General features: G+C 36.6%; 1 protein-coding gene across 1 annotated transcript; it reads left to right on the top strand.

Moving 5' to 3' along the window:
• Positions 1-28,339: 28,339 nt before the first annotated feature.
• On the top strand, positions 28,340-135,180 carry ABCB5 (ATP binding cassette subfamily B member 5; the record flags this gene model as incomplete). The annotated part of the gene is given in 26 exon segments (XM_082632971.1): positions 28,340-28,457; positions 30,773-30,827; positions 45,839-46,030; positions 46,116-46,287; positions 48,939-49,063; positions 49,144-49,321; positions 50,659-50,730; positions 50,732-50,776; positions 51,307-51,411; positions 53,728-53,853; positions 55,365-55,568; positions 66,811-66,981; positions 91,035-91,178; positions 92,137-92,241; positions 92,436-92,513; positions 96,924-97,007; positions 107,005-107,208; positions 110,399-110,499; positions 111,369-111,509; positions 122,408-122,564; positions 125,299-125,404; positions 125,407-125,492; positions 127,295-127,501; positions 133,180-133,303; positions 133,306-133,325; positions 134,983-135,180. Coding segments are annotated over 26 exon segments (3,318 nt in total).
• Positions 135,181-144,179: the final 8,999 nt, after the last annotated feature.

Here is a 144,179-nt window from a genome sequence, read left to right as displayed (position 1 = left end):
CAGTTTTATGTTGGGCGCGGGGAAGGGGGGAGGGGTTATCTCTGCTCTTTCCAGATCGAGATTTGGCGGGAAGGGAACATGAAAAATGGCGAAAGGACCGGTTTAAAGTAATTACACGGGGAAGAAAACTCAAATCACGCAGCTCGAGCAGTCGTGATCCTTCGTTGGTACCTGACCCCGGTACCCAAACAGTTCATCTTCCTACAGTGAAATGTTCGTCACATCATTCTTCTGCTCAGAAACTTTTAGAGGCACATTCAGGAAGGAGAATAAATTCCTCCTCTTTGTTATTTCTGTTTCTATACAATCTGTCTCCTCCACAACCAACTCCCACTCTTCCCCAAAGGAATCTTCCCCTTCACCAGAAGTCAATATTTGTTTCCACCTCCTTGCTTGTGCTCATGTCACTCCTCGGAGGAATCAGCTTGCTCTCTTTGGCCAGCTCTTACTCATCATTAGAACATCATCTTAGTCACACATCTGTGGAAACTTCCACAGCGACTCCAGTTTACATTTATTTCTCTCAGATCTTACAGCTCCTGTTACCTCTACCCTTCCTATTTGCAATCAGTCACGAATGAATGCACACTCCTTTGCTACTCTGTAACTATTCACATAGGTGTGTCTTGTCTCTTCCAAGAAAAACGCAAGATCCTTGTCAGGAGCCACACGTGTTTAATCTCTTGATGAACAGTAGAGTTCACCTGAGTGGGCAATTCCATTTCGTAAGCAACAGTGACATCTAGTGGTTGAAAGTTTGCATGGATTCTTCTGACTTTTTAATAGTTGCATTTATAAGGAGAACGATATAGATTAAGTAATGAACCCAAATGATTCCTATCAATTACGCTTGCTCGTGAAGGGAGGACTTCAAATGCAAATTTATGATCTCTGCCTTCCCAGTGCTTTCCCCACTCTCCTGTGGTCCAGTGGCCCACAAACTGCTGGTAAGGGGTCCCTGCATGTGCTCCTTGCAAACCACAACTTCCCTTTCCCGTAGGAAGATCACTTGAAGCTTTCATGGTGATTATGCGATTTTTAATTCTGTGCTTCCTGTTGAGATAGAGGTTTATGTGCATAAATATTTATTTTGGAAGTAAAATATGTAATTGAGGAAGAAACTTGAGATGATAAATATGATAGCCAGAGTAGAAACTCATTTCAAAGCCAAATGGGAGAGGCACTGTGGTGTAGAGGAAAGCTTGTGGACTTTGGCTTCTGAGGGACTTGGGATCAAATGCCAGGTCTTTCCGTTAAAGTCATGGGGTAGTTATGACAACTAACATCTCTGGGACTCATCCCAAACAATGAAGATGACATATACCTTGCCAAGCTGCTTTGGAGAGAATTAAATAGAATCATGTACCAAAAAAATCTGGTCCAGAGTAGGTAGTCAATAAATGATAGCTACTATTATTATTATTTACATTTTGCTAAGAATTATTTTCATCATGTTTCCAATTTGATATCTTTTAAAAACAAAATCCTGGTTTTTAAATTTAGGAACATTGGTAACTAATTTTGATTCTGATTAAAATTACCTCATCTCTCTTGGTTTCAGAGGCTTCAGCTATAGAAAAATGAGTCTGGGAAAACTACTTTAAATCTCTGAAAATGAAATAGAAACTCTAATCTACCACAGACATCAAAATTTGAATAGTAATGAAGGGTTTAGAAGAACTGAAGCAGATTGAAATTATCTTTATATAAAGAACTTGAAAAACAACCTCTTTAGCTCAAGTTATAAATTGTGAGACAACCTGGATTTCTGGAGGGAGAAAAAAGCACTAGGAATAAATATGTAAACAGGTTTATCACAAGAAAACATTAAGTACTTATATGGAATCTTAAAAAAAAAAAATGGTTCTAATGAACCTAGGCGCAGGACAGGAATAAAGACTCAGACGTAGAGAATGGACTTGAGGACACGGGGAGGGGGAAGGGTAAGCTGGGATGAAGTGAGAGAGTGGCATGGACATATATACACTACCAAATGTAAAACAGATAGCTAGTGGGAAGCAGCCGCATAGCACAGGGAGATCAGCTGGGTGCTTTGTGACCACCTAGAGGGGTGGGATGGGGGGTGGGAGGGAGGGAGACGCAAGAGGGAAGAGATATGGGAACATATGTATAGCTGATTCACTTTGTTATACAGCAGAAACTAACACAACATTGTAAAGGAATTATATGCCAATAAATATGTAAAAAAAAAAATAATAAAATATTAGAAACATTGAAAAAAAAGAAAATATTAAGTACTGACTTGTGTGGCCCCCCTGTGGGCGAAATGTGAATAACAACCTTTTTAAATGTATGTATTTTTTTTTAGAAAATATCATTTGAGCTTTACCTGAACCCTAAGGTAAAGCAAGAACTTGTTTCAAAAGTTTACCCTTTTTGCCTATTATTTGGAACTTGGAAAACTTTTTTCCATATAAGGGATGTTATATATGGTGATTTATTTCCCTGTCAATCCCAGATTAATGCCACAGTTAAGCCTCAACTATACAGCCCCACAAATTGTATTAGCCCAAGTAGCAACAATGGACAGTGATGTTTCTTCAGGAGTCTCAAAGAACAATAGAATTTCTGGGCTGGAAGAAATTTGAGATCTCTATTCTAAATTCCAGCTGAGCATACCAAAAACACACCTTCCCCCAGTTGCCGCCCTAGCAAAGGGAGCAAATAATCCCCTCTCCACCTAGATCAGACATAACTCTCTTCTGCTGAGAAGTATAACAGAAACAGCAAGTCATGGACAGAAGACCTGGGCTCAAATTCTCACTCTTTTTTCCGTTATAGGAGAAGGGAGTAGAGAGTGGGGATTATCATCCCAAAATCCTGTAAGGTTAAACAAAGGTCTCTTTTGTGCTCACATTAATGACCACCGCAGGTTGACTGCAACTGCATTCCAAGTCTTTTTCATTCTGTGAACTTGACTGAAATAGCAGCCACTGACAGGGACATGGTAGTCTGGTGGCAGAAGGAAAAAATAAATTGACCAATGAAATGCCTGAAGACTTCTGCTTGGAAGTGGCATGGGCCTCTTGCATTCACATTCCTCAATCAAAGCAAGTTATAGGGCCAAGCCTGATGTCAACAGAACAGTAAGTATACTCCTCTCATGGGGTAGAGCTCCAGCGAAGGGCAAAGTAGGGAAGGTCAGCAAATATTTTGAACAAATACTGAAATATATTGTCTTTTGTGACTGTAAACAGATCACCTATGGCCTCTTAGTCCTAAGACTCAACCCCAAAATTGCAGGTAACAATCCTCTCCAGCCTAAGCTCAGGATTGTGGTAAAGATCAAGTAAGACTATGGATATATGTTTATGTGTGTGTCTGTTATTTTATCCTTTTCCAGAGATTCTGTACAGGAAGTCTAATGTGGAACCCTACTGTCTCTATTTTTTAAATGTTCCCGTGCATCTCAGAACCCAGAGAGCTTTTAGAAAATGCATACTTCTGGGCCTTATGCCAAAGATTCTGATTCACCAGGACTGGGATGGAGTTCCAGATATTGTATTTTTAAAAGCTCCTCTAAGATTCTGACTTAAGACCAGGCAGGAAAACCTGAGCTATAGATCCTCTTCAACAACAAAATTCTGCAACCTGTAGTCAATAACTTCCCCTTTTTTTTTCAGGGAGCAGGGAATTTTTATTGATTGCTTATATAACTTTCTGTTAGAAACTTCATTTTTTGTATCTCAATCTAATACAGATTGAGTTGACTAATGTTAACCAGGGAAGAACAGGTATTGATTTGTTCATAAGGAAGTCGTAATGAAAGTTTGCTCAGCTGGGGAAAGAGATGGGTGACAGAAAAGTAAAGAGGAAAAGTAAACGGGAGAGATACTTAAAGTGACTCTATAGCACCGAGTGCAGAAATAACAGTAATGACAGCACCCATTTATTCTGTGATCACAGGCTCTGGCTTAACATGAAGCCTCAAGATAGCCTTATGAAGTAGGAAATATTATACCTATATTAATCTGGGTGCCAGAAAAGTTGAGTCACACAGAAGCAGTAAAGCATGATTCACATTCAAGTCTGCCTAACTTCAAAGCACAGGATCTCAGCCACAGTAGTACCCAGATGTCAGTGTCACATACGTCGTCCAGGAAATTCCATCAAAGAGGCCACAAAAGGAGGGGGAGCAAAGAGTAACAAAATCATCAAGGAAGCAGTATTTGCCAGGTGGCAACATCTCAGTGATCTCCCCTCATTGCTGTGTCCCAGAGGCTACCGCTCCACTTCCAGACTTCCCTTTCTGCCACTGTCACTGTGAAGGCAACACTCAGACTGATGACCACAGGTATTGCCACACTTTGTCATTTACTGTGTGCTTTCACAACTATCTCATTTACTATCCTCAAAAACAGTATTCAACAAAATGCAGAAGCCAAGATTGAGGTGATTTATCTACATCAGTATATCCAAATGGAAGTATTATTGGTCTGGATCATTTCTGTTGCAGGGCTGTGTCCTATGCATTGCCTGATGTTTAGCAGCAACCATGGATTCTACTAGATGAACTACCACCCCCAATTACTGAAAACAAAATATTTTCAGATATTGCCAGATGTTCTCTGGAGGAGGAAGGGGCGGGGGGCAGCACAAAATTATCCCCGGTTCAGAACCACTGGCCTAAAGTGATGTAACAAACAGGTAGAAATTACTGTCAAACCCACATCTTCTGTCTACAAACTAATGTATATTCCATTGCATCCCTGAAGCCTCCCTAGATACATAAAATTTTGGAGCCCAGAGTTTTTAGTAACATCCAGGAAACTCCTTTGTTTAGCTGCTGAGCAAGCTAAAGCATAGAGATATGAGGTGACTCTCACAATTTTATGGCTCAAAGTCATTTAAAAATAATTTTAAGCATTCCTAAGGTAGTTGTGAAAAGTCGTGTTACTGATGCCCATCATTTGATAAGGGCACATCTTGTCCTATGGCTACATCTGTTAGCCATCACATCCCTCACAAAAGAGTACATCTGTCATGCCAGTCTTTGGGTCATGACTCTCTTTCACCTTCCACTCCAAACTCCCCACAGGATCCAGCAGTGCTGATTGAGTTACCAAATTAGAATAGTGACTTAATGGCATTGATTCTTATGGGTGAGCTTTCTTAAACTAAGATTTTTTTTTAATCAGCCAATAAACAAGATCTGATAGCAAACAAAAAACTAGCTAGGGTATCTTTCTTTACAAAATCCAGGGACCTTTATGAGACTTACAGACACAGGGTGTTTTAACGGTGGAGAAATTTAGCTCATTCCCAGAGAGAAAGTTTCATTGGAACAGCAAACTTGACCAAGAGATGTTATCCTGTTCCCCACTCAGAACATGCCTCCAGTTGGAGGTTATTTCCTCATAATCATTTTTGGCTCTTTGCTGAGATCAAGAAGAACATTTATTCTTATCATTTTAACATCTAATATAGTCTTTACTAGCCTTGGAGCAACTTGAAGACAAAGGCTCTCCTTCGTTTATTATATACTACACCCTCAATAAGCAACACAAACTAGGTGGCCAATAAATATTTATTAGGCAGCTTAGAAAGAAAAATTAGTGCTTCCTGATTGACTTTCATGATCCTAGTATCCATTTTTCTTCTCCAGATGAGATGGACCCAGAGATAGAAGAAGCTTATGAAAAGTTTTGTTTGGAATCAGAGCATAGGTGAAAACAGTAAAATTAAATTTCAGCACATCAATAATATAAAGCAGTTTAGGTTATTGTGATTTAGCAGAACACAGGAAAGCAAGAAAATGTGTCACACATACCAAATTAAGGATGTTGAGTTATGTTACTAATGTATGCAACTTTAATTTTAACACTCTCTGCCAAAATAAACTTTATTCCCTATAACTTAAAAAAAAAAAAAAAAAAAAAAAAAAAAAAACCTTTCAGAATTCTGCCTCTTTGTTCCCACCCAGGAAAACCTACAGGCAAGATCATCCTAATCCAGTGAGCACCTTGGGGTTTCTAACACAAGTGCTTTGGCCCACCAGACTCATATCTACTCGTAGGGTGAGACTTGGGGAAAATAAACTAGTCCCTAGTCCCAGGAAACCCAAAGACTTTGTTTTTTGCTTAAACTATTTGGCCCTGGATTTCTGTCACTTGTAACCTAGAGTCCTAACTAATATGCTCTAGTCAGGAATATTCAACTTTTAACACATAAAATTTGCAAAGTAAACCAGGTAGGTAACCCTGTTCAGACTACCAGTGCTAAAACAATTCATGCCATGCCATTGTTGCCTTTGATGTTGAGGCCTTTCGGTCACCTACAGAAGTTCCTATGGTACTAGAAGCCAGACTTCTAAGAAACATAAAATCTGTCGTAGGTGTTCCAGAAAGGTAAAAGGAAAAACCACCTTTCTGACCAGACGAGGACGTTTGGAAAATGGAGGAATGCCGTGCTCAAAGAGCCTTTCTTCTAAGCTTCTCGGACTCTCCCCTCCTGTACCTTTTGTCTACATTCTGATATACTCCACGCCTGAGCCCTTTACCCAGTTCCACTTTTCTCAGAGATTCTTTAGATAGCATTAGCTCTGTGTGAGAAAGTATCCCTTTCATCAAGAAACTAACCGAATCTTAGCTCCTCCCCTCACCTTCATGCCTATAGTGGCAGCTGTTGAGATGTAGCCGTTCCTTAGATTTACAAGTTTCTCAAGCAGGTCTTCTCCATCCTTAACTCATTATATTCAATTCTTTGCTGCTCCAATTATTACTTCTTTGGTCACACACAGAATTTCAGAACAGATGGACCTGGATGCCAAATGTTGCTGTAAAGTTTAACGTTTTTCTTGCTCTAAATTTAAAATGTCACTATAATACTCAGTCTATGAAGAATTTAAAGCTATTGTTTTTAAAAAGTGCCCTATAACTCCTGGAGAAGTAGTAGTACCTTAACACATTACCTCAGAATAGAGTTAGTATATAGAAAACCACCCACCCACATATGCTACAAGTACATCTAATGTATGAATACAAGAATTTGTCTTGTTTTATAGCAATAGCACAAGAACTTCTGTGTTAGTTAGTCATGTTCTGTGTTAGTCATGTTTTTTTATTTTCTTTATTTTCTGATGCTTTGACATCTTGGGGCCTTATTGACCCTAGAGGGACTACCCCTCCTGTGGTTAGCTAATTCCTAGAGATAGCAGACAATTCATCCTGGAGTACTCCTTTTATATGCAAGCCATATAAAATCCAGAGCCCATACCTTTAGCCATCTCTTTTATTAGGCTATCACATGCTGAGCAAGCCAGTATCCTACCCTAATCACCACAAGGAAGGTAAGGTGCCAAGACAACTAGAGACAGCCCCTACACCCCAGAGTCCACTGAAGTTATTCACACTAGCCAATTCTAAGCCTGCTTATCCTGCTTTGCCTTGCCTTTTTCACAGAAACTACAGTAAAGGCTCTTGCACATGGCCTCCTCTGCTTCCTCTGCCTGCTTTCCAACCCTGCTGCTTTCTTGGGTGGCACTGATGGAGCAGTATGCTTCATGTTTCTAGGGATCTGTGGGTATGAACTTCTTCCTTCATGAAAGTCATTTCTGTGTCTATATGTCTTACCATATCTGATTAAAATAAATCCTGGGTACATTTAAAAATACATCCTAATTCTATTAACTATTCAGCAAAATAGCTTCTAGTAGTAAATGTATTATTAATCTAATATTTTCTACAATATTCAGAGGTTTCCTTGTGAAACATTTTCTTTTTAAGTAAGACTTCAAGAGAGGAAAATTCAACCCTACTGAGACTATTTTGGAATGAATCACTTCCATATTCTTTAGGAAAAACTCAGTAATAATCCAAGTTTATTGAGTTGGATTAGTGGTCTAATAATCTCTATAATCCCTTTTTGATATGAATAAAATACTGTGCGTCACCTAAGGAAAAATAATTTTCCCTTTTGTAGATTAGAAGTGATTTCAGAAATTTTTACAAAGCTCAAGGGGAAAGGCATTGCTTCTAATAACTTCCCTAATTGTTCATTCAGAACTGGTGGTTTATCTTGTAATTTATTTAGGAAGGAGCTATTAAGAAACAAGTGACCCTCACATGTGACTAGCTAGTGTTTCCTCCCCTGGAGGAAATTAATCTTGCAACAAATTATGCATTTTCTTTTAGTTGATGTTTAAATGAGAATGGAGTTCATGGCCTGGATGTGGACAAAATATATTTATAAATGCCTGGCTGCCTGGCTGGGAGATTTTACACACAAGAGCCACATTAATGTAACCTTTCATAATTCATATTATGAAATAAAAACATCATTGTCCCAGAGAAGTTATTTTTCCTCCATTTAGAAGAGGAACTTGAAAAAAATTCTGTGTATAAAAACAACCAGGGGTAGAGCCAGGTGCCCATTACTTTATGCAATGGACCTCAAACTCTAATTTGAATAAAATCATCTGTAGAGCTTGTTAAAAATGTGTATTCATGGGCCATACTCTCCAGAGATTCTAATTCAAAAGTCTGAAGAGAGGATCAAGAATCTGCATTTTTATCAAGAAGTCTGTATCCTGACACAGGTGTTCCAAGAATCACAATATAATAATCACAGGGAAACCACTAGCCTGCTTTGCCTGCTTTGGAAGACTCATTGTTGAGCCATGTATGCAGTCAGCTGCCAGCTTTTGGGTTCTAGTATCTCCTAGTAGCAGCTTCTCTCTAAACATCGGGTTGATAATATTAAGTTCATGTATATAGTATATATACATTTATAGGTAGGTAGATCTAGATACCTAGATATAGATATGTTACTGATACCACCTCATCTGATCCAGACATAAATGGGTAAAATTTCCAGCTCCGTCACTTACTGACTATCCAAGTCAGACCAAGTTAAACACTTTGAATCTGCTTCCTCATTTTTTTAAATGGAATTATAATGCCACTTCACAAAATTGTGATGAGGATTAAAGGAGCATTTGTATATAATGCATTTAACCCAGTACCCAGCAAAGAACAAGGATAGAAGTGGAGACAATACAACCAATTGATGTTTTATACATTTGTAAAGAAATTGTTGTATGGTTTCCAGAGCTCTTTCAAACACATCATTTAATTATATCCTCACAATGTGCATGTGAGGTAGAGGGTACAGATTATTGTTCCAGTTTTAAAATGAGGTTTAATCTTAGTCTACTGCCATGATCATTTGATCATAGGCTCAGTGGGAAAAAATGAGCCTCAGAGTGGTTGAGAGAGTAGGAGTTTCTTTTGCCTTTTGAAGCCAAGGAATTAGTGTGCCCCCGAATGTTTCTTAAAACTTCAGAGCCCAAGGTGAATTTCAAATCTGTAGAATGGCAGAGTAGTAGTGGTTAAGAGCATAGGTTTTGGAGTAGACAAATTTGGCTCTGCCACTTCAGTAGTTGTGTTAACTTGACAATGTTATTTAAGTCTTCTAAGCCTCAATAGCTTCTTATAAAAATGAGACTAATAAAGCAATGATTAAATAAGATAATTTTCATAATAGCAATAATAATATCTAATATTTATTGACACCTCCATAAAATATTTTGTACAGTGTATAATAGAGTAATGCTCAGAATAGAGCTAGTGTATAAGAAACCACCCACCCACACATGCTACAGGTACTGCTAATGTATAGGAACTGTTATTACTGTTGCTAACAAAGAGTAAAGCAATAATTTTTTTATTAATGTGAAGAGATAGCTAATGGACGAATTTTTAGTCAGTATTATAACCACTTACTTTATTAGGAAACAGAGTAAACATGAGGAAACTATGTAACTAGGCCCAGATCACAAAATGACTCCATGGCAGGGTCAGATTTCTGCCCTGTCCAAGACCTTGTCTCTTCTCCAGGGATCACTGTGATCCTTTCATTTCACTCAAAAGAAAGACTTACACTTAGAGAATTCCCTCGTAGAGTTCCATGGCTTTATACCAAATGCTTTGGGATCTGGAAAATTACCTTATACTCTGATGTTTAATATTCTGAGTTTCTGTTAAACATGAAGTTTTTGCTGAATTAAAGGCCCACACAGTTCTTACAGGTTCCAGTTTGGAACCAACCCTAAATCTTTTGTGGCTTTGAGTTAGTCTTGGCAAAACACTTCCAGAGTGGGAGGATTTTTTAATGGGTTTCTTTAAAGAGTCACTTTAAAGCATTCATTTAGGCTCAAACCAAAGTAAACTGACCAATCTATTCCCATGGATTTTAGAGGAACAAGGGTTAGAATTCAGAGGAAATGTGGTAAGCAAAGCCTACTGAGAATTTGGTTGATACTGCAGGCCATTAAGTGACCATGGTGTCACTAAAAGGAACTTTCTCACAAAGGAATTTTCTCACAAAAGTTCCTACTGTGTTATGCTCCCATAATATTAGAAGTGTTTTGAATATATATCTGTATATATACACACATAATATTTATACTTTGTACCAATGCCAAAGGTTGTCATAAAGTTGATATTTTGCTGAATATCAAATATCAAACTTCCAGTATAAAAGAATAACTCTAAAAAACTTTTATTGACTATAGCAGTGAAAATATAAAAGTCTAACACGACAGTGAAGAACCATAATTTTCCAAACACTGTCAGCTGCTAACAGCTCCTACACTTATTACAGAGCACATCTGCCTTACTGAGTAGATATTTTTCTAAGTAAAAGACAAAGATATTTTCCCACAATACTTTTTTTTCCTCTTCTCCATAGTTTTTATATTCTTTGTTAGATCTGAAAATTGTATATGACTTTGGAGCTTTTTCACCCTCAGGAATATTTGAGATGGGAAACTGATATTCTGCTCTTAATTCTTTCTCATAAGTTATGAAGAATTTTAAGTGGGGCTTTTTTTCCTGAAAGAACTCATGGCTCAAATATATTTTAAAAGTTAAAAAATATATCTTATATTGGTGACATTGTTTAGTATTAGGATGAATGTTATTATCCAGTAATTCTATAAAGATTAAAAGAATAATACCATTTTATTTCTATTGTACTCTATCTTTAAAATAATGTAATAATTGTTTTTAATAGTTTTCCTAAATCTATCTAGCTAAAGTACCTTCTCTTCTTTTAACATTCAGTCAAATTTTTTACTTAGTTAACTCTTATCTTTTTTTAATTGAGATATAATTGACATACAATATTGTGTAAGTTTAAGGTGTACAACATGTTGATTTGATACCTTTGTATTGCAATATGATTACCACTGTAGCATTACCTAACACGTCTAGCACATCACATAATTATAACTTCATTTTGTGTGAGAACATTTAAGATCTAATCTCTTAGCAACTTTAAAGCATATAATACATGATTGTTGACTATTGTCACACTACTCTGCATTAGGTCTTCAGAACTTATTTATCTTCTAACCACAAATTTGTACCCTTTGGCTATCATCTCCACCTCCCCATTTCTCCCACTTCCCAGCCCCTGGAAATAGCCATACTACTCTGTTTCTGTGAATTAGCTTTTTTAGATTTCACATACAGCATACCTCAGAGATATTGCAGGTTTGGTTCCAGACCACTGCAATAAAGCAAGTCACACAAATTTTTGGTTTCCCCAAAATTATGAAAGTTATGTTTACACGGTACTACAGTCTATTAAACGTGCTATGGTATTATGTCTTTAAAAACATGTACATACCTTAATTAAATAATACTTTATTACTAAAAATGCTAACCATCATCTGGGCCTTCAGCAAGTTGTAATGTTTTTGCAATACTATGATCAGATATAACTGATCATAGGTCACCATAACTAAATACAATAATAATGAAAAAGTTTGAAATATCACAAGAATTATCAAAAGTGAAACACAGATATGAAGAGAGCAAATGCTCTTGGAAAAAAATGTCACTGATAGACTTGCTCAACACAAGATTGCAACAAAACTTCAAGTTGTAAAAAACTCAATATCTGCAAAGTGCAATAAAGCTAAATGCAGTAAAACGAGGCATGCCTATATAAGTAAGATCATGCAGTATTTGTCTTTGTCTGACTTATCGCACTTGGCATAATGGGTCCATCCATGTTGTTAAAAATAGCAAGATTTCCTCCTTTTCCATGGAGGAAAATATTCCATTGTATACATATACCACATCTTGTTTATCCGTTCATCCATTCATGAATGCTTAAGTTGTTTCCATATTTTGGCTATTGTGAGTAATGCTGCAATAAACATGAGGTGCAGATATCTCTTCAATACGCTGTTTTTATTTCCTCTGTATATCTACCCAAAAGTGGGATTGCTGAATCATTATGGCAGTTCTACATTTAATATTTTGAGCAACCTCCATACTGGCTTTAGTATCAGGGTAATGCTGGTTTTGTAAAATGAGTTTGGGTGGGTTCCCTACTCTTCAAATTTTGGAAGAGTATGAGAAGGATTGGCATTAATTCTTCTCTAAGTGCTTGGTAAAATTTACAGGGAAACCATGTGTTCCTGGCCTTTTCTTTCTTGGGAGGTTTTTGATTACTGATTGAATATTCTTACTTATTATTGGTCTGTTCAGATCTTCTACTTCTTCATGATTCTTGATTGGTTGTCATGAATCTTGATAGATTGTATCTTTTTCTAGGAATTTATCCATTTGTTCTAGGTTATCTAGCTTGTTGGTATGTAATTTTTCATAGTAGACTCTTATGATCTTTTGTATTTTGTGTCATTGATTGTAATAACTCCTTTCATTTCTGATTTTATTTATCTGAGTATTTTCTCTCTTTTTCTTAGTCTCCCTAATGGTTTGTCAGTTTCGTTTATCTTTATTGTTTATTTATTTATTTTTTTGGCCACGCTGCACGGCATGCGGGATCTTAGTTTCCCTGACCGGGGATCAAACCCATGCCCCCTACAGTGGAACTGTGGAGTCTTAACCACTGGACCACCAGGGAAGTCCCAATTTTGTTTATCTTTTTAAAAAATCAGCCCTTAGTTTCTTTTTTTCTGTTGTTTTTCTAGTCTCAATGTCACTTATTTACATTCTGATCTTTCTTACTTCCTTCCTTCTACTAGCTTTAGGCTTAGTTTGTTGTTTTTCTAGTTCCTTGAAGTGTACAGTTAGGTTGTTTATTTGAGATTTTTCATTTTCTTAATGTAAGCATTTATCATTATAATCTTCTCTCTTAGAACTACTTTTGCTGCATCCTATAAATTTTGGTATGTTGTGTTTCCATTTTCATTTCTTTCAAGACTTTAAATTTCCCTTTTGATTTCTTCTTTGATTCAATGTTTGTTCAGGGGTATGTTGTCTTAATTTCCACATATTTGTGAATTTCCCAGTTTTCTTCTGTTATTGATTTCTAGTTTCACACTATTATGGTCCAAAAAGATACTTGGTATTTCAATCTTCTTAAATTTGCTAAGACTTGTTTTGTGAGCTAACATATGATATATCCTGGAGAATATTCCGTGCATGCTTGAGAATAATGTGTATTCTGCTGCTGTCGGATGGAATGTTCTGTATATGTCTGATAGGTTCATTTGGTCTAAAGTAAAATTCTAGTCCAATGTCTCCTTATTAATTTTCTGTCTGGATTATCTATCCACTGTTGAAAGTGAGATACTGAAGTTCCCTACTATTATTATATTGTTCTCTGTTTCTCCCTTTAGATCTGTTAGTATTTGCTTAATATGTTTAGGTGCTCCAATGTCAGGTGTATACATATTTATAATTGTTATATCCTCTTGATGAATTGACCTCTTTATCATTATATAATGATTACCTTCTTTGTCTCTTGTTACAATTTTTACTTAAAGTCCATTTTGTCTGATATAAATGTGGCTACCCCTGTTCTCTCTTGATTTCCATTTGCATGGAATATCTTTTTCCATCCCTTCACTTTGCACCTATGTGTGTCCTTAAAGGTGAAGTGAATCTCTTGTAGGCATATACTTGGGTCTTGGGTTTTTTTTTAATTCTGTCAGCCACTTTATGCCTTTTGATTGGAGAATTTAATCTGTTTACATTTTAGTAATTATTGACAGGTGAGGACTTACTAATGCCATCTTATTGTTTTCTGGCTATTTTGTAGTCCCATTGCTTCTCTCTTCCTCTCTTGCTAGCTTCCTTTGTGAATTCATGATTATCATAGTGGTATGCTTTAATATATTGTGTATCTACTGTAGGTTTTTACTCTCTGGTTACCATGAGGGTTATTTAAAACATCTTTTGCCAGTTATTTTAAGCTGATAACAACCTAACTTTGATCACATCTAGAAACTCTTCCCTTTTACTCCTTCCCCCCCTTTTATGTTTTAATGTAATAATTTAACTATTTTTATTATATTGCATATCCATTAACTAATTATTGTAGCTATGGTTATTTTAATACTTTTGTCCTTTAACCTTTATACTTAGAGTTAAGTAGTGCCACCATATTACAGTGTTAGACTATTCTGAATTTGACTATATACTTAACTTTACCTGTGTTTTTTATATTTTTATATATTTACATTTTACTAATTAATGTCCTTTTATTTCAACTTTAAGAACTCCTGTCAGCATAGGCAGGTCTTGTGGTGATGAATTCCCTCAGCTTTTGTTTGTCTGGGAAAGTCTTTATCTCTCCTTCATTTATGAATGACAGCTTTGCCAAGGTATTCTTGGTTGGCAGTTTTCTTCTTTCAGTGCTTTGACTATATCATCCCACTTTCTCCTGGCCTGCAAGGTTTCTGCTGAAAACTCTGCTGTTAGCCTTATGAGAGGGTTGCCTTATACGTGAGGAATTTCTTTTGTCTTGCTGCTTTAAAAATTCTCTCTTTGTCTTTGATTTTAGACAATTTTTTCATAATATGTCTTGGAGAAGATTATTTTGAGTTGAAATTGCTTTTAAACTTATGTGCCTCATCAACTAGAATGTCCAATCTCTCCCCAGATTTGGGAAGTTCACAGTCATTATTTCTTAAAATAAGCTTTCTACCCCTTTCTCCCTCCTCCTTCTATGACTCTAATAACACATAGATTATTTCTCTTGATAGTATCCTATAGTTCATGTAAGCCTTCTTCACCTTCTTCACTCTTTTTCATTCATTTATTTATCATTTTATTTTCATTTTTTCTTTGTTATCCTCTGGCTGGTAATTTCAAATGACCTGTCTTCTACTTCATAGATTCTTCCTTCTTCTTCATTGATAGGCTGTTGACAGTTTCTATTTCATGTTTTCCATTCATTGCACTCTTCATCTCCAGAATTAGTTTGGTTCTCTTTTTATGATTTTTGTTTCTTTTATACTTCTCATTTGTTCAAGTATTGTATCCCTGATTTTGTTGAATTGTCTTTCTGTTTTCTAGTAGCTCACTGAGCTTCCTTAAAACAGTTATTTTGAATTCTTTATCAGGCAAATCTCAGATCTCCATTTCTTTGGGATCACTTACTGGAAAATTATTGTGTTCCTTTGGTAGTGTCCAGTTTCCTTGATTTTTTATATTTCTTGAAGTCTTACATTGCTGTCTTTGCATTTGAAGAAGCGGCCACCTCTTCTAGTCTTTACTGACTGACTTCAGGAGAGAAATATACTCCATCAGCCCTGTTAGGAATTCTGAGGTTTTCTTAGACCTTTTCTGTCGGTATGTCTACTCCACACTTCTTACTCCCTCTTGGAGGGAAATTCTTAAGACTGTATGCCTTCTCTTGATCCTGCAAAGCCAGACCAGGTTCTGACAGCTTCTCATTTTCTTTATTTTCCTAGGGCATTTCTCAGATTTGTGTGCTTTTTCCCAGTCCTGTAAACTTGGGTCAGCTTTCTACACATGTGCATACATGCTCACTAGCTATTTGCAAAGCCTTGCTTCCACCATCCTCAGGGGTGTACACAGGGAGCCAGCCACAGGGTTGGGAGGTAGTTGAGTGTGGGTGAGGCATGCAGAATGTTGGGGGTACCCATGGGCCAATTGGGGAGATCTGTAGGCAAGGCATCTCAAGCAGCTTAAGAGCTGGCTTCTTGATGGAGCCTTCCATATGGCTAGTAGGATCTGCATTCCTTCGATATGTTCCATTCTGAGCTCTGACTGCTATTATCCCAGCCACTCCCTGTCCCTTAGTCATGCAGCACACCTCAGTGTTCTAGATGGGGCAAGAAAGGAATTGGTATCTTTAACGGCCTCCTGCATAGCTGAGAAAGTTAAACTATTCCTCTTACCCTCTTCAATCCATTCAATCTCAGATTTTTTCTCCAACAGTGTACTGGAGCTTTTCTGCTGGACTACCCCCAGACATCTCCAAAGGCACTATTGTCTGTGAGTGATTGTCTAAATCAGTGTTTTTTGGATGGAAGATGGTAGAAAGCTCCTACTTCACCATTTTGATATCTAATTCTGCCTTCATCTCTTTTTTTTAAATCATGATGTTACACTGACATCTTGTGGTAATTGATATGGCTTGTTTGTCCTAAACTGACAAAATTAAGCAAGCAGTGACATAATTCAAAAAGGAAGAGAGGTATTACTGAGTTGTAGACATTGTGCTTAGTGCTGTAGTAAGAATTAAATAGCTTGCCCAAAGTTATATGTGTGGGGAATCCAGAATTTGACTTTAGGTAGTTTGACTCTAGCAATGTGCTTTCAAATATGATAGTGACTAGCCATGTGTGGCTTTTTAAATTTAAATTAATTAAATTATATAAAACTAGAAATTCATTTCCCTTAACAGCCACATTACAAGTGCTCAATAGCTACACATGCCTAGTGAGTACCATCTTGCACAATGTAGAGAATATCTCCATTTTTGCAGAAACTTTTGTTGGACAACACTGCCCTAGAAGCAAAACTCTTGACATCTCTACTACACCACTTCACCTGTGCTTTTATATAACACTGTCAGAGTATTAAAGCAAGTTTATTCTCAAAATTTTAATTATTCCTTCTCTGCAGATGACTATTACAAGTATATATCTAGCTTGGCAATTTTCCTAATTATCAGTGCCACATTTCCATCTGTATGGCAGATTTGTTCACTTGGACACTCTAATATAAACCCAAACTTTCATTTTTAAACAGAATGTCACTTTTTCCCCCAAACCAGCTTCCTCTCCTCACTTCCCCATTTCCATCTTTCCTACTCTTTTATTCCCAGTTTCTGAAGTTTAGTCATTGAACTTTTATTTTTGATTCCTTCTTTCTTGTCCTCTGAATCTGAACTTGTCAACCTTTCCTTAAAAATATCTCTCAAATATGACTTTCTTATTGCTATAAAACTACACTATAATGGGTCTACCTGAATCTTGTCTTTTCCCAAGTCCCTACAGTCAACGCTTGACATCAGATTAAATGTATCAAATATCAATAGCCCTGTCACTCTCATTCTCAGAAAATTATAATAGTTGCCTGAAAAATTGGGCAGTGCCTTCTACAATCTTATCTACCTTATCTCTTTCTTGATTTTGGCATGAACTGTTCATTCTAACCAGACCAGTCTCATGCCTCTATTGTGAAATAATTCACCTTTGCATTCCTGAAATTATGTTCTTGTTCCTCCTCCACAAATCTCCATTTATTGACATCTTAACCACCCTCCAAAGACTAACTTCAGGGCCCTTCTCATCTGTGTGGTAAAACCATTTAGGTCATAATGTTCTTTGTAGATGCTGGAATAGTCACTCTATGTACTATTCATCACATAACTTCCTGTCTTGTTGGGTGTGATAGTCAGGATTCTCCAGAAAAACCTATTTGTTTTGTCTATATCTATATCTATCTGTATCTGCCTATCTAGAGAGAGAGAGATTGGAAATGGGGAGCACTGATTTTTAAAAATTGGCTCACATGAATGTGGTGGCTGGCAAGCCCAAAATCCTCAGGGCAAGCCAGGAGGCTAGAAATTCTAGCAAGAAGTTGATATTTTGAGTCTGAAGACAGTCCTTGAAGTAGAATTATTTCCTTTTTAGAGGACCTCAGTCTTCTCTCTTAGGGCTTTAACAGATTAGATGATGCCCACCCATGTTATGAAGGGTAATCTGCTGTACTCAAAATCTACTAACTTAAATGTCAATCACAACTAAAAAAATACCTTCACAACATCCTTTAGATTGGTGTTTAATAAAAAAACTGGGTGCCATTGCCTAGCCAAACTGACACATAAAATAAACCATCACATCGGATATATATAATTTTGGAGCTCTTATATATAATTCTCAACTCTGCAATCTAGGTAGACATGTGGAGGGAAGAAGATAACAGCATTTGAGGATATGCAATAAGACAAAGTATAAATATTAGAGGATATGTAAACAATTGGAGCTTGTTTTTTTTTTCATTTTTATTGGACTATAGTTGCTTTACAATGTTGTGTTAGTTTCTACTGCAGCAAAGTGAATCAGCTATATGTATACATGTATCCCCTCTTTTTTGGATTTCCTTCCCATTTAGGTCACTACAGAGCATCGAGTACAGTTCCCTGTGCTATACAGTAGGTTCTCATTAGTTACCTATTTTATACATAGTATCAGTAGTGTATATATGTCAATCCCAATCTCCCAATTCCTCGCACCCCCCTTCCCCCTTGATATCCATATATTTGTTCTCTCCGCCTGTATCTCTACTTCTGCTTTGCAAATAAGATCATCTATACCATTTTTCAAGATTCCACATATATGCATTAATACATGATATTTGCTTTTCTCTTTCTGACTTACTTCACTCTGTAATGACAGTCTCTAGGTCCATCCACGTCTCTACAAATGACCCAATTTCGTTGCTTTTTATGGCTGAGTAATATTCCACTGTATATATCTACCACATCTTCTTTATTCATTGCTCTGTTGATGGACGTTTAGGTTGCTTCCATGTCCTGGCTATTGTAAATAGTGCTTCAATGAACATTGAATGTATTGCATGTATTTTTTTGAATTATGGTTTTCTCTGGATACATGCCCAGGCAAGGGATTGCTGGATCATATGGTAGCTCTATTTTTAGTTTTTTAAAAAACCACCATACTGTCCTCCATAGTGGCTGTACCAATTTATATTTCCACCAACAGTGAAGGAGGGTTTCTTTTTCTCCATAACCTCTCCAGCATTTTTTATTTGTAGACTTTTTAATGATGGCTATTCTGACTGGTGTGAGGCGATGCCTCATTATAGTGTTCATTTGCATTTCTCTAATAATTAGCAATATTGAGCATCTTTTTGTGTGCATATTGGCCATCTGTATGTCTTCTTTGGAGAAATGTCTATTTATGTCTCCTGCCCACTTTTTGATTGGGTTGTTTGTTTTTTTTTTTATGTTAAGCTGTATGAACTGTATGTTTGTATATTTTGGAAATTAATCCCTTGCCAGTAGCATTGTTTGAAAATATTTTCTCCCAGACCACAGGTTGTATGTTTTGTTTATGGTTTCCTTTGCTGTGCGAAAGCTTTTCCATTTAATTAGGTCCCATTTGTTTATTTTTGTTTTTATTTCCATTACTCTAGGAGAGGAATCCAAGAAAAATATTGCTGCAATTTATGTCAAAGAGTGTTCTGCCTATGTTTTCCTCTAGGAGTGTTAGAGTATCTGGTCTTAACATTTAGGTCTTCAATCCATTTTGAGTTTATTTTTGTATGTGGTGTTAGAGAATGTTCTAATTTCATTCCTTTACATGTAGCTGCCAGTTTTCCCAGCACCACTTATTGAACATACTGTCTTTTTTCCATTGTATGTTCTTGCCTCCTTTGTCATAGATTAATTGACCATAAGTGTGTGGGTTTATTTCTGGGCTTTCTATAAGCATGCCCATTATGGCCACTTTTATCCAACATAGGTTTGGAAGTCCTAGCCACAGCAGAGAAGAAAAAGAAACAAAAGGAATCAAAAATTGGAAAAGAAGAAGTAAAACTGTCCCTGTTCGCAGATGATATGACACCATACATAGAAAATCCTAAAATACTACCAGAAAACTATTGATACTACAGTCATCAACGAATTTGGTAAAGTTTCAGGATACAAAATTAATACACAGAAATCTGTTGCATTTTTATACACAAACAACAAAAGATCAGAAAGAAAAATTAAGTATATCACATCTTATACACTGGAATATTACTCAGCCATAAAAAAGAATGAAATAATGCAATTTGCAGCGACATGGATGGACCTAGGGGTTACCATAGTAAGTGAAGTAAGTCAGACAGAGAAATATATGATTTATATGTGGAATCTTAAAAAATGATACAAATGAACTTATATACAAAACAGAAATAGACCCACAGACAGAAAACAAACTTATGGTTACCAAAGGGAAAGGGTGGGGGAGGGATAAATTAGGAGTTGGGGATTAACATATACACACTACTATATATAAAATAGTTAACCAACAAGGACCTACTGTATAGCAGAGGGAACTCTACTCAATATTTTGTAATAACCTACAAGGGAAAAGAGTCTAATATATATGTGTGTATAACTGTACACACTTTGCTGTACACCTGAAACTAACACAGCATTGTAAATCAACTATACTTCAATTTAAAAAAAGAAAGAAATTAAGAAAACAATCCAATTTGCCATCACATAAAAAAAAAAAAATACCTAGGAATAAACCTACCTAAGGAAGCAAAAGACCTGAAAACTATAGATGCTGATGAAAGAAATCAAAGATGACACAAACAGATGGAAGGATATTCCGTATTCTTGGATTAGAAGAATCAACATTGTTAAAATGACCATACTGCCGAAAGCAATCTACAGATGCAATGCAACCCCTATCAAATTACTAATGGCATTTTTCACAGTATCAGAAAAAAAGTTTTTGAAATTTCTATGGAAACACAAAAGACCTTGAAGAGCCAAAATAATCTTGAAAAAGAAGAATGGAGCCGGAGAAATCATTCTCCCTGACTTCAGACTATACTACAAAGCTACAGTAATCAAAACATTATGGTACTGGCATAAAAACAGATATTTAAATCAATGGAACAGGATTTACCACAATTTTTTTTTATTTAAATTATACAAGGTCCCAGGTGTTGCTGATTCTGCTGGTCTTGGGACCACACTGAGTAGTGAGGCTGTAGTACAGAGAAAAACTGTGTGTGAGTTCCTTAGGAGATGGGAAAATATCTTTTTATTTTTATAAACTAGCAGCCACATCATATAAGCTCAAAATTTGTTTCAATGAATTCATGAAGGAATAGGTAAATAAATATAATCTAATAGGGTAACTATGAATTGTAATACAAGTCAGAATGCTTCAATGAACATAATACAGCTTTGAGCAAAGTTCAGAAGGAAATCAGAGAAGGAGGTGATTATTTAAGGGTAACGACAGTGAGATAATTAAATGAATGCTTTTCATATAGGATTAGTCAATGAATATTTGTTGTGCAAATGTGCCATTGACATTGAAAAGGTTTATTTTACTTATTATAATTACTAACTCAGCTAACTAAAAAACATTATGGGACTAAACAATAGAAAACTGGGTATATAGACACTACACATCTTTAAAAAGAGTGTTTTTTTAGATTCCATATATGTGCATTAGCACATGGTATTTGTTTTTCTCTTTCTGACTTCACTCTGTATGACAGACTCTAGGTCCATCCACCTCATTACAAATGACTCAATTTCATTCCTTTTTATGGCTGAGTAATATTCCATTGTATATATCTGCCACATCTTCTTTATCCATTCATCTCTCGATGGACACATAGGTTGCTTCCATGTCCTGGCAATTGTAAATAGTGCTGCAATGAACATAGTGGTACATGTATCTTTTTGAATTATGGTTTTCTCAGGGTATATGCCCAGTATTGGGATTGCTGGGTCATATGGTAGTTCTATTTTTAGTTTTTTAAGGAACCTCCAGGGCTTCCCTGGTGGCGCAGTGGTCGAGAGTCTGCCTGCTAAAGCAGGGGACATGGGTTCGTGCCCTGGTCTGGGAGGATCCCACATGCCACGGAGCGGCTGGGCCCGTGCGCCACAACTACTGAGCCTACACGTCTGGAGCCTGTGCTCCCCAACAAGAGAGGCCACGGTAGTGAGAGGCCCGCGCACCGCGATGAAGAGTGGCCCCCGCTTGCCACAACTAGAGAAAGCCCTCGCACGGAAACGAAGACCCAACACAGCAAAAATAAATAAATTTTAAAAATAAAATAAAAAATAAGGAACCCCCATACTGTTCTCCAAGGTGGCTATATCAATTTATATTCCCACCAACAGTGCAGGAGGGTTCCCTTTTCTCCACACCTTCTCCAGCATTTATTGTTTGTAGATTTTTTAATGATGGCCATTCTGACCAGTGTGAGGGGTTATCTCATTGTGGTTTTGATTTGCATTTCTCTAATGATTAGTGATGTTGAGCATCTTTTCATGTGTTTGTTGGCAATCTGTATGTCTTCTTTGGAGAAATGTCCATTTAGGTCTTCCACCCATTTTTGGATTGGGTTGTTTGTTTTTTTGATATTGAGCTGTGTGAGCTGCTTGTATATTTTGCAGATTAATCCTTTGTCAGTTGCTTCATTTGCAAATATTTTCTCCCATTCTGAGGGTTGTCTTTTGGTCTTATTTATGGTTTCCTTTGCTGTGCAAAAGCTTTTAAGTTTCATTAGGTCCCATTTGTTTATTTTTTATTTTATTTCCATTACTCTAGGAGGTAGGTCAAAAAAGATCTAAAAAAAAACAGTACTGATGAACCTAGTGGCAGGGCAGGAATAAAGACGCAGACGTAGAGAACGGGCTTGAGGACAAGGGGAAGGAGAAGCTGGGACAATGTGAGAGAGTAGCATTGACATATATACACTACCAAATGTAAAATGGTTGGCTAGTGGAAAGCTGCTGCATAGCACAAAGAGATCAGCTAGATGCTTTGTGATGACCTAAAAGGGTGGGATAGGGAGGATGGGAGGGAGGCTCAAGAGGGAGGGGATATGGGGATATATGTATACTTATAGCTTATTCACTTTGTTGTACAACAGAAACTAACAACATTGTAAAGCAATTATACTCCAATAAAGATATAAAAAAATAATGATAAAAATTTTTTTAAAAAGAAAAGCCATCTGAGAACTAAAAATAAATAAATAAATCTAAATTGTAGCGAACAAAAAAAATTTAAAAATTAAAAAAAAAAGAGTGTTTATTTGGCTCAATGAGTTTTCTTTGCTCACTTTGTTTCCCAAGTACAGTATGATAAGAACACAGTGTGCTTTACCTGGAGATTCACCATTGTTGTAATCAGATATTAAGGCGTGATCAGAAAATAAGCTTAGAAAAACACAGTTCTGAAAGAGCAGTTAGTTATTTGTTGAGGGGGGAAATTACACATAATTTTTGTGTAAATGAAGAGATCATGCACTTACCAAGGTAGGCCTAAATTGTTTGGGGTTTTTTATGAATTTATGAGTTTTATTATATAACTTAATTTCTATAAAGTGTAATGATTGATAGAGTTTAATTACTTACTGGATTAAATTAAACTCCATTAAATAACTGGAGATGGTATAACATCAGTACAGCAATTATGAAGATTTCTTGTATGAAGTTATGACCATTGGTTTCCAAAACAGGAAGCATATGCCAGTGTATTTGTATCATGTCTTCCTTCTCAAGTGCTAAAACCATTTCTGACTCATTGTGATCATTTCTTCATGGAGAAGCATACCTTTGAAAGTGTATTTTACAGGTTTTTACAGAGGCTTAGGAAGTATTTAATTAATTACTAATTTCACTCTAGAGTTTAAATTTGCATTTGTTATAATCATCCTAATATAGGTAATACGTTACATGGTCTAACAAATCAGATTGAGGCAAAAACAACTGAATATTTGCAATGAAATGATAGTTTATATTGATAATTGCAACCTAAGACAAACTAAGATCCTAAAGTATCATCTAAAGGAAGAATACATTATACTTAATATAATTTTAATAATAAATGAGGTTTTTTACTATTCTAATTTTTAAGAGCGGTTAATTCATATATGGTAGAAGCTCTAACTTCCTTATATTTGGTGAACTAAAAACCTTAGTCCTTCAAGCTGTTGGCTAACAGAAACTACTGCATCAGTTTTTTACAGAGAAAACTAAGCAATAGTTAATTTAAAGATTTTCATCAGTAACAATAAAATCAGGGTCAGAGTATAAAATCAGGGTCAGGAATAAAATCTAATGTTCTAGGAAAACATGCATTGTTCATGGAGTCTGGCTTTCCTCCTTTTATTCCATTTCTAGAATTTTATTAGCTCCAAATCTAAGCCCAGAGTTAAGCAAAGAAGTTATAAATTCATAAAAAAACTCTGAGTTGGTGAGTTAGGTAACCAGAAACTTCATTTGGAGTTGGGGGTAGTGGGGGCACGGTGAAACTCAGAAGCATGCTTCTTTAGAAGCTGTTAGGGATGTAAAGAATGCGTTATATTGACTAAGTGATAAAAATTCACATCATCATGATATACTTGTTAATATTTTATTTCAGAAGAGTTACATTGTAAATAAGATGGCAAATTCTGAGTTGAAGAAATGCAAGAAAATTATCAGAGAAATAGGTAAGCTTTGCCTAAATTCTACAAAAACTGTTCTGCAACTTCAAATATACCTTACCCTTTTCTCAGCTGTAGCAAAAATGTTTATAGTTTTTTTCCAAAAATAGCAGGGCTGTTTGCATTTTGCTGGACTTCAACATAATCAGTGTTATAAGTGGTTTAATAGTAAATTTAAGAAGTATAATAGCTACAGGATTTACTGATTTAGTATTTACTTCAGATATTTATTCTTCTGAATTTCTTATAGCTTACCAGCATATAGAGAGAAAATACTTGAATATTTATGTTTTAATTCTCCATGAATCCTTCACTCCATGTGGTACATAACAAAATATTGGATTCTGATTATTTTTTCAGTAAATAGGTGTCTATGTGTGTGTTCGTATGTGTGTTATAAAATGTCCTACACCTATAATTCATTAATTTAGAGATTTAAAATGGAAATGGTTTAAAATCTTTAATTTCCACTTTTACCATAATAATTGTGTTACATTTTGATGTATAAACTGTAAAATGGTAGTGAACCCCTCTAGATCACTAGTTATTTAATATTCCTGAAACAAAATTTTATCAAAACAAGATAACTTACTAGGTCTTAAGCTTTAAAATCCACATTTGGGTAGGGAGAAGGGGTTGTAGCCTTTATAATCTTGAAGGAATATTTTTTTTGTCATCTATGAATCATCTCAGAGAAAGCTGGCCCAATACATAAGTAAATTATTAACTTCAGATGGAATAAAATTAAGTGACTTGTCATTTATGAAAGCAGCCAGAACAATATGTTATAAAGCTGAAGAAAAGACTTGGAAGTTCATCATTCTGTGACGTCTCTCTTGGAAAATTTAATCTGATCCCCTCCACCCTTCTTTTAAAGTTTCATAATCTTATATGTATGTGTGTGTGTGTGTGTGTGTGTGTGTAATTGACAGATTACAGATTTCTCTGAAATCAATGGACAAAATTTACATTCTTCATCTGGAGCTCCTTGAAATGTGAGCTAAGAAATGAAATTTTCAATGGGGGACAAAATTCTCAGTATATTTGTTTAATGTGTATTTAATAGAACTTCTTTCATTTAAACCCCTCAGTTGCTCTTGAGTAATTTGTTACAAAGGGTTTGAAAATTCTAATCTACCACCTCATACCCATTAGGAAGGCTACTATTAAAAAAATAGTAATAATAAAATATAACAAAATATGAAGTGTTGTTGAGGATATAGAGAAATTGGAACACTTGTGCAGGGTTGGTGGGAATGTAAAATGATGCAACTACTATGGAAAACAGTATGATGATTCCTCAAGAAATTAAAAATGGAATTACCACATGATCCAGCTTTTCTACTCTTGGATACAGAAGAATTGAAAACAAGGACTTAGAGATATATTTGTATACCCATATTCATAGCAGCGTTATTCACAATAGCCAAAAAGTAGAAGAAACCTAAGTGTTCATTGCTGGTGAATGAATGAACAAAGTGTGGGATATATATATATATATACACATACAATGGAATAGTATTCAGCCTTAAAAAGGAGGAAAATTCTGACGTGCTACAACATGGATAAAACTTAAAGACATTATGCTAAGCGAGATAAGCCCTTCAGAAAAAAACAAAATATTGTATGATTCCACTAAAATGAAGTAGCTATAGTAGTCAGATTCCTAGAGACAGAAAGTACAATGGTGATTGCCAGTGGCTACGGGGGAGGAGTTATTTAATGGGTATAGAGTTTCAGTTTGGCAAGATGAGAGTTCTTTGGGTGGGTGATGGTGATGGTAGCACAACGGTGTGATTGTACTTAATACCACTGAACTACACACTTAAAAATAGTTAAGCTGGTAAGTTCTATGTTATGTGTCTTTTATCACAATAAAAAAAAAATTCTACTCCAGATGTATCTTCAGTTGTTACCTAAATAATGTAGAGACAACCAGTGATGACTTAAACTTTCCCAGTGATTATACTAAAAATCTTTGTACTGTCTATTATTAAGTTTGCTTTTAAAATGTCAGTGTTGATATAAACTGGTTACCAATGAGTGAAATTTGACACTTCAATAAAATTTTAATTAGAAAATTTTGCAAATTATAGTCACATGGTAATCTTTCCATTGTAAACATTTGTCTTCCAGAAAACTGCAAGAACTGCCCAAAGTAAGACAGCAAGTTGTTAGACCTATTGAGATAGTAAGTGAAATTAGTTAGAAAGTATGTCTATGTATCAGAAAATTTTAGAGAATTGTCAGGAGTGCATAGAATGATTGTTTTTGTTTGATAATTTACATCTATTTGGGGAAAAGGGGAATTTTAAGAAAAGAATTCATTAAACTATTATTTCCAATAGGAAAAATATCAATATATATAAAAAATCCATAAGTTCCACAATAAGAGATAAGAAAAATAACACAATATCCATACAATGATCCAATTTTGCCCAAAAAAGCATGTATATGTGTGTATGTGTGTGCAGGCAAGTGTGTATGTGTGTGTGTGCGCTGCATAAATGTTATCAGAGGTTATTTCTCAGTAGTGGGGAATTATGAGTGACTCTTGCTATTGTATGTTTACATTTCAATATTTTCCAATGATAATACATTGAAATGAGTTGCTTTTATTATTTTTAAAATATTATAAATCCTTTTTAAATAAAAAAATTACGTAAATATTTTATAAATCCTATGCATCAAAAAGTGTGGCAGCACAATTCTTTGGGACTATGTTCAAGGAACATTTTCAGACGTGTCCCTAAAACATCACCTCCACCGACCCTAATCTCTATGTCAGCCTGGTTGTCATTGTCATTAGAAATACATAGGCAGCAGTGCCTGTTTTTTCAAAAGTCAAATATTTAAAAACTTGGAAAGTAGCAGAACATGACAAGCTTTATCAAGTAGATAACACACTATTCTAGGGGAAGGTGGAGGAGCAGATACCTTCTTATCATCTGTAGTACTGAGTACAATGCTATGACAGTTCCTCCATAAATATTTTTTAGCTATTGCATGAGTGAATGGAAAAACGTGAAATTTTCTCAATATCCATTCATAAAATATGTACTAAGTTCCTTTTGCTGCTATTCAAATCTAATTTTATTTCAATACCTTATACGTTTTATCTTGACCTCTCTCAGTAAGATAAGTAATCCACTTTTTCAAGTTTTGTTCATGTTTTGGTTTTGGAATAGTGCTGTAGGGACCCATTATAGCATAGAATACAAAGTGTTCACTATTTGACTTTCAGGCATTCCTTTCTCATTCCAAACAGCCTTAAAATTATCATAGACCCTTACTTACAGGATAGATGTTGTCCTGAATACAAAAAATTTGAGGAATTTAAAATAAGAATGAAAAATATGATTCATTACATTTGGTGAACTAATTTTTACTAGGTAGTTACTGTTCTTTGCACTTAGTTGTGTCATTGCTGTTACGTTGATACACCTAGGGAACTGAAAATTTGAAGATCAACTTTCATAAGGCAAGATATTTCATTAAGCCAAGATATTGTCATTACAGACTTTTCAAATATCATAATTTATTTCAGAATCAACCAAATGGAAGAAGTTTCTGATTTATATGCACATCTGACCTGACGTGTCAGAGATCTACAATTTGTACTGACTTTTCTACCTTATTTTTCAATAGTTTCTCCAAAGTACATTGTAAATCCTTAAGAACAGGGGCTTTTTTTACTTTATATATAAATACTTATCCATGATTTTATACATTTATTTGGCCTCTTAATTTGTAAAATAACATTTACTTGATGGCAAAAACTGTAGGTTGGTTTTTGGTGTTTGTTTTTAACAGCAGTCATGCTACCATGTTTTATTTGTTTTCCTCAGTTTTGCTTTGCTGATGGACTGGACATCATACTCATGATCCTAGGATTACTAGCATCACTAGTAAATGGGGCCTGTCTTCCTGTAATGTCACTGATTTTAGGAGAAATGAGTGACAGCCTTATCAGTGGATGTCTAGTCAAAACCAACACAAGTGAGTACAATATTTACTTTTCTATATTGCTAGGGACTCAAAAGCATTAAATAAAACAAACATTAAACTTATAATACAGATTATTTTCTTGTCAAACAATATCTATATAATATTTAAGGCATTTATTCTTCTGTATTGCCAGGGACCAAAGAACCAAAATCTGTATTTGTCAAAATTCTTCAAAGAAACAGAACCAATACAAAGTGTGTGTGTGTCTGTGTGTGTGTGTCTGTGTGTGTGTTTGCGTAGAGAGAGAGGGAGAGAGAGAGAGAGAGATTTATTTTAAGAAATTGGTTCACACAATTATGGAAGCTGGCAAGTACAAAATCTGTAAGGTGAGTTGGCAGGCTGGAGACCATCTGTGCCCTATTTGACTTTAAATACTAATTCATACCCTCTTACTTTCCACCCAAAGCCTAATTTTTCAAATGCCCTAGTCTTGTTTAAGTGAATAAATCCATAGCTTCCATCTTCCATGTGAGGATATCCTGTCTACACAGTTATTAATTTTTTGATATTTTAATGATAGAAGGTAAAGATGCCACTTTGTTCGTTAAACAAATGGAACTGCCAATTCATTGAGCAGATATTTATTGATTGCCAAATATGTCTCTCTCTCTCTCTCTCTGAATGAGTGAGTGAAGAAAGGGAAGGGGGGGGCGAGGGAAGGAGGGCAGGAGGGAGAAAGAATAAACCTAGCAACCTAAGGCAGTCTGTTTAGGAGGGGTACTTTGGTTAGGTCTGCTCTATAATTGATTGCTTTGTCAGCTTTAGATAGGATAGTCAATACATAACTGACTGATATTACTGAATTTTTTTTTTTTCGGTACGCGGGCCTCTCACTGTTGTGGCCTCTCCCGTTGCGGAGCACAGGCTTCAGACGCGCAGGCTCAGCGGCCATGGCTCACGGGCCTAGCCGCTCCGCGGCATGTGGGATCTTCCCGAACTGGGGCACGAACCCGTGTCCCCTGCATCGGCAGGCGGACTCTCAACCACTGCACCACCAGGGAAGCCCCTGAATTTTAATTTTGTTTTTGTTTAAGGCTTCTCCATGTTTCTCGAGTTTCATTGTGTGTTTTTTCAAATGTAATGAACACATAAAAAGGTTGATAAAGATTTAGATAAATGTATGGATATTATTGGTATAACATATTATTAAAGAGAAGTGGAGATATTAAGGCATGTTGTCAACCTTCTAACATTTGTTTTCTAAAGAATAATAGAGGAGGATTTTTTTGCTCCTACAATTGAAAATATGAATAATGACTATCATATTGATCAGAGGCCCATTTTTATGCCAGCACTGAACTTTTGCACATTCTACGTCTATTAATATAATCTCCAAAATGACATTATGCCATTTTTATGTGACTGTAGGAACCACTTTTAGAAACAATATGTATTCTCTTTATTAACTCAGTTAAATTTCATTAAAACTTTCTACGGAGTTTTAATACTTCTATGTCAATTCTGATATTTTTAATAAGCTGCTTTAAAAATGCTTCCTACCACAATTCCAAAAATGGAATAAAGGAAAAATGATTGTTTGCACATAAATAAAGATCATAGACATCATCATATGTGATGATACTGTGGTTATGTAAGATATGAAGAGGATGTTGTCTGCAATTTATTACAAATGTTTATTATGGCCATTTAAGAAAGAAAATTATGATAGTTGATATCAACCACTGTTTTGTGCTTCTGGTAAAATTACAACCTTGGTATACTAATTAATGTATGATGTAGTTTTTGCTAGAATATATATAGAAAAGTTTACATGGCAAACTGGTAAACCAAGGATTATTTAAATACCATTTTATGATGTTGCTATCCTTGTTATACCCAACAAATTTCAATGAGCTTCTTTTAAATTTTTCCTGTGACTCCTACCTCTACAACTTTCATTTGTGTTCTTGCTTTTCTTGGACTTTCTAAATTACTCCCTGGAGTATCTCAAACTGAATTCTAAATGCATAACTTTGACAGGAAAGGAAAATTCTATTACTATTACTTATGTACCTGTTACCTGAAATCAGAGATGTCCTAAAGAATTCTTTCCACATATGAGCTACATGGTTAATATTTCCTTATAATTTTTCATGTTGCATGTGTGCTTCTTGAGACCAGAGATAACAATTTCAAATTTTAGGTTAAAGAATAGAAAATAAGATGATCATTAACCAGTGTGTAGTCATTAAGTCCATTTTCTTGAGAAGGGACTATATTTGGTTTGGAGGGCTATGTATAAAAGACATCATGGCCAATTATAAATTTATTAATTTCCTTTATAATTTAAAAAAACTTTTTTACAGCAAATTATCGGAACTGTACTCAGTCTCCAAAGAAGGTGAATGAAGATATGATTGTGTAAGTCCAGATGAAATGTTAATATCATATTCATTGCATGCTGCTTTATTCAATATTTATACGGAAGAAAACTGAAATGTTTGATCATTAATATTGCATATAAATGAGTAAAGCAAACATGTCCTCTTCTTTTATTTGGTATAGAAAATATAATTACACAATTATAATTGTGTAACTATAATTTTTTCTCCTACTTGAAAGGTATACAAGTTCATATGCTTTCAGTTTTGACAAAATTGTCATCAATAGAAATGTTGTTTTGGGATTTGCATTTTTATCTAAATTTTGTTTCCTAGAACTGAAGGTACATAACCTAGAGGTTAAATGACTACTTTTTCCTTTTTAAAATTTTTTTCTTACAAAACTTACAGAAAAATGCCACTTCTGCAAAATTTAAAAGCCAAGAAGATGTGTGCAACAAATAGTAAAATAAAAATAAATAAATAAAAAGAGTAAAGTTTTATTCAGGCTAATTTCGGAGACTAATTATTCAGACTATTATAGTAAAGTTGTATTCAGACTAAAAATAGTAAAGTCTGAAATAGATAATGTATAGGGACATTTTGTTTTTGTAGGCTTGTGTATTAAGCAATATGCTTTCCTCTGTCACATGTGTTGAGTTTGTTAGAGAAATGCAAACTTAGTATATTCGCTGGATTTCAGTAGTGTCTCACTGAAACTAACAGAGTCTTATCCGACCTAAGTGATCTCTTATTCTTTTCCCCAAAAAATGAAGCCTCCATCCTACACAACCCCAAGAGACATCCATCACATTGTAGTGACACCCTCTGGGCCATAATTCTTGACCTTCCACACTGTTAGCCACAGCCTCATGTGACTATTTAATCTTCAATTAATTAAAATTAGATAAAATTTAAAATTTAGTTTCTCATTCTCAGTCACTTGCCAAGTGCTCAAGTCACATATGGCTGGCTGCCATATTGTACAGCACAAATATGGAATATTTTCTTCATCACAGAACATTCTATTGGACAGTGCTGCTCTGGACTACAGTGTGAATAATGCTGCCTCAAGTTGTGCTTTGCTGTAGTCTCAACTTTCTTTGAGGGAAAGTTTCTATTTTTTAGCACTTTTTACATAAAGTTTATTTATGTTGCATCTTTTAAAAATTCCTGATTAGGATCCAGGAACTGCCTTCTACTGAATTCTAGTCTTACAATATTAAAGCAGGGTTCTGGTGTTACAATCATTAAGTATGAGTTTCTTACAAAAAAGTTTGGAACTTCTAAAAATAGGGGCATCTATCTTAAAAACAGGTAATAAAAGGGAAAATAAGATATGTCTATGTAATCTATGTATGGTTATTAAGAGATTACTAAACTTATAAGGAAACATTCTTAACATTTATAATGTTGTGTTTGTTATGTTATTGTTTCTCAAACCAGTGTACTGTTTTGGAAATATTTGAGGTATATGGTGAAGAAGGGTTCTGTAGTCAAAATGGTTCAGAAAACACTGTATATGACAGCCTCCTTGGATACACTTAGGACAGATAAGCATACTTAAGGCTCAATTTAATCAAAGTTTTCCAAACCTGTTTGACTATGGAAACTAAACATCCTGCTGAGCTAATGTTTTGATGAACACATTTCTGGGAAACCTTGTTTTATATAACTGTTTTGGTGGGGATAAGATAATATCTCTTACATCTATAATAATCAAGAACTGAAAATTTTTATTTTACCTACTTTCCAAAGACAATGACTCATGGTTTTATGTAATTTTAATGTTTTAATATTGTCTGTGTCTTTGTCTTACTTATCAGACAATTATTCTGAAAATAAGATTCCTCCTTTGCAATCAATCCCCATTTCCACCCCCAGCCCCAAGCAACTTCTTATCTGCTATCTTTAAAGATTTGCATTTTTTAGACATTACATGTGCTTGGAAACATACATGTAGGGTTTTGCACCTAGCTTCTTTTATTAAGTGTAATGATTTCGAGGTTCATCCATGTTATGATGTGTATCAGTAGTTTATTCCTTTTTATTGCTTAATAGTAATCCATTGCAAGGATATATCATGTTTTGTTTATCTGTTCACCAAATAATGGACTTCTGGAGTGTTTCCATTTTTTTGCTATTTAAAAATAACGGGGCTTCCCTGGTGGCGCAGTGGTTGGGAGTCTGCCTGCCGATGTGGGGGACGCGGGTTCGTGCCCCGGTCCGGGAGGATCCCGCGTGATGTGGAGCGGCTGGGCCCGTGAGCCATGGCCGCTGGGCCTGCGCGTCCAGAGCCTGTGCTCCGCAACGGGAGAGGCCACGGCAGTGAGAGGCCCGTGTACCACAAAAATAAAAATTAATAAATAACGAATCTATGAACACTGATATATAAATCTTTGTGTGGACATATGTTTTTATTTTTCTTGGGTAGATACCTAGGAGTAGAATTGCTGGGTCATATGGTAAGTTTATGTTTATCTTTTTAAGAAACTGCCAAACTGTTTTCCAAAGTGGATATATCATTTTACTTTCCCACCACAATGTGTAAGTGTTCCAGTTTCTCCACATCTTCACCAACACTTGTTACTGTCTTTTTTATTATAGCCATTGTGTAGGTATGACATGGTATCATATTGTGACTTTAATTTGCATTTCCCTAATAAGCATTTTTTATTAACTTTTTAAGCATTCTTATATTTCTTTTTTTTTTTTATCTTCATCATCCATTTAAATGTATCTCCCATTTCATCACTATCCTTAAAATCTTCCCATCAGAAATAAGCCAAAAAGATATATATGAAAAAATTAATATGAGGACAAATGTATGAAATAAAATACTATAGAAGCACAGTGGAAGAAACAATCATGTGAGAAGTCATCAATTAATAATCAGTAAAACAACTGAATAAGACTAAACCAAGGTCAGAGAATCCTATAGCACCCCCTCAAACACCTATCTGTGAGTCACTGTTTTCCAAAGTGTACAGCAAATAGTAAACAAATAACAGTTAACATTACTTGAGCATATAGCATGTAGATAGCATTGTCCATGCACTTTTTATGTATTAGGTCATTTCATCCTCACAATAATCCTGTAAGGTAGATAAATGCACCCAGGCTGAGTGAGCCAGCTTTGGACAAATTGCCCTTCCAATTCCTCACTTTCAATCATCAACAACTAAATGAAAACAAGCACATATAACAGACAAGATAAGAATGTTCAGGTATACAGAAAGTAAAGAATGTGATTTTCCTTGTTATGGAGCAATTTTTAAAAACTAAAAGAAAAACAAAACAAAACAAACTCTGCAAATCAACATGCCACTTAATTCTGTTGCCCCACCAGACACTCCCTCTGACTAGGCTTTCAAATTTTCCTATTTAATACAATGATGTGTTTTTTAAATAGTGAAAAGCTGGAAAGAACATGTAGTCAACAGCAGGGAATTGATTAAATAAATTGTGGAATACCTACATTAAAAAGTGGTGTTTACATTCACAAAATGACAAAAATATTCTTACAATGTAATTAAAAATATGAAACTTTATAAAATAAATCATGAGGATCCTATATATACGTTTATAAACACATAAAGACCAGAAAGAAATATATCAAAATAACCATGATTATCACTGGGTGGGAGAGTTATTAGCGATTTTCACTTTCTTCATTATGCTTTTCTATATTTTCCAAATTCCCCAAATTAAGCTGTGTTGGTTTTTTTTTTTTTTTTCCTTACCCTTCCCCCTCCCCATATCCTCAAGTCCATTCTCTAATAGGTCTGTGTCTTTATTCCTGTCTTACCCCTATGTTCTTCATGACATTTTTTTTTCTTAAATTCCATATATATGTGTTAGCATACAGTATTTGTCTTTCTCTTTCTGACTTACTTCACTCTGTATGACAGACTCTAGGTCTATCCACCTCATTACAAATAGCTCAATTTCATTTCTTTTTATGGCTGAGTAATATTCCATTGTATATATGTGCCACATCTTCTTTATCCATTCATCCGATGATGGACACTTAGGTTGTTTCCATCTCCGGGCTATTGTAAATAGGGCTGCTATGAACATTTTGGTACATGTCTCTTTTTGAATTATGGTTTTCTCAGGGTATATGCCCAGTAGTGGGATTGCTGGGTCATATGGTAGTTCTATTTGTAGTTTTTTAAGGAACCTCCATACCGTTCTCCATAGCGGCTGTACCAATTCACATTCCCACCAGCAGTGCAAGAGTGTTCCCTTTTTTCCACACCCTCTCCAGCATTTATTGTTTCTAGATTTTTTGATGATGGCCATTCTGACTGGTGTGAGATGATATCTCATTGTAGTTTTGATTTGCATTTCTCTAATGAGTAAAGATGTTGAGCATCCTTTCATGTGTTTGTTGGCAGTCTGTATATCTTCTGTGGAGAAATGTCTATTTAGGTCTTCTGCCCATTTTTGGATTGGGTTGTTTGTTTTTTTGTTATTGAGCTGCATGAGCTGCTTATAAATTTTGGAGATTAATCCTTTGTCAGTTGCTTCATTTGCAAATATTTTCTCCCATTCTGAGGGTTGTCTTTTGGTCTTGTTTATGGTTTCCTTTGCTGTGCAAAAGCTTTGAAGTTTCATTAGGTCCCATGTGTTTATTTTTGTCTTTATTTCCATTTCTCTAGGAGGTGGGTCAAAAAGGATCTTGCTGTGATTTATGTCATAGAGTGTTCTGCCTATGTTTTCCTCTAAGAGTTTGATAGTTTCTGGCCTTACATTTAGGTCTTTAATCCATTTTGAGCTTATTTTTGTGTATGGTGTTAGGGAGTGATCTAATCTCATACTTTTACATGTCCCTATCCAGTTTTCCCAGCACCACTTATTGAAGAGACTGTCCTTTCTCCACTGTACATTCCTGCCTCCTTTATCAAAGATAAGGTGACCATATGTCCGTGGGTTTAACTCTGGGCTTTCTATCCTGTTCCATTGATCTATCTTTCTGTTTTTGTGCCAGTACCATAGTGTCTTGATTACTGTAGCTTTGTAGTATAGTCTGAAGTCAGGGAGCCTGATTCCTCCAGCTCCATTTTTCGTTCTCAAGATTGCTTTGGCTATTCGGGGTCTTTTGTGTTTCCATACAAATTGTGAAATTTTTTGTTCTAGTTCTGTGAAAAATGCCAGTGGTAGTTTGATAGGGATTGCATTGAACCTGTAGATTGCTTTGGGTAGTAGACTCATTTTCACAATGTTGATTCTTCCAATCCAAGAACATGGTACATCTCTCCATCTATTTGTATCATCTTTAATTTCTTTCATCAGTGTCTTATAATTTTCTGCATACAGGTCTTTTGTCTCCTTAGGTAGGTTTATTCCTAGATATTTTATTCTTTTTGTTGCAATGGTAAATGGGAGTGTTTCCTTGATTTCACTTTCAGATTTTTCATCATCAGTATATAGGAATGCCAGAGATTTCTGTGCATTAATTTTGTATCCTGCAACTTTACCCAATTCATTGATTAGCTCTAGTAGTTTTCTGGTAGCATCTTTAGGGTTCTCTATGTATAGTATCATGTCATCTGCAAACAGTGACAGCTTTACTTCTTCTTTTCCAATTTGGATTCCTTTTATTTCCTTTTCTTCTCTGATTGCTGTGGCTAAAACTTCCAAAACTAGGTTGAATAAGAGTGGTGAAAGTGGGCAACCTTGTCTAGTTCCTGATCTTAGTGGAAATGGTTTCAGTTTTTCACCATTGAGGACGATGCTGGCTGTGGGTTTGTCATATATGGCCTTTATTATGTTGAGGAAAGTTCCCTCTATGCCTACTTTCTGCAGGGTTTTTATCATAAATGGGTGTTGAATTTTGTCGAAAGCTTTCTCTGCATCTATTGAGATGATCATATGGTTTTTCTCCTTCAATTTGTTAATATGGTGTATCACGTTGATTGATTTGCGTATATTGAAGAATCCTTGCATTCCTGGAATAAACCCCACTTGATCATGGTGTATGATCCTTTTAATGTGCTGTTGGATTCTGTTTGCTAGTATTTTGTTGAGGATTTTTGCATCTATGTTCATCAGTGATATTGGCCTGTAGTTTTCTTTCTTTGTGACATCCTTGTCTGGTTTTGGTATCAAGGTGATGGTGGCCTCGTAGAATGAGTTTGGGAGTGTTCCTCCCTCTGCTATATTTTGGAAGAGTTTCAGAAGGATAGGTGTTAGCTCTTCTCTAAATGCTTGATAGAATTCGCCTGTGAAGCCATCTGGTCCTGGGCTTTTGTTTGTTGGAAGATTTTTTATCACAGTTTCAATTTCAGTGCTTGTGATTGGTCTGTTCATATTTTCTATTTCTTCCTGATTCAGTCTTGGCAGGTTGTGCATTTCTAAGAATTTGTCCATTTCTTCCAGGTTGTCCATTTTATTGGCATAGAGTTGCTTATAGTAATCTCTCACGATCTTTTGTATTCCTGTAGTGTCAATTGTTACTTCTCCTTTTTCATTTCTAATTCTATTGAGTTGAGTCTTCTCCCTTTTTTTCTTGATGAGTCTGGCTAATGGTTTATCAATTTTGTTTATCTTCTCAAAGAACCAGCTTTTAGTTTTATTGATCTTTGCTATCGTTTCCTTCATTTCTTTTTCATTTATTTCTGATCTGATTTTTATGATTTCTTTCCTTCTGCTAACTTTGGGATGTTTTTGTTCTTCTTTCTCTAATTGCTTTAGGTGCAAGGTTAGGTTGTTTATTCGAGATGTTTCCTGTTTCTTAAGGTGGGATTGTATTGCTATAAACTTCCCTCTTAGAACTGCTTTTGCTGCATCCCATAGGTTTTGGGTCGTCGTGTCTCCATTGTCATTTGTTTCTAGGTACTTTTTAATTTCCTCTTTGATTTCTTCAGTGATCACTTCGTTATTAAGTAGTGTATTGTTTAGCCTCCATGTGTTTGTATTTTTTACAGCTCTTTTCCTGTAATTGATATCTAGTCTCATAGCATTGTGGTCGGAAAAGATACTTGATACAATTTCAATTTTCTTAAATTTACCAAGGCTTGATTTGTGACCCAAGATATGATCTATCCTGGAGAATGTTCCATGAGCACTTGAGAAAAATGTGTATTCTGTTGTTTTTGGATGGAATGTCCTATAAATATCAATTAAGTCCATCTTGTTTAATGTATCACTTAAAGCTTGTGTTTCCTTATTTATTTTCATTTTGGATGATCTGTCCATTGGTGAAAGTGGGGTGTTAAAGTCCCCTACTATGAGTGTGTTACTGTCGATTTCTCCTTTTATGGCTGTTAGTATTTGCCTTATGTATTGAGGTGCTCCTATGTTTGGTGCATAAATATTTACAATTGTTATATCTTCTTCTTGGATCGATCCCTTGATCATTATGTAGTGTCCTTCTTTGTCTCTTCTAGTAGTCCTTATTTTAAAGTCTATTTTGTCTGATATGAGAATTGCTACTCCAGCTTTCTTTTGGTTTCCATTTGCATGGAATATCTTTTTCCATCCCCTTACTTTCAGTCTGTATGTGTCTCTAGGTCTGAAGTGGGTCTCTTGTAGACAGCATATAGATGGGTCTTGTTTTTGTATCCATTCAGCCACTCTGTGTCTTTTGGTGGGAGCATTTAGTCCATTTACTTTTAAGGTAATTATCGATATGTATGTTCCTATTCCCATTTTCTTAATTGTTTTGGGTTCATTATTGTAGGTCTTTTCCTTCTGTTGTGTTTCTTGCCTAGAGAAGTTCCTTTAGCATTTGTTGTAAAGCTGGTTTGGTGGTGCTGAACTCTCTCAGCTTTTGCTTGTCTGTAAACGTTTTAATTTCTCCATCAAATCTGAATGAGATCCTTGCTGGGTAGAGTAATCTTGGTTGCAGGTTTTTCTCCTTTATCACTTTAAGTATGTCCTGCCACTCCCTTCTGGCTTGTAGAGTTTCTGCTGAGAGATCAGCTGTTATCCTGATGGGGATTCCCTTGTGTGTTATTTGTTGTTTTTGCCTTGCTGCTTTTAATATGATTTCTTTGTGTTTAATTTTTGACAGTTTGATTAATATGTGTCTTGGCGTATTTCTCCTTGGATTTATTCTGTATGGGACTCTCTGTGCCTCCTGGACTTGATTAACTATTTCCTTTCCCATATTAGGGAAGTTTTCAACTATAATCTCTTCAAATATTTTCTCAGTCCCTTTCTTTTTCTCTTCTTCTTCTGGAACCCCTATAATTCGAATGTTGGTGCGTTTAATGTTGTCCCAGAGGTCTCTGAGACTGTCCTCTGTTCTTTTCATTCTTTTTTCTTTATTTTGCTCTGCAGCAGTTATTTCCACTATTTTATCTTCCACCTCACTTATCCGTTCTTCTGCCTCAGTTATTCTGCTATTGATCCCATCTAGAGTATTTTTTATTTCATGTATTGTGTTTTTAATCGATGCTTGATTCATCTTTAGTTCTTCTAGGTCCTTGTTAACTGTTTCTTGCATTTTGTCTATTCTATTTCCAAGATTTTGGATCTGGGAAATAGAATCTTGGATCATCTTTACCATCATTATTCTGAATTCTTTTTCAGGTAGACTGCCTATTACCTCTTCATTTGTTAGATCTGGTGGGTTTTTATCTTGCTCCTTCTCCTGCTGTGTGTTTTTCTGTCTTCTCATTTTGCTTATGTTACTGTGTTTGGGGTCTCCTTTTTGCAGGCTGCAGGTTCGTAGTTCCTGTTGTTTTTGGTGTCTGTCCCCAGTGGCTAAGGTTGGTTTAGTGGGTTGTGTAGGCTTCCTGGTGGAGGGGACTAGTGCCTGTGTTCTGGTGGATGAGGCTGGATCTTGTCTTTCTAGTGGGCAGGTCCACGTCTGGTGGTGTGTTTTGGGGTGTCTGTGGACTTTTTATGATTTTAGGCCACCTCTCTGCTAATGGGTGGCGTTGTGTTCCTGTCTTGCTAGTTGTTTGGCTTAGGGTGTCCAGCACTGTAGCCTGCTGGTCGTTGAGTGAAGCTGGGTGCTGGTGTTGAGATGGAGATCTCTGGAAGATTTTCGCCGTTTGATATTATGTGGAGCTGGGAGGTCTCTTGTGGACCAGTGTCCTGAAGTTGGCTCTCCCACCTCAGAGGCACAGCACTGACTCCGGGCTCCTCAATTTGGGATGATGTGTTGTCTATTCATGTATTCCACAGATGCAGGGTACATCAAGTTGATTGTGGAGCTTTAATCCGCTGCTTCTGAGGCTGCTGGGAGAGGTTTCCCTTTCTCTTCTTTGTTCTCACAGCTCCTGGGTCTCAGCTTTGGATTTGGCCCCGCCTCTGCGTGTAGGTCGCCGGAGGGCGTCTGTTCTTCGCTCAGATAGGACAGGGTTAAAGGAGCAGCCTCTTCGGGGACTCTGGCTCACTCAGGCCGGGAGGGAGGGAGGGGCACGGAGTGCGGGGCGAGCCTGCAGCGGCAGAGGTCGGCGTGACATTGCACCAGCCCAAGGCGCGCCGTGCGTTCTCCCAGGGAAGCCGCCCCTGGATCCCGGGACCCCGGCAGTGGCAGGCTGCACAGGCTCCCGGAAGGGCGGTGTGGGCAGTGACCTGCGCTCGCACACAGGCTTCTTGGCGGCGGCAGCAGCAGCCCCAGCGTCCCACGCCTGTCACTGGGCTCCGCGCTTTCAGTCGCGACTCGCGCCCGTCCGTGGAGCCCCTTTAAGCAGCGCTCTTAATCCCCTCTCCTCGCGCACCAGGAAACCAAGAGGGAAGAAAAAGTCTCTTGCCTCTTCGGCAGCTCCAGAGTTTTCCCGGACTCCCTCCCGGCTAGCTGTGGCACATTAGCCCCGTTCAGGCTGAGTTCTCGCCGCCAGCCCCAGTCCTCTACCTGCGCTCTGACCGAAGCCCGAGCCTCAGCTTCCAGTGCTGCGCGCCCCGGCGGGCGAGCAGACAAGCCTCTCGGGCTGGTGAGTGCCGCTCGGCACCGATCCTCTGTGTGCGGATCTCTCCGCTTTGCCCTACCCAGGTATGTGGGGAGTTTCTTGCCTTTTGGGAGGTCTGGGGTCTTCTGCCAGCGTTCAGTAGGTGTTCTGTAGGAGTTGTTCCACGTGTAGCTGTATTTCTGGTGTATCCGTGGGGAGGAAGGTGATCTCCGCGTCTTACTCTTCCGCCATCTTACCCGGAAGTCCCGCATTCTTATATTTCTTTGGTGAAGCGCATATTCAGATATTTTGCCTATTTTATTGTGTTGCTTGTCTTAATGTTGAATCCTGAAAGTTCTTTGTAAATTCTAGATACAAGTTCTTTGTCAGGTATATGATTGTCATATATTTTCTCCTAATGTGTGGCTAGTCTTTTCATTTTCCTAAAGATTTCTTTTGAAACAGAAAAGTTTTAAATTTTGATTAGGTACAGTTTACCAGGTTTTTCTTTTATGGATTTTCCTTTTGGATTTAAGAATTCTTTGCAGAGGATCGTGAAGATTCTCTTCTACATTTTCTTCTAGAAATTTCAACATTTTAGCTCAGACACTTAGGTCTATGATCCATTTTGAGTTCATTTTTGTGACTGTTGTGAGGTAAGGGCCTCACTTCTTCTTTGCACTTCTTTTTCTCAATTGTCCCAAGACTGTTTCTTGAAAAAACTATTTTTTCTACATTGAATTGCCTTGGCACCTTTGCTAAAAATCAAATGCCCATAAATGTAAGGGCTAGCTTCTGTTCTCTCATTTTTGTTCCATTTATTGACAGTCTATCCTTATGCTGGTATCACACTGCCTTTAGTACTACAGTTTTAGAGTTTAAATAAATAAATAAATTTATTTTAAAAAATCAGGAAATGAAAGTCCCCCAACTTCAATCTTCTTTTTAGACATTTCATTTCCACATATATTTCTACACATATTTTGGGATTACTCTTCAAATTCTGCAAAATAGCCTGCTGGGATTTTGACAAGGATTAATTGAATCTATAGGTTAATTTGGGAAGATTGTCATCTTAAAAACACTGAGTCTTCCAATTCATTTATTCAGATCTTCTTTCATTTCTGCCAACAATATTTTGTAGTTTTCGGTGTACAAGTCTTTATTTTCTCCTTTGCATTTGATCTTTTAACCCAGTTTTCTCTTACAATATTGCAAACATTTTCCCCACAACATTAAAAAAAAGTTCAATAAGATTTCTATTAAACCTATAGTGTTCTGTGTTGCCCTTGAACATTCCCTCTTATTAGAAAACAGTCAATTATCGTTATTGTAATAATTATGTTCTATTAAAGTCATCATGAAAACTGAATGAGCAAATACTGAACCATTGGTTCCTGGTTTCTGTGAACCTCCAGTCACAACATTTTCATCAATCGATTATCACTGAACTCACGGTCAACAGCACTATAACTCATGTCTGAATGACGCTTAACTAACACATGTATTTTCATGTGCCATAGGGCACATCACAGCTTCCTTGGACTTAGGAACACTAGACAGCACTTCAGCATGCTTCTTGAGAGTCATTTTAAACAGTGAAAACATCAACAAAAGGCACAAAAATTAGAAAAACTTGCCACTACCTAGATCACAAAAATGACACTACTTTACAGTATGAGGGCACAAACAAAAAAGCAGAGTGTTGCCTTGTTCAGCCTGAGCTGGGAGTACCTGTGTTGGGTGACTCAGAATTTTTGCCACTCTACACATGTCCATAAATAACAATGAAAGCAACAAAAATTGATTTTTGGATTACAAATAAATTTCATTGAGCAGGCACATTTGCCAACACAGAATCTGGGAATAATGAGACTCAAGTGTATGGTCCTCTGTGCTTTTCTTGGTACTTTACTCTCCTGGATTTCCAACTACCTCATTGGCCACTTCTCAGCTTTCTTTACTGGCTCTTGGCCTTCATCTTAAACTCTACCATGTTTGGAGAGTCCCTGAGCTTAGTCCTTTGTCCTCTTTTTTATCTATACTTTATTCTGTGTCTCTGTGGATGATCTCAGCCAATACTTTGTTTTAATTGCCACCTATGAGCTGGTGACTTTCAAATTTCCATCTCCAGCCTATACCCCTCTCCAGCACTTCAGTCTCTCATTTTCAACTTCTTACTTGATATCCACTTTGATGTTTAATATGCATATCAGACTTATGTCTAAATTAAAACACTTGATATCTCCTGCAAATCTGTCCCTGTCTCAGTCTCCCACATCTGTAAATGTCACCCCATTCACTTAGTTGCTGAAAACAAAATCTAAGGAGTTATCCTTACTTTCTTCCCTTCCTGCATTCCTCACATCCATTACATTGGCAATTCTTGTTTGTTGTTGTATTTCCAAAATATATCTAGAATCTGTCTACTTCTTTGCAATCAGCTTCTACCATCCACATCCAAGCCTCCATCCTTCTCACCTTGACCACTGCAATAACCTCTTAAGTAAACTGTCTGTTTTGTTTTGTTGTAACCTGCATCCATTCTCCGCAGAGGACCCAGACTAATATTTTTAAAAGTTGAATAGATAAGAAAATTCTACACTTAAATGGTCTTCTGTTTCTCTTGGAAGAAAACCTGTACAACGCACCATAGCTAAGAGCCCTATGATATGCCAAATTCTCCAGCCTCATGATTTCATAACTCTTTGGACTTCTTTTCTTCTGGGAACATGCTAAGCTCTTTCCTGCCTCTGACCTTATTACTTGCTGTTATCTGTCCCTGGAATGCTCTTCTTGCTTTTTTATGGCTGGCTCCATTTCTCCTTTTGGATCCCAGCCATAATATCATTTCCTCAAAGAAATTTTTCTTAATCATTCTTTTTATCTTCATTATCTCTCCCAACTCACCTTTACCCACCAGTTATTCCATGACCTATCACCCTGTTTACTTTCCTCATAGAACAACCTGAAATTCTTTTTCTTTGTGTGTTGTCTGTCTCTTCCCACAGGAATGTAAACTCTTCATGAATAGGGACTTCTTATCTTGCTCTTGACTGTATTTATTTCTAGAACTTCATACTAGTGGGCACCCAGTACAGGTTTATTAAATGATTACATTTCTTTTTCTTTTTAACTGAAGTAACATTGGTTTATAACATGTTTCATTATAATTATAATGAAACATTATAATTCAACTTCTGTATATACTACAGCATACTCACCACCAAAAGTTTAGTTTCCATTCATCACCACACAGTTGACCCCCTTCACCCATTTCACACTCTTCCCATTCCCTTCCCCTCTGGTAATCACTACTCTGTTCTCTGTATCTATGTGTTAGCTTTTTGTTTTGCTTTGTTTGTTCATTTATTTTGCTTTTTAAAAATATTCCACATATGAGTGAAATCATGCAGTATTTGTCTATCTCCATCTGACTTATTTCACTTAGCATAATATTCTCAAGGTCCATCCATGTTGCTGCAGATGGAAAGATTTTTTTTTATGGCTGAGTAGTATTCCACTGTGTGTGTGCGTGTGTGTGTGTGTGTGTGTGTGTACCACATCTTCTTTAGCCATTCATCCATTGGTGGGCACTTAGATTGTTTTCATATCTTGGCTATTGTAAATAATGCTGTAATGAATGTAGAGGTGCATATGTCTTTTCAAATTAGTGGTTTTGACTTCTTCAGATAAATACCCAGATTGGAATAGCTGGATCATATGATAGTTCTATTCTTAATTTTTTGAGGAATCTCCATACTGTTTTCCATAGTGGTTTCACCAATTTAAATTCCCACCAGCAGTGCACAAGGGTTCCCTTTTCTCCACATCCTCGCCAACACTTGTTATTTCTAGTCTTTGTATAATAGCCATTCTGATGGAAGTGAGGTGATATCTCATTGTGGTTTTGATTTACATTTCCCTGATGATTAGTGATGTTGAACATCTTTTCATGTGTCTCTTGGCCATCTCTGGCATTCTCTGGAAAAATGTCTACTCAGATCCTCTGCCTATTTTTTAGTTGGGTTGTTTGTTTTTTTGTTGTTGATTTTTATGAATTCTTTATATATTTTGGATGTTAACCCTTTATTGGATATATGACTTGCAGATTCTTCCTCCATTCAGTAGGACATCTTTTCATTTTGTTGATAATTTCCTTTGTTGTGCAAAACTTTTTAGTTTGGTGTAGTCCCATTTGTTTATTTGAAAGGTTGTCTGATTCTAAGAATTTATCCATTTCTTCTAGGTTGTCCAATTTGTTGGCAAATAGCTGTTCGTTATATTCTCTCATAATCCTTTGTATTTCTGTGGTATCTTGTGATTTCTCCTCTTTTGTTTCTGATTTTGTTTATCTGAGCCTTCTCTTTTTTCTTAGTGAGTCTAGATAAAGGTCTGTCAATTTTGTTTATCTTTTCAAAGAACCAGCTCTTAGTTTCATTGATCTTTTGTCTTTTTAGTCTCTATTTCATTTATTTCTGCTCTGATTTTTATTATTTCCTTCCTTCTACTGACTTTGGGCTTCATTTGTTTTCTTTTTCCTTTAGGTGTTAAGCTAGATTGCTTATTTGAGATTTTTCTTGTTTATAGGCCTACTTCCCCTTAGTACCCCTTAGTATCGCATTTGCTGCATCCCATAGATTTTGGTATGAAATGACTACATTTCTTATCTGGTCTGCTACTGGTAGCTATTTAGAATGTTTTCAATTTTATGTATTATAATTAATGCTATAATGAACAATCATTTAGATTAATCTTTGTACATATTTCCTTAGGGTAAATTCCTTAAGTTGAATTTTGGATTTTAAGTATATGTATTTAAAGAGTTTGATAAAATGCTTTTGACTACTATCATTTCTTTACCCTCCTATTCCACATACAGCTATCATAATTACATCAATGTAACATTTTCAAATGAAAGTATTAAAAATATGGACAGAAACTATAAGTAGCGAATATGTTTTGAAATGCTAATCTTTGCTAATAATATAAGAGAGACATACTCTAAACGTCCTACAAGGGTAACCTAGATTCCTACATCAGCATACTTCAGTCTTTCTCATGGTGGTTTATTTTTAGTTATCTTATAGGCTTTAGCCCAAATTCTCTTAATCAAATATTATGACAGATTTCATTCTTTTGGTAACAAGGGAAAAATGTTGTGCTTCAGTCTCACTAAAATTTACAATAATTTTTTTTCCAGGTTGATCCTGTATTATGTTGGAATAGGAGTTACTGCCTTGGTTTTTGGCTACATACAGATTTCCTTTGGGGTTATAACTGCAGCTCGACAGACCAAGAGAATTCGAAAACAGTTTTTTCATTCAATTTTGTCTCAGGACATCAGCTGGTTTGACAGTTGTGACATCGGTGAACTTAATACTCGCATGACTGAGTAAGAGGATGGATGTGCATTTTATCAACTTTGTTCTCATATATGATGTATAAATGACTTAACTGCATTTATTTTCTTGTTTCAGTGACATCAACAAAATCAATGATGATACTGGAGACAAGATTGCTCTGTTGTTTCAAAACATGTCTACATTCTCTGTTGGCCTGGCGATTGGTTTGGTGAAGGGCTGGAAACTCACCCTGGTGACTCTGTCCACATCACCTCTTATAATTGCTTCAACAGCCATGTTTTCTAGGGTAGGCAAGATGACTAATGTAGTGTTAACTGGAAGCAGGAATGTGAACTAGATATTTTACTGAGTTTGTATAAAAAAGAAGGCATTTCTATTTTTTTTTCTGTGTCCCAAAATAGGAAGGAATATTAACTACCTTTCTATCTTCAAGTTATTTGGCTACAATGAGGTTTGGTTTTAATACCTTACTAACATTCTAAAACATTCCACTTCATTTAGAACCTAATGCAGTTTCAAATAATAGCATGGATAAAGCTTTATGCTGTTATACTTTATGCGGTTTATGCTTTATGCTGTTATACATTGAATGCTGGGAAAGCCTTGTGTTGTCTAAATTCCCAGAAAAATGTGTTTCAATTCATTTCACTAGAACAGAATGAGAAAATCCTAAAACAGTAAACACCTGAGCTATTAGGTGACTATTTTATGTCAGCCATTTCAAGTTTATATTTTTATAAGGCTCTGAATTAACATTTAAAATGTCTGCTAATGTATATTTTTATGTAGTATGTAAATCTGTTTCAATTTTTTAAAACAAACTTTGTATTTACATTTAAATTATATTTTTAGCCCTGTTATACTGTATTAATCTTAATCTCTTTACAAGATATTAATCTATTTACAGCCTGGTTTTGAAACCAATGCTCTTTGTGCAAGGCAAAATATATATATCTCTGCCAATATAGTTCTACCAATGTGTATACCCATTTTCTAGATTGGAGGCACAGTGCATTCTTAAGAGATGGAGTTTTGTTTTGTTTCAGGGTTTTTTTGGAGTTTAAAATTTTTCAAAGCCAGTTGTTCTTTATGGAAGTCAAAGCCATAAAATTCACTGAGTTTATTTGCTAGCAACATACAAATTCAACCAAACAAGAATTTTCAGCAATAAAAATATTTGTTTGAATAATTCCTTCAAAATAGACTTGGGTGTATAGACAGCAGATCTTTATTTAATGTGACTTCTAGTGTTGACCTTGTAACCCTTGTCAAAATCTTCATCCCCAGCTTATTTGAAATGAGGACCCCCTCAGTAGGAAGATTACCCACAGTATGTTACTAAAATCAGAGCCTTAACTGCCCAAGAAGTGAAGTGAACAATGAGTTTTAAAAGAACAGCAGTAGGGAAACTAAGGTCTCCTACTGTTGTTAACTAATTGCAAGTAGGAAGCAAGTAAAGTCAAAATTATCTAAATGACTAAAGAAGCCAGGCTGGATGGTTTCTAGCATCCTTCAATTCAATTTAATTGGGCAAATACATATTGAATACTGGCTATGTACAAGGTTTTTTGCTATGTGCAGCTTCCCCTCCAGTGATAGCTGTCTTTATTAAGTGAATTCAGTAAATAATGAGTATTACTCAGTTTATATTACCTTCTGCTTTAACAAACATCTGTGCATGTCTTACATAAAATTAGTTCCACTTACGTGGAATGTATTTTGAAAATGGATAGATTTGTTATATGAGCAAGCTGTAGTTATAGACTCACAACTCTGAAGACAATTTCCTTTCTTCCTTTCATTGAACTCTTATGCTAATTACTAAATTAAATCCTTTACCAATTAAAGGAATAGTAAGTGGGGTGTATAATAAAGAAAAGCACATTATGATCAAAATTTATGATAAATCTGGTAAACCTGACTAATATCACCAAGAATGATAGTCTCCTCTCTCACTCTATCTCCCCCCCCCCGCTCAAATCTCACATTTTACTATGTGGCGATACAGCGTTTACTAGGCAGGCTGCATTATGTAGTATTAGTTTCAGGAGTCATATTCCTCTTCCTGCCACAACTCTGTGACTCATACTCTCTGGAAGTCTTGTTTTTTACATAATAACAAATCAAATCAAGTCACATCAGGCACACTGATTTCCAGGGTGCACATAAGAAGAACTGTGTCCCTAATATCCTTCTCCAAATCAAATTTTTCCAAATTGTATTAATATAGATACTCATTTTCTAAGCTCTTAAAAGCACAGAGAAAAAACAGTGAAGCTCTATTAGAAGGAAAAATAGAGATTTAGACTCTAGGTTACATTAAGCTAAGCTTGTTCACTGCGGTGAGACTTTAAAAAGTCAATATCCGTGACCATTGGTTTCCTCATTTGCAAACTGATGGGGTTAGAATAAGTGATAAGTACCTTTTCAATAGTAAAATTTTGTTATTCTAGATTCTACCTGAATTGAATTCTCTGCACCTTGTTACTACCCCAGGTTATTCTCTTTTTTTTTCTAATAATCAATCACACTTTAATTTTTTACTGGGGTATAATTTACAATGTTGTGTTAGTTTCATGTGTAAAGCAACGTGAATCTGTTATACATATACATATATCCACTCTTTTTTAGCTTCTTTTCCCATATAGGCCAGTACAGAGTATCGAGTAGTGTTCCCTGTGCTACAGAGCAGGTCCTCATTAGTTATCTATTTTATATATAGTAGTGTGTATGTGTCATTCCCAATCTTCCAATTTATCCCTCCCCTCCCCTTCCCCCTTGGTAACCATAAGTTTATTTTTTATCTGTAACTCTATTTCTGTTTTGTAGACAAGTTCATTTGTTGCCTTTTTTTAGATTCCACATATACGTGATATCATATAATATTTGTCCATCCCAGGTTATTCTTTGGTTAACTGTGGTCTTTGTTTATTACAGATAGTTATCTCATTGTCCAGTAAGGAATTAAATGCTTATTCCAAAGCTGGGGCTGTAGCAGAAGAAGTCTTGTCATCAATCCGAACAGTCATAGCCTTTGGGTCCCAGGAAAAAGAAATTCAAAGGTCTGTTCCTTTAATTATGATAATATCTGCTTGGTTTTATTTTCCCCCAAGGCTATTATATTGTGTTTTGTCTTTTTAAGGTACACACAGAATCTAAAAGATGCAAAGAAAGTTGGCATGAAAAAAGCTATAGCTTCGAAACTCTCTCTTGGTGCTGTGTACTTCTTTATGAATGGAACCTATGGACTTGCTTTTTGGTATGGAACCTCCTTGATTCTTAGTGGAGAACCTGATTATACCATCGGAACTCTTCTTGCTGTAAGTCTTATTCGAGAACAAAGGTAACTGGCCTAGATAATCTTTTCTTACCTAGAATTTATTAAATATTTCTCTTTGAATGACTGAATGTTTGAAGATGAGTGTTTTTAATAAACAAATATTTGTTTCAAATGATTTGTATACACCTTTAAATTATAGTTATATATTGGCAGGATTTACTCATCCTGCATGGTTAGTGTCTTCTAAAAGCATGATGTTTTTAAAAGAATCATAATTGAATTCTCCACTGGGAGATAGAGTTGTCTTAATCCAGAAGTCAAAAAGACCAGCCTCTAGTGAGACTGCTTCCTTTCCATCTTGCTGAGATAAGAGAGCGCTCTACATTCACCTTGCTAAATGTTTTCTTCTGGAAATATTCTGTAGACTGGAATCTCCTGCTCTTCCTCTGTCCTTTCAGCATACAATAATGTTAAAAACAGACTATACACAGCTCTGTCCAATATCACAATTTAGAGTTTTTTAAACTCTTAATGGTTATACATTAAATTGTAATTTTTTCAGTTATGCTCCCAAGTTTCAATAATAAACAGATCAGCTTAGGATTAAGAACCATTTGTCTTGCTGAACTAAATTGATATTGTCTGTATACTTTAGTTCTCATTTGGCCTTCCCATTGTATGTAGATTTCTTTTCTGTCAACTAAAGTCATCTTTTGAACTTGAGACTTTCATTTTTAAGTCTTTAAGCTATTCATTTATTTCTGATAAATGAAACTTGAGCATGAGGAATTTTTAGCACATCTTTTCTCCTCAATTTATGTGTGACTATAGGTGTATGACTTGCTAAGCTTTAGCTTCCTCATCTATAAGACAGGGAAAATAACACTTAGCTTGTGGGGTTCTTCGCTTATTTGACTTTTGGCAGAGATGTGTCTGTCTGAAAATGAACAGGTGTCCACTAATATAAGAATTCAGAAAAGTTTGGGAAAAAATAGTACAGCATCTCTAAGACAATGAAATCTATAATATCCTTTTCTTTAAAGTTAAGGAGTTAACCAGCATGCAGGGAAGTACAGCTCACCTCCTTACCCACCCAGGTTCATGTATGTTCAGCACTCCTCAGTAAGCAGATTTTTCTGCTCAGCTTCCCAACAGGTAATAACGACAAGATTAGGGGACAATTAGAAGTCGTTCAACATTAGGAAAAGGCCAACTGCACTTGGATTAACTAATATTTCCTTTATATTCAGCAGCATCTTCCATTCTTTCCTACCTAATTTCTCTAATATACCTCTGAGTCTCAACCAAGTATACACTTCATTCTCTTGTCCCTCTTATATAACTGTAAAGGATAAATATTATTTTTTGTTCCTGTAGGTTTTTATTAGTGTAATCCATAGTAGTTATTGCATTGGAGCAGCAGCCCCTAGCTTTGAAACCTTCACTATATATAGCTAGAGGAGCCACCTTTAATATTTTCCACATTATTGGTAAGGTAAGACTCCTAACTGCCTTGAAAGATAACTATCATTACTGCAAGAAAGAAACCAAAAAACAGGCACTTTCATTTCACTTAAACAAAAAGATGGGCAAAATCCATGTTGCCCAATTGGCTATGGAAAGACAGATTTTTTTTTTTTTTGGTAGTGCGCGGGCCTCTCACTGTTGTGGCTTCTCCCGTTGTGGAGCACAGGCTCCGGACGCTCAGGCTCAGCGGCCATGGCTCACGGGCCCAGCCACTCCGCGGCATGTGGGATCCTCCCAGACCGGGGCACGAACCCGTGTCCCCTGCATCGGCAGGCGGACTCTCAACCACTGTGCCACCAGGGAAGCCCAAGACAGATTATTTTAACTCTTCAACAAGGAGATTGTATTTTATTGAAACCTTCATATCTAACTCAACGTACTTCTAAAGCAGAAAGGAGAACACTGTAAAAAAAAACCCATCTTTAAACTACTTTTAGGACAAAGAGAGTGTCAGCCTAGTTTCTCTAAGATTTATAATGTCCTCTTTGTTTTTCCAAGAAACCTGCTATAGATAAGTTTTCAACAACAGGCTATAAATTGGAATGCATAGAAGGAAATGTGGAATTTAAAAATGTTTCTTTCAGGGGCTTCCCTGGTGGTGCAGTGGTTGAGAGTGCGCCTGCCGATGCAGGGGACACGGGTTCGTGCCCCGGTCCGGGAAGATCCCACATGCCAAGGAGCGGCTGGGCCCGTGAGCCATGGCCGCTGAGCCTGTGTGTCCGGAGCCTGTGCCCCGCAACGGGAGAGGCCACAACAGTGAGAGGCCCGCGTACAGCAAAAAAAAAAAAAAAAAAAAAATGTTTCTTTCAGTTATCCATCAAGACCATCTATAAAAGTAAGTAAAATTTAATTATGAAAATGTACAGTTTTCTAATATTACCTTCCACTGGCTAGGATCTCCTCATATGAGTTTGTTTAGGATCACTTTGACCAAGATTTGGCTACTTTGTTTAAAGACTTGAGGGGAGAGAGAGAGAGACAGAGAGAGACAGAGAGAGAGAGAGAGGGAGGAAGGAAGAGAGAGAGGAAGGAAAGAAGGAAGGATTAGTAATGGACAAATAACTCTAGAAGAGCTAGTTACATTTTGCAGCCTCTTCTCTATATTGAACTGACTAAAGCATTTTTGACTTCCTGGAATTCCTTCACTCTAGATTTGGGAGCACAGCAAAAATGTCTTGGATTGATGCTGCCACATACTGGTGGTCCCTGGATGTTTTCCCACTCAGCATAGATAACTCATTTGAACTTTCTAAAGTTTCTAACCTGGGGGAATTATGCACATATTGTGTCTTTCCATTATCCCTTTCCTAGGACTTTTACTACACTAGCATTTTTGCCTCAGTTTCTTTCTCTCTCACTTTTACACAGGCACACACACACTCAGCATAAAGTGCATCCTTCTCCCTCTATCATTCAGTCTTTGACAAATTCTTGTAAAAATGTGTCTGTCTCTTCTATTGTCTTCATCCTTTCATCTTATTAGTGTATTTATCTAAAAAGGTAGTTACTGTTAAAGATTGCAAAGAGTACTTCCTAATAAAACACCTGCTTTATAGAAAAAGGATGACATGATTTTAAGTGAAATTGGTAAAATTACTGATGCCATCAACCTTCAATGTCTTTTAAAGTGTCCAAATATCTCCTGCATAATTTGCATCAAAAAAATATGTACCTACTCCTATTTCCTTATTTTTCTCTAAGTTTTTGATTGTTCTTTTTTTCAAAGCTCTTTATTTTTAAAATTTTTGTTACTTAATTACCATTATTGGAATAGTGTTGTCTTCTATCATTTTTCTTAACATAAATAGAGCATTTTAATTCCATTTTGCAACTACATTTGGGTTGGCTTCGTGAAGACTTAAGCACCGATTTTGTCGTTTCATTGTATGGGTTTTAAACAAGTATTTTTTAAATGAACATTTGAAACATAGGCTTTTTTGTTAACTTGAAAAATAAATAATTACCCACCCCAAAAGTCCACCCACTTTAAATAAACAAAACACAGATTCTTCCAAAGAAAGAACAGATGCGAATTCTAGAGTAAAAGTGCAGGTGGGAAAGGAGGTGCTCTCACTGGGGGTCCCTGATTTGTCACCTCCTTTAGAGGATTTTTCTTTGCTTGGCCCTTTGAAGGTTTTACATTTGGTTTGTTTACAGAGTCTCTTTCTTTACAAATGAGGAGATCAAAGTGAAAGAATCCAAGGGGATATTCCCATGTTTTGGGAAAATGTAAGCAAAGATAGGTGAGAGTTTCTCAACAGGATTACTGTTGTCATTTTGGGAAGGTAATTTTTTGTGAGGTTTCTCTCATATTGCAGGTCCCTGGGACACTAAATGCTGGTAACAACCCCCAGTTATTGAGAAAATTGTAAAAGTACTCCCCCTAAGTTGAAATGTCCCTGTGAGATCCACCGCTAGAAAAAGAGGCTTTCTAGTGGTGAAATCCTATTCGTGGGAGTCGCTAAGAAGTCTGCCAATTGTTTTAGTTTGGAGTCTATTTTGCAACAATGTTACATATATTCTAAGAAAGAACTTCCTTAAATAGCCCACAGGGATATCTGGCAAGATTTCATTCAATTGTTGCAAGTTAGAAGATATAACTTTCACTAACTTGGTAGTCATGAAATTCACATAAATTATTTTGGTTGAAAATATGAAAAAACGGTTCCTATGGCTAGTTAATAATCTTTAAGTACTCAATTTAGATCTCCTCTTTATATAGAGAGATGTTTAGCGTTTTTCTCCAAAATTTTGTAGGTTATAATACACATACATGAAACAAACGTAATAAGATCTAAATTTGTTTTTAAGTGCCAAAGAATTTTTTCCTGTTTATAATTATACATTATATTTCTGAAGATAGGTAAATCATATTCTTATCCTAGTTTTATGGAATTTTCCCCCCATACTTTCCAATAGATTCTGAAAGGTCTGAATCTCAGAATTAAGTCTGGAGAGACAGTAGCCTTGGTTGGCCCCAACGGCAGTGGGAAGAGTACAGCAGTCCAACTTCTGCAGAGGTTATATGATCCTGATGATGGCTTTGTAAGTGCAACTAGCAAGATCACACGCAGTCCACACGATGAGATTTGGAAATTCCACCTATTACAGAAAGCTTACAGCTGTGTCAACTTTTAATTTTTAACAGTGAAACTGGGAGAGAAACCATATTGTTTTCTTTCCTGCATATTCATTCATTCAACAAATATTTACTGAGAACCTACGAAGTGCCAGACATTCTTCTAGGTGCTGGGAATACATTGGTGAACAAAGCATAAAAACCTCTCTTCCCTCATCAAGTTTACATTCTAATAGTAGAGACAGACAATAAATAAAATAAGTAAGTTATATAATATGTTAGAAGATAATAAATGCTATAGAGAAAAATAAAATAGTAATTTGTATTATGCAGAACTTATCAAGAATTTCAGTTTCTCAAAACATCCCAAAAGAATCATATCTGTAGAAAATATACTGTCTCATTTTTTTCTATCATCCATATGTTGCACTTAACTTTCTCACCCTTGTAAACAGCATAGAGAACAAGACTATGATAGTCACAGAAGCATAATTCTTAATGCTCCTATTCAGTTTTTCAACTGTTATTTTTTTTTTTTTTTTTTTTTTGCGGTATGCGGGCCTCTCACTGTTGTGGCCTCCCCCGTTGCGGAGCACAGGCTCCGGACGCGCAGGCCCAGCGGCCACGGCTCACGGGCCCAGCCGCTCCGCGGCATATGGGATCCTCCCAGACCGGGGCACGAACCCGTATCCCCTGCATCGGCAGGCGGACTCTCAACCACTGCGCCACCAGGGAGGCCCTCAACTGTTATTTTTAAAAGAAAATCTACTCTTCTAAAACTTAAATTTGATTTCTCAAGTCTTCATTTTGAGTATACTAGACTCATGTATCCATGCTAATATTGAATAAATAAATTACTGGATTAGCATTCCTTACATAAAGCAGTTGCATAGAATATCCATGCCCAGACAGAATACCAGTTGGTATGAAATACCAGAGTTATAATTATCAAACCTTGGCTTCTGTCATTGGAATATGTTGGGATAATAGGTAATGGTACTATCTATGGAGAAGACAATGTTCATTTAATATTATTTATAGCAGTGAATAGAATGCACTTTTACCTTTTGCAGAGGAGTGGGCTGTTGAAGGGAAGGAAGGATGTTTCCTAGAAAAAAAATGCAAAGCTCACATTAGTCTTAAAATAACAAAACTGCAGTTTTTTACTTGTGTTTACATGATAATATCTGTGGCTCCTAGAGTATATATCCTCATAATACCTAATTTGTGGATCGTAGAGTAAAGATTCAGGTAGTTTGGCCAAATTTTAAGTCATTTTTTTAAGGTTTTATTAATTCCCAACTACCAGAAAAAGTCTATTGGCATTATACATGCTATAAATATTTTATCAAAATATAGTCAGTCGTTGTTTCCTGAAATAACCTGCTTCTCAGCTTATGTTCTGCAGTAGTAAAAAGGACTCTAACCCAATGCAGTGAAAGGCATCACAACGTGATTCATTCCTTTGGATTCACAGATCACGGTGGATGGTAACGACATCAGAACTTTAAATGTGCAGCATTATCGAGAACATTTTAGAGTGGTCAGCCAAGAGCCTGTTTTGTTTGGGACCACCATTAATAACAATATTAGATATGGACGAGATGGCGTGACTGATGAAGACACTGAGAAAGCAGCAAAGGAAGCAAATGCTTATGATTTTATAATGGAGTTCCCCATGGTAAGTACACTATGTAGCCTATATCCTTAGCTTAAGTGTAAAGCACTGAAATATTCCAAAATAAGTTAAATAACAATAACATCTACAGAGTAGGGGGAGTGTGATTAATTTTTGCATTGTCCTAGGTGACACATCTGAAAATGAGAGAGCATGGTAACAACCAAAAGAAGAAATACATCCTTGAAAGTTCCAATTTTTAATCTGTTTAGTTCTTACTTGTTCTCACTGCAAATGGAAAAGGAAAAAATAACGGATATGTTAAAATATAACAAAGAAATATGAAACAAAATCATCAGTGCAAGCTGAGGGATAGCATGTATCTGCAAAAATGTTGGTTTGCAATGCCATCTTGTGGCTAAGTGTGGGAATGTCACACACAGTGTTCAGATCGGTTCTGTGATAAGGCAAAGGAAAAATACCATTGACTTTAGAAGTACATGGAGCTAATATTGGACAAGACATGTGAAATGATAGTTGGAAAGAGATACAGTAAACTATAATTTTGGGTATTAGGACATATAGGATCCTAATGGCTATTTAAAATTGATAGAGAGCTCTAAAAATATTTCTATTTCTCAAAGTATTTGTTCATCAGCATCCTCTGAAATTGTTGTGGGGAGCACCTCATGAAATATGAAAGGATGAGATTTGAAATTAAAAACACAAATAAAATGCCAACATCCCAGAAGGCAGCCATAACAAAAAAAGTTTGTTTCAATGAAATTAAAAACACAAATAAAATGCCAACATCCCAGAAGGCAACCATAACAAAAAAAGTTTGTTTCAATGGATATATTTTACAAACTACACTCCATAGGTCATAATAATTTTGTTCTCTTTTGTTTATTTCATAAAAACTTATGTTTGCCATTCATTACCACGTATCCCCATTATTTAGGGTCATAATTAGGACAGAAAACATTAAAGGCTTGAGGTCATTCTTTGCTGTGTGGTTTGGGAAAACAAAGACTTCTTTTCTTTGACCTTTTGACACTTGCAGTGACTTCCTTTCCTCAAAACAGCAACGATCTTCAGTTTCCCACCTGGAATTAGAAAGTTTTCTGGTGCCTCTTAAGTCATTCCCTATAAGTTATGACTTGCTTTTACTAAAAGTCCAATATTTACACAAAGATGTCCCTTGCTATAAATCTAATAGTAAATTCTAAACGTATAATCCAAAGAACAAATTAAAGATGCTGGGTTATTATGATAGAAACTAAATTCCACAGCCATGGTTAACCAGGGAAATAGAATAAGCATAATAATAAATAAAAGTTACATAAGTGGTTAATTCGTATAGGTGAAAATTTAGGGAAAGCTATACTCAGAAATAAATACCATTACTCCTTCTATGATATACACAAATTTTTGAATTAATATATTAGGATTAACTGATACTTGCTAGCCTTTTCCCATAAACAGCCATAAAACTGGCCAAAATATATGAGACATAGGACAATTGTTGCCAAGCACTGGATAAGAGGTATCACAAAACTGTGATTCCTGAGAGAAAGGAAACTCATTAAGAAAGTCCATGAATTTTCAGCATGCTTCCTGGGAACAAATTTCTGACCATATCTCTGTAAAATGGAATCCAGAGAGAACATGGCAGTCCCACTGAGCTAAAAGGCAGAGATAGAATTTCAGGGCAGCTTAAGCAACTGGAGAGGCAAAATGAGAGAGCTGTGGACATGAGGTAGGGGGCAGAAGTCCATGTAGGCATCCCTTGGGAATCCTTCTCTGAGGATAAGATGACCCGTGGCTTACCAGAGAGCAGCTGCTACAAAGCCGAGAGTAGAGCAGAGATAGTAGAAGTCAAGCAGTATAGTGGAGATGTTGAAAACACAACCCAGCCAGAGTGGAGAGGTCACATTAACACCATTTTTAATAACTCAGGCATATAGCTGAGACACCAAAAATAGTCACACCTTAGGGGTAAAGACCACACCTTAGAGTAAGGCTGACTCTAGACCTGCTCCAACAAATCTGAAAACCAAGCCATGACAAGATCCCTAAAGGAGATAGAACTTGGATGTTGGGTCCTGCCAAGTTTTGAGACTTTCTATAGATTAACCCTAACAAAGCATAAAACCAAGATTACATAGTTCAAGATGATCAGTCAATATTTGAATTGCCTATGAGGATAAAAATCAACATTTTCTTCAGAAGAAAACAGAATTCAGAGTCTCTTCAACATTCATGCACAGAATTCAATATATATTCTACAATACCTAGATGTCCAAAGAAATAGGAAACTATGATCCACAGGCAAAAAAAAAAAAAAAAAACTAAACTAAACTAAATGTTTACGCACTTAAGAAAAACTTCAAAATGAAAGAAAACTGGTACATCTGAAAGGAGAAAGAGACAAATCCACATTTTTAGCTGAAGGCTTTAGTACTTGATAGAACAAGCAGGCAAAAAAATCACTAAGGTTATAGATGACCTGAACAATACTATCAACCAGTTAGATCTAACTGATATTTATAGAACACTCCACCCAATAACAGCAGAAAACATTTCTCTCAAGTGCACATGGACTGTTCACTGAGCTAAGCAATATTCTTTTTTTTTTTTAACATCTTTATTGGAGTATAATTGCTTTACAATGGTGTGTTAGTTTCTGCTTTATAACAAAGTGAATCAAGTGTACATATACATATATCCCCATATCTCCTCCCTCTTGCATCTCTCTCCCACCTGTCTAGGTGGACACAAAGCACGGAGCTGATCTCCCTGTGCTATGCGGCTGCTTCCCACTAGCTATCGATTTTACCATTGGAAGAAAAAACTTATAATTTCAAAGGAAACATGTAAAGTATGTTCTTGGGCCATAATAGAATTAAAATGTAGAAATTGTTAACAGAAATATATCTGGAAAATCCACAAATATTTGAAAATTAAAGAACCTACTTCTACATAACCTATGGCTCAAAGAGGAAGTTTCAAGTAAAATTAAAAACTATTTTGAAGTAAATAAAAATGAAAATGCAAGATATCAGTATTTGTGGAATACAGTTGATCCTTGAACAACATGAGTTTGAACTGTATGTGTTCACTTATACATGGATTCCTTTTTCAATAAATACATACTGTAGTACTACACGACCCACAGCTGGTTGAATTCAAGAATGTGGACACAGAGGACCGACTGTAAAGTTATACTTGGTTTTTGACTGCACGGGAGTTGGTGCCCCTAACACCTACATTGTTCAAGCATCAACGTACAGTTAAAGCACTGCTTTAATAGAAACTTACAGCATTATGTGCTTACTTTAGAAAAGAAAAAGATCTAAAATCTGTAAACTAAGTTTCCACCTTGAAAAACTAGAGTAAGAAGAGCAAATCAAACCCAAAGCAAGTACAAGAGAAATAATAAAGACTAGAGCATAAATCAGTGAAATCAAAACCAGAAAAAACATTAGAAACAGTCATTGAAACCAAAAGCTGTTTCCTTAAAAGATCAATAAAATCAGTAAAACTGTAGGAAGCCTGATGAAGAAACAAAAAAAGAGAAGAGAAATTACCAATATCGGGGATCAAAGAAGGTACATCACTATTAATCCCAAAGACATTAAAAGGTTAATACAGGAATACTATGAACAAAGATATGCCTATAAATTTGCTAACTTAGATGAAGTTCTATTCCTTGAAAGACACAATCTACCAAGACTCACTCAAAGAGAAGTAGATAGATAACGTTAGTAAGACCTATAACTATGAACAAAATAAACTAGATCTCTAAATAGTAGCAACAACTACAAATAAAATTAAAATTAAAAGTGGCATTCACAATAGCATCAAAAAATATAAAGGAATAATGAAAGATCTGTAAATCTTCTATGTAAAAAAGGTAGAACATTGCTGAGAGAAATTAAAGGATACCTAAATAGAGAGGAGCTTCAAGATGGCAGAAGAGTAAGACGTGGAAAGCAACTTCCTCTCCACAAATACATCAGAAATACATCTACATGTGGAACAGCTCCTACAGAACACCTACTGAATGCTGGCAGAAGACCTCAGACCTCAAAAGGCAAGAAACTCCCCATGTACCTGGGTAGGGCAAAAGAAAAAAGAAAAAACAGAGACAAAAGAATAGGGACAGAACCTGCACGTGTGGGAGGGAGCTGTGAAGGAGGAAAGGTTTCCACACACTAGAAGCCACTTCATTGGCGGAGACTGTGGGTGGGTGGGGGGAAGCTTTGGAGCCACAGAGGAGAGTGCAGCAACAGGGGTGTGGAGGGCAAAGCGGAGAGATTCCCGCAGAGAGGATTGGCGCCGACCAGCACTCACCAACCTGAGAGGCTTGTCTGCTCACCCGCCGGGGCGGGCGGGGCTGGGAGCTGGGGCTCGGGCTTCGGTCAGAGCGCAGGGAGAGGACTGGCGGCGTGAACACAGCCTGAAGGGGTTAGTGCGCCACAGCAAGCAGGAGGGAGTCTGGGAAGGAGTCTGGAGCTGCCGCAGAGGCAAGAAACTTGTTCTTGCCTCTGTTTCCTGGTGCGCGAGGGGAGGGGATTCAGAGCGCCGTTTAAAGGAGCACCAGAGACAGGCGCAAGCCACGGCTATCAGCGGGGACCCCAGAGACGGGCATCAGATGCTAAGGCTGCTGCTGCCACCACCAAGAAGCCTGTGTGCGAGCACAGGTCACTATCCACACCTCCCCTCCCGGGAGCCTGTGCAGCCCGCCTCTGCCAGGGTCCCGGGATCCAGGGACAACTTCCCCGGGAGAACGCACGGCGCGCCTCAAGCTGGTGCAACGTCACGCCGGCCTCTGCCGCCGCAGGCTCGCCCCGCTTCCTTGCTCCTCCCTCCGCCGGCCTGAGTGAGCCAGAGCCCCTGAATCAGCTGCTCCTTTAACCCCGTCCTGTCTGAGCGGGAACAGACGCCCTCCGGCGACCTACACGCAGAGGCGGGGCCAAATCCAAAGCTGAACCCCGGGAGCTGTGCGAAAAAAGAAAAGAAAGGGAAATCTCTCCCAGTAGTCTCAGGAAGAGCGGATTAAATCTCCACAATCAACTTGATGTACCCTGCATCTGTGGAATACCTGAAGAGACGACGAATCATCCCAAATTGAGGAGGTGGACTTTGGGAGCAAAGATATATATTTTTTCCCCTTTTTCTCCTTTTTTAAGTGTGTATGTGTATGCTTCTGTGTGTGATTTTGTCAGTACAGCTTTGCTTTGACCATTGGTCCTAGGGTTCTGTCTGTCCGTTCTTTGGGGGTTTTTTTACTTAAAATTTTTTTTCTTAATAATTATTTTTTCTGCTTTAATGTATTTTAATTTATCTTCGTTCCTTCTTTCTTTCTATTTTTTCTCCCTTTTATTCTGAGCTGTGTGGATGAAGGGCTCTTGGTGCTCAAGCCAGGCATCAGGGCTCTGCCTCTGAGGTGGAAGAGCCAAGTTCAGGACACTGGTCCACAAGAGACCTCCCAGCTCCACGTAATATCAAATGACAAAAATCTCCCAGAGATCTCCATCTCAATGCCAAGACCCAGCTTCACTCAATGACCAGCAAGCTGCAGTGCAGGACACCCTATGCCAAACAACTAGCAAGACAGGAACACACCCCATCCATTAGTAGAGAGGCTGCCTAAAATCATAATAAGGCCACAGACACCTCAAAACACACCACCAGACGTGGACCTGCCTACCAGCAAGACAAGATGCAGCTTCATCCACCAGAACACAGGCACTAGTCCCCTCCACCAGGAAGCCTACACAACCCACTGAACCAACCTTAGCCACTGGGGACAGACACCAAAAACAACGGGAACTATGAACCTGCAGCCTGTGAAAAGGAGACCCGAAACACAGTAAGTTAAGCAAAATGAGAAGACAGAAAAACCCACCGCAGATGAAGGAGCAAGGCAAAAACCCACCAGACCTAACAAATGAAGAGGAAATAGGCAGTCTACCTGAAAAAAAATTCAGAATAATGATAGTAAAGATGATCCAAAATCTTGGAAAGAGAATAGAGAAAATACAAGAAACATTTAACAAGGACCTAGAAGAACTAAAGAGCAAACAAACAGTGATGAACAAGACAATAAATGAAATTAAAAATTCTCTAGAAGGGATCAATAGCAGAATGACTGAGGCAGACAAACAGATAAGTGACCTGGAAGATAAAATAGTGGCAATAACTACTGCAGAGCAGAATAAAGAGAAAAGAATGAAAAGAACTGAGGACAGTCTCAGAGACCTTTGGGACAACATTAAATGCACCAACATTCAAATTATAGGGGACCCAGAAGAAGAAGAGAAAAATAAAGGGACTGAGAAAATATTTGAAGACATTATAGTTGAAAACTTCCCTAATATGGGAAAGGAAATAGTCAAGTTCAGGAAGCACAGAGAGTCCCATACAGGATAAATCCAAGGGGAAACACGCCAACACACATATTAATCAAACTATCAAAAAATAAATACAAAGAAAAAATATTAAAAGCTGCAAGGGAAGAGCAACAAGTAACATACTAGAGAATCCCCATAAGGTTAACAGCTGTTCTTTCAGCAGAAACTCTGCAAGCCAGAAGGGACTGGCAAGACATATTTAAAGTGATGAAAGGGAAAACCTACAACCAAGATTACTCTAGCCAGCAGGGATCTCATTCAGATTCAACGGAGAAATTAAAACCTTTACAGACAAGCAAAAGCTAAGAGAATTCAGCACCACCAAACCAGCTTCACAACAAATGCTAAAGGAACTTCTCTAGGCAGGAAACACAAGAGAAGGAAAAGACATACAGTAACAAACCCCAAACAATTAAGATAATGGTCATAGCAACATACATATCGATAATTACCTTAAATGTAAATGGATTAAATGGTCCCACTAAAAGACATAGACTGGCTAAATGGATACAAAAACAAGACCCGTATATATGCTGTCTACAAGAGACCCACTTCAGACCTAGGGACACATACAGACTGAATATGAGGGGATGGAAAAAAGATATTCCATGCAAATGGAAATCAAAAGAAAGCTAGAGTAGCAATTCTCATACCAGACAAAATAGACTTTAAAATAAAGACTATTACAAGAGACAAAGAAGAACACTACATAATGATCAAGGGATCAATCCAAGAAGAAGACATAGCAATTGTAAATATTTATGCACCCAACATAAGAGTACCTCAATATATAAGGCAAATGTTAACAGCCATAAAAGGGGAAATGGACAGTAACACAATCATAGTAGGGGACTTGAACAACTCCACTTTCACCAATGGACAGATCATCCAAAATGAAAATAAATAAGGAAACACAAGCTTTAAATGATACATTAAACAAGATGGACTTAATTGATATTTATAGGACATTCCATCCAAAAACAACAGGATACACTCTCTTCTTAAGTGCTCATGGAGCATTCTCCAGGATAGATCATAACTTGGGTCACAAATCAAGCCTTGGTAAAATTAAGAAAATTGAAAGCATATCAAGTATCTTTTCTGACCACAATGCTATGAGACTAGATATCAATTACAGGAAAAAATCTGTAAAAAATACAAACACACAGAGGCTAAACAATACACTACTTAATAAACAAGAGATCCCTGAAGAAATCAAAGAGGAAATCAAAAACTACCTAGAAACAAATGACAATGAAAACAGGATGACCCAAAACCCATGGGATGCAGCAGAGCAGTTCTAAGAGGGAAGTTTATAGCAATACAATCCTACCTCAAGAAACAAGAAACATCTCAAATAAACAAACTAACCTTACACCTAAAGCAATTAGAGAAAGAACAAAAAAACCCCAAAGTTAGGAGAAGGAAAGAAATCATAAAGATCAGATCAGAAATAAATGAAAAAGAAATGAAGGAAACAATAGCAAAGATTAATAAAACTAAAAGCTGGTTCTTTGAGAAGATAAACAAAGTTGATAAACCATTAGCCAGACTCATCAAGAAAAAAAGGGAGAAGGAAGAAAAGGAAGAAAAATCTACAAACATTAAATGCTGCAGACGGTGTGGAGAAAAGGGAACCCTCTTTCACTGTTGGTGGGAATGTAAATTGGTACAGACACTATGGAGAACAGTATGGAGGTTCCTTAAAAAACTAAAAGTAGAACTACCATACGACCCAGCAATCCCACTACTGGGCATATACCCTGAGAAAACCATAATTCAAAAAGAGACATGTACCAAAATGTTCCTTGCAGCTCTATTTACAATAGCCAGGACGTGGAAGCAACCTAAGTGTCTATCGACAGATGAATGGATAAAGAAGATGTGGCACATAATATACAATGGAATATTACTCAGCCATAAAAAGAAACGAAATTGAGTTATTTGTAGGGAGGTGGATGGACCTAGAGTCTGTCCTACAGAGTGAAGTAAGTCAGAAAGAGAAAAACAAATACCATACACCCGTATACTAACACATATATATGGAACCAAAAAAAAAAAATGCTCATGAAGAACCTAGGGGCAAGACGGGAATAAAGATGCAGACCTACTAGAGAATGGACTTGAGGATATGGGGAGGGGGAAGGGTAAGCTGTGACAAAGTGAGAGAGTGGCATAGACATATATACACTACCAAACGTAAAATAGATAGCTAGTGGGAAGCAGCCGCATAGCACAGGGAGATCAGCTGGGTGCTTTGTGACCACCTAGAGGGGTGGGATAGGGAGGGTGGGAGGGAGGGAGACGCATGAGGGAAGAGATATGGGAACATATGTATATGTATAACTGATTCACTTTGTTATAAAGCAGAAACTAACACACCATTGTAAAACAATTATACTCCAATAAAGATGTTAAGAAAATAAAAAATAAAGAATACCTAAATAAATAGGATGTACCTTATTCGTTGATTTAGAGATTGAATATTTTTAAAGGTATGGATTCTCCCCAAATCGATCTATAAATTTAATGCTATTTCAATCAAAATCCCAGCAGTCTTCTTGCATGTGCAGAAATCAACATGCTGATTACAACATTTATTTGAAAATTTAAAGGACCAAGAATAGTCAAAACAATTTTGATAAAAGAACAACAAAGCTGGAAGACCTACAATAGCTAATTTTAAGAAAGCAATTAAGACAGTGGTAAAAAAAAAAAAAAAAAAAAAAAAAGACAGTAGTAATGACATAACAATGGACTTGTAGGTCAGCAGAACACAATAGAGAGTCTAGAAATAGACTCACACATACCTAGTCAATTGATTTTTGACAAGGTCAATGTAAGTCAGTGGGAGAAAGGAAAGTCTTTTCAACAAATGGTGTTGGAAAAATTGGATATCCATATGGGAAAAAGAAAAAAAAAAGAAATGTGGCCCTTACCTCATACTATATACATGTATAATTTGCCATGAATCTTAGACCAAATGTAAAAACTTAAGCCATAAAACTTCAGAAATAAAAACTTAGGAGAAAATCTTTGTGACCTTAAGCTAGGCAAAAATTTCTGGGAAAGCACTTACTATTTAAAAAAATGATAAACTGGGCTTTATTGAAATTAAAACCTTTTAAAAGACACCATTTAGAAAATAAAAAGGCAAGACACAGAGTGAAAGAAAATATCCAATTCACAGACCTGACAAAGGATATGCACCCAGAATATATAAAGAACTTTGCAAAATGGTAATTAGACCAAAAGCTAAAATAAAATAAAAACTGGAAAAAAGCTTGAACAGACATTTCACCAAGAAATAATCAAATGAGAAAATATACATGAAAAATATTCAACATTATTAGTCACCAGGGAAATCCTAAGTAAAACCACAATGAGATAATTTCACATTCAGTAGAATGGCCAGAATTAAAAGGAATAACAATGATAACTTCTGGTTAGGATATAAAGCAATTGGATCTCTCTTTCATTCTGAATAAAGTGAAATTGGTACAATCGTTTTAGAAAGAAATTTGACAGTTTACTATAATGTTAAACATAACACTTATGACTCAGCATTCTATTCCTACATATTTTTCCAAAAGAAATGAAAATATGACTACAAGAATGTCATGTACATGAATGTTCATAACAGCTTTATTCATAATATTCAAAAAGTGGAAATAACCCAAATGTTCATCAGCAGCTGACTGTATAAACAAATTGCGATTTATATGTTGTTGCCAGATGAAATACAGAATTTTCAGTAAAATTTGAATCTCAGATAAACAATAATTTTTAGTATATCCCAAGTATTATATGAAATATACTAAAAAAGTATTCCATTGTTTACCTGAAAATCAAAATTAACTGAGCTCCATGGTTCTTGGTGTGTTTTTGTTTTTGCTAAATCTGGCAACCCAAGATAGATGCACATTGTGAATAAATAGGAGTGAATTACTGATACACACAACATGGATGAATCTCAAAAATATTATGCTAGATAAAAGAAAACAGACCAAAAAAGTACACAATTAAATTATATCAAGGCTGCAGGATACAAGATCAATATACAAAAGTCACTTTTCTATATACCAACAAGGAACAAGTAGAATTGGACATTAAAAACACAATACCATTTATATTAGGACTCCAAGAAATGAAATACTTAGGTATAAATCTAACAAGATACATACATGATTTATATAAAGAAAACTACAAAACTCTGACAAATAAAATCAAAGAATTAAATAAATGGAGAGATAGTCCATATTCATGGAAAGGAAGGCTCAATATTGTCAAAACGTCAGTTCTTCCAACTTGATCTATAGATTCTATGCAATCTCAATAGAAATCCCAGCAAGTTATTTTGTGGATATCAACAAACTGATTCTCAAGTTTATGTGGAAAGGCAAAAGACAAAGAATAGCCAACATGGTGTTGAAGAAGAACAAAGTTAAAAGACTACACTATCCAACTTTCCCAGACTTATTATAAAGCTACAGTAATCAAGGCAGTACAGTATTGGTGAAAGAAAAACAATTAGATCAATTCAACAGAGTCCAGATAGTGTTTATTTTAAAGATACCAGTGCATTCTAAAAATGTCTTTAAAACTTTGAAAATCAGTTCAGATTATTATTAATCTTCCTTAAAATCATTGATTATCCTATGTTCTCATGTCTTTTAGTCCTAGCCAAATTTTTCTTAGGGCTTCTCGTCACTACACTCTTTTAAAATAGTTGTTTGTTTTTACAAAGAACAAATCATAAGTCAATACCAGCCAGGCTGAAGTAGAGATTAAGCTGGCATTAAAACACAACTGTGATTGCCATTTCCTGTTCTAATCATCTAACCATGCTGCCTTCTGTTTCTGTTTTCTTTCCTATTTTTCATTAGAAATTTAATACCTTGGTAGGGGAAAAAGGAGCTCGAATGAGTGGAGAACAGAAACAGAGAATCGCAATGGCTCGAGCTTTAGTTCGAAACCCGAAGATTCTGATCTTAGATGAGGCTACTTCTGCCCTAGATACAGAAAGCAAATCAGTGGTTCAAGCCGCACTGGAGAAGGTAAGTGAGAAGATTCATTTATTATTTTCATATTCCTGGTTCAGCATTATTTTTAAATACAAGAAAGTATGGCTCCATAGCAGATTATTTATTAATTTCACAGCCCTCCTTAAGGTACGGATGCAGTGATTTGGAGAAAAGAACAAGATGCTATACTTAGTGTTAAAAATATATATGAGGCTCATATCCAAGCAAGCATCCCATATATACCTCCATTCCAACAGTTCTGCACTTTCCACGTCCCCAGTAATTCCACACCCCTACCACTATCACAACTATAATCGCATCCACCCTTTGTCTCTTCCATATACACCCGTGGGATTTTCTTCTCTGGCCATTTTTTCCTCTTTGGGCAACCCCAGAGTACTCATTTTAACTTAATTTCACTTCAAGTGGAGAAGCATACAGTGTGGTTTGCCTTGACCTTGAACCATCCTCCTTCAACAGCCCTGGGGCCTTCACACTGACTTCCTGCTCATTGCAAGCTGTTGCACATGCTTCATGGCCACGATGCAGAGTTGACCCATTACCATATTGCACTGCATCAGGGAGGGTAGTTAGTGGTGGTGATATGAAAAGCCACAGAATACTTTTTTCAGTGGCCGAACACTCTTTCAAATCATAACCTTCAAAGTCTTCAGAAGGCTTAATGGAACTTTTTACTTTGTTCTTGTCTGAAAATGGGTTGTGTTTTTCTCTCTAAGAAAATTACAGGCTTTTCTTTTTAAACACTGATTTTGTGTGACCAGAAATGGATACTGGCAGCCAGAGTGCCCACTGCTTATTGAAAAATCTATTAGTTACTATTACCAACTTGCAGATCAGATTTTATAAGTTTTTACTGTTGTTTCCATCTCAAATGATGAGAGTGCCACATGTTGCTCATGATATTTCTTATTTTCATAAAATAAGCAAGTGATATGAAAATCCATGTTCATTGTGGACACTTTGCCAATTTGGTTCATTTTGGTGAAGAAGAAACGATGATTCCCTCAAAAGCATGTCTCATACTTTATTCATTTTTTTATACTTAGTAACTAGGACAGGGCTCTATTTATAGAATACACTCAAACTGTGTTTATTAACGGTGATGTTTAGTTACTTAGGGCTTGAATGTACTGAAAAATGATTACACTTAACCATCTCAAATTACAGTTTTTCTAGTTTTATTGAGATATAATTGATATACATAAGATTTTTTTAAAATACTGTAATAGGCTGTGAAGTTGTTTAGAGGTTAAATGTTGTACCCATTGTCTTTTCATCCAATATGTTAATCACTTCAGGCAATCAAAACTTGTTCAGACTTTTAAAATAAACAGTTGCTTAGTGACATGATAAACTAAAAATATTTTTTTCCTACTGGTTGAAATGAAATCTATATCATAAGTGAAAAAAGAAGATTACAAAATGTTTGTAAACTATTATTCCAAGTATATATTTTTAAAATTCAATTATGTTGGGCCTCCCTGGTGGCGCAGTGGTTGAGAGTCCGCCTGCCGATGCAGGGGAAACGGGTTCGTGCCCCGGTCTGGGAGGATCCCACGTGCCGCGGAGCGGCTGGGCCCGTGAGCCATGGCCGCTGGGCCTGTGCGTCCGGAGCCTGTGCTCCGCAACGGGAGAGGCCACAGCAGTGAGAGGCCCGCGTACCGCAAAAAAAAAAAAAAAAAAAAAAAATTCAATTATGTTATTGTTTTCCAGTTTTTAAAGGGGGTAATTAAATCAACATTGTAGAGATGTATGGGTGTGAAACTGCTTTAAATAGACTTTGCTGATCTTTTATGGAGTGAGGGTAAATGGTAGCAAATGAGGTGACAAGTAGTGTAGTAAACTCATGAAATACATATGCTTCAGTGTATAATTGACTTGTGGTGAAGAGGAGAGCTAAAATACAGGCAAGTAAATGAACACTCTAGTGTCATGAGAGTCCTGTACACCCACTACACAGATGGTGGCTGCAGAACCAAGTCTTTAAAGAGGTCCCCACCTAAGGAGGGTAGGGCATTCAACAGGTCTTGTTTCTGCTCATCTGTCTAAGAACTCTCAGACTCTGTGGCATGACATGGCCTAACCCACAGCAGTTAACAGATTTTTTTATAGCTCAAAATACCATGTAAACCACTAACCAACAAAGAGGGAACAATAAAATGTATTATTTCTTACTGGTGAATGCTGCATCCGCCTCCCTCCACAGCCAGCCTTCAGTTATCCTCCCAGCCCCTCCTCTCCATTACCTCATTGTCTTCCTTTTATATGAAACTCTAGAACCAGTAGAACTAATCTATAGTGATAAAAAAAAAAATCAGATCAATAGTTTACTGGGGCAGGGGGTGGGTTTTGATTGAAAAGGGGCATGAGGGAAATATCACTCTTGTTCTCACTTGGATTATTGCAATAGCTGTCTCTCATGCCCACTTCAATCTGTTCTCAACACCGCAGCCAGACGACGTTATTAAAATGTAAATTTGATCATGTCGTGCTTCTGCTTCAAATCCTTCAATGGCTCTTTAACTCACTTCTTACTCTAAGTAAAAACCAAATTCCTTACAGTAGCTACAAGGTTCTATGGAGTTGAGCACCAAGATCCTCCTGGAACCTGACACCCTACCACTCTACCCCACATTGGCTGCCCCTTAAACATACCATAACACTTTTCATCAGCTAACATACTATATATGTATTTGTTTATTTTGTTATCTCCCTTCCTCCACTGGAATATCTACTCTTTGTTGTCAAAGGCATTAATTGGTTAACTGCAGCATACCCAGCGTTAGAACAATGCCTGGCCACTATTAGACAGCCAATAAATATTTGGTGAATAGTATCTGGATGAGTGTGATACAGAATAGTTCCAAGGCCTGAAGTGCTCTTTTCTGACTTCTTAGTTTAGGCTTGCTGCAATCTAGTTTTGCTTCACTAATCTTGTTCAAGAGGAGGACTTAGGGGCTTCCCTGGTGGCGCAGTGGTTGAGAGTCCGCCTGCCGATGCAGGGAACGCGGGTTCGTGCCCCGGTCCGGGAAGATCCCACATGCCGCGGAGCGGCTGGGCCCGTGAGCCATGGCCGCTGAGCCTGCGCGTCCGGAGCTTGTGCTCCGCAACGGCAGAGGCCACAACGGTGAGAGGCCCACGTATCGCAAAAAAAAAAAAAAGGAGGACTTAGGATTAGTGGATAAAGATCTATACTGCAAGCTATGGAGTTCCACTCTGCTACTTGTTTAGACCCAGCATGCCAATGCAGCAGGCTTCCAGGTTATCCTACCATGAGGAGTCATGGCAGTGAACACCTGCAGGCCCCTGGGGAAGCAGAGGAAGCCCACACTGACTTTAGGATAAAGCCTGTAAAAGCTCTTTGAAATGTTAAAAGTAGTATGCAAATCTAAGGAATAATTATTATTAAGGGAGCTTCAGCTACACCACATTAATGGAGGACCTTTAAAAAGACCCTTTGCGGGCTTCCCTGGTGGCGCAGTGGTTGAGAGTCCGCCTGCCGATGCAGGGGCCCCGGGTTCGTTCCTCAGTTGGGGAGGATCCCACATGCCGCGCGGAGCGGCTGGGCCCGTGAGCCATGGCCGCTGAGCCTGCGCGTCCGGAGCCTGTGCTCCGCAACGGGAGAGGCCACAACAGTGAGAGGCCCGCGTACTACAAAAAAAAAAAAAAAAAAAAAAAGACCCTTTGCTAATTATGAAAATGGGTTTCCATCACAGCTTTATTCTTTGAAGAGACTGAGCTGCTTTGTTGCAGCCCTCATAGGCTTTTCTTTATCATCACTTCTCTTTCTCATGTGATGCATTGTTTGTCTTCCTCTGAGGCGCCTTACATTATGTTTATACTACTTGGAGAATTAATAAGTAAATTGGTATATTACATTAAGCTGTGGGTTACCTTATTATATTAAGCCCAAGAAGTGGTTATCCAAAACTGAAGTTAGGTTAATTATTACACATACACACACACACACTCACACATGTTTTGGTGTGTCTGTCAGATATCTTACTTTCTCTTTATATATAGAATTGGGACTTTTTTAGATTTTTTCTTTTTCTTTTCTTTTTTTTTTTTAACCATTTGTAGCAATACTATAATAGCTGGGAACAGAAAGGGGATTGCTGCAAGGGGATTTCCTTGGCTGAAATTTAGCCAGGAGAACAAAGGCAACACAGAGAATACCTCATCCCAAAAGCATCATGGGACATTTTACAAGCTTGCTTAATCAAGCTCACATTTACAAGGCTTGGTGTTAAATTATAGGCCACTAACTTCTTTTAGGATAGTGCTTCTCCCCCTTTGATAGATCAGGGTCCCATTGAGAATCTGACTAAGAAAGGGAAAAATAAACCACTGTAACTCTTCTGAAAAATTTAAAAGTGCACTGGTACAGAAAGATTTATATATAATATTGAGGGGTTCACAGACCCCCTGAAGCCATTCATAAGTCATTATTTTAGGTGTAATAAAGGAACAAATGGACAATAATAACTAATCCTTACAAGAACCCAATGCGATTCGTACATTTATTCTCCTATTTTACAGATGTGCAAACTGAAGCACGGAGATTGAGTAGTAGCTAGGAAGCAATGAAGTCAGAACCTGGACCCAGACAGTCAGCCCTCTAGCTCATTCATATAACCACCATGGTATATTGCCTCAAGATTATACACCTGCTAGGGTTTGAAGCTAAATTTGAAACCAGATCGCTCTTAAACTAGCCTCTTATAGACTTACTTATATGACCCAGCAACTCCACTTCTGGACATGTAACCAAAAAAATTGAAAGGAGAGACTCAAACAGATACGTGTATACCAATGTTCACAGTAGCATCATTCACAATAGCTGAAAGGTAGAAACAAGGCAAATGTCCATTGACAGATGAATGGATGAACAAAATGTGGTATGTACATACAATGGAAAAGTACTGTCTTAAAACGGAAGGAAGTTCTGATGCATGCTACAACATGGATGACCCTAGAAGACAATGCTAACTGAAATAAGACAGACACAAAAAGACAAATATTGTATGATTTCACTTATATGAGATACCTAGAATAGTAAGATTCATAGACAGAAAGAATAGAGGTTACCAGGGGCTAAGGGAAGGGAGAATCAGGAGTTATGGTTTAAAGGGTACAGAGTTTCAGTATAGGATGAAGAAAAAGTTCTGGAGATGGAGAGTGGTGATGGTTACACAACAATGTGAATATACTTGAAACCACTAAAGTACACTTAAAAATGTTAAAATTGCTTTAAAATTTTATGTTATGTTATTTTACCACACAAAAAAAGAATGATCTAAGCCTGAGCATAAAAGGATAGTGACACAGAAGGAATTGACCTCTCAGATCCAGGAGGACCCTACCCTTAAAAATGATTAGAATGGGGCTTCCCTGGTGGTGCAGTGGTTGAGAGTCCACCTGCCGATGCAGGGGACACGGGTTCGTGCCCCGGTCCGGGAAGATCCCACGTGCTGCGGAGCGCCTGGGCCCGTGAGCCATGGCCGCTGAGCCTACGCATCCGGAGCCTGTGCTCCGCAGCGGGAGAGGCCACAACAGTGAGAGGCCTGCGTACCGCAAAAAAAAAAAAATGATTAGAATGACAGCACAGCAAATACAGCCAATATTTTATAATAACTTTATATGGAGTATAATCTATAAAAATATTGAATCACTATGTTGTACAACTGAAACTAATATAATATTGTAAGTCACTTATGTCAATAAAAAATAGTTTTAATGGCTAGAATGGTAAATTTCATGTTATCTATACTTTACCAGCATTTAAAAAAAAAACTATTTTCTATACAAAACCACACTGCCTTCTTAGAAAAGAAACTCTAACTGTACCCCAAATTGAAGCTGCTATGTAGGACTGTAATAGACTTGGTTTTGTCCCCTTAAGCTGCTTATTTTGACCCTATTGTATATATAGCTAGTAAATTTTTCTTCCACAAATGAATTTAAATCATTATTACTTAGCAGGACATTTCAAAGTCTTTAAAAAACATAGGAAAAAAACTAAAAAATATACAGCAAGGTATTTTCCCATGATATGGATACTTATCTTAGTGATTTCTGTGAATTTAAATTATTCCTAAGCTTTGTCCTCCCCCACAAATAAGGAAAACTCCTATATAAAATATTGATTTTCCTAACTCTTACCAAATAAGACATCTTTAATGTGTTGTTTATTGGTCAGCACTCTGAGCTAGGTAAGACAGTATTGCCTCCTAGAAGAAAGATGAGCTAATTATTGTGGTGTTTTTTTATTCACTGTTTACTTCATCATTTACTTTTTGTTGTAAACTTCTCCACAAATAGTAGCTTGTTAATAAAGAGAAGGAAAATGGTATTAAGTGACTATAAATAATTTTATTATCTTCAGTTGTTTGTTAAGTTATTTAGAAGTGAGAATGAAGAGATTCTAGGCTATAAAAAGAAAACATTGCACTATAGTGTACTATTCCAAGTTCCTAATTAGGTAGTACACATGGCTTCAACTCAGAAAAGAGTTTAGATTTTGTATGTTTTCTTTTCTAAAGGGTCTTAACCTAAGCATGCATACATATTCACATGCAAGTTGAAAGGAAGAGATTGGTGAGGAAGTGAGTCCCTTTTTAAATATAGCTTCTAAGTGCCTGAAATTTTTCTTTTTGTCACCACGTTTTACAAAAGAGAAAGCATTCTCAGACAGGCATAGTGATGTGACAGTAATTCCATATTGTTCAGCTTCGGTACCAATATTGACCCAGAAGAATGCCAAGCCAATTGGCTTTCAACATCATAATGATGTAGTTAAGACACCCAAAATCCTGTATTTCCCATATAGCTACCATAGAGACTTTCTTATAGCAGATGATCAGTTAAAATTTGGTAGCTAAAAGATGTGGAAATTTGTTAGGGCCTCCCTGGTGGCGCAGTGGTTGAGAGTCCGCCTGCCGATGCAGGGGATACGGGTTCGTGCCCCGGTCTGGGAGGATCCCATATGCCGCGGAGCGGCTGGGCCCGTGAGCCATGGCCGCTGGGCCTGCGCGTCCGGAGCCTGTGCTCCGCAACGGGGGAGGCCACAACAGTGAGAGGCCCGCATACCGCAAAAAAAAAAAAAAAAAAAAAAAAGATGTGGAAATTTGTTAAAGAGTAGTGAGAGGTTTGTCAGACTGTATTTTTGAAGTATTGGGTACTAGCGTTTTCCAGGAGCCTCTTGAGGTATGAAAGAAGGTGAAGAGGTGAGGTAGATGAGCAGGTAGGGCTGCACCTCTCCCCACCCCTGCCATCGACAATTCATATAGAGGAGTTACTCATTAACCTGTATGGTTTATTTACATATATCAAGTTTCCACATGTGCTTTCATTTGATGAAAGGATTTTTCATCTTAAAAAAAAAGAGTTTGAAGACCATAGGACTGCATCATGGAGCAAATGTTATCAGTGGGCCCCAAGTCCACCTGAGGCAAACTTCTAGGAGGCAGTCAGTGGGAACTTGTGGTCCCATAGGTTTCCCACCTCATACTTTCTGTGAGACACTAGAACTCTGTGTTTCCAGGCTTCTCCAGAGAGTATATTACCCCTGTTAACTGACCCAGCAGTCAAATGCAGGCCCTCTCAAATGCTCACAGCTTTGCATTGTTCTCCTTTCTTTTCCTGTTGCCCACACTTATTCAAAGCCCATGGCCACCAATGGTGAGAAGCTAGCTGGTCTCCTCAGGCCCTTATCTCTGCCCTAGCAATTCTGGGAGGAATGTTTTAAAGCACCCTCTATTTCAAAATCCAAGCTAATTACCTGATGATTTATGGTTGTGCATGGAATTGTGAAGTAATCTGAAAATGCCAGCAGTGTCAAGTAGAGATCTTCCTGTTGACCTTTCTTTGGTCATATAACTAATTGCTTGGCTTTTAGCTTTGTATAAACTGTGAAGGAGGAGAGGAGATACTAGGAAATCCTTTCAAATTGGTACTTTCTAGAAGAAATAATAGCAACAAAGACATTGAAAATCTATCACACCTAGGCATCTGAGGAAAACAGTGGAATGGATTGCACTACCTTCCTTATCTTTACAGTAATTCTTGCTGAAAGACAAAGCATATGCTCTAATTTCTTTGATCAGTTTTCTAAGAGGCCTTGGCTTCCAAAATCTCTTCTCTGTTTTAAGTCTGAAATGATTAGTTTGGAAATTATTTTTTTCCCTATGGCTATTATATCAGTTTTAGGTCACACATATGATGTAGTGAAGTTGTATTCTTGTAGTGTACTTTATAGTACTTTAAGTGTGTATGGTACTTGTAGGCTCATTTGATAGGCCTTTGGAGCAGTTTTTCCCTTTTAAAGTATTAGGTATTTCTGTAATTTATTTCATATACTCAGACACTAATTCATGATATAACAAATTAAATTGTAACATAATATAGACTTTATTCAAATGTTTGTAGTTTAGACCAGGAGCCTGGCAGCATAAAGATGATACAAATGGGTAAGCTCAGGCCGTTCCCATCTGGGGAACATCAATGCACACTAAGGCACAAATGTAGAAATGGTCATCACTTATTGTCAGTTTTCAGGTGTCAGACAACAGTATGAACTTTCGCAAAATAAGTAAACCTGCACCATGTGTAATGCCTAATAAGTGAAGAAATATGAGGATATATGTGTATAAAGATGCCTGTGAGCCCCTCTTTGAAGACGAGAAGGGCTAGAATAGTACAAACCTGCACCAGAAAACCTTGTGATTCTGATTCTGTCACAAGAGGCTGCACACCATTCTCGACCTTTTCTAGTTGCAATCTCCTAATTGTTTGATTTTATAGCATTCTCTCTCCCCACATTCTCCTTTGAGTATGATGTGTTATATGTGCCCTTTTATATTTTTAAATTAAACTTCATATACCTTAATTTGTTTTAAGAAATGTTTGCTAGTACTGTGAAAACCATTGAGCTAATTGGTAACATAGCTTCATCAATAAGGTTTGAGCTCTGTTTGCTTTTAGGAAATAATATTTGTAACCTCAAGGAAATGTAATTGAATCAATGGGAGAGATATGGGCCAGGAGCCTGGGTGTCTGGGTGTTTTCACTTTTGCAGTGATAGTTCTTCTAATGCATTCCCACTCAACAACAGTGTTCTTAACATTCTCTTTTAAGGCACTGTAATTAAGTCCTAGGGTCTGCAAGACCCAAAATACAATTCAAACTTCAAGTTTGAATGAGAGAAGGGGAATCAGTATAGGCTGAATGTCTTACCCCTAAAAACTAGGCACATCAGACAAACCCAAACTGAGGGACCTTCTATCAAGTATGTGACAGGTATTCCTCAAATCTGTCAAGTACCTCAAAAATAAGAACTATCTAAAAAATTGTCCCAGCCAAGAGGAGCCTAAGGAGACATGATGACTAAATGCAATATGATATTCTGGAGAGGATCCTAGAACAGAAAAAGGATAATAGATAAAAATTAAGGATATCTGAATAAAGTTTGGAGTCTAGTTAATAATTAGTTTTATACTATTTTGTTAGTTGTGACAAAAGCACTATAGAGGGGCTTCCCTGGTGGTGCAGTGGTTGAGAGTCTGCCTGCCGATGCAGGGGACAGGGGTTCGTGCCCTGGTCCGGGAAGATCTCACATGCTGTGGAGCGGCTGGGCCCGTGAGCCATGGCTGCTGAGCCTGCCCATCCGGAGCCTGTGCTCCGCAACGGGAGAGGCCACAGCAGTGAGAGGCCCACGTACCACAAAAAAAAAAAAAAAAAAAAAAAAAAAAAAGCACTATAGAAATCTCAGATGTTGACCCTGGAGTATACTATGTGCAGGGTACATGGATATTGTACTATCTTTGCAATTTTTTATAAGTCTAAAATTATTCTAAAATAAAAATTTTATTTAAAAAAACTAAAATGAAAAAGCTAATTACATTTTTTACTAATTTTTCATAACATTCATAAGAATGTTTCTATATAAGCAAGGCTTAGAATTACCACATAAAAGTAAATAAGAGACTGAGGAAAGCAAAAAGCAAAGAATAAAAACTCATTCCCCAAGTATTATCCACTCATCAGTTCAATAAAATGTCTATGTATTTGGCAATATGAAAAATAAAGGAAGCACTAAGCATTGCAGTACTTAGACCTCTCTTCTATGGCAGAGTATGTTACACATAAATATCATCTATAGAAACTCACACATGTCCATTATCAGATCTTGCTGAAGTTAAGAAAAAGCAATCTTTGTACCTACAATGCAGTTAGTTGCTCCTCAATCCACATTTTCATTATATTTACATAACATTCATTAAAATGTCTCAGTCTCATTGGGGATTCTTGCAGAACTTCAAGAATGGCCAGCTGGGTTGCTGTATACTGATGTTTCTTTTGTTTGACTTTCTTTTTCTTAACAGTTTTTCTGAGGTTTCATTGACTTACAATAAACTGCACATACTAAAGTATACAATTGGAAACGTTTGGGCATATATGTATACCTGTGAAGCCATCACCACAGTCAAGCTTGTCAACCAATCACTCCCAAAAATTTTTACATGCTTTTTGTAATCACTGCATCCCAACCTTCCCAATGTCTCTTCCCTGACTCTTAACAGTCACTGATTTGTTTACTGCCACTATAGACTAGTGTGTATTTTCTAGAGCTTTATGTAAATGGAATCGGACGGTATGTATCCTGTTCTGTCTGGCTTCTTTCACTAAGCATAATTGTTTTGAGACTCGTGCATGTTGTGGAATGTATTAGTAGTTCCTTCCTTTTTTGTTGGTGAATGGTATTCCATTATATGGATATACCACAGTTTGAGCTATTGGTATTGATGCCCACTTGAGTTATTTGGTTTGTTTGCAGGTTTTAAATATTATACGTAAGGCTGCTCTGAACATTCACGTGTAAGTCTTTCTGTGGACATGAGCTTTTATTTCTCTTGGATAAATACCTAGGATTGGAATGGGTGAATCTTATGATAGGAGTATGTTTAACTTTTTAATTAAGTGCAAAACTATTTTCCTTTTACGTTCCTATAATATATGAGAATTCCAGCTACTCCACATACTTGTCAATACTTGATATATCCAGGAATTTTGATTTTAGAAATGTGTAGTGGTATCTTATTTTTCTTTTAATCTGAGTTATCCCTATGACTAATGATGTTGAGCATTTTTATGTGCTTATTGACCATCCATATCTCTTCTCTGTTAAAGTGTCTGTTCACATGTTATGCTCATACCATTTTTTGATTGGTCATTTGTTTTCTTGTCTTTGAGTTTTGAGAGTTCTTTATATAATCTTTACATTCTGGATATAAGGATTTTATCAGATAACTGATTGGAAAATATTTCTTCTCATCTGGGACTTGTCTTTCCATCCTCTTACGAGGATCTTCCAAAGAACAGAAGTCTTTGATTTTGAAGAAGTTCAATTTATCATTTTTTCTTTTATAAATCAAGCTTTTATTGTTCTACTTGAGAAATCTTTGCCAAATCCAAGATCACAAATATTTTCCCCTACGTTTTCTTCTAGCAGTATTATAGTTTTAGTTTTACATTTAGGTTTATGATAAATTTTGAGTTAATTTCTGTTCATGGTGTTTTGTATGGTGAGAAGTTTGTTTCGTTGTTGTTTTATTTTGTTTGCACATTGCAGTTGTTCCAGAAATATTTGTTGAAAAGACTGTTTTTCTGCATGGAACTGCCTTTATACATTTGTAGAAAATCAGTTTGTCCACATATGTATGGGTCTATCTTTGGACTCTCTGTTATACTGATGTCTCTATGGCTTATTTTCCTTCTTTATATATAATTGATTTCTGCTTGGATCTTTATTATTTCCTTTCTTCTGCTTACTTTAAGTTTAACTTGCTCTTCCCTCTTTGTTTTCTTAGGTTGAACCTGAGGTCATTTACTTGAGAAGTGTTATTTGGTTTCCAAGCATTTTGGGATTTTCCAGAGATGTTTCTATATTGAATTCTAATTTAACGATTTTGTGGTCAGAGAACATACTTTGTATGACTTGAATTTTTAAAAATTTATTAAGACTTGCTTTATGACACAGAATATGGTCTATCTTGGTAAATATTCTATGTAGGCTTGGAAATAATGTGCATTTGCTGTTGTTGGGTGAAGTGTTCTATGAATATCAATTATGTGGAGTTGGTTAATAGTGTTATTCAAGTCTTCCTTATCCTTATAGATTCTCTGTGTACTTGTTCTATAAATTATTGAGAGAGGGATATTGAATTCTCCAACTATTATTGTAGATTGGATTTGTCCTTGCAGTTGTATCCATTTTGGTGTCATGTATTTTGGATCTCTGTTATGATGGGCATAAACATTCAGGATTGTCAGGTCCTCTTGATGAATTGATCCCTCTATCATTATGAAGTAAACTTCTCTACTCTGGTTATGTCCTTTGCTCCTTAGTCTTCTTTTTCTGATACTCATATAGCCCACCCCAGCTCTCTTTTACTTAGAGTTATCATGGTATGTCTTTTTCCATCCTTTTAATGTAGACCTATTTGTGTCTTTATTTAAAAAAATGTGTTTCTTGTAGGTGGCATACAGTTGGTTCTTGGCTTTGTATTCAGTCTGACAATCCTTGACTTAATTGGAGTATTTAGACCATTTACATTTAATGTGATTATTGATATGAATTAATTTAAATAGATCATCTTTGCTATTTTTCTGCTGTTGCTCCTGTTTTCCTCATGTTCTCCCTTCACTTGGATTAACTGAGTACTTTTTATGATTCCTTTTCATCTCTTTTGTAAGTTTTTTTTTGTTTTTGTTTTTGTTTTTTGCGTTATGTGGGCCTCTCATACCTTCAAATGATATTACATCACCTCTCATATAGTAAAAAAAACTTACATTAGTATACTTCCATTCCTCCATTGCTGGCCTTCAAGCTATTATTATTATAATTATCTAATAGTAATATACATGTGTTATAAACTTATACATGTATTATAAGCCCAATGCTACATTGTTTTCACTGTTGTTTTCTTTTTTTTTTTTTGCTTAAATCATCAATTATTTTTAAAGAGATTTAAATAAGGAAAAAATTATATAATTTCCCATGTATTTACCATTTCCAGTGCTATTTATTTCTTTAATGTCCTTGTCTGCTAAATTTTACATTTGTGTTAGTTCTGGAGCAGTCTCCATTAATTGATTTTTCTCCTTGTTATTAGCTGTATTTTCTAGCTTTTTTGCATGCCTGGCCATTTTTTATTGGGTGTCAAAAATTGTGAATTGGGCTTCCTTGGTGGTGCAGTGGTTGAGAGTCCACCTGCTGATGCAGGGGACACAGGTTCAGCCCCGGTCCGGGAAGATCCCACATGCCATGGAGTGGCTAGGCCCGTGAGCCATGGTTGCTGAGCCTGTGTGTCCGGAGCCTGTGCTCCACAACAGGAGAGGCCACAACAGTGAGAGGCCCGCGTACCGCAAAAAAAAAAAAAAAAAAAAAAAATGAATAGCGTAATGAAAAATGTGAAGCAGGATTTTAGAATAGTTAATGGGAGGTTATATTAGTCTGGGTTGAGTCAGGAGACAGAAACCACACAATGATTTGAACAGAGAAAGTTTAGTGTAATGAATCATTAGGGAATTGGAGTAATAGGAATTGGCTAGTGGAAATTAAGAGAACTCTAAAGAATGCAGAGGTCGCAATAAAAAGTACCAACCACCACCCCTGGGGTAAAAAGAGACCCAAGGAAGAGCACTCATTATTACCCGAAACTGAAGAGGAGATACAGGCCTTACTGCAAAGGGCACAGCTTTGGCTCACTGGATAGCAGAGAAGATGCCCAGTTACCTCACTGGTGGAGATTGCTTGAAATCTGTCCTCCAGGGTGCCAAGGGAGACCTTCCACAGGGAGGTTCTGAGCTTCAGAACCCACTAGGTGCCAGGAGAAGCTACTGGGCACTGCTGAAACCAGGGGCTGGAGAGGTTGCCTTCTGCAGGAGTCAAGTGCAGTTCTGTGTATAAGAGGTGCAGACATCAGCGACCCGGCTGAAACATAAGCCTGTGCTGTCTGGGCCCCATGGTTACACTTCTAATGCGTAAGCCAAGAGCTGGAGAAAGCGCTTGATAGCCAAACACAGAAGAAAATTGCACTCTACAGGCACCCAACTCTGAAAAAACTGTGCAGGCAAAACAGCAGAGAAAAAAGTTCATCCTGCAGGAGCTTTCCCAGTAAGCTACCAGTAAGAGCAGGAAGAATAATCCCCTCCTACAGTGTCTTTCCAGCAGCCTCTACTGACGGAGCTTGACGTCTTACCAACTGGTAAAAGAGAAAAGTTTATCAGAAAAAAGGATGAATTTGGACTTGAGAAGCAAAAAATCAGTAACCAGGACAGAGCTGGTATTATTTTGAACAGGGGAATCAGCAAACATAAGGGCCTGGAATTGGGAGCCACAGTGACTAAGGAGGAGAGAGCTGGGCAGAGAAGTGTATGAGATACTCAGGGACCAGATCATATAGCACCTTGTAGGACATAAAAACAATTTTGGATTCTATTCTTACTCTAACAGAAAGTCATTGGGGGTTTTTAACCAGTGGTTCATGACTCACAGGAATTAACCTGAATGGGCAAAAAAAATCACAACTAGTTTTTCTACCTATACTTGATAGAAATTTAATTTACTTTAATTATGAATATAAACAACAGAGTACATTAGTATTACCAGGGCCTGTGATGTCACCAATGAAAGTCACAGAAATATTTATATCACATTATAGTAATTACAGATATCTTAGAATATCTTTTTTTTTTTTTTTTGGCCATGCCATGCAGTATGTGGGATCTAAGTTCCCCAACCAAGGATCTAACCCATCCTCCCTGAAGTGGAAGCGCAGATCCCTAATCCACCAGAGAATTCCCCAGAATATCTTTATATTCATCACTATTAGATCTTGTTATTTAATGTGCCAAATAATGAAGCACATAACTATATCAGAGCTTCAAATTTTTTGTTAAACATTTTGAATATTATATCTCAATATAATTGGCTTTCTTTGAGATGTGTTATTTGGTACATTGTTATAAATTCTTCTACGAAGGATTCCATAGACTTCATCAGTTTTCTGAAGGGGTCCATGACACAAACAGATTAAGAACTGTAATGACCCATACAGGAAAAGAATCTAAAAAAGAGTAGATATATGTATATGTAGAACTGATTCACTTTGCTGTATACCTGAAACTAACACAACATTGTAAATCAACTATACTTAAATTAAAAAAATTTTTTTAATCTACTTAAAAAAAAAAACTGTTGCATGAGAGGGTCTTATTCAGAAGAGTGCATGAACTGATTTGCTTGATGTGGCTGCTGTGTGGGATCAGGGAGAGCAGAGCAGAGAAGAGATGATAGTGGTGAAAAAAAATGGACTGATATGCCTGACTAAAGAAGTCTAAGGAGAAATAAAGAATAGATGGAGGAGCAACTAGGACAGGAGATTGAGACCCGGGAAACTACAAAATTTAAATTCAGGTAGAAAAGCAGTAGCCAGAACAGGACACATAAAGAATGTCTGGAAAATAAAAGGAAAGCTAAGATTGTGTGGCATCATAGAAGCCAACTAAGAAAAGTACTACAAAAAGAGGAATAGATCATTTATGTCAATTGCTGTGGAAACCAGATGAAATTAGAGATTTCTACTTCCAGCCAAGATAGGTTAACAGGGACGAGATTTACCTTCCTGCTTGACACACCTAATAAACTAGAAAAAAGTATGTGAAACAGTTTTCTAACATTGGACATCAGGCATAACAAGACAGTGATCCCTGAGGAAAGGGAAACAAATGAAATGAATCTTATCATTGACCCAGGTTACTGTCAAGTTATAAGCCTCAGAGCTGGAATGGGAACCTAGGCAGAGCCCAAGAGACCAAAGTAGGCAGTCTTCAGAGCAAAGAAGTAGAGGGAAGAGAGCACCTCAGAGAGAGAGAGAGAGAGAGAGAGAGTTCCAGAAATATGCAGAGGTTCTCCCTTGGCTCTTCATCTGAGTACTAATTAGTGCATTTACTGAGAAAACTGACAAAGGCAAAGGAAAGTACAAGAAGGAACAATTCTGGGAGCTCACAAAGGGCCAGGAATAGTTCTTATTAAACCAACCAAAGTGAGGAATCTCTAAATTTATGGGGAATTGAGTTGAATCTTAAGAAAAGTATTAACTCAGAGTGGGAAAATTATTCCCAGACTAAACTCAGCTCTGAGCCCAGAAAACAAAGCCCAACAGCAAATTTCAAAGTATCAAACTGTTTCCAAGTAATTTAAATGTGTTCCAGAACAAGGTTCAATAATATATATAAGAATTCAAAAATAACCAATGAGTAAAATTTACAATGTCTGGCATCTAATCAAAAATCTCCAGGCAAGAAAAACAGCAGGAGGGCTTCCCTGGTGGCGCAGTGGTTGAGAGTCTGCCTGCCAATGCAGGGGACACGGGTTTGAGCCCTGGTCTGGGAGGATCCCACATGCCGCGGAGCAACTAGGCCCGTGAGCCACAATTACTGAGCCTGCGCGTCTGGAGCCTGTGCTCTGCAACAAGAGAGGCCGTGATAGTGAGAGGCCCCGCGCACTGCAATGAAGAGTGGCCCCCACTTGCCACAACTAGAGAAAGCCCCCGCACAGACATGAAGACCCAACACAGCCATAAATAAATAAATAAATAAATAAATAAATAAATAAATAAAATTTAAAAAAGAAAAACAGCAGGAAAATAGTACCCAAAATGAAGAAAAAAAACCAATTAATAGAAATAGACCCAGAAATGACACACTTGATAGAAATAGTAGGAACATTAAACAACTATTATAACTATATTTTATATGTTCCCAAAGGAGAGAGGGAACCAAAAATCATTTGAACAAATAATGAAAAAAATTTTCCAAATTTGATGAAAACTGAAAACCCACAGATATAAGAAGCTCAATAGATTCCAAGCGCAAGAAACACAAGGAACACTATGCCAAGGCACACCATAGTCAAATTGCTTAAAAACAGTGATGAGGAGAAAAATTATAAAGCATCCAGAGAAAATCATCACAATTTGTATAATGGAAAAAACAAGAAATATCACAGAGTTCTCATTAGAAACAATGCAAACCATAAGACAATAGAGCAATATCTTTAAAGTAATGAAAGGAAAAAAACTCAAATTAGAATGCTACCTGCAGAAAAATACCTTTCAAAAATGAAGGCAACATGCAGAATTTTTAGGTAAAAGAATGCTAAAACAATTCATCACCTGTAGATGTAGTGCAGACTACAAGAAATGTTAAAGGAAGTCCTTCAGGCAAAAGAAAATGGTACCAGGTGGAAGTCTGAATCTATACAAAGGAATGAAGAGTATCAATAATGTTTTTTAAATAATCTACTTTAAAGAAAAAAAGCATTATAGTGTGGGGTTTATAGTAAAGGTAAAAATGTATAAAAACAATAGCCAAAAGACTGGAAATGGAAGTATTCTATTCAAGGTTCTTAAATGGTATATACTATTATATTACTTGAAGGTAGACTGTGCTGTTAGTGGCAGTCAAAGTATATTTCAGAGCAAAAAAGTTACCCGGGATAAAGAAGGTTATTTGAAAATTATAAAAGGATCAACCTATCAAGAACTGAAAAAAGAAACAGACAAATTCACAATTATATTCACAGATTTTAATACCCTCTCTTAAATATTGATAGAATAGGTAGATAAAAATTCAACTGGGATATAGATGACTTTAATAGCACTGTCAACTAAATTGACAACCAAGCTGACAACCAACTAACAGACATTTATGCAAGAAGCCACCTATCAACAGAAAAATACACATTCTTTTCAAATGTACCTGAAACATTTACCAAGATAGATCATAACACAAGCCTCAACAAACTTTAAAAAATTCAAGTAATGCAAAGTATATTACCTGACCAAAATAGAATTAAATCAGAAATCAAGAATAAAAGTGGCCTGGGAAATCTTGAAATATTTGGAAGCTAAATAACTCACTTCTAAATAATATACGATCAAAGAAGATATCAAAAGAGAAATTCAAAAGTATTTTGAACTGAATGAAAATAAAAACCAAACATAATCAAAACATGTGGTATGGGGGCTTCCCTGGTGGCACAGTGGTTGAGAGTCCGCCTGCCGATGAAGGGGATGCGGGTTTGTGCCCCGGTCCAGGAGGATCCCACATGCCGTGGAGCGGCTGGGCCCGTGAGCCATGGCCACTGAGCCTGCGCGTCCGGAGCCTGTGCTCCTCAATGGGAGAGGCCACAACAGTGAGAGGCCCCTGAACTGCAAAAAAACAAAACAAAACAAAACAAAAAAAACATGTGGTATGAAGCTTAAAGTGGTACTGAGAAAGAAATTTATATTACTAAACACCTATATTATATTAAAAAGAAAGATCTCAAATGAATAAACTTCCCCTTTAAGAAAGTAGAAGGAAGAAAATAATTATAAAGAAGAAACATCAATGAAATCCAAAGCTGCTTCTTTGAGACATCAATAAACTGAAAAGCTCTGGACTGACTGAGCAAATGAAAAGAGAGAAGACACAAATTACCAATATTAAGAATGAGAGTGGTGATATCACTACAGATTCTACAGCTATTAAAAGAATAATAAAATAATCTTATGGAAACTAATCCTACAACTCCAATGAAATGGACAAATTCTTTGAAGGACACAAACTACCAAAGCCTACTCAAGAATAAAATAATAGCTTGAATAATCTTATACCAATTAAAAAGAAATTGATTTTGAAGTTAAAACGTTTTTCATAACGAAAACTGAAGGCCCAGGTGGCTTTATTTGTGAATTCTATGAAGTAGAAAATTGAAGAGGAAGAAGATCCCATTCTGAGCACAACATTACTCTGATATCAAAATTAGAGCTATTACAAGAAAAGAAAATTATAGACAAATATCCTTTATGAACACAGATGGAAAAATTGTTAACAAAATTTTAGCAAATCTAACCAACAATATATGAAAAGAATAATACATCATCACCAAGTAGGGTTTATCCAAGGAGTGCAAGTTTGGTTTAAAGTTCAGAAATTAATGTAATTTCCCTTACTAAAAAAATAAAAGAAAAAACTATCTAATCATCTCAATCAAAGCAAAAAGCTCATTTGGCAAAATGCACCATCCATTCCTGATAACTCTCAGGAAACTAGGAATTTAAAGAAATTCCCTCAACCTGATAGAGGGAATCAACCAAAAATCTACAGCTGACAATATACTAAATGGTGAAAGATCAGGAATGAGGCAAGTATGTACACTTTCACCACTTCTACTCAACTGAAAGTTCCAGCCTGTGCAATAGGGCCAGAAAATAAAAGGCATCCAGATAGAAAAGAAAGATATAAAACTGTCTTTATTCACAAACAACATAATTACAACATGATTATCATTCTATGGAATCCACAAGAAAAGGTGCTATGGTATCACACCAAAAAAGGTACTACAACTGACAATTAAGTTTGGCTGACAACTGATCAGAATATGTGATCAATATATAAAAACCAACTCTAATTCTATAATCTAAAAACAAAAAGTAGGAAAATGAAATTCAAAACAGTGTCATGTACAGTAGTATCAAAAATATTAAATACTTAGGGATAAATTTGATAAAGATTATAAGACCCTCACACTGAAATATATAAAATATTACTAAGAAAAATGGAAGCAGACCTAAATAAATTGAGAGAAATACCATGTATGTGAATAAAAAGATTCAATGTTATTAAGATGTCAGTTCTCCCCAAATTGGTCTATAGGTTCAAAGCAATCCCAGTAAACATCTTAGCAGGCTTTTTTGTAGAATTTGACAAACTGATTCTAGATGGAAATTCAAAAAGATAAAATGTGTAAAACAACTTTTAAAAAGAACAAAGTTGTAGGATTTATAATTCCTACTTCCAATTTTTAATACAAAGCTATAGTAATCAAAATAATGTGCTATCGGAACAAAAATAGACAAATAGATCAATAGAGCAGAATAAAGTGTCAAGAAATAGACCCACGCACATATGGTCAACTGTTTAGACAAAAGTGGCAAAGGCAGTTCAATAGAGAATGTATAGTCTTTTTAAGAAATGATGCTGAAAGAATTACATATCTATTCAAAAGACTCATCCTCAATCCATACCTTAAAGCACAGATGAAAATTAACTATAAATGGAATGCAGACCTTACTGAAAAACCTAAAGTTAGAAACTTTTCATAAGAAAATACAGTAGAAAATCTTTATTACTTTGAATTAAGTAAAGATTTCCTAGCTATAAACACCAAAAACACAATTCATAAAAGAAAAAAATTGATAAATTAGACTTCACCAAAATCCATAAAATTGCTATTTGTAAAACTTCCTTTTTTTGGCTGCACCACCTGGATCTTAGTTCCCTGACCAGGGATCGAACCTGGACTCCAGCTGTGAAAGCGCTGAGTCCTAACCACTGGACCGCCAGGGAATTCCCTGTAAAACTTTTTAAGAAATGAAAACATAGGCCATAAACTGGAAGAAAATATTTGTAAGTCACATATGTGATAAAGGACTGTGTTCAGAATATACAAAGAACTCCCAAAGCACAGTAATAAAAATACCAATAACCCAACTGAAAAATGGGCAGAAGATTTTAATAGACATTTTGCCAAAGAAGATGTGCATATGGGAAATGAGCACACAAAAAGATGCCTAAAATCATTAGGCATTAGAGAAATGCAAATTAAATCATAACCGAGATGTCATGATACACCTGTTAGAATGGTTAAATCTAAGAAGACTGTACCAAGTATTGGTGATGATGTGGAGCATCTAGAACTCCACATTTTGTTGGTGGGAATAAAAAATTAGTAATCCCACTTCAGAAAATCATTTAGCAGTTTCTTAAAAAGTTAAACATATACCTATGATCCAGCCACTCCTTTTCTATGTTTTTACCCAAGAGAAATGAAAGCATATGTCCACACAAAGTCTTGTATGTGGGTATTTATAGTAGCTTTATTTGTAATAGCCCAAAACTTGGAATGACCCAAACTTATGTCAACAGATAAATTGTGGTATATCCATACAATGGAATACTACTCAGCAATGAAAATGAATGAAATATTAATTCATGCAACAGAATGAATAAATCGCAAAGTAATTATGTTGAGCAAAAGAATCCAGATGAAAAGAGCACATACTATGTGATTCCATTTATTAAAAGAAAACTCTAGAAATTGCAAAACAATCTATAGTGACAGAAAACACATTAGTAGTTTTAGTAGAAGAGCACTGGCAGCTGAGAGGTATGGAAGAAACAGAATACAAAAGCAGGAGAAAACTTACAGGGGTAATGGATATGTTCACTATATTGACTGTGGTGAAGGTTTCATGGGTGTGTAGTTATGTCTAAACTTTTCAAATTGTACATTTTAAATATGTACAGCTTATTGCATGAAAATTATAATGCAATAAAGCTCTAAAATATATCAGATTAAATTTTTAAATCTTTAAGAGATTTGTTTAGCTTTTTAAAACGTTTTCATATCTCTTTACAAAATGCCTCTAATTTCATATATTTTTATATCAGATTCTGTTAAAACATGCTATAACCTGTAACACAGTTAGGTAGCACAGAGTCCTTCATGACTTTACTAAAATTTTTCATTTTGTTTTGATCCTATTTCATTTTATTCTTTTCTATCTTATAACTTTAAGTAATACCCTTTTTTTTCCATCTGTTTTATATTTTTAGAGGCAAAAGGGTAGATTATTCTGTAGGAGCAAGACAGCCCTCCTACATTTACTGGCTCTGTAATTTACTGGTGTTGTTCCTAGGACATGCTAAGCCTTAGTTTCCTTACAAAATGAGGTAATTTTATGAAGAATTTGACAAAAAAGAAAATCTGTATTTAGTGCTCCACAAAGAGTTGGAATGGAACTTTTAAAATTTCTGTATATTCTGTTGGACAGTGACCTAACTGAAAAGTAAGGCTCTTTATGAAGTTAATCTTCAGAAAACTTCAGAAAGAATGATAATAGGTAATCAAATTGTTAAGTAACCCCAGGTTTAGCCATCCTGAAAATAGACTTCAAAGGCTTTAGAATTTTAAAAGTTCTTTTGTTCAAACAATGGAGTTTCTATTATAGTTGCCAGACTAAAATTAAAGCAAGAATTATAAACTATTTTATAGTCTTTCCTGACGTCTTTCTCTGGTTATTAGGTTCATAAACGCCATTACTTCAAGAGTGAATGCCGTGAGGAAGTTTTAACATATGAAATGCCTAGTAGTTCGCTGTCTACTTTCCTATTCAAAATAATTACTCACTACAAAATTATTCATAAGATTTTTTAAGTTTCTGAAATAAATCCCCTACATATTCCAGACAAAAATAAGGGGAATTCACCATTGTGTTATTTATCATCTGATTATTGTGACCACTACCTCCCCATAGCACCCTCCATGGATCCCAGGAAAGACTAGCAGATACCAGAGCTACTTGCAGTGTTCTTTCTCTGTATAAGATCTCGGATTTTGCATAATATTATCCTTCCTTTCATAATAACATGAGCAACAGCTAACATTTATTGGGTACTTACTGTTTGCAAATACTGAGTTAAGCTTAATTCTAAAAACATTCCTCAGGCTTCCCTGGTGGCTCAGTGGTTAAGAATCCACCTGCCAATGCAGGGGACACGGGTTCAAACCCTGGTCCAGGAAGATCCCACATGCTGTGGAGCAACTAAGCCCATGCGCCACAACTACTGAGCCTGTGCCCTAGAGCCCACGAGCCACAATCAGTGAAGCCCACGCACCTAGAGCCGTTGCTCTGCAATGAGAGAAGCCACAGCAATGAGAAGCCCGCGCACCGCAATGAAGAGTAGCCCCCACTCACCACAACTAGAGAAAGCCCACGCACAGCAACGAAGACCCAATGCAGCCAAAAATAAATAAATAAATTTAATAAAATAAAATTAAAAAATAAAAACAATCCTCTACTCAGCCATAAAAAGGAATGAAATAATGCCATTTGCAGCAACATGGATGGACCTAGAGATTATTTTACTAAGTGAAGTAAATCAGACAGAGAAAGACAAATATCATATGATATCACTTATATGTGGAATCTAAAAGAATGATACAAATGAACTTATTTACAAAATAGAAACAGACTCACAAACTTAGAAAACAAACTTACAGTTACCAAAGGGGAAAGGTGGGCGGTGAGGGATAAATTAGGAGTTTGGGATCATATACTCATATATTCACTGCTATACATAAAATAAATAGATAATCAACAAGGACCTACTATATAGCACAGGGAACTCTACTCAATATTCCGTAATAACCTATATGGGAAAAGAATCTGAAAAAGAATGGGTATATGCATGACTGAATCACTTTGCTGTACACCTGAAACTAACACAACATTGTAAATCAACTATCCTCCAATATAAAATAATTTTTTTTTTAAATCCTGTAAGATAGGAACTGATACCTTCCTCAAAAAGATAAGGAAACAGAGGCTTGGTGACTATAAATAATATGTTCAGATATTGCAGCACTTAACTTATAAATGGGAACCCAAAAACAAGTTTTAACCAAGATATTAGAAAAATGTTTCCATCAATAAGTCACAAAACTAGAAAATCTTCAAGCTTAAAATGCTAGAAAAACTTTTATCTTTTGTCTCTGCTTAGTTCCTATCTAGATTTTGTCCTATGCTAGAGCATGATATTCAATTCAGTTTAACAGGTGTAAAGGAAAATACGCCTGTCATTTCTTTTGTGAGTCTTAGCTCTCAGAACATGTGGGTTACTTTGTACTTTTTTAATGATAGTGACTGAGTGAAATGCCAGAAGGTGATAAGTTGCACAAATAGTCACTTTTGTGTAAAATTTATTTTATGTTTTGAGATCTTTATCAGTAATATGGGCAGTAAAATTTTTCTAAGAAAAATTCTACTTTCTACTCTGTTACCTATTATATTTGACATTTTACATTATAGATTTATTCAAGATTGGCTAACTTCTCTAGGTTCCATTATTGCTCTCAAACTGGGGTTATAACCAAGGTATTTTATTTATAGACAAGTCTTCCTGAAGTTTCTCTATTAAAAATTTTTAAATTAAACAAGTCTGAATGGCCTTCTGTGGTTCTGGGGACATTGGCTTCTGTTCTAAATGGAACTGTTCATCCAGTATTTTCCATCATCTTTGCAAAAATTGTAACTGTAAGTAAAATTTATTTGCTAGTATTTTTAACAATTTTAAACAAAGTGTAACCTGAGAGAACAGACCTGGTATACTTTGACCCAGCAAGGGGAAAATTGGGACGTGTAGTAGGTCACCCCTAGTGTGGGATCCATGATAGAAAGGTTAACTAATGTTCTCAGGGGATAAGCCAGCCTCTATTGTGAAGTGTTTGGCTGGACCTTGTTGACTGGGCAATCAGTAAAGAAATTGCTTTGTTTTCTAATTCTGACTCCAGTGCTGTATCAGCATTCCAAAGCACTGAAGTAATAAAAGAGACAAATACGACCACTCTTTCTTTCAACTGGTCTGAACAATGGCCATTTTTTATTACCAGCCAGCTCAGAGAAAGGAAATAATGAGAGTTTGGGATTGTGCTAGGGAACCCAGGAGAGCTGATGAATTCATGGATCTTATTAGAGCCACCTTAAGTCTTCAGTCTCTTGGACTGTTGCTACACTGTGTCAACATAGATGCCAGTATATGTATAACTACTAATTTTAGGAACAATTTCTAGAGAAATTTATAAAGGTCTCATATTGCAGGTAGTACTCTGAGTAGAGGAATATTAAGAAACCTGAGTTATGAGACGTTATTAGAAGTAATAACTCAATCAGAAAACTAATTTCAATAGTTTCTTTGAAAATATGTGGTGATATTAATAGCAGATAGAGGACTCATTTGTCTGATCCTATATTTACATTGCTTAAGTGAGAGAATTAAGAGTGAATTTTTTTTTATTGAAGTAGTGAATTTTTTTTTGATGTAATGAATGTAAAGGATAGAATAATGGTGCATTTTTTCCCCAGAAATGTGTGGAAATTACTATGTTGAAATTCATTTTTAAAATCCTGATGAATAGACATTTTAGTTTTTTCTCCTTCTTTTATAATATATTCTCCTTCAATCACCTGATTAAAAAAATCTATTCCTTTTCAGATGTTTGAAAATGATGATAAAACCACATTAAAGCATGATGCAGAAATTTATTCTATGATATTTGTAATTTTGGGTATTATTTGCTTTGTCAGTTATTTCATTCAGGCAAACTTTTAATGAATTAAACAAATATGTACATGATTACTGTTTTATGTCATCCTATTTGAGTTAAAAATAGTAACTAAATATAATAGCTAAATAAAATACAAATAAGTAAATATAGTAACTAAATGTTCCAAAGAAATAGATAAGACAGTTAAGAATAAATGTTTATTTTTGTTTGTTTGTTTCTTTTCCAGGGATTATTTTATGGCAGAGCAGGGGAAATTTTAACCATGAGATTAAGACACTTGGCATTTAAAGCCATGTTATATCAGGTCAGTGTTTAGTTGGGCTTTTTTCTTATTTTATTTTAAATGTGTTTTAAAATATTATAGCTTTTAGTTTTTCTTCACATCAATTTCTTGACATAACCTTTCCTTTGATCATTTTAAAGCATCCTTTTTTGTGTACCAAGCAGCAACTGTATTAGAATTATTGTACTGTATTTTCTAACAGAAGCAAGTCCAAAATTGTTATGTTCAAAAATGCAGTTTATAGAAAACAAGATTTAGAGTCCACTCCCTGTTCCTTGCATTTATCTTGACAAATCTCTTTTAATGTATAATGTAGTTGTTCTAGAATCAGAATGGAGGCTAAATTAAAACTGAAAAGGAGTGTTAAGAACTACAATATCCTGGGGAACATGTTTAAAAAGGAGTTAATTTCCATACTTCTCATCCATATGCACAGTTTAAGTTTTTTCATTGCTGACTTCTTAAGGCAGCCATTCTCTGAATTCAGATAACATCAGTCTAGCTGGCAGGTTGGCTTGCCACAGATGATCATTCACACCTGTGAAATAACTAAAACTAGGTGTATCAAATAGTAATCTTGAAAAGTGAGTCTTGGGGGCAAATGACAGAAATGTCTCAGACTGGCACCTCTAAAATTCTTTCAGAAGGCCAAGGTATATTGGGTTACCCTGAAAGCCAGTAATCATTTGAAGCCCTTTGCCACACTTTCTGTCACCAGAGCTCACCGTGTAGGGGCAAATAGCTTCCTGCCAGGGTCATTTCTTTTCAAAAGTAGAGTTACTGTCACTCCAGCAGAGTCGTCAAAACCAGTTTTTACATCTTGTGACTTTTAGCAGTAGTGCTCAAAAGACTGCTGAGTAACAAAACTCCTCTGCCTTTGTGCACTCTTAGAGGACAGCAAGATATAAAATGAAGCGAGTGGGAGGTTTCCCATAGCAACTTAATGCTCTGAAGCAATTGGTGCCTAACTTCTTCTCTGAAAAAGGTCCTGTCAGAGACAACTGCAGACACTCCTTAATCCAGAAAAACAAAAATCTACTTGAAGGGTCATAAAATGATTTAATGACTGCACATCTTGTCTCGCTCACATTAAGCTTGTACTTTTGGGGTTTTTTTTATGAACAATTTATGTGTTTACCTCAAATCTTTGATGAAATTAGGCAGGATTTTAATTAACTAATACTATGTTTCACACTTGAGAATTTTTGCTCATTTTTGTTTTTCTTTGTGTATTTATGTTTTTACACATTCAAAGACATTTATTTTCAATTTTCAGGAACTTTTGAAAATGTTTCCTGAATGTCTGAATGTCTTAAATAAAAGAGTATAAACTTTAACTTTTCCAATCATTACTTTGAACTTTCTTTCTAGAGGATTACAGGATGCTTTTGGTGGAGGAGTCCCAAGGCCACAAGCCAGTTAAACCAGTGGATATTGTTAATCCAATATCCTGATGGCTGATACTGGACCTTACTCTTTTGCCCTAGCATTAGCCATGTGAGCAGGAGGACAGTAATATTCTTGGATTAAGTAGTTTCTGCCCATAAGTATACAGCAATCTGTAAGCCATAAACTCTTCTTCCTCAAAACACAGAAAAAGCCAAACAGACAGAAACTCTGTGTTATTCAGCAGATGTTATTAAAATCTCCCATAAATTCACCTGAGCCCCTTTCAGCTTACCATTTGTTTTCCCTCTTCATTCTTTCAGGCTTTTTTTTTTTTTTTTTTTTTTTTTTTTGCGGTACGCGGGCCTCTCACTGCTGTGGCCTCTCCTGTGCGCAGGCTCAGCAGCCATGGCTCACGGGCCCAGCCGCTCCTTGGCATGTGGGATCTTCCCCGACCGGGGCACGAACCCGTGTCCCCTGCAGTGGCAGGCAGACTCTCAACCAATGCGCCACCAAGGAAGCCCCCTCTTCATTCTTTAGCACTCTTTTTGCTTATGTGCTTTCTTAAATTGAAAGAAAAGAGTAATGTGTTTGGGCTTTTCTCAATAAATGTCTTAACGAATTTCACTTTTGTTTGCAGTAAGGGAAGTTCCTAATGTACAGTTTTGCCCTAACTCCTATTACCTGGTTGTTGTTTTTTTCCCTAAGATAAGATATTTTAAGTCTTAGAAATCATGCTGAGACTTGCAGTGCTTTTTATAACCATTTTGAAACCTCAGTTGAAATAGAGGTATTTATGGAATCAGGTGTGGTCTTTTTGTAGGTATAAAATCTCTATTTTATTTGATGGCTTGAGATCCCTCCAGTTGAAAAGAATGTTCTAATTGTTGCTGACTTCAGTGGTTATAAATAATCCATTGCTTATTGTGGTTAAAGCTAAATTTATATTTCTTAATAATAAATATTGACCTATAGATCTATTAGGTTTTTTAAAAGATATGAAGGGTTTTTTTGCCTATTTCTCTCTAAATTGGATTGGCTAGGGCTTCTGTGGAGGGTCACTAAATCATAAGATGATGGCATTAGTGGAGATCACTAAGGAATCTCAAAAAGCTACTTCCAAAAGGATTTGAGGTAACAAATCCTGAAGCAGGAAAACATGTCAGGAAACTCAGCTGTAACGTTTCAGTTAGATGAAGGGCAGAACAGGATAGTTGATTAAAAACTCTGGCATCTGGTTGCCTAGGTTTCAATCCTGGCCTCAGTTCTTTCCAGCTATGTGGCCTTGGGCAAGCTGCTTAATCTCTCAGTACCTCTGTTTCCTCATATATAAAATATGGATAGTCATAGTATCTATCTCATAGAGTTGTGATGATTAAATGAGAAAAGACATACCACGCACTTATGATAGTGCTACTGTAATTTTTTATTTCTAATAGAATTATTGGCAGGAAAAAAATGGATTTACTAGTATCAGAAAACCTGCTAGCCTAGCTTATAATCATTTTACCATCAGGAAGAGAAGCAAGCTAATTTTTACTCAATACCAGCTGTGTTCCAGAAACTCTGCTAAGTGTTTTACCATATAATGCCTATGCTGGAAAACAATCCCTAGAGTGCATAATTGCTGACTTGTTGAAAAGCAGTTTTGGATATCTTGCTGATTGAACATCAGAGAAAGATGAAGACTAGTCATATATGTATCCTTTGCCTTGCGTATTATAGCAATTACTATACTATAGAATCAGGAATGTAATAGTAAATGATAAATTCTTTTTCTTTTTCTATATTTTTACTTTATATTGTAGCTAGAAATTCTTTGTGTATTCCATGTTATGTTGACATATAGAAAGAATTCGTATACAATAAAAAACAGGTAACGTCTTCTAGATCAAGAGTGCTGTAGTTACTATCATTGCTGATGTGTGTTCATGGTTATATGTTAGGCTCTTGACTCGGGTTGTATTCTCAAAGTGGCTACTGTGTAGTGAATATCATGATCTCTATAAGATGCCCTTTGGGTGTCTAGGACCCTAAACTCTTTGGGACACCTTCCCAATCCAGGGGTTTAAAGAGTAGTGATGTCATGCCAGGGTTGTAATCCCCCTGGATGCTGCCATAGTCCTCCATGGGGGCTTTCTTCTCACACAACAGCATGATTAATGCACAGCCTTCTATCTCTCTTGCTTTTGTTTCCTTAGTTGGCAAAAATGTGTAACCTGGGCATCAGGGCCCTGGCTGGGTATTTTGCTCTTCACTCACTAAAAATCAGTCAATTTTTAGAGACAGTCTGCATGTAGTTTAATCACAAGAGATATAACCGGTTTGAGTGCATGGGAGGAAACAGTCAATAACTAAAAAAAGGAAATCAGCATTCCTCAAGTTGAGAGGTGCTAAGAAGTGCTATCTCTATTTGCTGTTGAAAATGAAATTGGTTATAACATTAGGCTTTTATTGCTTGTATTTTTGACCTGTCTCCTTCAAATTGCATGCTTTTTGGCTGCAGTGTTTTTACAGCAGCCTTTCTGCCTCTTTAGCTTCCCACAAGGCCCAGTACTTATCAGATCTAAGGGGGAATATGAAGTGTCAGGGAAATTCTCACCTATCTGGGTCCTGAGGAGAAGGAGACAGACTTTTCTTTTATTTTTTATCATTTATATGTTTAGACAGAAAGGTTTGGAAATATTTCTAAATTGTGTTGTGCATTACTTTACTTTTTAAGTAAAATCTGCTCTCCACAAATTACTTGTGGAGTAAAATTACAAATTATTTTGTGGTTCGAAATGACCATTTTAAACATTGATTATTATACAATATTGCAGCATGGTAATGAGTCCAAGCTGTTGGGCTTAAGTTCTTCAGTTTGTATCTAAATATAGATCTTTGTGAAGTAAGAAACAAAAGTTATTTGATCCATAGATTTTACAAGAATTAAGCGCCTGTGAGTAAGGAGGCAGGCAAATGGCTTCTAAGTTAATGTAGCAAAATTGCAACTCAGAAAAGGATCTTTTTGATGACCATATGTTAATTCCCTTTTTTCTCTAGGATATCTCCTGGTTTGATGATAAGGAAAACAGCACAGGAGCCTTGACAACAATATTAGCCATAGATACAGCACAAATTCAAGGAGTATGTATATTGCTTTTATTATTTATTTATTTATTTATTTTTGGCTGCGTTGGGTCTTCGTTGCTGTGCGCGGGCTTTCTCTAGTTGTGGCGAGCGGGTGCTACTCTTCATTGGGGTCCGTGGGCTTCTAATTTCGGTGCTTTCTCTTATTGCGGAGCATGGGCTTTAGGCTCGGGGCTTTAGTAGCTGTGGGGCACGGGCTCCAGAGCTCAGGCTCAGTAGTCATGGCTCAGGGGCTTAGTTGCTCCACAGCATGTGGGATCTTCCTGGATCAGGGTTCGAACCCATGTCCCCTGAATTGGCCAGCAGATTCTTAACCACTGTGCCACCAGGGAAGTCCCTGCTTTTATTTTTAAATGGTGTATGTATATGGTATGCATGCATGCGTGTACACACATGTGTTTGTGCATATATGTGAGCTATGCTGAGATGACCCACATCATTAAGGAGACCAGGTAAGTCTCAGGGCTAACAGGGAGCTCTCAGTGAAAGATATAAAGAAGCCTTTCAGTTCTGGACATTTTTAACCAAAAATAAAGGAGATTTAGGACATGTAATAGGATAACCAGAGGACTAAAGAAGATACCAAGAATGAGTTAGAGAAAAGAGCTCAGAATTAAATAGTAAGATAAGAAAAAGTAACAAAATGAAAATATACACATGTAACTTAGAAGTTTTAATAAAAGAATGAAGTTTAGTTTTTCCTTCCCCCCAGAAAATAAAATCTTATTTAGCATAATATGTAACATGTTAAATTCATATGCATCTGGAAATGGTTCTGTGCTAGTTGTTATACAGATCAAGTTAAAGAGATATGTGTGATCATGACTGGTCACAATATGTATAAATAAAATTCATGTTTATGAACCATATTCAAAATCAATGACAGAATGACCAGCATAATGTACATCAAAGTGACACTTAAATATTTATGGGGAGTAAAGTAGTGTGGAAGAGATGAAGAGTAATTTATTAGTTTTCTTCCAATTATTTTAATAAAATTAACCTTTATATTACAAGCAGGATTTCAACTATAATTGAGAAAAGGAATGCAAAACAAGATTTCCCACTTTTAATTTAAGTGAGGTAAAGTTTTTGATCTCTGTTAAAATAAGAACTCTAGCAGAATTATAGACTTTCCTTTTTCCTTATCATTCATGTGGGAGAAAAGGAAAGTCAAAGATGCACCTCCGAATGACAGAAAAATCTTAAAAGTATTTTTTTTTGTTGTTTAGAAATACTGAAATGTTGATTACAGCATTGCTACCAGAGCAACAAATTGTCAACTAAAACAGCTCTTCAAAATTGTATTTTCTTTTGGAAGCTATTTCCACAGGACATGGCCACTATTCTAATTTTTGTAACTTTTGCAAGACTTCTTTGTTCAATATGTACATACAAGGATAGATTTATATTACTAGAGAATAAAACAAGTTGGTTACAATTATGAATATTCACATGCTTCTGTATTGGTTTGGAAAACTAATTTTATGATGTAGAAAGAGCTCAAGAGGAAAGGGGACATCATCTTCATCTCTTCCTGAAACTTTTTTTGATAATTTTGAAAACAAGACTCTAAATTTCACTAGATAGTATTTAAATTTTAAAGTAAAGCTGAGGAGCTGGATTTTACATGTATAAGTGGGAAGAAAATGATGGATAAAATTTCACTTAATAGTTAACTAATGAGCATAGCATTAATCTTCCATAGCACAATAGAATCAGATAAATGACAACATCTGTGTTTAGAAATTCAATGGTTCACTACTTTTGGCAGAAGTATCAATCCCTATAATTCCCTTTGAATCCCCATTCTACAAAATTTGGGGTTTTTTCCTTTGCTGTGTGCATGTTTTTCTCTTACTACCTATCATCATTCAGATCTTTTAAGAATCCAGTGAAATAGGTATTCTTACTATAAGCTATACTTGATACGTGAGACATCTCTTTTAGTATTTACTTCAATGAAAAGAACAAATTAGTACTAAAGACCAACATTACTCTCTGAATACCCATTAGTTGTTTCTAATACATAATGTTGTCTCTCATCAAGAAAAATTAATGAGAATATTTGTCAGTGTGATTCCTTATAAACCTTTGACTAATACTATTTGAATCATTTGAAAATTTCCTGTTTCAGTTAGTAACTGTTGGTCTCATGATAACTTCTGGGCAAGTCAAATCATTTTCATTAAGTAAGAAGTAGCAGCTAAACACTAGATGGCTGGAATACTGATGGCACATTTAAAGTTGCAGAATTTGTAAAGCATAGCAACCAAAGAAGGATTCCAAGAATAAGACTGTGTCTACTGGCATACAATTCACATAAACCCTTGCTTTGCCATATATAGGTAGATTCATATCTAACTTGAATAGATTCTCTTTCTATTGAAGGAAGATTATTTACTAATCCTATTTGTCCACTATTTCTTTTATCACAAAGACACACCACACTAGAGATGAATCAGGAAACAATAATTTGGGGTCATATATCCTATCATATCAACTTAAGATATTTCCATCTCAGTTTCTTCATCATGTAATTTCGGTTACATGTTACTTTATCAAATGTATTAGGGTGAATGTTTATAAACTAACCCTTTAATAACAGTAAATTTTATTCTGAAACCCTTACTAGTCACCAAAAATATAAACTCCTGGCTATTTTTAGATGTTCTGATACTTTGAGAGTCATGAGAAAAACATGTTAGTGAAATAAGGTTATAGGACAAAATGATTCCTGAAATAGTTGATTGAATACAACCAATTTAACTGGTATTATTTCAGCCCAAGGTAATGGCTTACTGCCAGTACATCTGTCAACAGACTATTTTCTGTGTAGTATGTAGTTTTATTAAAGGTATAAATCCATTTTAAATTCTTTGGGAGACTGAATTTCACAAAATTACAAAGTATTATTTCTGTATATTTTAGCAACCCCTTTTCATCAACCAGAAGTCTTACCTCACTTTTGTCCACATGAAAGTGTGTAATTGATGCCACAGTGTACACTTGATATACCGACAGACACAATGTTACTTCCAAGAATTCTCATCAGAACTACAGTTACATTGCCCCAAGAAATAAAAATTTCCTTTATTAATTCCTAGAGCCCAGTGAATTGATTAGGTAGAGCTAGGGTATCATTACGTGGACAATGGTGACCTCACTTTTTGGTTTAACTTTTGGACATGGAAAGTGCATAAAACAGCTTAACATTACTTATAATTCAAATGATGTGAGTAGTCATTGAAATCACTTTACCACAGTATAAGGTTGGCATATAATTGCTGTTTTGCATTACCATTTTAGGTTGAATTAATTGAGACATTATCAAGTCTACAGCAAAAGCTAATATCCAAAACCATAGTGGTTAAAGGTGGTCCTTCCTATAAAAAAAAAAAATTTCAATCTCAGCCCTGAACTCAAAACTTTCCAGTGAAACTTTACCAATGCTAAGCCCTCAAACTGTTGTCTGGGAAGACAAGTCAAGAAATTCGGCTTCCACTTTTGACAAAAAAATAAATAAACATAGTAAGGTCTACAGGAGCAAATGAACTTCGCCACTGGTCTAATAATGTGTGATAAGTTCATTTATTTTCCACAAAATACTTGCTAATGAATAATACAACGAATAACAATAGGCCTTAAACACCTTACATTTTCACAAACTTTGTAAATTTGCCAACTAAACCTTTTTTGTTTTTTCTGCTCTACAAATATTTTTGCCACCATCAGTTGTAATACATCTTAGCAGATTACACTTCAGGTTATACTCATCTAGTTTATCTCTCAACTTCTTTGAAAATATTGTTACCTTCAGTTGTTCCACACAGACTATTCATAGCAGCTAATTTTAAAGTCACTTCAAACTCAGTATCGACTCCTCAAAAAAACCAACAGTTGAGCAGTATCAGTAACATATGTCGACCCATCAAGAGCCAGGGAAAACGACTCAAAATGACCTACCTTGGTTTTCAGTTGACGATTGATATTGCTGTCGTTTTTCTCAACTTTTTGAGCAGTTGTTCTTATCAAAACACTAATCATCTGATATTAGTTTATGCTCTCTGAACACATTTCTTCCACTGTTGCAGTCAAACATGATTTAATTAACTCACTATCTGTGAGTGACTTTCTTTGCTTAGCTAATAAATGAGCCACTCAGAAACTTACTTTAGATTCAGCCTTGTTTTCACTTTTTAGTTTTATGAAGAAATTCTGCTAAGATGTGTTATTTCCATTCCATTTGTTTCCCATTTCTAATTTTTATAAATGTTACTTTCCTGTGAATTAGGAATTTTGTGATGTGTGCTTAGTCTGCTAATGTAGACCTGTTTTGTATATTTTTAAGACTATGTAGTCTCATGGCATAATAAACACAGCACTGTGACATCTAATTAGAACACAAAGTGATCCACAGTCCATTGTGCCTTCCTTAAAAGCAGGACATCCAAAGTCCACTTTTCTCTTCCTTTCTTGTCTTTAGATGATGGGCATACAAGGGTAATTTTTAAAACTAGGATGAAACATCACAGTACAGCAACACACAGGGCACTCAACATGCTGCCAAATTATATACAATATCATCACACTGAGCAGCAGTGCAAAGCAAGGAGAGCAGCACATATGGTTTCTCTAGCAACCCCTCAACGCCATCGTTATAGTCCTAAGACAGCCATAGACAATAGGTAAACAAAGAAGCATGGCTGTGTTACAATAAAACTTTTTTTATGGATACTGACATTTGAATTTGTAGAATTTTGATGTGGGTCGTTTTCATTTATTTTCATTATCTCAACTTTTTGAATGTATGTTATGCAATGATAATAACTTTTAATGTCATTGTCTGCTAAATCTAACATTTGTATCAGTTCTGGGTTAGTTTCAACTGATTGATTTTTATGCTCATTTTGGGTCCTTTTTTGCTGCTTTTTGTTATACCTGGTAATTTTTGAGTAGATGCCACACATTGTGAATTTAACATTTTGGGGTGCTGAATATTTTTGTATTTCTAGAAATATTCTTGTTTTGTTCTGGGATGCAGTTAAGTTACTTGGGAACAGTTTGATCTTGGGGGGGGTCTTGATTTTAAGATTTATTAAGCAGGACTAGAGCCAACTACTGAGGCAAGACCCTTCAATATACTCTACCCAATGACCAGTGAATCATGAGGTTATTCAGTCAGGCTGGTATGACCAAACATATGGTCTTGGTATGACTGGTATGACTAGCCCTCACACATGCATTGTTCAGTTGAATACTCAAGGAGGATCCTCTGCAGATATCCAGATTTCTCTTTTTGTATAGCTCTCTCTTCTTCAGTGTTCTGTGCTGCAAACTCTAGCTTCCTTGGTTTCTCCAGACTCAGCTTTGTCTATTCCACTTACGGAGTCTGTTGGGCTCTATCTCAGTTTACCCTTCCTATTCTGAAGCCTGGAAGCTCTTTTAAGGGGTAAACTGTGGCAAACACAGGGCTCACCTCGTTTGTTTCCCATTTCTACCCTTGGTTGCCTTAGGTCTAGTATCTTGAAAACTATTGGTTCATATATTTTGTCTATTTTTTATTAGTTTCAGATGGGAGGACAAATCCATTCCCTCTCTTCATGTTAGCCAGAAGCAGAAATCCTGCTATATAGAATTTTATTTCTACAATTGCTTACTGAGTATCTTTCCATTTATTTTCTTATGGCAGCCATTCCTCTGGAACTTTCTTATCAAAGTTGTATTACCCACATTTAACATAGTATTTGGACATAGTAGATACTCCGTAAATAATTGTTATCTGCAGAACTATTTAATTATGACTTTTTGCTCTTGATTTCCAAGGAAAAATTCTATCTTCATGCACGTTGATAAATAATCTAAAGAAGTTTAATTAAATTTCCTCTGATTCCAGTTCTAAATTCTTTCCAGAGCTACACTATTCCTCTAGGTCTTTAAGGCAATTTTAAATTTTCTTTTAGTTCTTGTAGTATTTTTCAACGCCAGATGTCTGTTGTTTTCTGTTAATTCTTCCTGGAACAGGAAAGATATATTCAGATCCTTCTTATCCTACTACCATCACCAAAAGGCAGGGTTTGTGGCCTGTCCATGGCTGCGTTGACTGAATATTTCAGTAAGTTTCTGGTAGCTTAAACTAAAATGCCATTTAGAAAGGTATATGATCTTACTTTCAAGAAGCAGATTAGTACAAGAGTGGATAACTCAAGGTTATTGAATAAGCAAGGTTATGCAAGTGCAAGTCACTTTATAGAAAGTTCTTATGTCCCAAACAAAAAGCTCAAATACAAGACCATTCCATTAAAAATTTGGCAAGTTTACACTTGGATGTTTTTAGACATGAGGTTGGTGTGCATACTCCTTAGACTAATTTTAAGTGACTCTCAAATGTTCATCTGATGTGCCTCTGATAAGTACCTCTACCTCTTTTTCCAACACACCACATAATTTTATACTCAAAAACTACAATCCTCAGCATGATTTCTGTCTTTACTTTTCCTGTTTTTCACCTTTTTGCTTCATTTTCTTTTGATTTCCTGTAAAGAGCTGGAATCTTAAAGTAAATAGGATAAAAACAGAGGAAGGTGGTGAAAAAAGGAACTATATTATGGCCACCTAATAGGAAATACCCAAACAGAAAAGAGTAATTGTTCACTGGATATGTTTTACACTTTTGTTAATATAGATATCATGCCAAAGACTGAGATCTGAAAAAGGAAAAGTCATTGACCTCAAAATAAGAAAGTACAAAGTGGAAATCAATGAATGTATAAAGGCCTAAAAACATAGCTATCAAGTAATTGATGGCAAGTAATTTCTTAGTAATATTTAGATAAATTTTACATTAAAAGAACAATGATTATCTTATTCTTAACAAAACTTGATTGTAATTTTTTTAAGAACTTCTAACTATTTTATAGCAAAAAATATATATGTTTATGTGGCTGTAGGAGCATTCCATAGTTAATCTGATGTGGGGTGGGACCTTCAACGGTACAAGTACTTAAGTTCCACAGCCTCTTCATCCAGCTATCTGATCTATATAACTTTGAAACTCATGGTGAGGGTGGGAGGAGAGGAGCAAGTACAGTATATTGGTTTGCAAGGGCTGCCATAACGAAGTACCACAGACTGAGTGGCTTAAGCAACAGGAATTTATTTCCTCATGGTTCAAGAGCTTAGAAGTCCAAGATCAAGGTGTTGGCATGGTTGGTTTCATAATGAGTCCTCTCACCTTGACTTATAGTTTTCTTCGTGTTGTGTACTCACATGGTCTTTCTTTATGCAAGCACGTCTGCAACCAAATTTCCTTTTCTTATAAGGACACCAGTCATGTTGGAGTAGGGCTCACCCTCAAAAACCTCATTTTAATCTAATTACCTCTTTAAAGAGCTTATCTCCAAATACAGTCACATTCTGAGGAACTGGGAGTCAGGACCTCAACATATGAATTTGGGTGGAGGGTGTAGGACCATTCAGTCCATAATATACAGCATCATTTATCTCTGCATCATCCTTAAACTCTCAAGAGGCAGAGTGTAAGCAAGCATTAGTACCAAATGACATTTTTATTTCAGCCTCATAGCTTAGAGTTAGTGTATAACGCCCTAAAGCATGTAAAATGGGTTACCTGTCTGAGTTTTCAGCATTTAGTGGTTTGTTTGGTGTTTGCTATTGTTATTTGTTTTTACTTTTTTTGAGTTTTCTTTGATAGTTCAGTGAAAAAATGGGAACATAGTAGATCATTATCAGATGCAGTCTTGAAACTAAAACCACAAAAGTGTTTTAGGAATAAGTCAGAGCCCTGTGGAGAAAGAGGGCTTTTTTTTTTTTTTTTTTTTTTTTCCGGTACGTGGGCCTCTCACTGTTGTGGCCTCTCCCGTTGCGGAGCACAGGCTCCAGACGCGCAGGCTCAGCGGCCATGGCTCACGGGCCCAGCCGCTCCGCGGCATGTGGGATCTTCCCGAACCGGGGCACGAACCCGTGTCCCCAGCATCGGCAGGAGACTCTCAACCACTGCGCCACCAGGGAAGCCCAAAGAGGGCTTTTTATTGTTATTTTAATGATGATACTAATTTGGGGGATACTTCAGTGAATATTGATATCATCTTTTAGAGAAGCAATTTGACAATATCTATGAAGAATGTAAGAGTATATACCCTTTAACATATAACTCCAGGCTAAGAATTTAACATTAGGAAATAAAAGATGAGCACAAATATTTTGCACAAAGATGTTCATTACATCTTTGCTTTTAATAGTGAAAAATTGGAAGCAGTCTACTAGATATTTTTTGAAGACTATTTAGTGACCCAGGAAAAAGCTTGCTGTATAATGTAAAGGGATAAAAGCAGGATACAAAGCTGAATACACACAATAATCCTAATCTGAATGTGTGTATGTATTTATGTCTGGAAGGGTGTAATTTTTAACATTATTTAGACCTTTTCCAATGGTCATGTTTTCATGATCAGAGCAAAACATATCTTTGAAAATGTGAATTGATATCTTGGTTGATTATAGCTGTGTTTCTAGGTAAATAGGTGTTTCATTTTTTCATCACAGCATAAAGGAATTTAACATTTCTGTTTATTACTTAACATGTGTCCCACTGAAAGTTAATTCATAAGACACGCAGTTCTCGTAAAGCAGTTATGAAGATATTTCTACTTAATTTAAGATTTTTTTCCAAATTTCTTTTAAGTTACCTCATACCATGATGTTTCCAACTCCTTTTCTGTCTTGATATTGCCTCTTTAGACCTTTGCTGAGTGAAACCAAGTTATAAAGTGCAGAAAAGGGAATGCAAGATATCATATCCAAAGTATATACTTCAATGAATATCCTCAATCATTCCATTCAGCACTACTACAGTGTAGTGGCTAGAAAGTCCCGGCCCTTTTTCAGTGTAAGGGGAAGGGGCAGGGTTGGTTTTGGAGTCCACATATGGTAAGTTGGGCATCCATGTGAGGCAGCAGCCTCATGTGGGAAAGCCAAGCCAGAGAAGAGTGAGGAGGGTATGCATGCAGGGGAGAGACGGGTAATGATAGCAGATTGGTCACAATATGCATGATAGCAGAGAGATTGATCAAGGAACTCTGTTAAAGAAAATGGGAGCCAGGTTTCTCACTGTTGAAGAAGGGGATAACAAATATTAGAAGGGAGAAAGATGGAAATAACCTTGTGTTTTTGGATTGGAACTGGAGGTATTGGTATGAACTCATGGATTTCAAGAAATGTAAACAGAGAAATAAATATAGATTTCAATATGTGCATGCATCTACACACACACACACACACACACACACACACACACACACACACTCCCCAGTTCTATCTACTAACATTCCACTGATAATGAGCACAACTAGCATCATATATTGATTTTTTTAATTAAAAAATTTTTTTTCTTCATATAGTAAGTCCTAAATAACATTCTCCACTAACAGGAACTGGGACTCCTTGGAGAAATGACAGATTTCAGGTGTAGGGCCTGGAAAATCTTTTTGTGTCAGAAAGTAAGAACATATTCAGAAATAATAGGAACATGTCAAAGGACAATATCAGACATAATATAGACAAATAAAACATAATAACTCCTTAGTAGTGGACTTTTTTTTTTTTTTTTTGCAGTATGTGGGCCTCATTGCTGTGGCCTCTTCCGTTGCGGAGCACAGGCTCCGGACGCGCAGGCTCAGCGGCCATGGCTCACGGGCCCAGCCGCTCCCGGCACGTGGGATCTTCCCGGACCGGGGCACGAACCCGTGTCCCCTGCATCGGCAGGCGGACTCTCAACCACTGAGCCACCAGGGAAGCCCAGTAATGGACATTTTAAAACTATAACTATTATTTAATCTCTAAGTATAAATTCAAAATAAAAATCTATATATAAAGCCTAAAAAAGAAAGCTTATCTTATTTTGCAAGAAACTATAATAGCAATTCTTGTAAATTTCAAATTAACTGACTTTTTTCCAAAATATGTCTGATTATAGGCAACAGGTTCAAGGGTTGGTGTCTTAACACAAAATGCAACTAACATGGGACTTTCAGTTATCATTTCCTTCATATATGGATGGGAGATGACACTCTTGATTCTGAGTATTGCTCTGGTACTTGCTCTGACAGGAATGATTGAAATGGCAGCAATGACCGGATTTGCCAACAAGGATAAGCAAGAACTTAAGCATGCTGGAAAGGTAAAATAAAGACTGTTGGGCTTCCCTGGTGGCGCAGTGGTTGAGAGTCTGCCTGCTAATGCGGGGGACACGGGTTCGAGCCCTGGTCTGGGAGGATCCCACATGCCGCGGAGCGACTAGGCCCGTGAGCCACAACTACTGAGCCTGCGCGTCTGGAGCCTGTGCTCCGCAACAAGAGAGGCCGCGATAGTGAGAGGCCCACGCACCGCGATGAAGAGTGGCCCCCACTTGCCACAACTAGAGAAAGCCCTCGCACAGAAACGAAGACCCAACACAGCAAAAATTTTAAAAAAATAAATTAATAAACTCCTACCCCCAACATCTTCTTAAAAAAAAAAAGACTGTTGTTCCCATCATAACATTTTAAAAGAAAATCAATAAGAGCTCCTATCCTTACAATACATAACTTCCTTTCTTAGGAATCTGTAAAGTGATGTATATGTATTGAAATTCATACAGATCAGTTTAAGATGGGGTGTAGATAATGTCATAGCAATAGGGTGCATAATTTAGAGCATAGGCTCTGGAGTCAAATTGGCTGAATTTGAATCCAGATTCTACCACTAACAAATGTGTGATCTGAGCAAGTTACATCAACCTTTCTGGACTTCAGTTTCTTCCTCTGTAAAGTGGAACTAAAATAGTACCTCTTACAGATCTTTATGACTATTACAGAAAACACTTAGTCTTATTAGTATATGCAGTAGTATCTGGAAAACAGTAAGCACTCAGTAATGTCAGCCATTATTACTCTTATCAAATTGTGGGGGAATTTGTTAACATTGTGATCCCACATTCTCTGATTATTGAATAATTGAATGTCTTGAACAATTCTGGGTATTTTATTTTTCAAAATAAAGAGGAAATATAATAGTTACTAAATTCAAGGCAAGGTACTGATATTGGTAGTGCCCAAAACAAAGCTTTAGAGACAAGGACCATTTTTAAAATGATCAAAATGAACAATGTATTTACTTGGAAAATTTTTTGACATATATAAGTTTCTCAGGATCAATCATATTCATAAAAATAATCATTGTAGTAGTGATTTAGAGAAACATTAGTAATGTAGTACCATAATATCTAAAAGTTGAAAGAGATGTCATTTGATCCAGCCACTCACCCAAAGTAGAAATCTCTTGTACAACATCCCTGTTGAGTGTCTATCCATCTTTTATCCACCCTTTTCTCCAGTGGCAGGCAGTGCATTACTTTCCCAGGCTGCTGCCTACCCCTTAGATGGTAGGGAGTTCTTTTTTTTTTTTTTTTTTTTTTTTTTTTGGTGGCCTTCTATCCTTCTCTTCTTGTCTTTCATCTTGATAGAGGTCCAAAACCTGCTTCTTGTGACTCTATGAAGCTGCATCATGTAAATGCCAAGTCTTCTCTTGGTCACCCAGCCCCAACTCCCCTCATGATACCATTTCAAAGATCTATATCACATTGATGAAAGGCCTGAATATAAAAATGATTTTAATATCATTATGATCTGTGTCACAGTGACTGTATCATATTATAAATAGCATGAATATTCATGAATAGGGATCCAGCCAAGCACAAGACTCATAGAAATCTGGTTTTCATGACCCTTGGACTTTGCCACCTTTCCTGCACTAGATAAAGACCCTTGGAATGTCTGCTTGAGCAGTACAGACTGAACTACACAGCATATATTTGCTTCAGAAACACAGAAAAGTTGTTCAGCCCTCTGTGTGAGCAAATTATCACAATTTCCAAGTTAATCTGGCCCTAATTAATTATATTTTATTCATCTTAATTTTTATGTCATGAGCTTTAGTTGTATATGTGCTGTTTGATTTTTTTCCTTTTTGTATTATTAAAGTAACCTCAGACTATACAATCAATAACTGCAATCAAATAGGCAATGTGGCCTGCATGTCCGGAGCCTGTGCTCCGCAACAGGAGAGGCCACAACAGTGAGAGGCCCGTGTACAGCAAAAAAAAAAAAAAAAAAAAAATAGGCAATGTGTCCTTTCCCACTAGCTTTTCAATCAGTCACTTTACCAAACACCAAAACTTAGAATATGGACCAATAAAACGTATTGGTCCTTCTTTGGTTGCATGTGTAGATTTGGAAAAATCATCAAATGTTTTATTTTTCAGATTTTAAATGACCATATTAGTAAAAAATAAATAAATAAAATGACAATATTAGTTTTTAAAAAAGGACTATTTTCTAAGGTTCTGTTTTCAGTCCTTTCTTTATTGTGAAAAATGATCACAAGACTTTTTTGTTCATTTCTTTTTGTTTTCCTCAAGATATCAGCATTCTCATCCATTTTCCTCATGCACTACAAAATGTTACAGATGGAGATTTCTTTGAGTTCATTTTGAAATTATGAGAATTTAGAGCAGAATCCTGGTGTCCCGACCATGGTCTACATATCCAGTTCTCTCCCGTAACCCAAGTTCTCCTTCAAACAACCTTGGGTGTCCGCCTAAGTCTTCATCTGTCCTACAGTCCACTCTGCCAGCCTGGAAAGAGAATGTGGAAGCAGAAAGTTTCTCTTTCAAGTCAACATGTGTTCTCATGTCCAAGAAGTTATTCTGAGCCAAAAGTCTCCATTTTTGATCCCCCTTCTTTTTGAAAACTATATAACTATGAAGAAGCATTACATTTGAACTAAATATCTTTTTAAATTCACAGACATCAAAATGAAAAACGGCTATACAATATCTTATACAGAATTCAAAAGCCACACTCCATGTTACTTTACAGCAGTGTTCCTGAGAACTTTGGTTGCTATTTGCATTTCTGTGCTAGAATAAAATAATTATTTATTTGATTCTCTTTGCTGTCTTCTTCTTAAATCAGCTCATAATTCATAGGACAGCTCCTTTGCATAATTACATACGGACATAATGCTCACTAATGTTTGATCCCTCTGCTTATGGAACTAGTTTAAATAGAAACTCAATGAAGACTTAAAGAGGGCTAAATTTAGACCAGTGGACTAAATCTTTTCAAAAGGAATTTCCCTTGAGCTTGTTATCCTAATATATTATTTTCCTGTCTTATTTTGGGGAAGGAGAAAAAGGAAGCTAAGAAAACTCATCAGAAACACTTACTGACTTAATGTACTTAATATGTCCCCGTTGTGACTGTAACTCACAACCAGAAGTTTAGCCACTACTAATTTTATTTCTCTATTTGATTATCTTGTTTTATAAGATAGCAACCGAAGCTGTGGAGAATATATGCACTACAGTGTCATTAACAAGAGAAAAAGCCTTCGGGCAAATGTATGAGGAGACGCTTCAGACTCAGCACAGGTGATTGTAGACTCATACTGACTGTATTAACTATAGTTTGTTCCTATAAAGGCAGCACTCCTGGGTGACTCCAGTGGTTTGCCTGCCAACTCATTTGCTCTGGAATCTTTCCTAGTGATGGCATAGCATAATTCCTTATATGACTCCACCAAGAGGAAACTAGAAAGAGGAGTTGAGAGCAAGCACATTTAGAATATATGTTTTAGGTCCTCCCACATTGCCATGAACTATAACAAAGTGTGCATATCTTTCTTATTTCCATGAAACATGATTGAGGAAATAACATATTTAAGAAAGAAAATAATATTGCTTAGCCCTTTATATTGAATCTCTAATAAAAGAGTTCACATTTTAAAATGAATATATGGACAACAAATGTGATCAGTTCTTTTAATTTTAAACTAGTCCTCCTTACCACATTTACTTAGTGATACTCTTTGTATTACTTTATCAGAAAGATAGCTCTGTACTCTTTTACACTCATGCTTGTGGTTGGTACCACCATTTAATTCCCACTATTTATTCTATTAGTGCAACATTAGGATAGAAAATATTTTTAAACCAAATCTCTTTAACTCTTTCAGTAATTATCCTTTCACAGACCTTGTCCATTCATTTGAAAGTACATAGAGGCAGCTTTGTTACACTGAACTATAGAGCATATAGCTATAGAGAAAATCATTATATTTATTGTTTTCTCTATAATAATTCTCAGTAGTTAAAAAGTCATTTTCTCTTTAATAATTAGAAAAAGTGTATGCCCTCTAAATGATAACATGTCTTACCTTCTGTATTCATTACTCTACATTTATTTAAAGGACCTTACTATACCTCATGCCCCATTATCTAGTAAATTTTGTGCGTTTCAGAAATACCTTGAAGAAAGCACAGATCATTGGAATCTGTTATGCATTCAGCCATGCCTTTGTATATTTTGCCTATGCAGCGTGTTTTCGATTTGGAACTTATTTAATTCAAGCAGGACGAATGACCCCAGAGGGCATGTTCATGTAAGTTGTACAAGTATATAAACCCTGTAAATGGGTTATGTACTTAAATTAACCAGAAAAATGTCTAGTTTAGAGTGTATTATCATTTAAATCATATATGTGCAAAAGACATGGGGAAATTTAAAAATTTTTTGTTATTTAATATCTATTGATATAAGTGCAGTCAAGCTGGTAAAATACTGATATAACACAGGTACTCTGAGTTAAACTCCCAGATGAATTGCTTCCTACTTCAGTTTACTAGACGTGGGAATGTAGGGGTAAAATATGCCTTCTTGTTATCCATTATCTTCCAAGGTGGAGATGGCTTTACCAAGTGTGACTGTAAATCAGTGAGGTAAGTTCCTTGCTAAGCAAATACTCCAGGAGAAACACATGTAAATGAGTATTTCTCTTCAGAAAAGTCACATTGAGAATTGATCATGGCATCCCAATGAGGCTGCCTCTTCCCAAAGCATTTGTTAGTGCTTCTATTTGGAACTCTGTTCACATAGTTATGAATCTCTTTACTTCATAGAAACACCTAAATTCAACTTCTGAAATTAGAAAAATTTACCTTGGGTATTAATTCTGAGCTTCTTAAGTCTCCCTAAAATGTCAGACTGTTACTAATCTATATCATAAATGTCACTGCTAAACGTTTAGAGCTAGAGAAATCCATACAATATTTGACTCCAAAAAGTAACGTTATTTATTTTTTTAAGAAGCCCACCAAAACATACACATCAAAGCAAGGATCAGCCTCTTCAAAATAATGACTTGGGAGATTACACCTGCTTCAAGGATACTGCCATTTGGCAAAAAATGTCGGGAACTCCTCTTTGGGATTTACCTCTCAACACTCAGACACATTCTTTTGAATATCCTTATTGGTGGCACATATTTGTACTTTGAGGATATATTCAATTTGAAGAAATGACCAGAAATCATTTGAAGCCAAATAATTTCAGAATAACTTGGAATAATTTTCAGTTCCTCTTCATGTGTTTATTTGTTTGTTTGTTTATCTATCAAACATTAACTGAGTTCCCAGGAAGTTTCTTTGCTAGGCACTCAGAAGGAAAGCATCCACAGTTCACCAACCTAATATTTTTGAATCTATGAGGCCACTTAGAGGTTTCATGAAGCAGATTTTCTTATAAAATGGAGTATCTGGGGGCTTCCCTGGTGGCGCAGTGGTTGAGAGTTCGCCTGCCAATGCAGGGGACGCGGGTTCGTGCCCTGGTCCAGGAGGATGCCACATGCTGCGGAGCGGCTGGGCCCGTGAGCCGTGGCCGCTGGGCCTGCGCGTCCGGAGCCTGTGCTCCGTGGTGGGAGGGGCCACAGCGGTGGGAGGCCCGTGTACCGCAAAAAAAAAAAAAAGGAATATCTGTATGTAAAACGTCAACAGGAATTTTAGGCTCCCTGTTCTACCATGTTTTCCTACCCTCTAAAACAGTGTGCAGTATTGTCTGTGTGAACATATAAATCACAATTATGACATTTAGCCTTGGACTTCATTCTGATTACACAGACTAGTTTACAGAGATAAATTAACAAGAAACCAAATGTAGAATCACCTAAATTACTTCATTCAGCTCACCAGCCTGCACTAAATTAGCAAGTTGTTTCTTTGGTTCTTATGAAATGCAGGCAATCACAAGCTTAAAAGTTGATTGTATTCCAAAAGTTTGCTTGCAAGCCAATTGTTTGAAACTCAGAACATGTCTTCCTTACGTTGCTCTAAACTTTCTGCAGCCATCTTTAAATCCCCAGTTTCCCATTCCTTCATATAACTGTTCCTTGGTATTAGTAGAGAGCAAGCCAATTAAATATATTTATACTAATGTAGGATGTCTGATGATTTTATCAATTCTCACAGAAGAATTTTCATTTATAAAAGCAATTATAATCCCAGTTACTTTCTAATGGATTTACTTGAAGATAGTGTAACAAAGCAATCAAGAGAGAATCACCTCATTTTCCCATCACCAAACTCACTAGGGTACCACTGATCCACCATGCCTGCCATCTCCATGCAAGAACTAAAGTCCTTGTCTGCAATAGGTTCCTGCAATCATCTCTTCACATCAGTTTCTGTCACTACTATTTCTCTGCTTTATAATCACCTGTCATAAGAAAAAGAAAGAAATCTCTCCCATGACCTTAAGTCCCCTTCTGCCTACTTTCAATGTCTCTGTTCTCCTTTGCAGCAAAACAAATTCTAGAGTAGCCTATTCTTGTTATCTACACCTTTTCATCTCCAACCTCTCCTAAACTCATTCCAGTCAAGCCTTGATTCCTACCATTCCACTAGAAAGACTCATTATCAAGGTCACCACTGACCTCCATCTTGCCCACCCATAGACCCATCCAGTGTCCGGTTTTCCCATCTCATTTAACTTGACCTCTTAGCAGCATTTTATACTCTGCTTCCTGAAACATTTTCTTCTCTAGGCTTTTTCTCCTTTGTTATTGGCCCCTCCTCCTCTATTTTCTTTACGGGCTCCTGATTTTCTGCTGGGCCTCCTCGTGTTGGGGGGCTTTAGAGCCCTCAGTGCTTTTCATCCACACACTCTAATTGGTAATTTCATCCAATCTGATGTTTTTAAAAATATTATTAAATAAATAAATAAATATTTATTAAATATTTTAAATATTAAAAATAAAAAAATTAAAATTTTTAAAATAACTAAAAAAATGTTTTTTTAAAGTCATCCTGATGACTCCCTTCTGTGTATTTCCAACTCTGACCCCACTCCTAAATACCACATGCTTATCCAACTACCTACTGGACATCTCCACTTAGGTGTCTAATCATATCTTAATGTGTCCAGAACAGAATTTGAAGTTTTTCCTTCCCAAAGTGTCTCTTCTCCAAAACTTCTCCATCTTAATAAACAGCACCACCATCTATGCAGTTGCTCAGCCCAAAAATCTAAGAGTCACCCTTATTGCTTCTTTTGCCTCCACCCACCACATACAGCACCAAGTCTTAACAGCTGTAACTCCAAAATACTTCTTACCATCTCTACCCATGTTACCTCCCGTTTTATCTCTTTGCCTGTCTTGACTGGACCACTGCAACTACCTGCTCACTGATGTCCCTGTACTCACTCTCTTGCTTCCCTGTAATCCATTCTCCACACAGTAGCTAGGCTGATCTTTTAAAACACAAATCCAATTCCATCAATTTACTAAAATACTATAATAAATTCCCATTGAAATTTGAATAAAACCAAATTCCTTACTCTGACCTGAAAGCTCTACACATTTGGGCCTCTGCCTTCCTTTCTAACCTCATCTACCATTGTCTTTTTTTGTGATCTGCACCTCAGACCCCTGCTTGCATTTCTGTCCCTGGAACTCTCTTCTTAGTGTTTTTGCACTTGCTCTTTCCTCTGTCTGGAATAATCATTCAGTTCTTTACTGGGCTGCCTCTTTCTCACCATCCAAGCCTCTGCTCCTAAGTCCACTCCTCAGAGGGACTTTTTTTTTTTTTTTTGTGGTACGCGGGCCTCTCACTGTTGTGGCCTCTCCCGTTGCGGAGCACAGGCTCCGGACGTGCAGGCTCAGCGGCCATGGCTCACGGGCCCAGCTGCTCTGTGGCATGTGGGATCTTCCCGGACCGGGGCACGAACCCATGTCCCCTGCATCGGCAGGCGGACTCTCAACCACTGCGCCACCAGGGAAGCCCAGAGGGACTTTTGCTGATGGCTCAAAGTAGTCCTCTTAGCCCTTCTCCTCATCACTCTCTATCCCATTACCATGGTTTAGTTTGTGTATAGCACTTACCACTATGTGAAATTATCTTTTTTGTTTCCAGATTTATTGAGTGTGTAGACTGTAAGCTCAGTCAGAGCAGAGCTTAGCCTGTTTTGGTCACTGATGTTTCCCTAGAGCCAAAAATAAGAGCTTGGAACATCATAGGCACACAATAAATATTCACTGAATAAATGACTGAACCAAAAATAAAGGGAGAGATTTGGAGTGGTGCATAATTAAGCAGTCCAGTCATTCCTGGAAATGTGTTCCCAGATTCAACTTTTCCACATCACTCCTGTTTTTTACAGATTCTTCTCTTTTTCTTCCCTTCTACATCCAAGTGCTTTGGCATAAGGACTGGGTGTAAGTCAAAGACAACCATTTATAGAAAAGTAGAATGTTTGTAGCTGGGAATCTACTTCTCCATACTGAGATTTGTTTAGATTAAAACTAAGCAAAGAATTTTCTTAGTTAAAGAATGATACAACTTCAAAATCATGCAATCACTATCATGCCTGCAAATGACATCAGGCAGGACATTTCTTGAATGGGGCCTCTCAAGGCTGCCAACCATTCTGTTTTGTATGATAATCACTATAACAACAAACTTGATTGAGTCCTTACTTAGTATTAAGGATTTGTAATACATTTTCTGCTTAATCTTCTCCACTACCCTGTGAAATACTATGATTCCCATTGTACAGATGGGGAAAATTAACACTCAAGGAAGTTACCTAACTTGCCCAAAGTCAGTTAATCAGCAGCTGGCAGAGCACAGATTCAAGTTCATGACTCAAGATGCTAGGGGCTTTGCTTAGGTGACATTTATTATTATTAATTATTATTATTATTATTACTAATTCTGTGACAAACTTTCATAGAACCTTTCTATAAAATTATTGGTTTTTTAAAAATTCTTGTGTAGTTTTCCAAACATTTAAATATCCAGAGCTGGGCTGATTCTTACCATAAATGGAACAAGTAACTTGCTTAGTGTTAGTTTATGACCCTAAAATATAGAAGAATCAAAAGGCCCCCATACAAAAATTCCTACTGGACTACCATACTTCCTGAATTTTTTTTTCATTAAATTCATTGAAAACGGTCATTTCTGGAGACGTAAGAATTTTAGCTGTCAGAACACATGTAGAACTATTAACATGAGAGCAACGACTAATGAACAGTAATCACACTGGTATTTCCTAGTGCCCTGAGGAAAGGAAGAAACAATGAGCTATCTGAGCTTGGACCACGAGTATCATTTTTGATTTGAGTTTCATTCAACCAGACTACAAACAAAGTAAGGATACCCATACTTTTATAGTATGGACAAAGAAGAGAGGCTCTGGGAAATATGGGTATGGGGCTGTGCAAAATGTGAACAGATGAGATTTGTCTTCAATAGCAAAATCTTCAGTTTTCTTAGAGACCCAAAGTGGTCCCCAGCTACCATAAACATGTCACAAGTGTCCTTTTAGACACACTAAAGTACACCTGGCCTAAAGGACTCTGTGCCTTCCAGAATTTAAGGACACAGACAGCTTTCTATCTAATCAGCTAATTGAATGGAAGATTTTACAAAGAAAACTCTCTCCTACTAGAACCCTCCTTACATAAAAAGAACTTTGTGCCATTCTCTAAATCAATGGTTTCCCAAGTCATCCATCGAGGAGCTGGTTAAAAATGCAGATACCTGGAGCTCACCCTACAGATCTAACCCAGAGATCTGTAGATCTGGTGTAGGGCCAGGAAACTACGTTTTACCAAACGTCCCAGACTGTTCTGAGGCACAGAATCTGAAGATCACTCTTTAAGAAATATGAGCATAGGGACTGAATTCCAGGCTGCTCTCCATAGCTACTTGAAACCTCAGGGTTTTCTTTTGGTCATTACCAGAAAATTTTCTAGAATTATATAAAAATTGGGGAAGTCATATTTTAGTTTATTGTATAAAATAAAGATGCTTTATTCACTCTATAAAATGTGAATGTATTTTCATGATTTATAGCTACCAGGATGGATAAGCTGTCTCTCTTTCAGAAATGACAGTGTGCCTTATAGAAGGAGATGCACAAAGGGAGTTTTAACAGCAGAATCCCTTGATGTGCTCATAATGTTACTTTATCAGCAAGGCTACTTAGCTAAAACCTTAGCTTTTTCTTCTAAAAAAATAGGCAACATACATTTCTTATGGTAGAAACTGTCTCCATCCATCTCTATTATTGTAGAAGTTTCTCTGAAATGAGCATTTTTTAAAAGGTGATAACATTTTCCCTCTGCTGTCTTGCAGCCAATGCATAGGCATTCAGAAAATCTCTTACTTATATTCTCATACACATACGTGTAGTAAAAATCTCCCCTTCTGCTTCTGTTAGCCCTGGCAACACTATGGATTTACTTCAGTATAAATGTACAGACTTTGAGAAATACAACATAAGTTTATTTTCTCCCGTCTGAATTTTAGTGCCTTTAGGTTAGTTTCTAGCTAACTTGCCTTTTGCAGTATAGTCCAGAAACCATTAGTGCCTAGCAGAGGTTTCTGTTATTCTCCATACTCCCACGTCAGAACTTTCCTCTCTCTGTTTCTTCCTTCTTTGCTACGCATATTAGCAGGAAGCTAAGTAGAGCAGATGGGTAAGAAAGAATCAAGGCATGACAGCCTTCAGTACAGTAATTATAAAAGCCATAGCTTTGAAAACTGCCTGATAAGCAGAGAGCCAAGCAGCTTATGTGTTGTGGCCTAGTCCTCCAAAAATCCAAATGCAGTTCTTGACAGGAAATCATATTGAACTTTGAATATTTAATGTGGTTATTGGCCAAAAGAACAATAGGTGGGTTTTCAGTGAATATTAATAGTAGGTTAACAGCTTGGAGTAAAAAGGGATAGAAAGCAAGCTAGGTCTCCACCATCATCTTTGCTCTGGTAGGCCAGGCAGCCGTGGAACTGTGTTAACATAATTAGGAAAACAACCTTAGTTAGCCAAAACAAGGAAAACAGGAAAGTCTTCTTTCAGTGTTCATTGCCATGGCAGCCACCCAGCTTCTGCCAGGCTCCTCCCCAGAGATTATCCAGAGGTTAGGAGGAAAAGATAAGGAGACCAGATAGAGGGATCAACCATTGAAGGGATCTAAAGGAGACAAATCAAGGGGGATTTGCTATCTAGGGTCCTCTGAAGATTCTAAAATGGGAAACAAGTGGTAACAAACCCCAACATGCAGGGAGAGACAGTTCAGGTCAGCTTTCCACTAGAAGGAGCATTGTGTAAGGGAAAACAGTTAACAAGGAGGTTCAAGTTCCAGGCCTACAGTTTCATAGCTATGTGATTCTGGGCAAATTGCTTATTTCTCTGAGATAAAGAGTCTCCTTATTTATTGAAAAGTGATGTGTGTGCCTTACTCCTAGGTGATCAAATGGTATCATGTATACAAAAACATTCTATAAAACCCAAAGTACCAAATAAATATAAGTTGTATATTTTCTCTCTCCCTTCTGTTGAGAAAGGGATTTATGGTGAAAAGAAAAGGATCTTTGTACTGTTACATGGATGTTAGGGGAAAAGAGTATGAGTATGGGAATAATTGTAATGGCCACCCCTGTGAGGAAAGATACTCTATCTTCCAATCAAAAAGAAGAAACTTACTGAGTGGGGACTTCAGAAGTTGTGGTGTGACCTGCTATGCTAATCTACATCCATAGAAATGTGAGAACTTACTTTCCAACAGAAAATGTCCAATTAACTTTCAGTTCTATGAGAGGAATAACAATAACTTAAACACTTAATGAGCACTATACTAAACACTTTATATTATTAATGTATTTAATTCTCACAACAACCCCATAAGATGTAGATAGTCTTGTTATCTCCAATTGTCAGTAAGGAAGCAGAAGCACAAAGATCATGCACAGGGTCACAGAACTAGCAAATAAATGATGGAGTTTGGATGTAGTCCCAGTGATCTGGCTTCAGAGTCCAGTCTCTGAACTGCCCAGTATACTTCCTCTTAGAATAAGTCACCAAAGGTATACAAACTGGATATGGGAGCAGGGTTAAGGGGAGACAAATAGACCTGAACCAGTAACTATGCTGGGTATTTCTATTTGGATCAATTGTATTAAAATTAGGATTGTTCATTTCTATGCTTTTTTACGTTGTTCCCAGCCAAACGATCCTTTAAAAGTACTAATTCGGGCTTCTCTAGTGGCGCGGTGGTTAAGAATCCTCCTGCCAATGCAGGGGACACGTGTTCGAGCCCTGGTCCGGGAAGATCCCACATGCCACGGAGCAACTAAGCCCGTGAGCCACAACTACTGAGCCTGTGCTCTAGAGCCTGCAAGCTACGACTACTGAAGCCTGCACACCTAGATCCTGTGCTCCGCAACAAGAGAAGCCACAGCAATGAGAAGACCGCGTACCACAATGAAGAGTAACCCCTGCTCGCTGCAACTAGAGAAAGCCCACGCGCAGCAGTGAAGACCCAGTGCAGCCAAAAATAAATAAATAAAATAAATAAATTTACTTAAAAAAATTCTAATTCTATTTCAGCAGCAATGATGGGCAAGGGGATTTCCCCACTGCTTGAAAATGTGTGGAAGAATCATTGTAGCAACGGTGCAGTGACAACGGCCCCATGAACCCAGGAAGAATCCATAAAACTAGGAAAGAAGAAGCCTAGCATGTGAAAACCCTCTCCAGACCTCTTCCTGCTCAATATTCTCTTTCCTCAACCCCAGCCAACCTGGAGGTTTTTTGCTATAAATTCAGTAAAGCAGTATGAACTCAGTGTAAATCCATATAAGGATAAACTGTAGATAAGATTTCTTCTTCCATGGACAATTTAAACTAGGAAAGTTATAGAAGTTAAATTTTAGGTTTTTGAATTCCTGCTTTACATATTTATGGTTCAAGAATTATTTCAACATGAAAATCATTTCTGAACGGTGGAATGTTTCTTGTAATCTTATTTGGGCATGAAGGGGCTATATAAGCATTTATGATAGATTAATACTTTGACAAATGTGTTATTAGTGACTTTAAAACATTCATCATTATAGCCAATCATTCCTCTTTGTATATCCCACATGGGTGAAACTCCCAAGACCAACATTGGCATGGGAAGTTGGCCTGAACATTTCTCTGGAGTAAGCTTTCGGTTCAGCTGCCTCCAGGAGGTTGGACCAATTTGAAGGATCTGGTTTAACTCTCTAATGAAGTTAGAGCACTGGTTATTGTGCAGTAAATACTTTCTAAGTGGAAGTGAAATGCAACTTAGTTCACTCTAGCTAATTGGGCCAGACTAGGTTAGGACAGATGCTATAGCAGACCAGCTTTGGCCTCTTTTTACAGAACCCACCTGGGGAAAAAGTATAAAGGGGATTAATGTCCGTGACTCAACCCCCAGATAGTCCCATCACCGCAAAGTTAGGTTCCTCAATGTAATCCTCATCAACGTCAACCCCCATCCCACTTAGCCTCCCCTCAACATATACACAATAAAGACAGCATCAGGGCTTTTAGCTGGTACTCTCCCTTCTCTACTAAAACTTTTCTTCTTGCTCTATTGTGCATCCTTTGGATCATTTACCTCTCACAGAAACAAGTTCTCCCTTCTACCCTTCTTAGTAAATTGCATTTTATGGGAGACCTAACAAAGACGTTAACCTTTGTACATTTATGCCAAATGATTAAACTGACTTTTGATGATGCAAATTTTAGGACAGGTAGATATTTTGGCATATCTCATATCAGAGGAAAATGGTATTTTCTTAGTTGTTCTGAGAAGCCTCCATCCCTGTGGGACTAGAATCCAGGTCTCCTGACTCATAATCCAATTATCTTCCCATCTTACCTGCTGACTCTTGGATCAGACTGAGGCTGGAGTCTGATTCAGCCTGTATTTTTTTTCCTTGCATTAAAAAAAAAAAACAAAAACAACCCTCTGATGTGTAACCTAAATTCAATAACCACTTCTGATATTTATAGCTGAGTATTAAGTATTTTGAATGGCATTTTGAGCTTTAAATAATTTTAGTAAATATTAGTACTAAAAATGCCTTGACATCACAGAACTAGTGGCTACAAAATTTTAGCATCTCACATCCCAGTAAACTGGTTGTTTGTATATTTTATTACTGTGTTTGACCTTTGTAAAGACAACAAGATTCAAGATCTGAGGTCTGTGTCACTGAAGAGATTGCATCAAAATTCACCCCTTAGTAGGTCCCATCTCTGAAGAAATTCACAAGGAGACCAGTGTGTTTACCTTGCTGTGATCCAGCACAGCAAACAAACAACTGGGTTCTGTGATGTCTTTTTACTGCCTAATGTTTAAATATTGCCAGTGAAACGGAATTACACCTTTAGCTCTGCCACTGAGATGCATTATTTTTCATTCTAGTAGTATGTTTTCATGGCTAAAATGAAAAAGAAAATGAGAGGAAAATATTTAACCATGGCCACATGATATGCCACATTTCTGTGAACAATCTGTGGGCTTCCAAATATCATCTGCGTACTTACCATTTTATAATTAACATACTTTAAGACTGAGATCATAATCTATAGCAGACCAAAGATCAAAGCTCTTCTTCCAGCCTGGCTAAGGTATATTTTAGTCAGATTTTGTTTTGAGGACCTTAACAAAGTACAATCTCCATGCTTTGCTCTCTTTAAATCATGTAGCACTTCAGACAGATAACCGATCATCTGACATCAGTTATCTGTTCTAACTACATTATATGCAAAAAAAAGAAAAAAAAACATTCATATCTACTGTGTAAATTCAGATCTCACTACTGGTGACACATTCTTCCTATTGTTAGTTAAATTCTCTGTTAAATCTCCAAGCAAATGAGCCTTATATCAAGGAGGCTAAGAAGTTTTATATTCATTAGTTAGAGCCTTTGAGCTATCTTTCTAATTGGAAAAGAAATTTTTAAGATTACCTGAGCTCCAAAGGTTATTTTGGCCTACAAGACAAGGGATAATCACTATGTGGTAGAAAATTACAAAAGAGGTATCATTGTTGGGCCTTCAGCATTGATAGTATTGTCTGGGCCAAAAGATTATATTCCAGTGCCTGATTTTTCCTTCACTTTTACAGCTCTTGTTTGAAAACAGACTTAACTGAGATTCACATGCTTTATATTTTGATAGAGTTTTTACTGCAATTGCATATGGAGCTATGGCCATTGGAGAAACACTTGTTTTGGCACCTGAATATTGGAGAGCCAAATCTGGGGCTGCACATCTGTTTGCTTTGTTGGAAAAGAAACCAACTGTAGACAGCTATAGTCAAGAATGGAAAAAACCCGTAAGCACAACTCTGATTTTAAATGTCCGCTTATTATTAATTGTCTATATGCATGCTCTCTAAATAGAGACTTAAATGAAGGCATTATCTGATAACTGCAAAAGAGAGTGCTATAAAGAATTAAAAGCTGGTATAAATAATTGTTACGGCTACAAAGGGAGAAAGGGGGGTCTTGTCTTAATCAAATTTTCACCTCTGTTACTAAAATGTACAGACTTTATATTTTAAAATGTGTACTTCTAGTTTACTTATTTGCCTGATGCCATGAGAATATTCTGGAACAAATGATTGATTTATATATTTGATTTTACTTAGACTGCAAAAGTTTTTGTCTGGGATAAAGATTTGCATTAGGATTTATTCATTTTTTTCCTCTGATAACATATGCAAAGTAAATAGTGCCCTGCTATTTCAGATGCCATTTTTCGTGGGAAATATATCTGCAAACAAAAGAGAGAAAAAGGGAACTATATTTATTAAATTATTAAATATTAAAACACATGACATATTTAGTCACAAACTCTAAAAGACTGTGAATATTAAAAGAGAAGTAATAGGAAGATTGTATAATTTCAAAATAAACCTCTCAATAGTAGTCTTATACATTAAACATATATTCAATTTTTCTAGACATTTTAAATTTAAAAGAATAGCTATTAGGTATATACTTAAAAGAAAATTTTCATTTAAAAGTATTTCCCTCTAGAATTTTAACAGTAGATTTATACGTATGATAGCTTAAAATAGTACATTATCACTCGAACTTCATAATTATTAAAAGGAATGCTGGTTGTTAGAAACAAAAAGATCATGAAATTCTCAAAATAGAGTACTCTAAGATACATTATTGTCAAAGTAAGATTTTATACTTGTCTTTTGGAAAGTAAACTATGTTGGAAACATTTTTAATCTTAGGATTTAGATATTTAATAATATTACTACTCATTTCTTTCTAAACATTACAATAGAGGGATTGAGCATCTCATTGATAAATGTCCTCATAGAACTGTATACAAGACATAGAATGTGGAAATGTTCCTTATAAAGACTACAAAATTGTTATTTAATCTTTACTTTATTTAATATATGAATACTTCTAAATATCAGTCCCTATGCTTTAAAAAAGTTAAAGTTTGGTAAAACAAAATTGGCAAATATTGATAATTATTGAAGCTGGGAGATAGGCATATAGCAGTCCATTAATATTATTCTCTCTACTTTTATAGATGTTTGAAATATTCCATAACAAAATGTTTAAAATAGTAGGAATAAATTTTTAAACGTATTAAGTCTAGAAATCTAGAACATCTCTCTATGCCTTTCCAAAAGGCACCAGAGCATACACAGAAATAATTGCACTCTCATTATTCTGCAGTATCCTGAGGTTTTTTAAAAAACTTTTTTTTCACAAATAATATTCATGTGTTGTAGTGGGCAAAACAGAAAGCATTGAATAAGCTAAAAATAAGCTACTACTAAACTTAATATTTTGGCATATATCCTTCCAGGATATATTTTTTCTAATTCTAGACCCTTAACCACATGTTAACATTTCTTTCCTTTGAGAACAGAATAATTTCATTGTCAAACAGTTTTTGGTACTCCTCCCCTCCACCTACCCCCGCCTCCTACCTATATACTGGGCTTGGAATATACTGAGCATGACTATTAAACCTGACTACTTAAAATGCAGTTGATTGAGGGCAAACATGAAGTTCAAAAGAACCTAAAATCTTATGAACCAAATATATAAATAGAAAGTTAATCATCATTTAGTGATCATTCTGGAAAGTCTTTTATAAACATCCCTGGTGTACATAAGTATTGGTTTACAAATTACCAACCACTAAAGAGAATGAAGCATAGAGAGAAAGATAAACTTTTAGGCAAGTGTCACTGCCAAAAAATGATCAATTAACAATGATAAATCTGAATTCAAAATATAATGTATATTAACTGTAAAACATGGTCCAACCTACAAAAATAACATTTATATGTACAGTTGATGAGGACCCCAGCTATGATGAATTAAGCAATAAATGTCTATAAAGCACAAACTAATTTTTTAAAAATGTATTTATTTAGAGCAGCAGGTCAAACAGGTAATTTACAGATCACACTGTGACTGGGTACTAAAGCCAAAGGAAACTAGTGATCTTAGGAACTTGGTGAAGTCCTGTAGTGAAGACAAGAACTACAGATATAAAAATCTCAACAGAAGTGACAGAAACAAATGTGCAGTCAGCAACTCTATAGAGAGGAATATGATGTTTAAAATTAAAATGGTTGGACTTCCCTGGTGGCTCAGTGGTTAAGAATCCGCCTGCCAATGAAGGAGACACGGGTTCGAGCCCTGGTCCGGGAAGATCCCAGATGCCGCAGAGCAGCTAAGCCCATGCGCAGCAACTACTGAGCCTGTGCTCTAGACCCCCGCGAGCCACAACTACTGAGTCCATGTGCCACAACTACTGAAGCCTGCTCACTCTAGGGCCCGCAACAAGAGAAGACACCGCAACGAAGAGCAGCCCCCCCTCGCCGCAACTAGAGAAAGCCCGTGCACAGCAACAAAGACCCAATGCAGCCAAAAATAAATAAATAAATAAAATTTTAAAATAATAAAATTAAAATGGTTGTGGAAACATACACAATTTTCAGAAAGCACTCAGCCAATGTGCTATAATTTGTTACAGCCTTTCTAAGTCATCCGCTAAACACTGCCAACTTCCTTTCACAGGACATATGTGAAGGGAATATAGAGTTCCGAGAAGTCTCTTTCTTCTATCCATGCTGCCCAGATGTTCTAATCCTTCACAGTTTATCCCTCAGCATTGAGAAAGGGAAGTAGCATTTGTTGGGAGCAGTGGCTGTGGGAAAAGCACTTCTGTCCAACTTCTGCAGAGATTTTATGACCCAGTGAAAGGACAAGTGGTAAGACTGAATTCAAATACAACTTATCTGGGGGTTAGTGGGGCTATTCTTAAACATTCCCTTGGGCTTAAGCATCCTCGCTGATTTGGGGAGGGCAGACAGTGCAGTAGTTAAAAAAAAAAAATCTCTATGCCTTAACTAAGAGGATAAGCAAACCAATAACAGAAATGATGGATAGGACTTTGAGGCTAAGATCAAAGCTCCAAAGATTCTTCAACCATTATAGAGCAGAAAATTTGATCTTATAAGCCATGGAATTCTCTTAGAATACAGGTGTTGGAAGATGGGTGTAATATCAACATCTGGGCTCTTTTGTCACTCTGTTCTGCCTCCCAGGCTCAGGCTTCCTGCTGTTCACTCTGGCCATCTCCACCTCCCAACTCTCAAAACCTTAGACATGATTAGAGCTTCTTTGAATCAGCTCCGTTAAGTTCTGCATCCTGATTTCAAAAAAATGCAACCTCTCCCTCCTTTGAACTCCAAGGACTGTTTTTCTCGCCTGGCACTTTTCTTACTTTAACTTGTATTCAGATTTTCAATTATTCTCTCCCCACAACCACCACCAAATTACACACACACAAAGACAATTTCCTGTTCTGCCTTCTCCTACCCCCACAAAAAACCATAAGCCCATAAAAGTCAAAAACTGTCATGTTAGTCATCCTCCTGCTGCAATTTACAGTCTTTTCCCCAACACAGAGTCTCAAAGACCCTTTGCAAAATGGAACAGTCCAAAATGGCTGCCTTGTTACAAGAGAAAACAATGAGTATGAAAATCAGGTGACATTCACCTATTTGCACATAGCATAGCACACTCCCTCCTTTAAACTTTCCAATGAGTTCCCACCACAGTTACAATAAACCAGAGTCCATACCATCAAATCAAGGTCGTTCATGATCTGGCCCCTGCCTCTCTCTCCAAACTCCTCTCCTATCCCTCCCACCTCGTTGTGCACTGTGTGTCCGTCTCACTGGCTTCTTTATGTCCTTTAAACACACTGTGGACCTTTGTTCTTGCTATTCCCCTGCTTCGAATGTTCTTACTCTAACTTCTTTGCCAATGTCTTCTCATCATTCATGTCTCAGTCTAAATGCTACTTCCTTAGATAGAATATAATGCATCCAGTCACCCCCTTCCCAAATCCTCACCACACCCTTAGTCACCCTCTATCCCATTATCTTGTCTTCATGACACTTTCTTTTTCTGATGTTATTGAGTTGTTTGTGTGCTTATTGTCTGCCTCTCTCCACCAGAATATAAGCTACAGGAGGGTAAGAGCTTTGTCTTGTTTATTACTGTTTCCCCAGTGTCTGAAGAGTCCCCATCACATAATAGGTATGCTCATCAAATGCCACTTGAATTTTGTTATACATCCATGTGAATAAACATGGCTTTGTACAAAATGACTTATTTCTGCATGTGGACTACTGTATCAATCTGCACCTACTCTCTCACCAGGCTTTAATAAAGTGGGGTCCTGTTGCAGTGGAGGTTGGTATTTTTTCATCTGACTTCAGTACAGAGCACCAGACGTTATTCTAGACTCTGAGCAGGTCTCTAGAATATATAGCCATTCCTAGAAATGTCAAGTAAGTTTAGGAGTCGGTACTTTAGTCAGTTACATGCTGTCTGCTTCTATACAACATATGATTTATGAACCTTCCTTGGGTAACATTATACTATGAAACAGCTTGAATTCCTAACCTTCTTGTTATGATTTGTATATGTTTGAATACAGTGAACCGTAACATGATACAGTTGTTGGATCTTCACATACCATTTTCCGTTCTGCTTTTGGCAGCTCTTTGATGGTGTGGATGCGAAGGAATTGAACGTACAGTGGCTCCGTTCCCAAATAGCAATCATTTCTCAAGAGCCTGTGCTATTCAACTGTAGCATTGCTGAGAACATTGCCTATGGTGATAACAGCCGTGTCGTACCATTGAATGAGATAAAAGAAGTAGCAAATGCAGCGAATATCCACTCTTTTATTGAGAGTCTCCCTGAGGTAAAAAAATATCTGAAATCTTGAACTACAAAGCTGTCAAGTAAGCCCAAGTATTTTATTGGGCCTAAGTGGTTATTTTTATGTGCACCATGGATTATACAATTTAGTTGTTGCTAGCTAGCATCTCATGTAAAGTTAGATATAAAAAGCAAAATTTGAGATTTTTGTGTGACTATTTTTTCCAAGACCAAACTGTATTAATATTCACTGAATTAATTTTCATATTTTGATTCTACACCTTCTATTCATTTATACTCTGCCATGTCTACACCACATCATCCCCCTCTGGACAACCTTAGTAGCCTCTTAATCTATTTTCCTGCTTCCAGTCTTGCCCCTTTATAATTCTTCCTCACAGCAACTGGAAGGATCTTTTAAATACATAAAGTAAGTCATACCCCTCCCTGCTTAAAACCTCCTAATGGCATCCCTTTGCACGAAGAATGAAGTCAAAACTCCTTATGTGGCTGGAAAGGCCTTCGATGATCCATCCCTGCTTGCCTCTCCAGCTCCTTGCTCATCATGTGCTCCCTCCGCTCCAGCAACACTGGCTTCTTTCTGTCTCATCAATTGGCCAAGTTCTTCCCTACCACAGGACATTTACATTTGCTATTTCTTCAGCTGGGGCCTCCCTTCCTCTGGCTCTTTGAAGAGCCAGCTCCTTAACTTTCAAGATCTTTCAGATGTCACTCTTGCAGAGGCCTTCCTTGGCCACCTTATTTGAAAGAGTCCCCACCAGCCCTTATAGCCTATCACATAGTCTTCAGGGCACTCATCACAGTCGAAAATTACCCTGGTGCTTATTGACTTGTTTAGGGCCTCCTTTTCCCACTAAAGTGTTAAGTAAATGCCTGCCATTTTTGTGACCTCTCTGTATTGGCTGTGATGGCTGACACAAAATCTCAGAAAAGTTTTTCTGAGATTTTCTTGGCTAACTATAGATTAGATTTTCTTGGCTAACTGTAGAGAAGCCTTTAGCATAGCAAGCATTGATACAAATCCAGAAGTAGTGCATAGAGACACTGTAATTGCAGCTTAAAACTCTTGCAATATCTGTTTAAACCTACATATACACATAGATAAAATAAAAATATAGATGCCTACTTTTGCTTGGAAACAATTTTTATAATGTGATTTTCTAGCTCACTTTAAAAGGAAATGCCAAAGTTTAGTAAGCATTATATCAAACAACTAATCTAGTGCCCTGTTCTTTGGGGGAGGATACTGGTCACCCTACTCTCTTTTATACTACTAGATCTTCCCTCACCATCTCCTGTCCACACTAATTGATGCCTCTAACTATAAATGGGCCTTTAATGCAATTTCCCTAACTCCAATAAGGTTCTTCATTACTACCTATAATAGAAGGAGTAACATATTTTTATCAATATTGTGACCCTATGTCTTTCCCTTTTTTTACTAAGGCATTCACTGCGTTATTGATTCAGGGTCAGATTATTATCCACATACGCCTGATAGGTTTTTTTTTTTTAATTTATACATGGTAAAATGCTATCCATTTTATATTTGTACCATTTGACTTTTGTCCTTAAATTGCTTATTATCTTTCATTCTTTTCATTGTACTATTTCTCAGATTTACCCAAAACTACATACTGCAGAGATTCAGTGTGCTTTTTACAATAAACTTTGAGAATCAAGATGATGTTATTTCCAAAAGAAAGAATAGCTTGTTTCTCAGTGTTTTTAAATTTAGTTTACCTTCATATCACTGTTACCCCTAAAATATATACAACCATAGAGAAATCTGGTGCCAAAATATCATTCTTGAATAGGACAGTGGAACTACTAGTCTAACAGCAATGAAAATGCCCATTTAGAGTGAAGAGAAGATAGGGAATTTGGGAGATCACTTAGGAGCTATTTCCAGGGTTAAGTTATGAAGGCCTGAATTAATAATTATAAAGTGAAGTAAAACAAGGAAAAGGATGTAAAAGATATTATAAAAGTGGATATTCAGGACTTAGCTTAAGGTTGTCTGTAGAAAGTGAGCAAGAAAGTACATAATACATTGGGCAGCTTGCTGGAATAAAAACACACAGAGCATATGGTGCGAGTACAGAAGAAGGAACGACAAAGTCTCCTTTTTTTTTTTTTTTTAACCATACAACAAAACCTTTATTAACATTTTGAACAGGTTCATCGATTACTAAAACTGGTAACTTTAATCTTAAATTGGGGCAAATGGCTAGAGTGCAGAGTGATGCCATCATTGGGCATTATGAATGCAAGACTGAATAATTAACAGCCACCCCTCAGACGGAGGACCAGGTGCAGGGTCGACTCTTTCTGGATGCTGTAATCAGAAAGAGTGCGGCCATCTTCCAGCTGTTTTCCTGCAAAGATGAGCCTCTGCTGATCAGGGGGGATGCCTTCTTTATCCTCGATCTTGGCCTTCACGTTCTCGATGGTGTCACTGGAGCTCAGAGAAAACCACACAGAGGATGTTGCTTTGAACTGGGTTTTGAAGAATGAGTAGTTCACTAGGCGGAGAGGGGACAACACCATTCTTAGGAGGCAGAATAAGCTCATGAAGAAACACATATATGTGAAAGGGTTTTAGGTATTTGGGGGAAAATAAATTTAAAATTCAGAGCATAAAGCATAAACTGGGGAATTGAGAAGAAGAAGCCAAACAAAATATGCACATGGACTAAATGCGAAGGTTCTGATTTATCAGGCTAAGTTTGGAAATAGGAAACCGCTAGACATTTTTAGGCAGAGAAATGACATGATCAAATTTTTAAAGAAAATAATTGCATTTGAAGCTCAGCCTTTTGTTTGCTCATTCAAGAGGCTCTTTGGTCTCTTGGCAATGTCATACACTGCATGAAAGGGGGAAGTCCTGGTACATTACAACAGTCTAGATGAGAGAAATTCAGATCCACATTTTCTTTCCCCCAGTTCCAATTTCCAAAAGTTCTTAAACTCCATGCCCTCCTCTCCCCTCCACGCACAAAGACCATGTGTTTGATGTCAACTTGTTGGGTGGCCAAAATGATGTGAGGCTTTATGAAATCTTTATTAGTTCTACTTAGAATGAATTGTCAAATATTTCTACAGAAATATTCATATATTTGATTACTGGTTGCTACCCAGCCCTTTCTGGGGGTGTTAAATACTATATATCACATATTAAATATAAATAATATATAGTATGTACAATTTACAGTATATTTTCTTCTAAAGTAAAAAAAAAAAAAATAGAATTCTTAAACAAATATAGCCCTGTGGGTTTCAGATAAAGGATTATGGACCTATCTGGCAGATCAAGGCAGGAGGGTGAATAGCAGTGTGTCAACTCAGAGCACGCTAAGGGTAACACATCTATGGTATGTGCCATGGAGATAAACTGCAGGCATTTGGAAATATCAGCCTGGAAGACGAGTTGACATAACACTGACTTGGTCTTGAGGATCCTTGGAGAAACACAACCAGTGTAGATGTCCCCTAGTGGCCACAATTTCACACGGTGGCAGCTCTCAGTCAAGCCCCATGATGTCTCCCGCTGGAACCACTCTGAAACTTCTTTCCAGGGCCTGCAGGGAATCTCCAGAATGCAGTTGGTTTAGGATTAGACTCTTTCTGATGTTCCCTCCAGGATCCAACTGGTATTTAGACCCAGGTTCACACTGAACAGCCATTGCCCCTTGAGTGTCTCATAAAACAGGTGATTTCAGGGCACTCACTATCCCAGTGTTTGCCAGAAAATTTAGATTTTCAGTTTAAACAGGAAAGAGTGAAATCCTATAGTTCTTCATTAAAAACAAACAAAAAAACAAAAACCTTCTGTTTAAGTGTCTGAAAATGTTTTGGGGTTGCTATTGAGACAACGTGTATAGTCACATTTATAATCTGTTCTGCTTAATGATGGGCAAAAACATCTGAATTGTATTTTCAATGAATTCATTCTTGAGACTTACATCTCCCTGCAAGCCAGAGAAGGCCAAGAGATGCAAAGTGATTTCTAAGCTATTATTGTATCTTCTTCAGCTATAATAGAGGAATCCACATACAATTTAAGCTGGACTGGCAGAAAGAGCTACAAGCCCATTATCATTCCCACCCAATCCTCTCTCAATTTTTGGCTTAAGATTGAATTCTCTAATTAGATGGGAACTTTGCAGTGTGTGGAAATGAACTACAGTTTTACCTGATTATCTGTAGCCCTATGACTCCAATTTTAATAAAATGCATTTTAGGAGGAAGAGACCCAGCATGCTAGCAGTCCCAGATAAAATCACAGAGGAGCTAGCTAAAGTCTGTTTTCTTCATAGAGCATTCACTTCAGAAAAGATGCTTTTACTGGGCGTTAGTAATTCAGATACCCATTGTTTGATATAAAGTAAGCAACTGAGCATTTTAAGTTGAAAAATGAACTTTGACATGAAGCAGACACATTTGTTATAAAGTTATATCATAGGCTCTCTCGAAACCCACTCTGCTGGAAAGGCACCTCCTGAAGGCAGCCAGGTATGGAGGGAAAGCAATTGAATCAGGCTTCTCCAGGGCACTAAGATAAATAGCACATCAGTCATGTGCTGCATCTTCTCTATAATGCTGCTACAGGATCCACCTTTAGAAGGCTGTACAGTTGGACTCACTTTCCCAGTGGAGCTCATCCATCCACACATCCTTGTCTGGGTACCAGTGGCATGGATTTCTCAGACAACTGGCAAAGGCTACTAGAAAGCAGTGTGAAACCTTGGAGGGAAGCAGAGTTAACCGGACAATCTAGAAAGCAAGTGGGAGCCTGCTTGCTGATCCATTGTGATTTAGGATGGCTTCAGGATAAGTGAAAAACTTCCTTTACCCTTCCATGGAGGGTATACTGAAAAAGGGGTCATTAGTATGTAGGAGAGTGTAGAAATATTGTGAAGTGCTAAATGTCACTATCATGGCCTGAAAAGGTGAATGGACTGTCTCAAGATGTCAGCCTAACTTACTGCTAGGATGATACCTGCACCTCTGAGAAGGGCATTATGGCATCTGGAGAGATGTGCCCATAGAGGGTTGGTGAAAGTCAAAGTTAAGGAACCCAGTGATTTCCTTTAAAATGATACTTTAAATCATTTTGATCTGAAAACAGAAGACAATTTAACTTAATGGGGAAAGATTTGTGCTTACTGGGAAGTTTTTTTCCCTAATAATTTTTTTTCTTATGCTTTAATTTGAACAATTCCTTTGTAGAAGCACAATGGCAAAGGTCTACTGTTTGTGATCAGATTAGATATGTAAATGAGATGGTAGTGTTTACTGCTGGTTTAGCATTTATTAGCAACAAAGCCCAAGAATAGATTTTAGTACTTGTTGGGACACAAATTTTAGAGAGTAGCAAAATTTGAAATATTTAGATGGCTCTCACCCACAGTTGCCATGTTAATTTAAATAACCAAGCCTTGCTTTCTTAACTGCATGTTCCTGTAATAGAAATACAACACACAGGGGCTTCCCTGGTGGCACAGTGGTTGAGAGTCCGCCTGCCGATGCAGGGGGCACGGGTTCGTGCCCCGGTCCGGGAGGATCCCACATGCCGCGGAGCGGCTGGGCCCGTGCGCCATGGCCGCTGAGCCTGCGCGTCGGGAGCCTGTGCTCCGCGGCGGGAGAGGCCACAACAGTGAGAGGCCCGTGTACCGCAAAAAAAAAAAAAAAAAAAAAAAAAACAACACACAAGTTGGACTGAAAGGAACACAGCTTTCTGGCAGCCAGAAACAAAGACTAGCTATTGCAAGGGCTCTTCTCCGAAAACCAAAAATTTTATTGTTGGATGAGGCCACTTCAGCCCTGATAATGAGAGTGAAAAGGTAACATCCTCTTCTTTCATCTCAGAATGTAATATGAAATATGAAAGTGGAGTATTGTGGAAGAAATCAAGGTCAGTTTGGGGAAGAAAGGCCTGGAGAGAATTGTAGTCATAGGGTCACCAGTTGTAATTAAGGTTTTGGCCTTTATAAAAAGGTTAGAGGCTGGTGGGGAGGTGGGAGAGAGTTGGGACACAGGGCATCTCATGTTTTAGAAAGGTTTTCTCATTTGAATTGGTCTCATTATCAAAAGGGACCCAATTCTTGAAATGTTTCTCCACTCAAGGAAAAAGCCCAATGAAAATTACTTTCCTGTTTTATTGTTATTTTAATGACACCAAACAAAATAATAAGGCAATCTACATATATAAAAGAGTGATCTACACTGCAATGTTTGAGCCTGCTACTCTACCTTCTATAGACTATTAGCTCTGTTTGAGAAGGAAACAAGGGGGCACACAGACATGTAACAATAAACCTACACTGCAAGGTCCTTCAGATGTTTAATTTTACCATGTCCTTGTCCCCTAATAGTTCTTGCATATAGCATGTTCTTATTTGTTAAATGAACGTTGGTTGAATGAATTATAATCTTTCATATTTATCAAGTGCTTATTATATACTACTATCTCAATCCTCACAACAACTTGATGAATTAGCTTATTTTATGCTCATTTTACAGATCAGCACACTAAGGCTTAGAAAAGTTAAGAAACTTCCCTAAATTTTAATAGACGGTGTCTGACCTAAGATCCCATGTGATTAATCACAACACAATTGCTATTTGTAGATGATTATCATTCTTGATTTCTAAGGAGACAGTGTGATATGAAAGAAAAAAATGGGACTTTTGGAACCAGACATATTTGGGCTGTAATCCTGGATTCATCAGTTACTAGCAGTGTGACCTAGGTCAAGGGACCTGGACTTTTCAAATCTTGGTTTACTCATCAGGGAAATGAAAATAGTCCTCGCCGAGTTACTGAAAGGGTTTAAATGAAACATCCATCATTGGAATATTTTATATACTCAGCAAATATTGGTTTTCACCCTCCACTTTCATTTTGTTGTTGTTGTTGTTGTTGTTGTTTTGGCCGTGCTTCATGGCATGCAGGATCTTAGCTCCCCAACCAGGGACTGAACCCATGCCCCCTGCAGTGGAAGTGCAGAGTCCTAACCACTGGACCGCCAGGGAATTCCCTCATTTCTCTTATATGGCATTATAACCTCATTGTAGCTGAGATGCTGTTTTAGCCAGGACAGTTTTACAACTAAATATGAAAAAAAAGAAAAAAAAACCCAACACAAACAAATAAAAAAATAAAACTGTGAGAAGAAATAAAGTAAGTAAATTAGACAGTTCCACTTGGGTATGGAAATACTACTTTCCGGCTTTGACTTTGGAACCACTTACTTACACACAAATAACCACCTACTTTTATTCATTGTCACAAAAGCTCTTCAAATTAAAAGTCTTACTTAATGTGTCTATAATTACTTTTTCTAGATTTCTATTGAGTAGGGTATTTCACAAAGTAGGGTAGTTTCCTTGGAGATAAGCAAATACACAATGAATGTTATTAGATTACCTTAATTTGACTTGCGCAAGTTTATTAGCATTTAACCCAAGGTTGCAATCACAGGTCCTTCTCTCTTCCAGGTGGTTCAGCATGCCCTTGATAAGGCCAGTAAGGGGAGGACGTGCCTCGTGGTGGCTCACAGACTCTCCATGATACAGAGCGCAGATTTGATAGTGGTTCTGCACAATGGAAAAATTAAGGAACAAGGAACTCATCAAGAGCTCCTGAGAAATCGAGACATATACTTTAAATTAGTAAGTGCACAGTCAGTGCAGTGATGCTGTTGGAGTTAACATGTATTTTGATCTTTGTGTAATGCAAAGAATAATTAGTAATTAGTAGGAATTAGGAATTATTTGGCATGCTTTGATCTCCTTTATTGCATCAATAGAATCATGCTATTCAAGTACAGACATGTTCTGTTTACACACCATCTTCCCTTCAGATTTTTAAAAGGAAACAAAAATTACTAAATTCATTTAAGTGAGATAATCCCTGTATGCCTCACTTTATAAAAAGCACGTTTGCTTATAAAGCAATTTGCTGCAAAGTGAATATTTTCCTTTCAACTTCCACTATAAAATTGGGAATATATTCCCAGAGGGAAAAATTACCCAGTTAACTAAATTAAAAGATTTTAGCAAAGAGAGAGTAAGATGTAGTTGGGCCTGTGGCATTTCAGGGAGAATGATTTTAATTTGGAACTTCCCAAATTTTGTAGCAAATTAGAGTACTTTGAGGTAGTCCTTCACTCCAGACCATAGGACATTCTCTCATAATATCTCTCAATGCTTCTTTCAGTGAATATCCAGTTTCCCAAAATTCCATTATATTCCTTTGTCAGGGGGATAGGGAGAATTACAGTGTAAAATTTCTGGCAGAATTAGGTAGTTATCTTCCACTTCAGTAAGTGAAATGCCTTACATGATCCATTCTGAAGATTCCATTATTCCAAGTTTTCGGTTTGGCAGAATAAGTCACAAGCTTACCTGTATATGAACACTTATTTACTTAAAATAAGAGCTACTTTTATTACAGGTGAAAATTTTTAAATGCCTTTCTCTATTATTATTCAATCAAGTAATTTGTTTAAACTTTATATATACTTTATTTTATGTAATATATTTATGATTTTAAAATTCTGTGTAAATAACAATATTGGTAAACTGAATCATGTTTTCCATTTACTTAAATATGTAATTTCATCTAATGATTTATCTCCATTCTTAATTGTATTTTCTTCCATTTACAGATACTTACAACCAGCCTCTCTACAGTACCCTCTGCCGGTAATCTGAAATCTTGTGAAAAAAAGTAAAACCATTTGTGTCTTATGCCACTTTTTAGAAAATGCAAAATAAAAATAGGCTTGGGGGACTGAGGACCAGATTATTGTTTAAAAGCATTGGCACTGAAAGCCTGTGGCCCCTTTGCTATGTGTGGATGTAGAGCCCTTGGTGTTTTCTCTTTCCAGAGTAGGGTGGGAAGGAGGGAAAGGGCAATATGATATGGATATGCTTAATTCCTCAGAGCAGGAGCAGCCCAGTCTCCAAGTCTGTAATGCCTCCTAGATTAGCAAATACCTGCAATGCCTACTTTCCCCTTGAGCCTATCCATAGCAATCCTACCGTCATACCTACAGATGTCAGAGAAACACTTTCCTTTCTAATTAATAGCCCTCATTTTTTATTTGCATTTTTATTTCAAAAGATTTTAAAGGGTGCTCCACAAGCAGCATTCTCTTAAAGTCACTGCCTTCATGGGAATAAGCAACCATGCTGAGAATTAGGGTCCCAGATAGTACACAAGGATCTGTGGGGTTATCAGCTGATGAAGGCAGAAAATAAGTAGAGACCAGCTGCTTTTAGGGACTGCCACAGTTTAAAAGTTTAAAATTGCTGTACTGTTCTTAAAATGGTTTTAAAATATATCATTTTATTTAACACACTAGTTTTAATAGAACCAAGGCACTCCATCCCCAAAATTATTCCAGCCAGCTATGGAACTACTTCAGTGAGGTCAGGATTTTACAAATACTTGTAGAAATTTTTTCAAAATGAACCACCATTTACACATACCTTATCAGTTTTGTAAGTCTGACTTTTTAATCTGTATACTTTTTCTTAAATCAGGGTATTCTATAACTGGAAAAGAAGCTAAGTTAGGAACTGAGGTTTTTATCTTAAAAAAAATGAAATGAAAAGGTACTTTAGCAGATTTAAGTCTAGGTTTTAAATTTTAAATCACTCCTTAAAGCTCTTATAAATTAATTATTAAATAATAATATGTTTAGGTTTATAGTTCCCAACTTGATATTTACGTAAGGGCTGTAAGTAATGAATGCTGCATTATTCAGGGCACCAAATCAGCACATTTAGCTCATTCAGCATTATCTTCTTATAGTGCCTTAGATATTGTAGATATTAAATAAATACTAGGTGACTCAGCTCAGACGGACGTCTCTCATAGTAGGTACACTTTATTGATACAGAAATGAGGCTTATATTTTACTGAAAAGATGAGCTGGTGGGCTGCAAATTGTTTTTGCTTCAACAGTCGTATATTGCCATCCCTTTGTCATGAGTATTATCCATCACTGGTGACCCATTGGATGGTTAGCTTTTATTCTAGGCTAGCCTAAGTCCATAAAAATGTCTTCTTTCCACTCACACGAAATTTTAATTTTACTTTAACTAACTTTAATTTAATTAATTATAGTCTTTTATCATAGTGATTTAGTTGGTTTAATTTATTTAATTTTGAAATAATTTGGCACTTGAGTGTACCTTGCCAAATCCCTTTTAGATCCTTGTGGGCCTAAATTCCCACAAGACTTCTATCTATATTACTAGGCATTCACTAGTCTTGAGGACTTCCTGGTCTCAGGAAAACACTGACTTCTGCCATCATGATTCATAGCCTAATACTCATTTAGGCTGACCTCAATCCAAACTTGTCCAAGCACTCTTGCCCTCTGCTTCTACTTGACCTTTGGGCTTGGATATGTTACAGGAGACAAAAAGGAAGCACCGGTGGAGGGGGGCGGGGTGTGGGCAGGGGAAGGTGGGCAGTGGGGTGGGTACAGGAGAACCTCTAAATACCTGGCCTGGAAAGTCCTAAATATAGTGAAGGCAGCAGACCAGGGAGGTCAGGATCCATCAGAGTCATCCTTTAAATGTTAGTATGTTATAGTAGCTCTCAGCCATCGCCACATCTTGTCCTTTGCACCACCCTTCCTTCCTGGGAAGGAGGGCTGTTCACTGAGTCTTAAAATAATTGAAACACCAATGAGGGTACCAGTGGAACTGAACCAATGTAGCAAGGATAAGGCACAGATATTAACAAAAAGAAATAAACCACCATGTCACACCTCTTTTATAACTAACCCAACCAACCTACCTTATATCTTATCATTCCTTAAAACAAGCTGTGGTGTGTTTTTATGTTAAGTCAACTTAGGTCATAGCTAATAATCTGGTTTTTAGCCTACTCAGTGTGTCAGTTTCATCAATGTATAGCATGCTTTGCATATGACCTATTATATGAAAATATTTCCTGTTAGTGTCCACCTGTGTATTCATTGTTCTAATTTGAGCTCTTATTCCCAGAGGGCTACTGAAGTGGAATCATAGGTTGACTGGAAAGTTCATTCATAAGAACTCGTGAGGGGAAGAAACTGGGAAAATTGGAGGTAATAAAACAGAAATTAAAAAGCTCATTTAAAAGCCATAATTATAAAAAAATGCATGGATCATCAAATGTATACATAGTACCTCAAGTAACACAGCTTGCCACCTTTTAGCAAAACAACACTGATAAAGCCTGTATTACTTTTCTATTGCTGTTGTAACAAATTACCACAAACTTAGTGGATTAAAACAACACACATTTATCATCCTATAGTTCTAGAGGACAGAAGTCTAAAATCAGTCTCTGAGGGCTCTAGAGAAAAATCTATTCCTTGTTCTTTTCCCATGTTCCTCAGCGTGCATGCTGAGGATATCTGATTCCTTCATCATACCTCCATCTCTCTCCGCTGTTGTCCTTCCTCTCTTACTCTTATAAGGACCCATTCAATTACATTGGGCCCACGTAGGGAATCCAGGATAATTTTCCCATCTCAAGATTCTTAATCACATCTGCAAAGACCCTTTTGACGTGTGGACATCTTTGGGAGGCCCAGCCTACTACAAAGCATTCAAGCTTTTATTCCATTGAAAAGAAAAGACAATTTTTCTTAGATTTCCACTGAATAAAAGCTCACAAAGAACCCTGAAAACATCCAATCGAACATCATCGTTATATGTTGATGAGAGGGCAAAAACTCACATATCTTGCCTCCAAGCCCTGTGCTATTTCCATTGCAACATGCTACCCATCCTCATTGCTAGGCAAAGATTTGGAATGCATTTATCTTTCTCCCTTCACTTTTGCTACTGGATTCTGCTGTTGCTGGTATTCGCTTTTATCCTGAGACTAGATTTATTAAATAGAAGTTTATACTAAGTTCTACTTTCTTAACCTTTTTCTCTTTCCACTAAAATGCTTTATGCATTAGCAAGTAAAAATAGCATCCTTAATACTGTAAATATATGAGATTTCACACATTTCTAACTCAATATACTTTTGAATTTTCCTAAAACCATTTTAAACTACTGCTTCTAATCAGAGCTAATTTTTTTGTGTGAAATTTTTCACATAGGCACGGGATAAGCACTTTATGTACATTGTCTCTTTAGTCCTTATATCAACCCCATAATTACAAATATTAACATTATCTTTCTTTAAAGAGAAGAAAACTGAAGCTTAAAGAAATTAAGTAATTTGCTGAGGCCTGGGCTTTGGGATTCACAGTGTTATCTAACTCCAGAGCCCACAGTCTCCATCATAGCACCAAGTACTTCTGTCCACAATTTATTCAGGAAGATGGCTAGCCAAACTGAGAGTATGGTCATTGCTCACAAGAGTATATCAATGTGAGGATCAAAGTAAAGTTTTGGCAGCAGTTACATGGTATAATAAAATTAACAAGCCACACCCTAAAAATATTCTCTACATCCACACTGCTGAAACAAGATTGAATTCAGCCCAAGTTACGAGATATGTTTTTCCTTTTGTGCTTACTTACATGTATAAGTATTGTGGATTTGGATACTTTTTACCTGGGTAAAATTGTAGAAATATGAGAATTCCAAGCTAAAAAATTTTTGAAAGAGTCACACTTCTTAGACAAAAGCATAGTATCTGTGATTATAATGTCTATGGAAATATGCTGAAAAGCATCACCAATGTAATTGAGTTTGTTAGGCATGTTTTCTTAATGATTTATACTTAATTATCAAGGTCCAATTTAATCCTACTAAAATGTTTTACTTTTTAAACTGCTTGAGGATCTGTTTATTGAGATTTCAGAAAAGCAAAAGTTAGACAATTAGGTGTGAAATTCTGTAAATGAATGCAATCACTGCTGCATTATTAAACTGAGGGAAAGAATGGTCTTGTAAACTGATCTGTGTTTTTGTAGATGTAGTTAATGATGGAATGCTATTCTTTATAAGCCAAGTAAAATTTGCTATTGAATGGAGGTATTTTGTTTGATCATCAACTTTACTACAATCCAGTAATGTAATACATGGCTAAAATATTTTCTCCCCAGTTGAAAGTCAAGAAGAGATTCTAGGAAGAGAGTTGAAGTTGTTAAATTACCAGAACATTCTGGACAATTGTAAAGCAAAAAAGAAAGAGAGCAAGAGAAAGAATGAACTAGAGAAAGAAGAAAAACCTATTTGAAAATACTCAAACAATAATGAATGAAATACACTCAAGCAATCAACTTAGGATTGGAAGGAAAAAATATTCTACCATCAAATCCTCAGAAAACCTAAAAAAGGTGAACAAATTTAAATGTAAAATTCTTACTTCCATGGCCCCAGGTAAAGCAGAATTACACCTTTGCCTACATTAGTTTCATAAATTCCTTTAGTTCCCAGTTTCCTAGGGCTAAATCCCTTGAGAAGAGATAGGTTAAGAGCAACATATAAGCCAAAAAGGAAAAGCCTGGCTCTCACAGGATGGTATGTACAGGACACCAACGGAAAAGAGGAGCAAGAGGGGGTCACCAAATAAGAGCAAGGTCAACAGGGCTCCCAAGGATGGAGACAGGGGAAAAAAAAACCCTCCAAAGTAACAAAGAGAATGCTTTCTATTATAAAATGAAATGTTCCTGTCATTAGTAGTAGCAATAATAAGATCAATAATATAAAATAAGCTAGATTCATAAGTTCTAATTTTTATATCCAATATATAGTTTTTATATAGAACTTATAAAATTAAGTTCACACTGAGCACTCATCTGTCAGGCACTACAGTTGAGCCTTGTAGGCATTAACTTACTGACAGTAAGATTCATTCTTTTATTCAAATTTTACCAAATGGGGAAACTGAGGCACAGAGTAATTAAGGAATCTTCCCAAGGTCAAACACCAAGGAAGTGACAGAATGAGAATTCAGCTCAGAAAATCTGACTCTATAACCCACACTCAACTAACCCATTAGCCCTCTAAGATGGAACCGGAATTGGTAAAGTAGTACTTTTGAATTATTTACATAGAAAACAACTTGCACTGTGCCTCCCCCTTACACTGCAGAAATACAAAGGTGCACGGTTCCTCTTTGGTTAACATTTTGATGTGAAGCTGGATTTTTTTTTCTGCCCACCTACACTGAAAAAAATTCTCGTACACAACCCAATTACAATTTGGAATGGTTAGAAATATAGCTGCTCTGGCAATAGCACATTTTCCCCACAAATGTTCAGTTTTCTCTACCTTCAGACACACACTCACGGTGTAGAGGAAGATTAGACCCTGAGAGCTACATAGATTGTTTCTCTCACTGTTGAATCACCCCTGCTATCTTATTTTCAGGGTGTTTATCATAACTCTTTTGTTCCATTTGCAGCCCACTTGCTGATGCATCATTCCTCTCTTTGCCTAAGATAAAAAAGATCTTGATAGCTATGTTATGCAAAAACTAAGACAGATTTACAAATGTTGCAACTAAAAAAAAAAATGGTAGTAACATATGCATTGGGTAATGTATTGGCTAAGGTGGAGCCATCAAAAGTGGTTCAGGTTTGCTCAACTCTACTGAGGCTCCTGTTCATAAGAATGACTTTCCAAATACTGTACAATAAATACTGCTTCAGTAATAAAATTATTTTAAAATGAGATATTTAATGATGGACTATAAAATTCCATCTATTTCCATATTGATGGAAGGCCTATGACATTAACCTAGACAAAACATTCGGAACCCAGCATGCACAGAATAAGCAAGAGAAGTACAAAAAAATCACAAAATTTTAATCATTAACTTCTGAAATGTGAAGGACAACAATCCCGTGGTTCTTTGCTGATGTTATGTATTTCAACTTGCTCCTTAAGTGAATATTGGAATCTTCAGAGAAACTCCAGTCTCGTCAGAAAAGAGTTAACCTTTCTCCTTCTCCACATTCATTTTTACCAAGGTAGATTACAAAGCCAAAGATAAAAGACACTTTCTTTGATTTACTCAGGTAAAATTCTTCTAAAATGTGTAACATTTTAGCAGAGCATACAAACTAAGGACTAAACAGTACACCTCTAGCTCTATATCTTAAGTCTATTTATAGGTGTCAGAGAGGTGTTGATTTGAGATTAGCATATTCTTAAATTAAGATCTATAGCCTGCATCAAATTCTTAAAGGGGTTTATTAACAACAACAGAATTGAGAACCATTGTTCTAGACCAGAATTAAAAAACAAAAACCAAAACACTATCTCCAAAACCAGCCACTTTAAATATAGGATTCATAAATAAAAGTTGTAAACCTGAGCATGGATAGAATAATTAATGAAGTCCAATAAGTGTTAACTTATTTTCTTTGCTGTAGTATAGTTTTAAAAAGGCATAGGCGGGCTTCCCTGGTGGCGCAGTGGTTGAGAGTCCGCCTGCCGATGCGGGGGACGCGGGTTCGTGCCCCGGTCCGGGAGGATCCCGCGTGCCGCGGGGCGGCTGGGCCTGTGCGTCCGGAGCCTGTGCTCCGCAACGGGGGAGGCCACACGGTGAGAGGCCCGCGTACTGCAAAAAATATATATATATATATGAGTAAAAAGGCATAGGCTCTTGTATCCTTGTTTTTTTTTTTTTTTTTTTTTTTGGTGTATTCAGAATTTCCTATATATAGTTAAAAGAAGAAAGAGCAGTTACTTTTACAAAAGTCTATTTAGCAACATCAGTGAGCTCTATTAGTTTGTTATACACAATAGAATATTTAAATTTACTTAATAATCAAGTAACTTTATTTGGAGGACAAACTAAATTAACCTCTGTCCCCTTGTAACAATTTTAGATCAAAATAGATTGGGCTTAATTCCGACTAAGTACATATACACTCACAGACCAAGGTTTAAGTTATTTTAACACACTTTGAGCATTTTAAAATTATAATGCTATAATGCCTACATATTATTAAATTTTTAAATAGTTAGAGTCATAAGGTCAGAATGATGGGGTGATTTTTATTTTATTCAAATGATCATTTTTTCCTTAAAGAAAGAACACAAGAAATATTTTACTTCTGTTTTTACAATTTTAAGTAAGTTCTCAAATTATGACTGTGATTCACGATCATGCTTAAGGCTTATTTTTAACCCAAAGTACTGAACACAAAGTAGGCTGTTGACTTGTTTTTAAAATTTTTGAACAACAGCAAATGTATCATTTAAAATATCACTATGAGATACAGTTAACTCTACAAAAGCTGAGGCTATATTAGAGATATGATATATGTCCAATCTACTTACCCTCTTCTTCCTTCTCTTCTCCCAGCAATTCAAGAGTGAGAGCCTCTTTAGTGGCTGTATTTAAGCATTCCTTTCAAGGGCTAATGAATATGTCATGCAGGTATTACTTCAAGCTTGTTAAAGGATAACTTAATAATGTAGAATTATGTAAAAACTTTTTAAGAAACTTAGAATTAATTAGTGATTAAGTAGACCTAACTTTACTCTTGGATGTTATTTCTCCAAGAGTCATAAAATATCAACATTTTAAAACAGATCTTTTCGTCCCGCTAAGGCAGCTGATTCAAATCAGACTCATTATGTATGGTGGCAATGAATTAATTACCTCTCTTTAAAGGTCAATTCTGTGGCTTCATGCAGCCAGAGGCCAAAACATCTGGCTAATTCAGTTAAAAAAGTAAACTATAAAAATCATAAGTCAGGGCCTCCCT

This window comes from Mesoplodon mirus, assembly GCF_964341445.2.
Source record: "Mesoplodon mirus genome assembly, chromosome: 9".
NCBI lineage: Eukaryota > Metazoa > Chordata > Mammalia > Artiodactyla > Ziphiidae > Mesoplodon > Mesoplodon mirus.
The sequence above is the reverse complement of the archived record's forward strand: the minus strand, read 5'-3'. Positions and strand labels throughout refer to the sequence as shown.